This window comes from Catharus ustulatus, chromosome 7 (assembly GCF_009819885.2).
Source record: "Catharus ustulatus isolate bCatUst1 chromosome 7, bCatUst1.pri.v2, whole genome shotgun sequence".
NCBI lineage: Eukaryota > Metazoa > Chordata > Aves > Passeriformes > Turdidae > Catharus > Catharus ustulatus.
The window spans coordinates 24,967,181-25,111,359 of NC_046227.1; the positions used below are offsets into that span (position 1 = coordinate 24,967,181).

Consider the following 144,179-nt stretch of genomic DNA (forward strand, 5'->3'; position numbering starts at 1 on the left):
AGATCAGTTCTTTGCTGATTTAATCTAGGATGAATGAATAAGTAGTTTAATGGATAGAAGAATCCTTCTTGGTTGCCCCACTGATGTTTGTCAGCCAGAGCTGCACTGGACTGTGGTGCTCCTCTGAACAAGATTTATCCAAAAATGGAACTGGACACCTCAGGAAACTGCACAGATGCTGCTGTTCCCCTGTCGAGGTTTAGTGAATCTGTGCTGGAGGTGTGAGCTACTAAACTTTGTTCCTGTGCTGTCCCTGAATGCTCTAAGTCTGGATTCCCAAAAGGTCCAGAATCACTCCCTTCAGTGTGCTCACAAAATGACTTTCAGACATTAGCAGACACAGGTTATTTGCAATTCTCTTAAATGTAAGGACTTTAAACAGATCCTCTTCCTTTTGTTCTCTCCGAGCCTCAGGGCTTTTTCATGCAGAGCTGCTACAGTTGTTCCCTTTGTTTACTCGACTGTGTAAAATCCTCAAAGAGTTTCCTTCTGGAAACCACGGCAGGAAAAGTCCTGGTGCGGCTGCTGGGAGAGCAGCGCTGCTCCCCTGCGCGAAATTAAGGCAAAGTCAAACACTTTGTAACCCGAATTTGAGCTTACATGGGGATTGTAAAGGCAGAAATATCCCTGCCACTAACAAACCTCAAAGTGCTGAGTGATGATGGCATTCCTGTTTCCTTCCAGGGGGCTGTGTTACCTCAGTTACACGGGAAGAGACGGATGGAGAGGGCACTCTAACCTAGGGATGGGTTCTAGTCTGATAGATCAGTCTTAAGGTCAATCTTCCACAATTCCTGCTTTTCCCAGTGTCCTCTCTGTGTGAGAGCAGAAACACTGAGGGATAGAAAAGATCTACTGTCATTTTTCAGAAGAGTGAAGTATAAGTGTCTTCCTTCAAATACCAGCTTGTGGGAAAGCAGAGAATTGCAATGGTCCCTGAGGAAAAGGTTTGAGCTTGGTCTTGTTTTCTGCTCTTCCACTGACTGATGAAGTCACACGGTGTTCAAGGCTGGGAACCAGGAAACCTGAGTTCCTCTCTGATGGACCAACATCCTGCTTCCTTCTCTATTTCAATAGAAAAAAAGTATTTGAATTGCCTGGAGGATCAGCCCTCTCTTTGCCTCTTCAACACCCTACTCACCTGGGATGCTTGGGGCTCTGCTTTAACATGTGCAGACCTCATGGCTGAAGTTTGCCTTTTTCAAATAATTTCATAAACATGGGTTTTTTTGCAGGTTACCTTAACCTTTTGCTCTACATCCAAACAGACAGCCATCTTGTTAGATGGAGAACACTGCCATTTTAAGGCCCACTTTCTTAGAAAGTTTTGGTAAAATCAGAAACAGACTCAATCAGTGTTTCATTTTTTTTACTTAGGAGGGGTTGTAATTCACCCTACAGCTCTAGCAAGCAAGGTCAGGGAGTTCAATCTGTGATATATATGCTCTAAATATGAAGGGAACCAAACCTGATAAGCAAACACAAGTGAGCCAGAATCAAAACCTGCAGATAAAACACTTTTGGGGAAATTCAACAGACTGTTATGGGGATATAGATCTAAATCTTGCAGGTGGCTTTTCATTCTTTTCTGATAAGCTGAGACAAATCCCTACATCTGAAAGTCTCACATCTTTCAAACGCCCAAAGCTTGGAGCAGTTCTGAGTTCCATGGTGGGAGCTGGGCTCCATCCAAAGCTCATCTACAAACACATTTGCCTGCACTGACTCAACTTGGGGCTGTGCTCAGCATAAACCACCTGACATGTTTATATGAAAAGACGCCTTGAGCTCAACAGTGTGAGTTATAAGACTGATTCCCTGTTAAGCCTTTGAACAAACTGCTACTTACATCACTGGCTTGAGGGTGGTGGGGAGAGAAGCTGTGAAAAACATGTTGCTCCAGCTAGAGAATACACAAGCTGAGATCATAAGATGTATTTCTAACTTAGTCCATCAAACATGGAGCAAAGGACTGAACCTCAGGCCAGACAAGTTTCACAAGCACCAATGATTTAAAATCTGGACTTAACAACAGACAATAATGTCTTCATGTATTTGGAAAGATGAATACCAGTTTCAGGAAGGAAGTTGCCAAGGAGTTGCTAAGAACCCAGACACATAACGTGTCTTGAACAGCAGCTGTTGTTGAAGCATCTCAACGAACATTTTCTTTGAAACATGTTACCAGCCAGGAAGAAATTACTTAAAGTAAAAAATTTTTTAGAAATACTCAATTTTATTAAGGAAATGGGTTTCATTGGAAGCTGATGATAAATTTGTTCATTTCTTCTAAATTTTCTTGGGAAAAGTAGTTTCTTGGGAAAGGTAATTTTTTTAGTAAAAAAAAAAAAAGAAAAAAAAAAGAAAAAAAAAAGAAAAAAAAAAGAAAAAAGAACCCCAAAAAAGCAGAAGTTTTTACATTTTCAGTTATCTGGCAAAACATTCTCCATATTTTTGAGGGCTTCTGGCACTTCTGTCACCTCAACCTCTTTTTAACCTTTGATGAAAAATTGTGGCTTGACAGGTGATTTCTAGCTGAAGACCCCATCAAGAACAATGGCAGCAAAAAAATTACCAGCCTCAAGAGCAGAAAAAAAATAAATTAAATGACACCAATACATCCAGTAATTACTTGCAATCACTCTTCTCTTTGTTTTCCTCTTTAGCCAGGCCTTGCTTTATTAATTACAGCTCTCTAACCTCAGGTGGCTGCCATGTATGGGTCTGAGTGGCAAAAGGAGCAGTGTGGCAAAAGGATTCCCCCAGACCATAATTTTAGTGGGTCAAAGCATGGCATCTTATTTAATAATAACTTAATTGCCAGCAGCTCCAGTGCTTTTGTGGATGAGAAGTTAATTTTTATTTTCTGTCCCTTGCAGCAAAGCATGCCTCCCTGCAGTCACTACTTAGTGGTGACCCTGGCTGGAGGGAAACGGTGTCTCAGAGTTTTGGGGAATATCTTCTCTCCTTTTAATTTCAGTGGCCTGGTAATTATAAAAATCTATTCCCACCCACACTGTTAATTCTCATTAAAAACCGACAAGGGTAATCAATCTTCAAGCTTGTATTTGAGGATCTTTTATAAACTGCCTAAACCAAACTTCTCCAAAATGCCACAGCTTTTATTAGACTGGAGAAACCAACAGTCCAGCCAGAAAGGTAGTGAGGCCTCCCAAGTCCTCAGCACTGTAGAGGAACTGGCCTTTAGTGAGAACAGTAAAATGTACCCTCTTCACTCTGTCTTTCTCAAGCTAAACAGCTGATGTCATCTCATCCATCAGGACACTGAAAATTATATAAGCCCATCATTTACCATCAGTAAAAACAGATTGAGTCTGGCTATGCAGCCTGAGTTTAGTTCAATATTTAATGACTCATGTGTTGCATTTTATTTCATCTGCAGTAGTTTTCTGCTTCCTTATTTATTACAATCATCTCTATTCCCTGTAGCAGCACCTTGCAGTCAGACTGTATTCCCAGCTGCTTTGAGGGGATAAAGAAGCCAGCTCCAGAGCTATGCTGACGTGAACAGAGAAAATGAGAGGGCGAAGGAAAGACAAGATGGATGAAGAGGAAAGGAATGACAGTTGTGCTGGTCTACCTGTTTTACATAATGAAGTACAGAAATTTTCAAGGTCCTTTTCCATCCTATTTGTGATGGTTCTACTGTCCCTACTAAACTTGTGTGACACTTTGCCTTACTTTGTTTCTGTGAGATGCAGCAGGACTCTGACCCTGCTGTGTGGTGGGGAGCTGTGCACTGCTCCCCATCTACCTGAGGTGTCTCAGATGGATTTAGGAGTGGTGTTCCTGCAGGTGGGGAAGAGAACACCAAGAAAAGTCTCCAGCTAAAGCAATTTCTGGAACAGATGGCAAATGCAGAGATGATGTCAGGGTCACTGAAACAAACAGCAGCTTTGGGCTAAGAAACTTACCCTGTGTAATATTTTAAATCCAAACAACTAACATGAAGATCATGAGGGTGAAATCAAAGGGCTCCCTTCTATCTCAGAATGGGAAACTGGGATTGGTGTCAGGGTCTGCTTAAGAGATTTCTGGTGAAAGAGGCTCACAAGAATAATAAATCCTGTGCAAGGTTATTTGCCACACAGAGCCAGAGCTGAGCCAGTCCCATCCAGCTCTGAGGGTTCAGCTTCTTTCTTCCTCAAGGGAAGGACTGTTCCACCAGCCTGGCACATGAGGACACACAGTGCTGTGGGGAAAGGGGCAGAATACAGTGAGTGAAGCAAGCTGTCCCCTGAGAAGACAGCCCTGGACTCAGAAACCTGTCCTTGAGAAGCATTTAGAAAGTTGGTTTGCTGCTGATATAATTTTTGTGAGGGATGGAATTCACTCAAAACTGCTATGAGATTGATGCATTTGTCTGCCACTAGGGATCCTGGTGTGGGAACTGCTGAGACAAACAGGATTGTAGAACAGGTTTTGCTAAATTTGAAAACATTGGTTTTGTCCTTCCCCCCCCTGCTTTTTAAAAATCTCTTCACCTTGTCATTCACTAGTGTAATAAATTTAGCCAAAGCATTAAAAAAGTGCTAGATAATTTGTGTGCTCTAGATAATTTGGGTGATCTGTTTGAGAACCTAGTGTATCATGGTCTGACAGATTCCTGCACATCAGCCAAGCTGTGATCAACATCCAAAGGCAAAAGGCAACTCACATCTTAGAAAATAATATGTGAAATTAGAAAACCTACCTCTTCTATTAAGAGTGCTGTTACACCAGTCCAACCCCTGATTAGCACATCCTTACCCACATTCCAGGCTCACATTCCTCCTCCTGGCAGGAGCTCTCCTGTAGACTTTTCCAAGGCCAGTTGAGTGCACTAAGATGAAAGCAATCAACTTCTTCACCAGGTTTTTCCACTATTAGGTACAACAGCTTTCTGCTACCCCATTAAATTACTGTAGGCTTCTGTGGCAATGCTGCTCGAGGCTGTGGCTCCAGGAATATTTCTTTTGGCACCTGGGTGAGATGGGGTCCCTCTGCTTGAGCTCACCATGCTGCTGGTGCACTGCTTTCCTCTGATGAAGAGCTGAAGTGGGCTGTGAGGAAGTCATGGAATACGTCCATTCACACTGGACAGCAGGTAGTAATGCTTACACAGTCATGCAGTGTAGTTTGGGTGATGCGAAATAGTAACTTGCTACCTGCAAAACTGCCATCTTCCCCGTGGATCTCTCAATGATAAAGGCTGAATGGATTATGGAGGAAAACTAAATAAAGGATTCCTGTGCTTTGGTCAAATCGGGTCTGTGTGTGTATATATATATATATATATATATATATGTATATCTATAGGCACCAAAAACCAAGAGAAATACCCTATGTTTGAATAGCAATTGCTTTTCAAAAATCTGTGATTTGTTCAGTGCCTTGAAAGTAGAAAATAAGATAAATCAATCACAAGAAAATTCTTTCAAACGGATCACATATCATGAAAAATTTGACCACTTCAACTGATAAATGTAAGCAGCTATAAACCATTGATTTTATCTGTGTTCTTGACTAGAGTGATCTTAACTTGAATGTTTTATGTTGCAGTCAGGCCTGCAGAATCCTTAATGGCTAACAGACAGCCCGACCTGGAGAAGAAATGAAGCAGATCTCCAGTGTCCCTATGCTCCTGGTTCTCCTAGAGACTCCTGGGGGCTGCCCCTGTGTGTGTTTGACACTCACACACCTTTGTGCAAGAAGTGAGATTTTTCTTTTATTTTGGTTGACTGCTTTGCCAGAGGGAAGGAACAATACTCTGTGGGAAAATGTTTCCTCAGTAAAGGAGGATTAATTAATGTTAGCAAGAAGGTCGTATTATTTAGATCAAGACAATTTGTGGTGTCTTAAGGGGACAAAAATGTGCATCTTCATAAAAACCAGAAAAATCCACCCCTAAATATAATCATCCTCAAACAGAAGATTTTGCTTTATGATTTTGAAAAGATTCAATTGACTTTCAAAGCCTACTGTTTAGGATACTCAACCTTGGGAAAATGAGATTGAAAAACTGTTGCTGAAGTCTATTTTTTCCAGTGAAGGACAGCTTGTGTGTAGAGGTTTACTTCAGAAGACAAACTAGTGACTTGAATCTTAGAAAGGCAGTGATAATGTGGTATAAATGGGCCACCTTTAAAACCAGGATTCATTAGAATATGACCATACAGGATTTATGTCTATTTGTCATAGATGGATTTAGAAACTGCATCGTGTCCTCACTGAAAAGGGGTATGATTTCTGTACAAAAAGAAATAAAAAAGAGGTCTGCCAAGGACTGAGCTGCCATATGTGGGTGCCCACTGTATTCACCTCTGTGTCAGTCCCAGCTCAGAAGGAAGGAGATAAGAGCAGATAAGAGCTCTGTGTCACCAAGGATTCTGTGCTATGGAGGAAGCAGCATGGCCATAGGCACAGGACAGACCCTCAAATTCTTCATTATAGCTCCCACTGACGTAATTGGAACTAGTAGTGGCTGCTACCTTGAAAAAATCTGAGCAGGCTCTGGGGCTCTCTGACTCTGAGATCAGTCCTGTACAGCATCATGGCACAGAGCTGATGTCACCCATGGCTACTTTATATTTCACAATGCTCCCATGAAACAGGAAAAAAGAAAAGAAGAAAGAAAAAAAACCCCAAACAACAAAACATTCTTCAAAGCAGATGAAAGATAAAAATCAAACCCTAACAAATTGATTAGTGATACAAGTTAAGCCTTAAAAAGGTTTTTAAAAGAGCAGGTCTTTTAACACAAACTCTAAAATACAGAGGGAAAGGAAGAAAACCCCAACCAATGTGAGGTAAAAATGAATAGACTGATGTGTTTAAATGAACACTTGTTACCAAGACTTCAAGGTAGGGAACATTTAAGGATCTGTACTTTTGTCTTGAGTGAAGAATTGACCCAGTAAATTTATAAATAAATATGCAGACAGATTGACTGAGTTAGTCACTCTGGAATGAATATTAAATGGATATAGTTCTCAGTTTTAGTCATTTGGAGAGTGATCAGTGACTTTTAAACTGTAGATTGCTCCTAAACACCCAGTTGCAGACAATAAACAGAAAGTTGAAAAAGAAAAGATTTGTCTTGGTGCTTATTCTGTGGAAATGGGAGAAATTCCATTCCAATATAGGGAATGAATCTGGGAAAAAACATCTAAAACTGAAGTGTCAGCATAAGAGAAAGCTATATATAGTTCATTGAAGAAGTCAAGGCATGGGCCGAAAATAACGCCTTAGGTGGATTAAATATGGTTGGGTTTTTAGGATGTTTTGGAACTGTATAACCAAATTACTGGGGTGAAAAAAGAAGGTGCAAATAATTATATTTGGATAAAACATAAGGTCATTGTGAGATAAGATAAATCTTATAAATTATTACCTGTTTACCAAAATCATCACTTTTCAAAGACTGCAGTTAAAAGGAATCCCAACACCATGTGGAAGAGTGAAACACACCAGGGAGCTGCAGCTAATCAAGATATTAATGAATGATCTGAGAAAAGCAGGTGAGTAGTGAAATGACAGCTTGTATCAGCACAAAGCTCATTTAGATTTTACCATCCTGAAGTTGATGGTACAGATAATAGCTGTGGATGGATGAAATGGAGAGGCTGAGTAATAAAATGGTAAATGAAATTCGGTGTTGCTAGGTGCAAAATAATATACAAGAGGAACAATAACCTCAGCTATCTAGATAAGTTAGATCTAAGTTAGTCACTGCAGATTTCCCTGAAAACACTCCCCCTATGCTTGGCAGGGGTCAAAAATATCAGCCAAATCAAAGTATAGAAATGTCTATCAGAAATTATGAGGAAAATTGTAGGAAAAGGGCAGAGAATACCATTATTTCAGTCTCCAGATCTGGGCTGTGCCCAGGTTTCCTGTCTACAATATAATGTGAGCATAGGGATGGCACAGTTTGGGTGTATGGACCAGAACAGGATCAGTCTGGGCAAGTGTTGTGTTGGAACCATGAATTTCTCTGGGACACAGCTGAAATATGACCTCAGGGGCAGGAAAGAGACTCATGCAAGGGCTGTCCCCTCCCAACACCTGGTTGAGGTAGGAGAGGATTGTGAGTGCCATGAAATGCTGCTGGCCCTCTCCACTTGCTGCTGACCCCTCATGGAGCCCAAAGGACACCTCTGGTCCCATACAGGGGGCAGGTTTGGTTCTTCCATAGCTCCAGCTGCTTCAGCTGCTCAGCAGATTGCTGTTATTTAGCTCTGGTAAATTCTTGACTTTGTAATATTCAGATTATGCAGCCAGCTGCATTATAGACTATTAGGCCAAAGCTGCTTCTCACTTGCTGTAGTTCTGCTATAATAAATATTCATAGCTTCATTACAGGCTATGGTTTTCCAACCTACGTACTAAGGGATTATTTGGGAGTTTTGCTTTAATGATGCACAAAAACTGTAATAGTCCTTTCAGAGTCTTATGCAACAATATGTTTGCTTCTTCTAAAAGCTAAATAACTCTTGTTTTGAATGATTTAGTAGCAAACTCACTTAGTCACTGAGCTGTGGTTCAATGATCTGCAAAATTTTCTTTTTAGAAATACAAACCCATTATGTAAATACTAAGGAGCATCTTCAGGAAAATTAACTTCAATTTGTTTTTGTCAGGTTTTTTTTTTGTTTATTTGAAATTTTATAAGCTTGAGATCACTTGTAGAGCCTTCTTCCCCCTTAAAATATGCAAAGTAAAATTGTTAGCTAACTCAAATCATTGATAAAAGTTTTAGCTGTGAAGCACTGCTCAAAGTGAACTTTATATCTCCCAAAAATAGAAGATAGAAGAAGAGGGCAAATCCTTGAGAAAGGATGTTTATTTGATTAGGAATTGTGGCTTCACAACCTGGTCAACTTCTATTATTTGGTCCCTCCATCTCCTTTCTCCTGAGTTTCCTACTTCTGAATGCCTTCCATCTCAAAATGCTATCATCTGCAGAAGGGAGAGATCTAAACTTAGTACTTGTTCAAAGATGTGAGAATTGATTTTCTGTATGTTCAGCTTCTTCCACAGAGGTATCTTGATTCTCCCTAGTAGGTTTATATACTTGGGCAATACAGCCCTTGCTGAACTATTTTCAATGTTAGAAAAAAATTGCCTCATCAAGGATCCTCACAGTTTAATGACTATAAAAGTTTACATGGAATGAATTTCAGGACTTAAACATACCCTCACTGGGAGGACTCTGTTTGGAGAAATGTTTTGACCATACAGAAATGGACAAGTAGGTATCTCTTAGCATGTACTAACTCCAGGATTCATATCTGCCCAAAATAGACACCTAATGCCAAGAAAACTTTATTTTTTAAGCAGTTGGGGGAGATTGAGATACTGTCTGAACCTATTTTTCACACAGTGGCATTTATTGAGCTATTAAGTCCATGTTATGAAAAGTCAGGTCATTAGAAGAGCGGTGCTGTCCTGATAAAAATAAAGTGTGTGAGAGGTGGCAATGGCTGGGGAGGAAAGTCACATTCTGGTTTATTTTTCCCATTTGAAACAGCACAAAAGTAAAATGTTTAATTAATTGTTTGCTCTGCATTTAAGAAGTTTGCATTAGTTCATTTGCTTAAGTGCAGCAGCAATCAAGAACACATTAGCTAATGCTGCTGCTCAGCAAGGGGGGAGGCTACAGGCAGGTGCTGGGGTCAGTGTGTGCAGGATCAGGGGACCATCAGTCTCCTCCTGTGCTAATTTGTCTACAGGAGTTTTCCAGAGTCACAGCGGCACAGTTGGAGCCACCAGCCATTTCCAGCTGGAGCACTGAGGGTTTTTATGAGCAGATCCAGCTGGAAAAGGTCTGAAGTCAAAGAAGTGTATACTGATGAGTGACACATTGCACTGCCCTCCTGCCAGTCTCTATTAATTCTGCTGTGTGCTTCATCCCCTGCCAGGAAGGATGGTGAAAAATGAGGGCACTGTGCAGGAGCCATGGAGATTTGAATTAATTTACTTCTCCTCCCTAAACTCCCTTGAACAAATAATTCATGGCAATATTTGAGAAGGAACATGAAGGTATGGTTTCAAACTTTCAAGAGAAGGTTTAAAAGAAGTCTTTGAATTATCCTCATTTGGCTTCACTTGGACCAAGGCTGACAGTCTCACACAATTTTCAGATGAACAATATGAGACATTGAGACTTGTCTCAGGTCTGTCAGATGCATTGCAAATGATGTTTATGAGAACTCTATGGGAAAGAACCTTTAATAGGGGACCAGGAAATCTTATTTGTCAAGGGATTTTTCTCAGAGATTTTCTTTTTTTAAATTTTTTTTCCCTTTTATCAGAATAATTCGGAATATTTTGGATTTCTTGGACATACATATTCCAGATGCATCTGTCCAAGATTTTACCTCAGTCATTCAAATCATGAGCTAAGGTGAAAATTTAAGAGTAATGAGAGGAGTCTGGGCAATGAGGGATTAACGTTAATGTTAGCCCCCATCAGCTGAACAGCAGTAACCAGCTACATATATCCCTCAAGTCCATTTTAAATATGACACAAGTGCCTTGGCTTGAACCACCACAGGAGGGCTGTACATCACATTTGCTGTGTACTGGAAGAAGACAACTGGCCTGAGTAATGATACTAAGATGAACAAAACACTCTGTATTTTCATCCAGATGTCTGTATTGAGGAACTTGGGGCCAAATACCAATGCATTCTGATATTTTATAGCTTTTCATTTAGGTCCTTTGAGTGTAAAACTATCCCACAGTAGTATCCCAAGTCTGTGACTGGGGACCAAAAGGAAGAGCCCCAGGAAAAGGGCCCAAACAGGTCTGAATTAAACTATTGAGACACAGCAGCCGAATGATACATTGGAATACATCAAACAGACCTTCTAGGCAGAAACTTCTTTTTTTTATAATTCCCCCCCTCTCCCTTCTGGGGAGTTCTATGTCTCTAAAAGCATGTTTAATCTTGGCCAATTAAACTTGCTACCAATCAGCACTTAACAGGCATTTTCTTTTTTTTTTGTTGTTTGTTATTAAGAATGGTATTTGTTAATGATACTATCTTTCTCAACCCAAGAGGCTCGTTTTTGAATTAAAACAGATAAAGGAAGGGATCATTAACAACAAATACGAGTTTGATTTTTGATTTTCAGATACTTAAACCCTAATTGATTTATTTTTATTCCCTGCTGTGCTTTAAATCATTTTGCTAAATATATCTGCTCTTTTCACTTGATCACAGTGACAGGCACAGGTAACTGCAGGAGAAAGCTGTCTGGAGAAACAGGAGAGAAAAAAGGTATATAACAGGTTCAGCATACCTACCTTGAAAAGTACAGTGAAAATCCAGGAACACTTATGGAATACAAACCACAACAAAACTCTCTCTTGCTCTTACAGTCTCATGGTGAAACATGTATTTGCAATCATCAAGTCTGTTCCCTTACACCACCTCAGGACTCACAATTCGGAATTTATTTTTTTGGAGTGGTGCTGTTGGGTTAAAGCTGTTGGCTGCAGGCTGCTGTACCTGCAGGGGCTGCAGCACCAGCCCTTAGACAATCCCTGTGCCAAAGCTTTGGAGCCAGGCTGCTGCTGTCATGTATGGGGAAGAGGAAGGAACGCCTGGATGATCAGTTCACCACCACAGTGCCACACCTTGCACCTCCCACTGCCACTCTTCATCCCTCATCTCTTTTCCCTTTCTGCAGCAGGAATCCAGCTCACCACAGCACAGCCAAAACAGGGGCTTCTCCTATAGCTCCCTGCTCTTGGCAAGGAGCTGGGTGGAAATCATCAGTGACAATGGCTCCTTTGGGTTGCCTGATCATCCCACTGCCTGGCCCAGCTCTCTCACAACAAAGTACAAAGGCAATCTGCATACAAATATACCCTTTGAAAAATCTATTCTGGGAGCCAGAGCAAGATACAAGGCTCTTGGGATATTTTTTTTCCTTTTTTTTTTTTTCTAAATAATTTTAAAAGGCCTATTGAAATATTTTACAGCATTTAAACACCTGCCGTTCTCAAATTGGCTGTTAACTGTACCACTACAGAAGTTAGTTCTGCAAAAGCATGTAGACTGGGCAGTTGTGAAATTTTCTTTGATTTAAAAGGCAGAAGAAGCAATACAGAGCTTTGCTGTTTAGGTGTAATGTTGATATGCTTCAGTCTCTAGAAGCTTTCATATTTTTTCTAGTTTGTCACAAAAGAACTTGCACCTGGCTGTCATAAATGACTGGAAGAGATGAGCCAGGGGTGGGATCCTGTCAACAATGGTGCCAATAGGAAATTCCAAGATGGGGTGCTACCACACACAGAAATAGGATCTCAGCCTCCTGGGCTTCTCTCTTCATATTTAGCATCACTATTTACATTCCTATTATTTTTCATTATTTTTTGAAATTCCACTTCAAACCTATGTCAGTTTTTAAAATCACTGGCTAGGGCAAAATCTGGGCCATAACTTTACAGCAGGGCTGCCTAGCACAATTTCTTTAAGTTTTCCTTATTTCTTTGCTTTAGATCAATAAAGTTGTTAGAGGAAATGCAGCTGAGCTCTTCAAAAGCTAGTGGGAATCTGCCAGGAGGTGCAGGTTGTTATCTCTCTCTCCAGTGCTGCTGCTGGCACAAACCCACAGCTTTCCCCAAAATGACTTTGGTAAAACAGGGTCAATAAATTCCATGTTCACCAGCCTGGAGGGGATCTCCTGCTCACTCTCTATAATGCACGTTTAAAAGCTTTAACAGGATTTATGTAAAGCTTAGTCCTCAGGTGAAATGTGTGAGTTGGGCTCTGGCTTATCCTTTCATGTGTGAGTTGCTGGCATGCAGAACATAAATAGCCAAGGACGAGGCATATCTCTGAAAGGACTCCACAGTCCCATTCCTGGTCCGGTCCACTGGTTAAATTGCAGTGATCCCAGCTCAGTGATCCCAGGAGTACCCAGGCATTCATCAGATCACCAGAAATTACCTTACATGTCTCCCAGCTGGCAAGAACCTGTGTTTATGGCAACACTCAGGATAGCAAACTTACAAGGACAGTATTTTTACAGTGAAGTTTAGAGCCTCAGTCAAAAATAATGGACCATAATATTCCAAACTGCCCATTGGTTCAAACAGAGGGTTGGCAGTAAAAATGCTTTCCAGTGTCCTGTGTACATCAGACCTATACAGTAATAACCCTGTAAAAAAGAAACATTTAATGAAGTAGCTGAATAAAAGACTTATATGGTACCCATGGAAGTCAGTGGAAAAAGTCCCCTCGATATCATCAAGCTCTGAAGCTTCAGCTGTGTCACATTATCACGAGGACAGCACACAGTGCTTGATCCCAGAGACACATGCAGTTTTCAGTAAGGGTAACAATAATTTTTCTATTGCCTCAATGGTGACAGGCCATAAAAATCAACAGCTTGCACCAAAGCTGTAACAGTGTTTGAAGTGAAAGGAGTTCTCTGTTTCCTTTAGTGTGCGTGGGTGTTTTACCTACTGCTGGAACAGGAGAGTGTGAGGACTCCCAGCTTCCTTCCCTAACTGTGCCTCAGAACCTTTCCTCAGCTCAGAGGGCACAGCTCTTATTTTTGCTTTGAGTCACACATAATGAGTCAGGACTGGGGCAGATGCAATCAGCAAATACACAGTTTTAATGGTGTCTCTCAGATTTCTTCTGAGAAATCCTTCATCTGCTCCTTATGGCAAATTCCTTACCTAGATTTTATTCTGTCAAAGCTAATGATGAAGAAAAACCTTTTCTTTAGAGTTTCCTGCTCTATCTACTTTTTGTTAAAAACTAAATAATTGTGGTACATCTTCCACAGCTGGAGCATTTGTTCTCATTTTACAGAGAACTCAGAGGAAATGTAGTGCCACAAAAACAGCAGCTGTGTTCTCAACTAACACACAAGTGTCAGAGACTTTGACCAGGCACACACACAGCACAATGCCTGAGATCTGCAGGTCTGATACAGCATATTGCTGCCTTCAGTGGTGAATGAGATGCTTGATGTAGCTCTTAGCAATGCATCAGAAAATCCTTCCAGTGAGTTGAAGGCAGCATTGTGCACCTGCAATGTCTCTCTTCAGCAAGAGCTGAACCTTTCATTTCATCCATCAGCAGAAGAGGGAAATGAGTTGCTTCACATCACTGCAATTTACTGCCCTCTAATCTAAACCTTTGAAAGTTCAGGGAACAGGGATTGCCTTTACTGCATGTGACCAGAGTTAGCATTAACTGTAAAGACTTTCCAGTTGTAAGAAGTAAAGAAATCCACAGTGGAGCCAAATTTCACAAGGGAGTTGACAGAAGATGGCAGCCTGCTCAGCCCATAATGAGGGGTTATTGTGATAGCCATCAGTGTGGCAGCAGGCTCCTGAACGTCTTCTGAGCATTGTTATAATATAAATCACTCATGGAAAGAGAAGGAAGCCCTCATGGGGTTGTCCTGGGCTGGGATCATGAACAGCCCCTGTCCCCATTGCTCATGTGGCACTGCCTACCCAGGTGAAGACAAAGTTGTCTGTAGTATGACGCACTCATCTGCCAGGTCAAGCTCTAAATTACCTGCTAAGGACACTGGAAAGCTCAGGATGTCACATATCCAACTGGGCAGCTGCTGGCCCAAGCAGACCCCACAATGAAAGGTGTTGTTACCTGAACTGGTGGTGCGCCTCATCACAACGATGGCCCTCAGTGGACAGACTGGGCAAGTGACAGTAAAACAGTGGCACTGCTCTCCAGTGCTGTATCAGAGGATGGATTGGTCCAGTGACAATAAAGGGACAGCAATTTTGGCCACCAAACTGTCCATCATTACTCAGTGAGTGGTGCCCTTGAGGTTTATGCAGTGTTGGCTGCCCTTTTCTTGTACGAGCCAAACCTTCCTCTGCACCATGTGAGTATAAAACTCACACGTGGCACAAACCTCTTAATATTTGAGGTGTAATCTGAGGGTGAATTGTAGAGGGTAGGCTAACTTCAACCATATTTTTGTTGTTGCAGTGAGGACATTTGGATGACATAATGCTGGTAAGGATAAATCTGACTCCTTCCGTCCTGCAAAAGCATTTTTTTTTTCTTTTTAATTATTGTCTTTGAAACACTCATATGAATTTTATTGAGTTTTTCATAGAGAACAGGAGGTCTCTAGAGAGGAGAACCCCAGCATGTTTAGTGTATATTTCAGAGGCAGATGGCAGCTTTATAGCAGAGATTTTGTGCATAAAAGTATTGAAGAGACAATCAAAACATCCCATGAACTCAAACAAGCCTAAACAAAACCAGATGAAAATGAAAGCAACAGGTTCTTGGGAATGTGCAGGATACTAATGAACATTATATATCAAAGAGCTAAGGGTGGAGTCTCCCTGTTTGACAGGGTGTGCCTGCCAGACCTACAGGCCCTGTTGATGGCAGCACCATTTTCAGAGTTGTAATACTGACTTGTGCCCAATATTCTAGTTATTTCAGCCTAAATAGTGCCAAATTGCTAAAGTTTTCATTTTCAGAGAGATTAATCAAATTCTAATGCATAGAAAATGGTGAAAATTAAAAATAGATTGTAAAATTCAATGGCAGTGTCTCCTGTGCCAGCAGAAAGCGTAACATGGAGTGCTACTGTCATGCAGTACTGGAGATGAAACCATGGTATGACACCCTGAACATAAGAAGATGGGGCAAGGCACACAAGAATTACTGACCTCCACAAACACCACAGTTTTTGGAAGCAATTTTTATGGAAAAAGTCAAAATTGGCATGGGATCATTAATTTTGTTTTAGTCAAAACTCAATTTTACTTTTTTTTTATATTTTATATTTATGCAAACCCATTGTTTTTCTTCTGAAAGAGTTTTTAATTGATGAACGAACTAAAATTAATCTCCCCTTTCCTAAGCCCACACTGCTTTGAATTTTAGTAAAGCTCAAAGTCTGAAAGTCAGAGGGGGAATATCATCTCAGTGCATGCTCACCTACAAATATCTTAGAGGGCTACATGCTTAGAGAACACCAGGAGCTGGAAAACAGCAATTCACATGATAAGGTAGGGTAATGTAGGATACTGCCATCTCTCTTCTCTAATAGGACTGGAGAGTCTCTTCAGATGTGTGGTTTTGAATGGGATGGGGAGGGGCTCTGTCATGTCTCTGCCAGGTTTCACTTTGTTAGAGCTTCCTCCTCTCTCAGCACCTCCAGGGTTGTCTGTTTTTTCAGCAAAGGACAATTAGTCTTCAAATTATAACAACCCCATTACCGAAACAGCAAGCCTTCTTAGAGGAGACAAGAGCAGCTCAAACCCTGCCATGCAGGGAAAAGAAAATCTCAAGGTTTCTTTCTAGACTTCCCCTCCCACTCTGTGGCATCCTGCTGCTACCTCCAGCTTTACCCTCTCTGCCTTTCCCTCAAGAGGTTCAATTACTTTCATCTTTGCATTTACAGATGTTAAAATGACCTGTCGCAACATGAGCTCCCAGCAGCAAAAGGAAAGTTGCTGATTTAGACTGGGGGTGGCTGAAAGCTCATTCCTTTAATTCTTCTTTCAAAATCCCGTTGAAAAGAAGAAGTAAGAGTTTTCAGAGAGAGAGGTAAGACCTCCTGGGCTTCCCAAAATCCAACTGTCTGTGGGTGCCTGCTTCAGAGCAGTTCATCTGTATTTTACCAAGCATCCTATGGTCATAAGTGCTTTATGCAACAAATAAAAGCAATCCTGCTATCCTGGAATAGCACTTAATGATCAGGTATCAGACAATTGTGTTTAATTCCCTTGCAGGAGGGAGGTCTGCAGGTCTAAAATCTGATTATGTTGATATAAATGGCCTATGCTATTTCTATCACCTTTCAGTCTTTTGAATCTTAATGGCTCAGTTTTCATAAAGCCGTACTGAGATAAATAGAAACTTATTTCTACTGGGTGGGGAGGGATGACTGCAAAAGTCACCCAGAGTCTATGTCCTCCTGTTTGCACTCATGCTGAACAAAAACTACTGAAAAATTACACAGAGGAGGCATAGAAATACCTTCTTCTTCACTTCTTTCAACTGTAGTGTTACCGTGCAGGGGATGTGCCAGGACTTTTGGCATATACTGCCCGTTGGGCTGAGTTCATAGCCAGGCAAATGCTAAATTTAGGGTTGCAAAATGCTTAGAATGCTTTGTGTCCAAGGCATGGTGCATGTTTAGATGAAAGCTCCCGGTGCTGCAGTGAGCACTTCCTGCAAGAAAAGGGCAGGGATCCATCGTAGCATTGCTCCAGGCAACGCTGATCTAGGATATAGGAGAGGTTCTTGGCTAAAGGATTTAAAAATGCAGCAGTCTGCATGGCCACAAACAGAACAAAAGAAGCTATCAGTGATGAGCTGCTATCACAAGTGGTCAAAACCCTGGTCTCCTAACTCCAGGAAGCTCAACAGGAAGGAAGGAAGGATAATCTTGTCATGTTTTCTGTGCACAAATCAGCACTGAGAGGTGCAAAACCTGTTTAAATAGAAACAATTATGATTGTGAATCGGTGTGAGAAAAGAATTCACCACAGTAATTTCAAAACAATATCAGTTCAGTTTTATTTATTTTGCTAAAAACCTATCTGCAAATAGAATTTTGATGGAATGGACAGTAAAACTTTACATCAGCCACATCAAAATAGGTAATTTAAACTTGTTCTTTTCAATGGAAAATGTTTTTCATGTAGGAGTTTTATCTAGATAGACTAATTTTTGCTGAAAGTTTTTCTTCCAAAGACAGCAGCAATTTTTTTGAAAGCTAAAAATGTCGGGTAATAGCATTTCCAGCTCTAAAACACCAAAAAGCTTAAGAAGAACATCACAGCAGTGTTGCTAGAAGTCAAGGTAATGTGCATAAAAGGGTTATTCTGTCTGATCTGTCACAACTACTTAGGCTGAGTCCCCTGAGAAGTGCTGTAAATTAATCTTTAGAAAAAACCCCACACAGTACATGCTACATTCTGAGTTCCTGGGCTTCATTGCCAGCTCTCTTGATTTTTCAAGACACGTATTCATTTCTATCAAAACACTTTTGAACTCCTCACAAATGCACCTGGAGTAATTTGGTAGGAAGAAAAGCCTCTTTAGGACAACGTGTGCAATATTCCTATTTATTTCCTGCCCACTCTAAAGGCTGCTGAAATAAATGAGAGTTTTTCTGTTGACATCCTTGGGCTCTGGAGTACATGCAGGGGAGACAGACTTGCAAATGGTGGTGTTAGAAAGACTTGCAGATGAAAACCAAATTTGCTAGAGGTAACGAAGATGGGAGGTAATTTCATTGGGCAACTGAGTTATGAGACAGCAACAGAGAGGTCCTGCTGATTTATAATTTGTAGATCTCTGTGCTTTGCTGTGGGGACCCAGTTTTCTGCTGCCTATTAACTTACATAGTTCCATTTGCAAATAGGCAGACACATGTAAGTTATTTTGGGTGTGCTGCTATTCAATTTGCATAGCAAATAGAGCCTGAGACATGCATGAAAAATTCCCTGGACAACTTCACACAAGCTTCTTGAAACTTTGGTTCTGCCTTGAGACATGCAGATGCCTGAGTGTCATCTCAAGGAATGGATGGGATTTACAACATTCCTTTTACAGGTGTTTGCTCAGAAAATAGTATGCTAAGGCTGTTTTGGAGCTTCCTCATCTTAAAGAATTTATCACACAAAGTATATGCAACTTCAGTGCAAATTTGGGGAAAATCTTCACATCCAACACTACAGAAATTTTATTCCTGTATAGAATTGCTTCTTTCTGTGGAAGTGTTGCTTTTTACACGAGTACATTTGAGAAGGTGTTCGTTCAGATCCTCCTTAATCCACTTAATTAGTGATTCCATACCTCCTTGTCAAGATCCTTTTATTACCTTCTGACCAATTCCTGTGGTTGCCATTGGACGGGTCTCAGGTTTCCAGAGTGTGGAAGACACGCTGGAGGAGAGGAACCACCCTTTGATGCACTCTGAGCTGGACTCAGAGTCTTCTCTCCTGCTCTCAGCCAGCTCCTCCTGTGGCAATCCATATGGCTGCTCAATTGGAAAAGAAACACCAGGAAAATATTTATTCTTTCAATGTCTTAAAGCAAAATTAGCTACCTGAGAACAAGCAGAAGCCAATCTCAGAATGAAGTATCCTTGGAAGACCACAGATGTAATTTCAGTAATTTCCTATGTTCATGTATGACAACCTGCCTGAAGAACTCCCAGTCTTTTGCCATAAGGTAGCCAAATGGTGTTCCTGGAACCAAGCTGGCTGTGGTAATAATCCATGCAGCTCCCAGCAAATAATTCCTCCTTGCATACCAGACATACAGTACAAGCAAGATGTACTGCAGATAAATGACTGTGATGACAACAATGGTTATGGAACTTGGGAAAAGATGAAACAAATTTCAGATCCCTGTGTCACCTCCTTTTCCCAATGTCTAACTGGGATTATGCTCTTCATTCTTCAGCTGTGAAATGAGGCCCACACTGCCTCCTTTCAGTCATTCCACTATGTAACACAATATCTCTCTATCAGCAAATTTTCATTAAGAATGAATTTTCCTTCCCTCATCTTGGTTTTAATAACATTCTCTGTCAATTCGCTCTCCAAGAGATAGGTCTACACTTCCCAGTTTTTCTAATATTTTCTTATAGATGCTTAGATTATTAATGATACTCTCTTAAACATATTTTCCCCTTTAGATATATTTGCTGCCTGGAAATCTTACCTAGGCAGAATTTGAGGACGTGGGACATTTGTCCAGAATTTCTAGCTGTTCCATACATATGCATGAGCACAAATGACCCAAACCATCCCATGTTTCACAGTTTCTTCCTGATTTTATCTGTTTATAGCCTGGAAATCTCAGCTTGAAATTTGGGAGTCCCATTCATCAGGCACAACTCCCACATAGATTTTCCCCATTGCCCCAAAGCTGAGTAAGCAGCCTGGATCAGATAGGGCAGAATTTCTCAGCTGTGGGGTAGAGCTTGGGTGTACACACAAGAGATGCCTAAGGCAGGGCTCTAGATGAAGCCATTCTGTTGCCAACAATGAAACATGACCTTTTGCAGGCAGGGAAAAGGGACTCAAGTTATAGATTTAATTTGGAGGGGGGATCTGTGAAGTATTCTATCTAGGAGAATCTGAGGCAAATAGTATTTGTATCAGCTTCTACATCTCTGCTTTAGGTGAATTCTCAACAATAAGACTATTCATTAATTTTTCTCTTTCATTGCCCTATTTGTCACTCCCATTTTCCTTCTCTACTGAATTGATTTAAGCAAACCATAGCATCTGAAGCATGTGCAGAGAAATTACAGCATCCATCTGTAAAGTGACCTGCTTTTCCTTTCAAGCAATTCTGTTCCCTACGCAGACTAGGGAGGCTCTTTGCTGGATGATGTAAAATGACACTAACTGGGCTATTTATATCACTGCAAAGTAGTACATGATGGGATAATTAGCAATGCTGTATCTGCTGGAGTGAGCGATAACACTGTGACACGTTTTTGTGTTAAGCAACACAAACAACAATACCTGCAGGTTAAACAGCACCTGAGAAGCTGATAGGCCTCCTGCACTTTTATTTCCAGGAGGCAATAGCTGCTGGCTGCACTCATTCTTGAGGCACAGCTGTGATGCTGGTTGTATTACTTTTTGTGGTACTTGCCCTATGTGAAGTGATTTTTGCAATCAGGCAAGCGTGGGTATTCAACACATTTTGTGAACAGGGAAGGCTGTCAAGATTTGTAGATCTGATCACCTGTGGATGGAAAAGACCAAGTGCTTGGCCACTTGATCACACACCTTTATTCCTGGATGGAGTCCAACAGTCTGTGCTGTGTTTGGCTTACATATTGCTTCAGAAATGTGTAAGACAGCCAGTCTTGACCTGAATCCATAAAAGTGTGGCTGTGATCCATTTAAGCCCACATCTAGGCTGAAAGTCCATAACTTTGTTGATGAGAGCCTGTTTTTTTGGTTTTTTTTTTAGTATTAACACAGACACAGGCACAAAGATCAAGAACTTGCTATGCTCTGATTCTGTGTATTTCAATGGTTAATCATGCTAATTAAAAAATGTTTAATATGACGTTGCTCAATTTCAATTTCCATAAATTTTCTGTTATGCCTTTCTCTGCAAGATTAAAAGATGGTTTTGTGTATTCTGTTTTCACTTGAAGAAGGTTACTTGTGCACCAGGCATGATTGTCTCAGGTTCTCTTTGAGATAAGATTGAATTTGCTTCCCATAAATATTTTCTTCCATCCCTTGAGCTATGTTTGTGACTCCTCCCTACACACCCTGTAGTTTTTCAACATCCTCTTTAAAATGTCAACACCAGAACTGGATATGTCATTCCACTACGCAGGAAATGTGTCAGCATCAGGTGAGCAGGGCCAAATAGGGAAAAAAATCATTGCAGTTCTTGTCTGCTGGTCCATCCAAGGAAGGTGTTCCACCATTATATCACCCTTGCAAAGTATGTTGAGTTCTTTTGTTGTTATGAACTATAAATATGTCACACTGGTTATTAGCATTCTGCTCCTCACTTCTTTAGATCAGTAATATGAAATTTCACTTAATGAAAATAGACTTTGTGAGATGGACCAAACTTTCACTGCAAAATCTGTAACTACCCTTATTGATCTTCATTCATTAAATCACTGATGAGGAGCAATTCTATATTTACCTCCAGCTCACTGGTGTGATACCCCATGGGAAGGTGGACTAGGAGTTCTACAGGCTTGTAATTGCCTGGTTCTAACACAGAGCTGATTCACGTTTCATGAAAAGAGAAGTCCTATTTAACATTGGATTGTGAAAAGAAACTAGAGAGTGATGTGTGAAGCATTCTGATAATGCTCCTATGCTGTCAGCTGGTGAGAAATTTGCTACCACCATAACTGGAATTTACTCCCCCTGCAGCCTGCAGCTGTTTTGTGTTAGCAGAGATTCCTGCCACCAATTTATCTGGATACCATAACCAGGTCCATCCAAAATAAGACAAACTTAGGGCTCATGTCTCTTATGTACCCATCAGTGCTTTGCCTTGCAAATTGTCTTAGTTCAGTCCAGTGAGTTCTGTTCGTTGTCTGGGGAAGAGAACAGCTTTACTACAAAGTGTGGAAGCCAATTTTTTTTTTTCTTTTACTATTAAAACTACACATGAAGGCAGTCCTGAAAACCCTCTAGTGGTCTATAATAACATGAAGATTAAAATGCTGTCTGTTGCATAGAAGCTGTAGATTGCAGAGCATTATCTTCTTGAATGAAGCTGCTGCCACAAAGGTAGTGTCTTGCTGACTGCATTATGCAGGGAATGGATGTCAAGCTTTAAAAGACTAATCGAACAGAAGTTGAGAGCAATACAAAAAAAATCTAAAGATTGTAACTTTCCAGCTAATTTAACATTTTAAAAAACTGCTGCTGTAGTTTTCCTCACACAAAACAGGTCATATTACTGCTGCTGTTTTACACAGCTTTGCAGAAGGTGGACAGGGCTTCCAAGTGATATAAGGACCACCAAGGAAGTTAATGGAAATAACACTTCATCATCTGTTCTGATGCAAAGACTATCAGGAGTCTGCTGAGAAACTCAGGGACAGGTTCAGAACAAAGCAAAGAAAGTACTGGTTTATTAAATAAATTGTGTGGCTTATTGCTTCAGCATGTCTGAGAGACAAAGAATTAAAATTAACTCAAAATATAACCTATTAATAATGAATTAAAATATTGGAGGAAAAAAATCTGAAAATACAACCTTCCTCTGATATGAGAAATCTCTAAATCATAAATATTCAGAATATATTCTGGAGAAATTGCACTGTAAGGCTCCTCTGTTGTTGTAGCCTTCCCTTATAGACCTGGTATCAGTAAAGATTTGGAGATGAGGTACCAGGTTACATGGACCTTTTCTCTGTCCCACTACAGCTCTCTTGCAGAGCTACACAGATTCCCTACATTACCAGAGTCAGCCTCAAATTGCTTCTGAAGTTTACTCTGATGCCACTATGAGGAAGGTGAGAGAGATTTGTTGACCTGAGTCCCTAGAGACAAAATAAGCTGAATGAAAAGCTCACCTCACAGGGAAGCAGACTGAGTATTCACTGGTGGGAAGCAACCACTCTAGCAGCAAAGAAACAAGGGCTGGACAAAATCAGGATATTGCTAGTAGGGTAACAACAGGAGAGCAGGGTAGAGGAGGGACTGCCCAGCAGACCAGCGTGTGTGCTTGGTGTAGCTCATTCCTCAGGGAGAATGGTGCAATGCTCAGGTCTGACTGAAAAGTCCACTCCACACTGGATGAAAAGGAGGGTGCAAGAAATTGTTCCCCCTCTAAGTATCCTCATCTGCCAAAAAAACAGCCTTGCATAGATAAGCCATTGAGAGTTATACAGAAATATGGACTTGCTCTTTTAATTCAGAGTATCCTGTTCTATTCAGAGCTATTTTTAGGTGCTGCTTACTAAACATCACTGTATTTTCACACTGCAGTTTTTATTCCTTCAAACTTTTCTCCATACTTCATCTTTAACTACAAATACATTCTGAAACCCAAATGAAAACCATGCTGTTTTGCACCCCTCCAGTCAAATCAAAGGATGACTGAAAAACTTCCTTATAAAATCTTTTTCCCAGCTGTGACTATTTGCTAAATAAGAGAGGATTTGCTCCCTAGTGGAAGTAAGCACAGAAAGTTAACTACACCTAGTTGCTGTGCTAGATTGCAAACCCTGGGTGACTGGTAGGATTCGTGCCTCTTGGATAATAGCAGTGTTTTGGGGAATGAAGTCCAGGCGAGCAGCAATTGAGTCAGAGTTAAGAAGCAAGGTGTGCTGGGAGTTCTGAGTCATTGATAAAATTCTTCTGGTCATTGAAGCCTAAAATAGCTTTGGTGGAATATGAGTTTAGGCGAAATGAGTTTGAGGCACTTAATGGCAAAGTGCTATTGTCAGTCTTAGCAGCAATGCATAAATAAAGTCTTGGCTATTGACCCTACCTGTCAGTAAATCCAGGCATTCCGAGATACCTCAGGTGCAGAGCTTTACCTCTCAAATGCACCTCTGTTCAATTTTCTCTTAGGTCTAAAGGATCCAGCTGTGTATCTCTATTGCTTACTCTGAAGCAGCTACTGATAGGAAGACTGTCTCTAAAGATAGGGTTCAGCTCTGACTTAAAAACTCTAATCAAGTCAGGGGTCTTCAGGCAGCTTCTGTTCTCAGTTATCTCTGTGGAAATTGAGCAGCTTTATCAAAACCAGCTGATAGTTTAAGAGCAGAATGGTGGGCAGCAACTGCTCTATGTAACTTTGTCTTCCAAATAACCTTCCTTGTACTGCTACTAAATCACTATATTCCAGTTCAAAGAGTACCTGCAATCACTACTCTGTAGAACCAAAGGAGAAGCAAAATTCAGAGTATTCTTCTGGATTGTGTTTTATTCAGTCCTGCACTTAATGAAAAAAAAGAAGAAAAAAATAAAAAAATAATGTGATCATTCAAAAATAAACAAAATTAATTCTGTGAACATTGGACCTTCACTGATTGCTGTGGGAGAAGAATGTTGATTTTGTGATCATTTTATGCTTTAAATTTAAGGGTGATATCTTTACTTTGCAAAGTGCTTGGGTTATTTATGATGGTAGAACAAATTCTATTTTCCATTTCTAATTTTATCTGTGACTAACTCCAAGTTTTATCGTCCTTTTCTGTCTGTATTAATTCCTGGCTGCCATATGAACAGGATTAACCATTTGGAGCATGAGAAATCCATTTGTCAACTCCCAGATCGCTGGGAATTCTGAGTCAGAAACTACATTGTATGTGGCCTTTTCACAGTTATAGGAAACTTAAATATAGTTGGCTTTTTAAAATGTATTTTTTCTAAATCAATGACTTTCCAGGAATTTTGATGAAAAGTAATTTCACTTATAAAATCCATATTTTTTTCTCATCCGTTTCAATTTCTTGCCACTAACTGATGCTGTTGCTCTTCACAGAAAATGTGAACAATAGCCTTCTTAAGAGAGGCTCTCCAGCTTACACCCTATACAAGATTTTGTGCAAGAGGTGAAAAATCAATTAAATTTTTTTTTGGTCCTCTAAGACATTATACTCTTGTGACTTAAAACTTTCAAAATTTTCCCCTTGATTTGAATATTCCTGTGAGGTAACTAACTTTAAACAAGCCCATAATAGTAAAACATTGTCAGTAAGTCTTCCTTTTCAAATGAGCAGAAAACTTGTTTAAAGCACCTTCCGTCTTTGAATGCATTTTCCCCCTCATAAACCTTGAAGTGCTACAGCAAAGCTGGCACTGTCTGCATACAGCAGCCTGCCTGTCAATTATGGAAAACTCAAATTTCATGTATCAAGAGCCTGTGTGAAAATTGCTTTGAGTGTTAATTGCCCAAATGATTCAGCTTTATAAGAGCCTCTCTTATGTACTGAAGTATGTCTCATGGCACGCTGAGTGCCAAGCTCCAATAGAGAGCCAGCTGTGCTCTGCTCCCAGATGTTTGAAGAAGATAATTCTTGCCCATCATTTCAGTCCTCCATCACAAAATCATGAAAATTTTGTTTAATGAAGTCATTAATGCACAATAGCATATTTCTCCCTTTTTTTTTTTTTTTTTTTTGGTGATGCTCTCCCTAGAATGCATTCAAGTTTTCCTTGGCTTATAATTACAGTAGCACATTGTCAGATTAACTGTGCTGAGGAGATAAAACAAAAGTCATCAGTTCTGCAAAATTAAGACTCTGCCAACATAATTTAGAAAGCATCAGAACCCTCTGCTTTCAAAGATGCTGTTTTTTGCTGTGTTTAAGGTAATTTTCATTCTCCAGTTTACCTATTGCAACATTAATTTTTTCTGGAAGCCTAACAAAAAGTACACTTTAGTTCTAAGTGTTGGATTCGAGCCTTTTCATAACTTCTCTTGCGGCAGATCTCATTTTTCAATGTGTTCATTGGCCCTTGACAAATTTACACTGCAAAGGTTTTTTGGTTTGGTTCTGTTGTTTGTGGGGCTGTTTTTGAATCAAAGTAGCTGAAGTGAATGGCATTGAAGTGAAGGGATCTGTGTTAATTTATACAATATGCTTGTGGGCTGAGTCAACCCTCTGGATACAAGTAAGAAAACAGCTCTTACAGGGAGATCTTGCTTGGACTTTGCTTGTCAGTGTGCAGGTGCAGAGAATTTCATGGAGAGGTTTTCTGCGCTATATGGTGATAAAATATTTGTGAGAACCACAGCTTGATCTTCACAGCGAGTGACTACCATCATTTCCTGCTGCTTTCTGACTCAGCTGTCAGAAGGGGTTTCTTAGATTTTGTTGTAGTTGAACTTTGAACAGCCACAGATAGGTGATCCTCGATTAATTCAGCCTGTCTTTGTGGCCACGCTGCTCTTGAATACAAGTATGTAGCTGTGTTTACACAGGGAGGTGCCAGGCAGTATGAATTCACTGTTCACCTTTCCAAGGCACCAGGTCCATGTGTTTGTGTATTCACCCACCAACACAGCATTCAGGATCATGGGTTGCTCTGGTTTTCCTGCATCTGATCCAATTGCTCCTACAAGTTATGGACCCTGCCCAGCATCTGGGCAGATGTGGCCTCTTTCAGCTGTTGTCACTGTTAATGCAGAGCCCATTTTTGCTGTTCCAGTTACAGTTATTAAGACCCTCTGAGATGCATTTTGTCAGTAGCTGATGGCCCTCACAAGCTGGCAGCAGATGTTGGTGTGGAGGCTATTGATATCTGAGACATGAAACATCAGAGCTCCTTGTGATAGAGATGGGATGAAGCAGCTGCTCTGTTACAGACCTTCTGTCTCTCAAATGATCCAAAATTAGGGCATACACGCCTGGGGATAAAAATAATTCCCTGATCTTCCTCAGAATGGGAGCAAAGCTTAATTTCCTCTACATGGGCTTTGCATTAGACTGCAAGAATGAACATCCCAGCAGCTGGAGGAGAAGGCTATGTATCTTTGGAGGGATTCTTGAATTTTACTCCTACCAGTAATTTTGCCATCTGGGCTATACTGCTGTTAGGAAAAACCTCCAAAAACAACAAAGAAACAAGCAAAAAATCCCACAACCTCCCCCTCTTTATTGAAATCCCAAGGCAAATCAAGGCACATGCAGAGGCATTCCTCATGAGACTGATGGAGTCTCTCACTCCTGCTTTTCCAGTTCATTGTAGACTCTGTTGTCTTTTTGGCTGGGAATTCCAACTTGAGAGAGATACATGCTAAATATACAATTTTAGGAAACTGTATAACATTTTCTCAGCAGTTTAATTTGCCATAATAATATCAATAAAATGAAAAAGAGCACTTGGAAGATGGGAACTTTTGGCTGGACTCAGAGCTAGACAGTGAATGATTATATATATTTTCCCATCTCTGCCTTAAATACAATGCACATAGAGAGAGAGGGCAAGACCCTGGAAGACATGGCACAAAAAATGTTTATTAGCTAAAATGACAGAAACACATTTCATGAATGTTCCTGCAGAGGGAAGAAGAAACAAAATATTACTTTCTTTGTGCAGTCTTAACAAATTTTACTGTACAACACAAAACTGCTAGAAGAGAAATTGTTTTAGTTTAGTGAATAATTACCTCTTATTCATCTGGTTGATTAAAAATGCTTTTTCTTCAGACTGATTATTTATTTACGTACTCTTTATTTCAGAGAGGAGACAATTTTGAGGAGTTCAGAGGGTTTGTTTTTTTTCCCAACAACAATTAAACTTTGGTCAGGAATTTGGTTTATGGAAAAGATATTTCTTGATCCATGTCAGAAGAATATTCTGATACTGTTCTTTTTTAGATCTTCAATGCCTCTATGCTTTGGGAAGGGAGACTGATTCCCATATTCTTTGGGAATATGACCTTCACTCACAACTATTCCATTATCTTCCTTTCCAAAAAGCCTGACCAACTGGAGTTTAACCAGACAGTTTTGTTTTTTAAGAGGGGTTTTTTATATGGGAAAAAAAACCCTACCACAAGCCATACAACAACAGTCTCTTCTCTCCCCTCAAGATTGTATCCATGAAAAGCTCAGCCAGACTCTAATAAGAAAATTCCCAATTCTACAGCAGGAGAGGATGAAAACAGGACTTGAGGGCTGGAACAAAATGAAAAAATGAGGACAGGGTTTCAAAGCCCATGTGACTTATACCTGTGAGTGGGGCTTGGAGTAAGCTGACTTGGTGGCTCTGATAAGGTTTGAAGTAATCTTATCCTGAACTATTTGCTCTTATCCTTGTGCCTGTAATCCATTTTTCATTGCAGTCAGTGAAGTTTCAGAGATGAGAGATCTGGCTAAAGTTAAACACAGCTGCCAGATGTTTCTTTGCAGAGAAAAAGGTGAGAGAGATATTGAATGAGAAGACAAAGAAAAATAATTCTGTGGGGGCTTTTGGCAACTGTTCAGCATCTTGCTGTTCAGGGGAATCCATTTGTTCCTGATTCTGTGCTGTGCCTTCCATTTTTCATTTTACTTTCTTGCATCCTGGTGTCAGAAGCATCACTCATGTCATGCACGAAGAAAGACTGAGACAGTCCTGAGCTCCCTTCATGGAACAACAGTCTGCACCAGAAAACTGAGAGATGAAATAATCTCTGATTCTTCAACTTTTGTTCTGCTAGCTAAGTTCTGCTGCTGCTGAACAGAAGGGAATTTAGATATTTCTGCTCTATGGAAGAAATTGTGAGCACAAGGCTCTTCTTATGCAGAACATTACAGGAATATGAGCAAAGGTATGGAGAGACTTGAGGGCCTCACATGCATTTGTGAAACAAAAACTTATGAATGGAGAAGAAGGCAAAAATTGACAGTAAAGAATGGTAGGAAGTGTAATTTAACTGAAATACAATATAAAATCTTATTTATGTTACATATGAATAACAGAGGGCTTTATTAAAATGCTATTGATCATCCCATTAGGTGTTAGAATGAATAAAGATGATTGTTCCCAGTAACTAAGAATGTGGCGCTGAGTTGCATTTTATCAACATACCCATATGTCACACTGAGAAGTCCTTCCAAGTGAATTTGGTAGCAATCCCTCAGTGAGATTAAATACTTTTTTTTCAAGGTATTGGAAACTGAGTGACCATTCAGGTCATTCCTGGTCATTAAGCAAAATCACAAATTAAGAAACATCTCTATGTATAGTTCTATCAAGATAAGTTTCTAAGGTGTGAAACCTTTATTTTGAAGCTGAAATACAAATGTTAATCAAAATATTTGCTGGGAAACAGATTTATTACTTCAAGGTCTGAACCTTTTTCTTTCTCAGTGCTGCCAAAATATCTTGTGCTGAAGCTTTAGGTTGATAGAATAGATATGAAGTGAATCATATGTACGTGTAAGGTCATGCTATGTGATGGCACTTCATTATGAAATCTATTTTCATGTACTGCCCTTTAGTTGCTAATCTTTTCTTTACTCACCTCTTTGTTTCTGCTGCAAACATGTCAACTAGCAGCCATCCATAAAGGATTCGTTTGGTGTGAACATACTCTGATTATTCCTTGGTAATTAGCCTGTGGCCAGTCTCCACAGAATTGTCATGCAGTCCCACTGGTACCTGTAAAAGCCATCACAGATTTGGGCTGCTCAATTGGAAGCACCTCCAACACCACTGATTGCTGTTGTTGATGTGGTATGAAGTCAAGATCCAATTTCCACAATGTGCTGGCTATTAATGATCTGGTTTATAGTCTTCAGTAGCCTCTCCTCTTTGCTCATCTTTGCTTCATCATTAGAACATTGCTGATGAACCATTTGGCTGGTGCTGGCTTCTAAACAGTCCACACATCAAAGTCCTGTGGCCCATTGGAACAGCTTCTCTACAGATACCAAAACAGGTGATCCCCTGTCCTTCTGGGCCCTCCAGGTTTCACCACTTGGAGGAACCATTTTGACCCAATAACATATGACCTGCAGACCTTTTCTCACTGACAGGAGTGATCTTTGAAAAAGGCAGTGGCAAGATTGTTAATGGTTGGACTTGATGACCCTAGAGGGTTTTTTCAACCTTAATGATTCTTTGATTCTATTACAATACTTATTTCACCAGGCATATCCTCTCAACACTCTTTAACTGGGGATATATTAACATAAAAGATCAGTTGTGTGGAAAGCATGAAGAACAAAGCAGAAGTATTCACATTTGGTACCAGCTGGGTGGAAGGCAGGTCAGCCAACAGCAAACAGCCATTAGATGTTTATAATGTGCCCAGAATTTTAAGGATACCATGCCTTAGATCATAGAGCAGTGCACAGGTCCACACCAACATCCACAGGGTAATGTCTCTTCAGAGAGAATAATTGTTTGATTTCTCATTTGAAGATTCACTCCTTCTTAGATCTATCAAAAGCTTCTCCTACTCTTTAATGCAAACACTAGCAGTATATCTTTTAGGGTTTGTATGCTCTATTAAGAAAAACTCTAGCTGACTATTCCTTTTTGATCTACATTCTCATGAAAGCAACATAATTGTCAATTCTAAAAGTTCATGATGTTTTAAAAAAGAAGAAAAATATGAGAAGAGCCTTTTAAATGCTGAAAATTACAACTTTAATTATAAAGTTATTAATTTCTTCATACTTTTTCCATTCAAAATATAGTAGCTTCATAATATCTGTGTATTAATAGCTTTGGTAAATACAAACATTGTAGTCAACTTTAACATAAAATCAGCAGTTAGCTTTGGATGCTCTCTTTCTCTGTTCTTTTCATAGCAATGCTGCAATCCAAATAGATTTCATCCAATACTTTCCATCATACATACAGTACAAAGCAACAGAAAAGTTGTGAAGGCAAGAAGTCATGCTGAAAGATCAGCACTTATAAAGACTGTATTTTAATTTAATGTGTTTCTTTCTGGCATGTGTGGAAATACAGTTTTGTTTTTTTTTTGCAGGAAGGATAAATATGATCAATAAAATGCATGTCCTGCTGAATTCAGTAGGATTTTGTCCCAGCCATGCAAGGAATGGGCAAGGAGAATAAGGATTCCTTATTTTCAGTCACTTTCAATACTGTTGTCTTGACTTAGAGAAGGATCTCTACTAGAAAAAATATTTAACTTCTTTGTGATATGGTTGGAATTTTTTCTTACCATCCATGTTTTATTTTGATATTGTTATCTTCCTTTATTTACCCAAATCTGATGTGGGTCCATTGCTTGTTCAGGTATTTGTTATTCTGTCCTGAATGAACTGCTGCTGTGAGGCGTCTGCACGTTCTAAACATACAAAGCTTTCTCATGTGAAGAATGACAGGTTTTGGAAAATGCAGTAAACAGCTTTTAATACATTTAATGTGAGTGTTCTGATGGTGTGTATGTACCATCTTTTTTTTTACTGGACTTGCACACACAAGGAATCCAAACATCTCATTTAATTCAAAGAAAATATCTCACATAATTTAAAGAAATTTGTTGTCAGCAGTTACAGTGAGCAAATACACTGTTTTCTCCAAACAGGAATATCTATTTTGTTTGAAGAAAAACTTCTCTCCATCCTTATTGGCATGAGATTACCTTCTCTTGCTCTGAAAAAAAATCTACTGACTTTCTTAGCACCTTGTCTCAGTGTTTGTTCTGTGAGGGATTCTTGCAGGCTTTAACTAGTGCAGTCCTTTTCTGCTTATCCTGGAACTATTAATGTGTCAGCACTTTGTCTGCATTCCTTGTTTAAAGAAAATATTCCATTTTATTTCCATGTTTTTATGTACCCTCATGATCCCTAGACTGCATTTAAGAGAAAATTTGATGTTCTGAGAAATCCCACAGTCCTATTTTTAATTGTATCACAAAGTGATTTGCGTTTGGTATTCTGAAAAAAACAAACAAAAAAATACACATATATATATATTATATATATCTTGTTTCCTTGACAAGTGGCTGACTAAATTCTCCTCAGGTTGGTATTAATGTGCAATTACATATTGGACTTGGGGAAAACCTGGAACAATAGAGGCCAAGCCCCAGAAAAAATGCGTACCAGGTCCATGGTCTGGTTGGCCAGATACACAATTGGGTCTGAGTTTTTTCAGACACAATTACTCTGCTGAGCTGTAACCACACTTCAGAGGCTGAGATGGGCAAGCAGTGCAGGGGAGGACTGTCAGTTATGCTCATAAAATTAGAAGAAATTGAGTTCCAGATGTTAAGGCAGAATGTCAGAATATTGAATCTGTGAAAACTTTTTTCAAAGATGGACAAAAAGAAATAGTTTAAAAGGAGATTAATTTCCCTTTGCAAGGGATTATTTTTATCAGTGAAAGAATTTGAAAGCTTCATGAACCCACTAGTAAAGCTCACTAATTTCACTAGAAACACTTTTTAATCTTGTCATTTCCATATATCATGAAAAAATATCCTGTGTTCCTACAGCATTGTATTTATTTTCTGTCTGCCAACTTCAGCAAATATTGGTCATTTTGGTGCACTGCTTTCCCTTACATCATTGAAAAATTACATACTTGTAAATGTGGACCTATGACTTCCTATGCAAAGTGGGATTCAACAAGTTTTCATAGGGCACTAAGGCATGAGGACAAAATCAAGTGGCTCGAGGCATCACTATAATGCTCCCTTGTTTAGGGAGAAACACTGGAGAGGATCACTGGAGATTTATAGCACTAAATTTAAATTTAACAACTACAGATCTTGCAGTGCTATTTTTAGACCTGTTGTCTGTAAAAATGTGGCATATGTGATCACTCTGTAAATCCATCTCAGGTCAGGTTGGTCAGGTTTGCTCAAATTTGACATAGGATTGCCAATCCAAACCTAAAACCTTTTTGAAAATTTTTATTGGCTAGCAGAGAGGGGCAGAGCACCTTCAAGAATAAAAACAGATAAATAAATACATAAGCACACAGCTATTCCTTTGCCATGGAGAAGGCATTAGAGGTCCAGATGGGAGCTGGGGGACTGCAAGCAAGAGCAGCAGCCACAGCTGAGAAGATGGGGCACTTAAGAGCTGCAGGACAACACACCACAGCATCACAGGAACCCCACATAAAAGTATGTGGGGGAAGAAGAATCTGTTTTATTAATCATTCTATTCAGGAAGCAAATTGCAAAAATCATTTAACCATCAGTGATGAAAAGCTACAGCTGCCAACTGAGATGTCTCAGCGTTGTACACAATGTTTGCTTTAGCACAGCATGCTGCTTGCAGAAGGATGTTTTGCTAATTGGTTGTGAAAGTTATAGGAAGTTTGTAATGCACTCTTTTTACAACTAAATTGAATGATTCAAGACTGTACAGTTATTGTATAAGTAAAAAAAAAGCTGGATGAGGCCATTAAAATCTGCCAGACACCAGATATCATGAGCTTTCTTCATGACAAAGCAAAGTTTTTCCTGAAGAACACAAAAAACCAGAAAATCTCCACAAACCATTTCTTCTCTCTGTTGAGTGTGCTTGAGTAATTTCTAAATACACAAAGTCCTGAAAACCAGAGGGCACAGTAAAGAAATAAATTCACTGAAACCACAGCTCATGACAGAAGTGCTGCTGCCCAATTGTTCAGATTGGCTCGTTACCAATAGGGAAGCTGTTCCTGAATGCTTGGACTGTTTGTCAGCCTAGATAAATAGGGGAGATGGGATAAAGATTGTTAATTAAGCTATTAAGAAGAGATACAGTCAGAGACCAGAAGCTGCATTCAGTTGCAATTTAAATGAAACAATGACACAAACTCTGAATTTGACTGAATTGGTAAGAATTGGCTGAGCTCCTCTGGACTCATGCTGTACCACCAGAAAACCTGGCCTCTACAATTCCAGTGTGGCATTTTGTCTAAGTCTACCTCATAATTTAAAAACTCACACCCACACCAAAAGAAACACCAAGACCTCTTCCTGTGCGTAACAAGTACGACACAAGTGTCTAATTAAATTCTGCAGGATCAACTTGCAAAAGCCAGAATTTCATGGCTGGGGAGAGAGGCAGGAATTTATTGTGTCCATCACAATTTTTTTCTAAAGTCAACTTTCTTTAACAGTTAAAATAATGTTACTTGTTCTGAATGTATAAAGGGGACAAAAGGCTGGTAATCCTCCATAGGTCCTGCTAGGGCTGGAGGAAAGTTCTTTGGTGTTCCCACACTGTGTGGGAGATGCAGCAGAGCTCAAGTCACCCCAGTTATCCTTTTCTCAGAAGAAATATTGACAGTTTCATTGAACTGGAGGGTCAAGAGTTTTCAGTTTTATAAACTCAGTCTTAACAGTTAAGATCAGTGATTTTTTTCTAACACTTGTCCTAAACAAATAAAATAGTTCCTATTTCAAAAGCAGTAAAATGATTTAAATATTAATGGGTCTATGAGGGAGGCAGTCAGGTGCACAATATCAAAATATTTGAGCTCTGTCAGTACTGTGTTTTGTGCATTTTATACTACACTAGCCACAGAATACAATGTGGTTCTGCAATGGTATGTATCTTAAGAACTTAATACATTTGGCACGAGTTTCACATTCTTTGGTTAAAATGCTAACACATGGGGTTTTAAGCTTCAAAATTAAAGGTATTTGGATTCTAAAAATAATTCAGAGTCCATCTTCTTCAAGTACTGACAAAAGACTGAGATTGTGATTGAAAGAAAATATCTTTTTTCTTCAGTTGGGTCCTCAGAGTCTTGCCTTGCTCAGACCCCTTTCAGAGTTATTGAGACCAATGTCAGTAACAAGCACCAGAGTCCAGGAGCTTTCCAAGCTCTGGTGCCAAGAAGTGAGCACAAGTGATCAGCCACAGTTAGTAGCACAGCTGTAGATGGCTTTATATATATGTACACACATATATAGATCAAAGCACAGGAAAAGATGTATCAACTTGAGCAGAGCTCATCAGTGTCTTATTTGTTATCTTGTATTTCTCCACCTCTATTTTCAGTAGTCCAGGGCACCACGACAGCTGTGGATGAGCAGGTGCAGAGAACAATTATCCTATTTCCAGAGGTAATTGTGGGCTTCAGTTAGGAAGCCAACTTACTGGGGTAAAGAAACTCATCACTGTTGATTCCTAGGTGAGGAATAAGAACTTTTCATGTAATTCACCATGAATAATCTATTTATTTATTTATTTATTTATGTATAATAAAGCATCGATGTCAGTGTAATTCTCTGGTTTAGCACACTGCAAAGGATATTCAGAAGCCATACAGGGTAAGAAATAAAGCCAGTGGGGTGCAGATGAACAAGCTTCTTTATAGTGACAGTCATGGGGTTGCATTTGTGAAAGATGTACTCATATCTGCACCAGAATGCAGTTCCTCTCCCTGCAAAAATCCACAGTCTTGCTGGCAGGCACTCAGAGAATTTTCTAATGCAAAATAAATAAATAAATATTCAGGCAAAAATATCTTACATGAAAAAAAATGTATCTGAGCTCCATTGTTTCAAAGGGCCAGCTCAAACCAGGATGTTTTACCTTTTAATATCTACCTATTTATGCATGTGTGCTGAAAACCTACAGACTAATTGGAATAATATTTTTACATCTACTGACTATTGTATATTATTGTATATTATTGCAAATTCCAACATTCTGCAGTTCACAAGCTGCATGCAGAACAAGTCAGTAATAAATCCTTCACTCTTACCTTTTCCATGTTTTCCAAGAGTTTTATTTCTTTGAAGTGTCTTCGATTTTTATATATATATATATATGTATATAAAATTCAAAAAATAAAAGAAAAATCCCAGTGTCCATCCCCAAGCAAGTAAAATAATCTCCCCTGTGCCAATAAAAATGCACATTTAAGGGAATGGGGGGGCATATCTGGGCTATAGATTTTTTTTTTTTTGAGCTAGATCACCTTTATCTAGTTTAATGCTTGTTCTGTTACCATTTGAAATTCAGTTTCAGGTAGTTCTTCATCATATCAGAATAGGATGCATCATTAACTCTAAGAGGATGTTTTCATTTGGCATCTGCTATTTTCACCAAATGTCAAGGCTTGACATTTGCTATCTTTATCTGGTTTTGGTGTATCACTCATACTGAGATTTTGTTTCTTCTTATATGATATTGATTTTGACTGTGACCAGCTGTGTTGCTAATAAAATCAACAGGCAAGTATCTGGCATTTAGTTCTTCACTGCTAGAGGAAAAGAAACAACCCAGTGGCCAAAAAAAGTAAAGAGATACTTTTCAATTAGGATGCTCGCCTGTATCCTCATATCATCCATCTCTTAGTACTTCTGTCGATGTCATATTTCTGATTGATTCCTTTGGGGAAGTCTCCATGGAAATCCTTGCCTCTCAGATGAAATACTCCTTTTTGCTCTCATCCACAGCTTCCTGGAGAGCTGGGTCATTTTTGAGAGCGGCATCGGCGCTTTCGGCGAACTCGGTTCCTTTGGCCTCGTTGGTGTGGTAGGTGCCCTTGTGCCTGTACATGTACCTGACCATCACCACCAGCAGGCAAATGAGGACGAAGACCACGGCAGCAATCACTCCTAGAGGAAAGAGACCACTTAAATGTATCACCAGGGGCAAAACACGAGAAGTGCCTCACAGCCAGGCACCATGAGTTGAGTTGCTTGGTAGAGAAAAGCCCATGTGTCGTAAGGGGTTTGCATGTTGCAGTGGCCAGAGTCAGAGCATGCTGCAGAAAGCAAGATGGGATACAGATATTGCAGAAATGCAGGAAAAATTCTCACTAGCTTGCTTTCAAATCAATGGCTTGATTTGGTTGAACATATTGGAGCTAAAAGTTCGTTATAAAATGAGAAGAAATAAAAGAACATAAAGGAAAACCAATAGGTTTCTTTCATCCTTCTGGTAACATACACCTGGGGTGGGGGGTATTGCAGACAACACAACCCTGCCTTCTCAAGTGTTCTCAATTTCAGGAAATGTTCAGGGCACTCAGTATTTCATAGGAGACATTCAACAAATAGCAGCAGCTGTGTGACTCTGGAACTGCTCTGTATTTGCAAGCTGCCATTTCATGCCGTGCCCTAATTAAGAAAGTTTGATTGTAATGAATGTGGAAGTGACACCTGGAAGAAGGAAGCAATTCTGGGTAGATCTTTCTTGTCTCCTGGACTAAGGCTATTTCCAGCTAAATGTTGACTGCACAAAAATCTCTACAGAGATTCACCAAATGGTGAATGGAAAAACTCCTAGTGAAAGAAATTAAATTCAAGATCCTTTTCCATTGTGAAATGGAAATTTCACAATGAAGCCAAAGAAGCCAAGTCCATGACAAGTCCATTCTTAAAAAACCTACACACTCTATCTCTTTCCTTCCAGATCAAATCATTGACTTAAAAATCCTGAAAACAAAGAAGTATTTTGATGTTTATTCAACTTGTGTGACTTTTATAATTTCTTAGACATAATTTTTGGCACGGATCCAGGATGTGCTTATAAACGTTTTTGCTGTGATTCTGTATGATAATACTGACCTGATTCATATTCATATGAATCCAGGAATAAGCCAATCATTAAAGAAATGCACAATAAAAAGAACTAGAACAGAACTTTCCTAGGGCTTCCTCTGCTGTCAGTGAAGGGGGTGTGTGTGTAGTCATTTCTTTCAGAAGTGAATTTTATGTTTTTTTCAGAAGAATTGTTCCCTGAAAATGCCTACAAATCTGCAGAGACAATGGGGGGAAAGTGGAGAGTACCTCTTTTCCGCATTTTATATTCAAGATAAGTGGCAAGAGTGGATATCTCCAAAGCTTTAGACTTACCAGCATTAGTATACTGAGTGGGGATACCCTACTGGCATAAAAACATAGGAATAGACAGAATATTAGCAGGGTAAATAAAGATTATAACTCTGTCTTTAAAGATATGCCTTAACAATATCCCCCAGATTTCATGGAGTTTGGTTCTGGAATGTGAAGTAACTGCTAGCAGAAATGAAATTGAACTTCAAGTTTAAAATAATATCATGGTTGCAGTGTGGGCTTCATCAGTTTTTAGGACCTCACTGGTATCCCTTGACACGAGAGGCTCTAATAGGCTTTAGATGTAGCACAATATTAATAAGCCTAAGGGACTAAGTACAAATCAATTTACCTGCTACTTGTTCATAGAAAGCTGAAATTAAAGTTGCAGGAGATGGGACCTGAGGGAAATATAGCAGAACCTCACCAATTTGCACTAATGATTGGTATAGCCCCTTGTGAATGACTGAAATTAGTGTGTTAGCATGGAAATGAACAAACACAATAAAAATAAAAAGACAGGTTCACTCTGTGAACATAGCTTTGCTCATTTATTCTGACAACTGTATTTAGTTTAAATGTATGAGAGAGCTTTAATGGAACACCAGGAAATATAGTGTGGTGAATTCTATAACAACAAAGGGTCAGCTGGTGTAAGGCAGCATCACTCAAATCAAAGATGCTACACCAGTTCTGTACTGAAGGACAAGCCTGACCCAGGGAATACTGAAGGAAATCAGAGACTCAGTTTTCTATTGGACTGTTTGGTATTTTGTCCTAAAATGGGGAATGGATGAGAGTGGTACTGCTCAGTGTAAGGTTTATGCTCATTATCTCTTCTTGTTATCTTGCCAATAGCCCCTCTGGGAGCAAATTTCCCACTGGCCTAATTAACTCTAATTGTGCTGCTCCTGTTGTCTTGTCAGCAAAGTAGGGGTTTTGCAAAATGCAAGAAATCAACAAACCTGCTGTTTTATTTCTTATGGTGTGCTTAGTACGGTCTGCTACTCACCTCCAATAACAGCCACATCTGCTCCAGCTGTGGGGCTCTCCACTTCTCCATCTATAAATAGAATAGAACATAAAAAAGTTAATTATAAAAAAGAAATTGGATCATATGGAGGAGCAGTGACTGTACTGGAGATGTTGTATTATTTCAACCTGTGAAACTCGGAACTTAATCAATATCTCTTGTTAGCAAAAGACATTTATGAAAGTTCACATTAGAGTTAGCCTTACTGTAACAGTTTTCTGCCATCATAACACTGGAAAAGAAATATCTAGCACATTATGCAAACTATCATGGCCCTCAGGGAAACACCTACTGTTTATTATGAGCACTTACCTGTAACATCCTCCAGTGAATGCTTAAATTAAGAGCATTTAGGTACTGTGATTACTCTCAGAAAGGTAGTTTTGGGGAAAAAAGGTTGATGTCTATTTATTTTCCCATTTATGGCTCTTCAGAGTATGGTGTGGATTTTGATTTGGTGTAAATTAATCTGTGTATTGATTTCAATTAATATTTGTTTATCTGCAATGTCCTGTTTTTAATCATTGCATTTGTTTTCTTTTCAGCTTACATTTGAAATCACAGCAAGCCTCTCATGTGTGTGGTATAAAACACAGTCCCCACTTAGAATAAGCCTGAATTCAGTGCTGATAAATCAAATAACATTATTTGCATTATGATTTATTAAAAAAAAAACAAACAAACAAAAAACCCCCCAACTTTACAATATAAATGCAAAAGAGAAGTACCTGACCACGTTTTTTCAAGAAGTAAGCAACTGGTCTGAAATGCAAACTGCTAAAAGAGTAGCTAGAATTTGAATTACACTTTTATCTTACCTATAGCACATAAGAACACTCAAATCAACTAAATAATAGCCAAAGCTTTTTTAAGGCAGGTGAAAAAATATCCCCAAAACCAGTGCGAATATTTCTTTCCTAATTGTTTCATACAGACCGTAAGTAGAAGTAAAAACATACAGACAAGCATTTCTTCAGCAGCTTCCACTTAGTTGATCAGGACAGAACTCTGAATTGTTTTCTGCTCCTTGTTTCATGCCACTATTATCAGCCCACCTATTATGTGGACAGTAGTACCCCAGATATTATGTGGACATCTGAGAGGGTGATAAACTCCTTGAGTTCTGTGCTAGATTAACGACTTATTTCTTTGTTTAGTTTTGTATGATGTATATAATTCTAAATTATACTGGCTTTTGAACAAGAAAAAAGGCTTTATGTGAGGTATTTTATTTTTCTAATTTCTCTTTGGTAAATGCAGTACATAGAAAAGTTCTCTGGAAAAGGTGAAAATGTGACTCCAAATCCTTCTATGAACTCAAGAGTGGCACTATAGCTGATACCTGGGATGCCTTTTGCTATATCAGTATATATGATTCAAGGACAAAACACTCTCAGCAGTCTTCTCCTTGCTCATGTCCAGTTTCTAACACCAGTTTGCAACAAGCTGAGGAAAGCTGAGATTCAAAGGATCCGCCTGTTCTCAAACATGAGAGGTGCTTTTTCTAGAAAGTAAGAGCGCTTTTTTCTCCCCCAGAGATCCTTCCCAGATTTTCTTCCATCAATATACTGATGGAAAGATTGAGCACATCTTCTGTAATCTAAAAATTGTTTTTATGACTGTGTCTATTCAAAACCCACGTACTCAGAAGAGATTAATTGCCTCAAGGTCAAAATGCTCCGTATTTCTTTACACACCAAACACATGCTGCATGCCAAAAATGCAGGCTCCTCTACAGCAATCAAATACTTGAAGGTGTGAATTCCAAAGTACTTCCCAAGCCACACAGCTTGCTGCCAAACATTAATTCCAGATCAAATTATTATCCCCTTAATTAAAAAAAGGTTTATGAGTAACTCTGCTCATGCCTGGCATTCTCAGGTGCCTCTCAGATGCAGATAACAAGCAGGTGCCTTATCTCTAGCACTTGCCATCACAGTGCTTTTTGATAATGGATTACAGTATCATCACTTTGCAGAAGGGTTTTCATTTTCATCTTTCTAAGTTGGCAACAGGACGCAGGACTCATCTTGAGCGATGGTATGGCTGGCACTGATGTGCTAAGTTGGCAGAGCTGTGCCCTTCAGCAACCAGCTGACACCCTGATGTGGCTTCTCTCACCACAGTTCCCATTTTATTGCAAGAACTGGGGCCTCACTACTCCTCTGTGTGTCTCCTTTTGAGCAGAGAATGGTTTGCTGTCCTCCCAGACAGCCTTTTGCTGCATTACTTGGAGTGCCAGAACACTGCAGCTACCACCAATGACCGCAGGGTCAGGATCTGCTCCCCAGATCAGTTTTGGAACAATGTTGATGGAGAGCACAGAGACACCCTTAACCCCTGTTTCACCATCTCTGAAATTCCACTTTGTCCAAGAATAGCTATGTGATTCATGGCAATGTTACAGTACTGTTGGGCAGGTGTGAAAGTACTGGCGTTGTTGGAGGTTCAGGCAGTGCCATCCTTCCTGAAACACGACTGAGGAACATGCAAGGAGCGTGTGATGGAATGAGACCATCCTCCCTGGGCAGCAGTGAGACAGCAGCTGCTGTCCAGAAGGGAATCCATGCTTGGCCAGGAACCTCAGCATGGCCTCTGTAAACTCTGTATGAGAAATACAGCGTGTTACTCTAGGACTGAATCTTCACTTTCTGAGGCTAAAAAGACATCCAGCTTACTGAAGGAATTTTTAGCTCAGCAATGGCTTTGGCCTTCTGGCACCTTCGTTATTCAGCTCTTCTTCACATGCAGAGTGCTCAGAGGTCTGTGTTTCAATAGCTGCTGTTGCACCTGCTTGGATTGTTTCCCTTTGTTTCAAGGACATCTTTTGTGTTATCTGTTGCTAAATTGTCCTTGCAAAACTTCCTCTCCCTGTTATACTGGCCCTTGTCCAACTACAATCTGGTTCTGAAAGTGTTTAAAAGTTGTTATTTACTGCCACTGGTTACCATGACACACAGAAATCAAAAGAGTGTGGGGAAACATGTTTTTCATAAAATTTCTGGCCATCAGAATGAGTAGAATAAATCAAGAATAGAACACACAAATCAAATTGTCTGTTGTAGGAAAGTATGTTTCTAAAAGCCAGAATGATGGGAAAGAAATGCTTTTGTGTCATGCCCTGAAATTCATCAAATTCCAGTTTTGCTCATAAACTTACAGATAAGGAATTTTTGCAGTAGAATGACAATTGTTACCTGTCTCATTCTCATCAATCACATCCTGCTGAGAAGGCAGCAGCCTGTGCAAGTCCCAGAAATATTCCTGATTTAAATACTGCAAGCAGATCTCTGGCTTTGTGCTTCACAGGTGGCACACCAGTACAACTGACTTGTATGTTAATAAGGCGAGTGGTCATTTATTTCTGCTAAATTTGTCTGTAAATTTGTTAAAATACCAGGTACAATTTTCCAATAAAACTTGATTTTTCTGAATTTTAGTAGTTCGCCCACCCCCACCCCCCAGTTTTAACCTATCCTCTTCCATTTTGTCTGAGAAACACTTGTTTGAAACAGGCAGGTCCAGCAGTGAAAATCTTTGCTTAAGGTTCAGCACTCTCCTATTCTCACAATGCATTTTTCTGACAGTTGTAATGATTTCTTTTGTTCTATAAATTGAAAATTTGAACCACTAACAGCCATAAATCACTTCCTGCCCCAAAATTCTGACACTAGCTTTAAAATACGTTTTTTTAAAATTTACATTTTCTTTTATATCTGAGCTTCATTCAAGTAGACCTTTCCAGTTCTTTACAATGGCAAGGACTAAATGTGCTTTGTAAAGTGAGGTTTTGGCATGATTTTGTGACACCAGAAAATAAGTCTTAAGAAAAACACACAATATTATGACAGTCCTGATAAAGATGCAAGACTTATCAGTGAGCTACTTTAGAAGCCTAACCATGTTAAGACATTTCAAATGACAAGCTGTTCAACTCCTATGGTGGTGGAAAAGGGTAAATTTATCCTCCAAATACTTTCTCCCATTCAGCATAGAAAGCTCAGAATTTAGAACTTGCTCCTTGCAGGAAACAATGATTTAAATGATTCTGTGGCTGCTTTAGTTCCAGACTAAAGCTGGTAGTGTTGAATAGAGAATGAAAATCCCGAGATTACAATTCACATTGTCATGATTCCCATGCAGCTGTGGGTGATGCTGCATTTTGGAGTTTGTCAGGCTGAGTGAATGTATAGATATCTGTGTGTGATAAGCAGCTCTGGCAACACAGGTTTCAAAGCCACTCGACAGCAGGCAGGCAGCACTGCTCCTGCTCTTGTCTTTCAGGATTCTCCTACCCCAAGCTTGTGCTTTTTCTTAGTAACCCCAGCATCTCTTATCACGATGATCCATTGCTGACTGCTAGGTTACAGTCTCAGATGAAGCCTTGGCTGCTAAATTACACTCAAGTAGGTCTTTAAGTGCTTTCTCAGGCAACCCATTCTCTCTCCTGATGTGCCCGTTGGTTGCATAACAAGTGATTGAAACTAATTCAATCCATGTGAATGATGGGTTGAACTCCTTAAGGCAGTCATTTCCTTCTCAGGGGTTTCCTAGGCATGCAGACTAGGAAACACACAGGAAGATTTCATCTCAAATCAGCTCACCTAACCACTTTGTGAAAAACTGCTGCTAATGGGACTTTGCAGGGGAAGAAGAACCCAACCTTATCCAGGGATCTTCTTTGCAGAACCACCCCAAATACTGAGCAAGTTGTTGCAGGCAGTGGTGTGTAAGCACTCTCTGTCTGGAGGCAGAAATGTGTCTTTAGAATGTGGCTATTAAATGTTTAATGGTTTTGTCTTAAACACCCATACTATCTATCCATGCAGGTCCAGTAAGCAAGATGTTCAAACTGAATGATAGTTCATGAATCCAGTTCAGGATTCAGGCCAGATAGAGATGGAATTCAGAGGAGAGTTTTACCTCAGTATTGATTGTTCTTTCCTTCTCCCATACATTTGAAAGAAAACTTTGGTTATAACAAGACAAATGAAATGCAGTTTACTCAGCAAGACAGATTCTAGTAAATTTTTGTCTATTTTTTTGGCTTGTATCAATTGACCTACCACAACATACCATACTAATCTTGCCTTATTTTTAAAAAGTTGCAATTTAAAAAGAAGACTGCCTTTTATATAAAGAACTTAGGTGAGGTTCTCCCCTCACCTCCACTCAAGATGATACCAAGATATTTGATTTGGTTCAGTAAAACGCTATAAAATTTTGAAAGCACTGAGGAGTATATGGAGTCTACCAGGCAGCTTTTGCAGTTGTTAAAATCCTTTTCTACAACTATCGAAATTTTAAATTTTTAAAGTATTCTTTATATAAAAATGTATTTATCATAAATGTTCCTTTCCCAGGGGCTTTTTTGTTCTTCATATGCTGTTCTGCAGTCATTGTTCTTCTTGAGTGGAAAAGCAGGTCCTAATGTGTCCCTGTTTTCTCCACTGATGCAAGACTTTTCTTATCACACACTTAGTATAAAAAACTAATGAAATCTTAACACCTCCATTGTTTATGCAACTGTGGTATGTCCTCCTTGCCCTCTGGTTTATATTTGTGCCTTGCCAACACACTGCATTCATGAGAAAATCATTAATCTATTAACCTTAGCACACTGATTTAATTTACAAGCTATAGTTAGAACTGGTTCACTGCAGCTGTATCTGTAAAAAGGAGTCGAACCAACTTCTGAAAACTTCATGTTAGAAATATGTTAATTGCTCAAGCTGCTCTCTGGCCCGTTACAATATCAGATGCATCACACTGAGGCCATTCTGAATGAAAAAAGAAGTCATTACCTATTTTAATATTTGCCAGTAAGTGTGCAGTGCCCTGCCAGAGCTGGCATCTCTTGTCCCGAAGGGTCATCAGCCTGAACCCATCAATTTGACATATTCGGCTGAAAAAGACATCACCAGCTCCCAGTAGACTATGAAACACATTAAGGCTGTTCTTTCAAAATTAAGGAACAGTTTCTCATCTGTCAATCTGGAAAAGAGACAGAATAATTTGGCTGCCACTTGTATACTAAATTATTATAAGGAAAATAATGGTGTCACATAACAACAACAACCACATGATCTTTTGGGCAAGTAAATAGACTGTGTTGAAAATGTAACATCGTGCAGATTAAAAATACACACAAAATTAAAATGCTCTGGGCCCAACTCTCTTGTTATCCCAGCTAACAAGTACTTTGTCATTAATTCTAAACAAAGTACAGTTTCATTCAAATAAAGGTCTGTTCAAGATTTTTGACACTTTGTAATCTAGAAAGGATAAAAATTAATTATCAAATTAATTTAATTAGGATTATCACATAATTTTAATCTCGTTTGATTCTAGCATACAGTGTTAGGAAAATAGACTTTCCACCATTCTAGAATGCTATGAAGTAAAGAGAAGAAAATATGTTTTACAACGTTTGTGGAAGTAATAACAGTTTCACCTTCTTTTGTGAAGCTGAATTGCCATTGGGTCTTGGGGAAAATCAGAGATGGAGAGATACACTAAAAATCATCTTACCAAAAAGTAATCATATGATATCCCTTAATGATAAGAGGGAAAAGGAGAAAATATTAATGAAATTTGAGAAAATATTTTAGGTTAAAAATAATGAGGATCTTTTAAAAGGGAACAGATACTCTGTATTTTGAAATTTTAAAAAATATCAAATTTTAAAAAAGGAAAAATTGTTTTAAAGGATTATATAAACTAAAACATACAGAGTTTTTAAAATTAACTTTTCCATTTTTCCCCCAAAAGAACTAAAAAATAACTGACAGTGCCCTCAAATTCTCCTTTCAGTTTGAGCAGTCTGAACCACATACTGTGATTTTGTTTTTGTGGCTTTTTTTTGGTTTGTTTTACTTTTTTTTTTTTTTTAGTTTGAAGTTACTGGAGACTTTAACTTCATTGCTCAGGGCTGCTGAAAACCCATCACCAATTCTGATGGCAAATGAATCCATCTGGTTAGAACCTCAAAATGGTAATTCCGCCTTAGAAGTACTATAAATGTTGCAGTGACCAGTTTCTGCTGTGCTTCAGTGTCTGAAGACCAAATGTTGCCTTCTTATCATACAAAGGTGCATGAAGTGTGAGAACCTGGAAGAAGGTTAATCTATTATCTATTAAAAATATGCTGAATATATTAAAAAATGCTGCATGGGGCAATTTGGGAGTTGTGTCCTGTTTTGACTGTTTCATATGTATAGCTGTAACATTGCAAGATTTCCTTATTTTTCTTGGGAAATGGGTTAATGTAACCAGGCCATCATTTACATTTTTCCTCTGCCAGCTTGTATGCAACATCTTCCTGGGAAGATAAATTGACCTGGAATTGTTTCATTGAGGAAGGAGTGACAAATGGAGTATGAATCAATCTGGCACCTGCAGTCCATGATCAGGACATTTTGCTGTCTTTATCTCTGCTCCTCCCACCTCTTCCCTCTTCATCAAAGCACAGTACTCCTTTTGAAGGCTTTACAATTGGGGAGGTTTTGAAAAAAAACCACTAAACAACCAATGAATCCAATGATTCTTGCTAATTTCTGCCTGTCTTTCCTCCAAAGTCAACAATTTTAAGTTCTATTAATTTTTTGTTGAACCAAAATGGGAACAAACCAGCCATTTGCTCCTTCACTGAGGTCAGAGCTGAACAGACAGGAGTTGCTGCCTTAACTGATTAATCATTGCAAATGCTGCAGATGACCATGGGTAATCAAAGCAGCTGACCATGGACATACTGAAAGCCCATCTCGTGATATTTCCCTTATAATTCTTAATAAATAGTTCATGAAAATATCATACCCCACTGACCTAAACTTTTTGTGTTAAAACATAAGCAGAAAAATTTGAGTCAGAACCTTTTATTGAAAAGTTGGAGGCCAAGAGATCTTGGAGTAGGTGATTTTTCCTTCCCAATCCCTTGAGTAAGTGGTTACAAGATGCAGTAAGACAACTTAACTGCTAAACTGCTTGTAATTATTTACCAAGACAAGCTTTTAATTTGTACCTAACAGGTCGACCAGCCTCAGACCTGACTCCAGAGTCATGAGAGGATAAGGTGATCTCTGTTTCTTAACGTTGTTATGCTTGATTTTATGACCAAAATAAGTTCTACAGATTAGGTTTTGGTTTGCACTTGAAACATACCCCCTTTTATGGACATGGCACTAAGCATTATGGATTTGGCACTAAGACAAACAGTTAAAATTAGTCCCCTTAACTAAGACAGTCAGAAGTACTTAGAATTTGAAGCAGTTTCATCAAATACATTTAACAGCATTTTTGCACTGATTTTCTCTGTTCCCTATCTGCCTGACTGTCCTTTTATCCTTCACAAATTTTGACTCCATTATTCAACTCCAACTGTTTTTATAAGAAAAGCAGGCTAGATAAGGACTGTTTCAATTTTCATGAAAACTGCAGAGTGGATAGAAAAGGGAGATCAGAGCAGCGCAGCACTAAAGGGGAGGCAGTGAGGACTCAGCATTTTTCAGCTCTGTTTAGCAGCAGTCAGCTGTCCAGTGACCAGGAGCTTTCCAGCCATCAGGCACACAGATCCAGCTCCCTCTCCCCCTGGGGAGCTGCTGGGGGTGGGATTTAGGGGGCAGAGAAACAGATCCAAAAGCAAGAATCTTTGACCTGATGCTGCTGCTGGCAGAAAACTCATTTTAATGAACACAGAGATAGAAACACGGCCATTATTCTATTGAGGCTGACTAATGACTATTTCTCATTGAGATGAAAAAGCTTGACCTTGTGCTTAAACTAGAGATGATATGACCAAGCTACACATAAAGTCACCTAGAAACCACGTGGAAACTGGTGAAAGCATGACAATATTGTAAGAGTTCAAAGGATGGAGCACCAGGCTCCTATCCTTAGAAAAGTATACTAATTTTCCCAACATGGGAAGGTTTCTTCATTTATGCTCATTCCCACCATCAATAGTCTGTAGCAAAGCAGTCCAACAGGTGATAATTCTTGGAAATGGGAGTTCCCTGAGCTCCATACCCTGGCTTATTTGGTATGAATTGTATTCAGCTCCATCCAGCTCATACACCAGTGCTTGCCTAAGGCGCTGTCTGCTGTGCATTGCAAGTGGAAATGTCAGGATGTTTAGCATATGCTCTTCAGGGATGCAGAGATCTTTCCTGGAGCACAGACGAGATTAATATTATTAATGGAGATATCTGTAGTGGAAACAATCTTCCAAATGCTTTGAATATTGAGCATATTAAACAAAGAAAATAAAACATATTGAAACACCTTAGAAACTTGCAAGGCAAATAGTAGCTCAGGGCAACAACATTTCTTATTTCCCAAGGTTTCTTCAATGAATATGCAGATTTATTTTGTGTATTTGCTCTGAAGACAAAGGCCATGTTATTATCTGAAAAGGAATTACGTATCAGTTCAAGTTATCTGAACAGGGTGGAGGAATTTTAGCAAAACTTCTTCACCATCTATCATTCATCTGAGCAATTCTTGACAGATTGTGCAACAATTGTTAGGAAAAAAAGGGAAAAGGATCATTTGTATACTATTTTTGGACAACTGTCTGGCATTATTTGAAAAATAGCATATTGAACACATTAACAGAGTTAAGCATGAAAAGACCTGCTCTGAAGCCATATACTGAATATTTTGCAGCACAGGATTATATTGTTGTGAAATTCATTAACAGTTTATTGCTAATGTTCCTCTCTCCTAATGCAGCACGAATGTCAAGCACCATGTAGGTGGAAGGCTAATAACCAGCCTGATGAGATGTTTGGTGCTGGAAAGGAGTCTGTGAGCTCAGCTGTCTCCACAGGTGCTGCAGAAGGATGTTAATGGGCAGTTGGCTGAGATGATAGCTGTGTGTCTCTTCCAACTAGCCCCATTCTGTTCTGCTCTGACACGCCTTCTTGCAAGAAGCTCTATTCAGCCTCCACACAGTGTGAATCATGGAGTATGATGTGGGAATTTCCTTCCCATCGACCAACGAGCAAACTTAGAATAGTTTAAAGAAGCTTAGATTTCCAGAGTCTATAATTAGGAAAAATAAATCCCTAACATTATTGTTAGCACTGCTTAACCATCCCTTTCCAAAGCTTGTGCTGAGGGCTTAACTTTGCTATGAGGTAGAGAGACCCATTTTTTTTTGCAGAGATTTCAACATGCCCTGGTCAGAAGGGCTTAATATCTCCTGTAGGGGCTTAAATGGGGTCTTACCCTTTGTGTTTTGCCTGTTGAGTTGGAGTCATGTTTATGTAAGGAAACTAATAATGCCAAAACTTGATGCTGCTACATTCTCAACTAGAAAATAACTTCATTTAGTTTAATCTCCTAATAAGGAGTCCTTTTTGGGTTACTGTTCACTTGAATGGCTCTCTGTAGACAGTGTTGACTTTCATGCAACCTGGAAATTTATAATGATTTCCGAGGCTCTTGTTTCTCTTTCAAATCTGGTTGAGACTGGTCAGGGGACCCAAAAGTTCTTGATGAGAACTGGCAGATGGATGAACAGATGATTAGGCAGAAAGATAGACAGCAGGAACACATAAGACTCATTTCATTAGGAAACTGGACTGAAAACAGAAGTAGCAGTGGGTACTTGGATAATATTCAAATTCTGGTCACCAATTTAAAAAATGCCATGTTTTTGAAACCATTTCAAACCGTGTAGATGACATCCTTCGTGGTTTAAACAGCAAAGGAAAGAACAAAGGAACATTGCTGAGATTTTTTTCTAGCTTCCCTTTTTGGTCAGAATGCTGCATTTTTATAGTTTGGATTGTATTTTAAACCTTTAACGCCAGATTCAGCTTGGACAGCCCTGGAATTTTCAATGGAGGATTAATGTGTGTCATTAAGCAAAGAAATATGGTCTAGTAGTTTTCAATAGCAACAAATGCTTGCCATGGTACTTCTCTGATCAACATATTTTTCACTTACTGTAAAGCCTTTGGGCTGGTCCTAAGTGTATGAAATATCCATGCAGGAAAGCTGACAGTGAATTGTGATTTGAGCTGGCTGCTACATTCCTGCAGCAAAGGGCTTTCTTCTTCCTAAACATTTTCCTTCCAAGCAGAAAACCAGCTCACCAAAAGGAAAGCCCCTTCCCCATTTAATATTTATTTACTCATAATTACTATTTACTTAGAGGGCTATTTATTTATTGGCAAATTGATCCAAATCAATCTGTAGTGTGAGTGTCAGTGGATCCATTAACAGGGAGAAGTTTGCTAGGTGCAGATAGAGAGGGCAAAAAGCAGGAATGCTTTTTGAGCGGTTGGCATACATCATAAATCTACATGCAGGAAAAACAAGTTCCCCAGAAGAAAAGCAGCTGGTTAAAGCAGAAGACTTCTTTTCTAGAGTGCTCTGAGCAGGGCAGAGAACTCCAGACATTCAGAGTGCAGTGACTCCCTTGAAATACAGTAGCTCTAGAAGGCCATGGAAAAGGTTTGGTGTGGTATTTCCTATGTAGGATTATACTGGAATGCACTGAGAAGTTGAGCCCCTCTCTCAGCTGTCAAATCGAGACCCTGGGGCAGAGCTGTTGCCCTGTGCCATCCTTCCTTCAGGGCTGCTGCCCCTCCACAGCCACATCAGCAGGGATGGGGCTCTGTGGCAGGCAGCAGCAGCAGTCACTGCTGGCCCTGCTGGCCCCAAGCAGGGCACTTTCCCAACACACACAGAGAAACACCAAAGGGTCCACATACAAGCTGGGATTTGCAAGAGCTCTCACTGCTAAACTGCTTCTGCTGCCTTTGAAATTGGTAAATTGGTTCTCTCACACATTCCACCTGCTCAGCTGGGCCAAAGCTGAAAGTTTTGAAAACTCCATTTTATGAGTATGAGAAACATGATAGAATCAAGCCAGAAACATAATATACAGCCTCTGTCCACCTTCTCTGCTTTCCAACTTCCCAGTTTAATTCAACAGTTGATGCTGCCTAGCATGTTGTGAAACTGCCTTCTCAAGCAGTCATGAGACAGCCTGCAAATTTCTCAAAGCACTTTCATAATATATCAAAACTATTTACCACTGCCTTCAGAGAAGTGTGCTTTGGAACAGTCTCATAAGGTCAAGTTATCCCACTGAAACACCTATTAGTATAAAGAGAAGGAAAAAAAAAAAAAAAAGAAAGAAAAATGAACAAGCCAACAGCAGTAGCACAGCCCTGGAAAATATGAAGTCATAAGCAGAGTTCAGCCAGAGCAGACTCCCATTAAATTTTGTTTAAGAGCCAAGTTCCACCCTGAGATATGTGTGAGCTGCAGTTTATTTCAGGGGGAGCTGTGCTGTGTACTTTATGCCATGGCAAGGCTTGGACACAAGTATGTATCGGTTACAGGAGAGGAGTAAAGCCCACTTCCTTTTTGCATTTTTTTGCTTCTGTCCATATAGATGAAATAGAAAACTTAAAGAAGTGGATCAAACAGGCCACAGGCCCCAGCTTCACAAGGCCTCTCTGTCAGATGTAATTCCTTCTTCTTTCACAAGACCTGAATGTCTGTCTTTAAATCCAATAGGCTCCTTTCACAAGACGTGGTAGCCTTTCCCTGCTCCCCTGCTACACCACAAGTGTTAAACACGCAGGCAGGAGCTCTAAGGATTGTCATTTTAGCTCCTTTGCTCTTGAGAGTCCCTTTAGGAGACAGCAAGAAGTGCTCCCCAGGAGATGCACATGCTTTATAAAGAAGGGTCATACACATAAGCAGTCATAAAGCAGGCTGGCTTTAACTCTTTAACACCTTACACTGGATATTTTTGCCTGAGAAGTAGGAGGTCTGCTTAATAAGGAGGGAAGAAGGGGTGGCAGAGATGTTCCCTACCCTAGGGAACAGATGCTAGGCTTACCAGCACCTTTGTGCTGTGCTGGGCTGCACAGCTGCCTTCAGACAAAAACCTTTGTCATTGCTGGGTGGGCAGCTGCTGCACAGACAGAGGGGACAAAATGATAAAGTCATGGTCACACACTCCTGGAGGCACTGGAGTTACCTGGGAGAACTGGACAGAGGAGTCCCCTGCTCCCTGCCACCAGCTGTGCATTCATTCAGTAATGCTGAGCTTCAAAGGTGGAATTCTTTCAACTACAGATTAAAAGACCTCATCCAAGAAGAGCAGCAGACAAGGTTCTGTCCTGCCAAGCACCAAGTCTGGATGTGAGCTGGAGCTTAAAGTATTTCATAAGAGAAACTCTGGTAAATGCAAAAGCTTTTATACCCCAAGGCAACCATTTAAACACTGAATTACTAATTCTGGCTCAAAACTTTCCCATTCCTCAGATCCCTTGGTGTTTGGTCTGTGCTTTAACTCTCCATTAAGCATCTGCTCCTGGCTCTAGTGGGTAAGGCAGCCCATCAGCTCCATGCTCAGTGCAGCACTTCCCTGGGCAGAGATGAAAAAGCCTCTAAGTCCTGGTTGGTCAAGAAAACCCAGAACCACCAGGATCAAACCCACACTGGCCATCACTTGTCATGGATTCTGTAGCAGATGGGAATGGGATGGGATGTAGCATTGTCCCTGGGAAAGGAAGTCTCTTTTCCTTAATGCTGGTGTAACCTAACAGCTGGTGAGGGCTAAGGGGGACACACAGGCAGCTCTGGTAATGCTACAACATCACTTCATCGTGCCGTGGCAGTGAAACAAAGGGCGGGGAAAATCCGTACCCAATCCCATTAGCTGGAAGATGGATTGGAAATACCCCAGCAAGATTGGGGGATGGAAAAGACAGATGTGTGTGGCCCTGGGAGTCTGAAGAGACACATGACCCTCAGCCACAGCTGGCATGCCATGGCTTTGTGTCTGTTAAGGGAAGAAGTTTGCATTTCTTGCTACATCTCCTCCCACCACGGATATTTTCAGTGGAGAGGGGAGTGGAAGAAAATTATCCTCTAAGGGATATGGATGCTCATGTCCACAGACAGCAAGCTGGTGCCCCAAAGTTCCAAGTAGTGGGAAACAAAATCAATTGCAAAGCTGAATACCCACATTTATCCATATTTCCCTAGTGAACTTCCCTCAGGCACCCACAAGCCCTGGACCCTGCTCTGTATTGCAGGCAGCAGGGCATGGCTGGGGAGGGTGGATCCCCAGCTTCTTCTCAGGAGTGAGCTGTGAGGGAAATCACTTGGGTGGAAAATGGCATGTGCTACCTGTTACAGTTTGAAGTCTCTTTTTCCCATTCAATGAGGAAAATATACCCCTCCCTTCTGGAATAAATCACAGACACAATCTTCAGTTATAGAACACGTGCTTTTCCCCCTCCCACATTTCCCCCCAACGACTGCTGCAGTTTCATATCTGACAAAAATAGCCATCCAGACCTCCAAAGGGAGCAGCTTGTATTTCCTCCTCTGGCCATCTCCAGCAGCAGCCAGCTCTGCAGGGCCCTGGGGCTGCACCTCAATTGAGAGGGGGAAGATTCACCCAGAGGTTTGGTACTCAGATCACTTAAAAACAGCACGGTGGGAGTCACACTCCTGCCTGCTCTGCCACTGGACTCTGGAGAAAACAGGACACAGGATATGCTTCCTGTCTGGGGAAGGCTTGTAGCAGCCTGGGAAAGAAAGCATGACCTTAAAGGAAATGCAATTTGTGGGGAGGAATAGGGAGGAAAAGTCCAGGCTGCATTTTTTTCTTAAAAACAGAAAAATACGTGGCACATGAGGTACATGCAGCTGTACCTCATCTCGCTTTCTCCCCTTTGTTTAAAGCTGATCTCTGTTTATTTGGCAATGCCACATTTTAAAGTTTCATACGTCTCTTCCAACCCATTGTTGCTCCAGTCACTCACGAACCTTCTGACACAAGTCAGAGGCTGTAAATGAAAGGTTTCATTCATCGCAAGCAAAGGAAGCCAGAGGAGATGCCTTGAGAGCAGAAGGGCTCAGCTCATGCTCTGTTTCCAGCTCACAAATGGTTATGTCCCCAGGATGCAGAGATTAAGCATCTCTCACAGAACGTGGGAGGAGGAGGAAGAGTCTTTGTCTGAGATTCACAGATTTTAATGGATTCCAGAAGGGGAAATTTTTTACCCAGGAGCAACAGCAAAGTTCAGAGAAATGTAAAAGCATTTATCTCCCCAGTTATATTCCTGCCTGCCAAAAGCAGGAGGGGTGATTTACTCCTCCTTGGTACAAAGAGTCCCTTATGGATCATTAATCCACAGGGGGAATGAGCTCAGGAGCCACAGACATCTTTTCTTAATGTGCAAGAACCTTGAATCAACAGGAAGTTTTCTTTGGGAGCATACAGGATCAGTTTATCTTTATTTGCTCCCCACTACCCCCAGTCTTCAATACTGCTTCCTATGAGAGTTCTCGTTACCACTGATCAATCACTTTGCCTTCATTAAAATCTGTGGTGATAGTAGATGAGGCTGCTGTGAGCTATATCAAGGCATTTGAAGCAGAGTAGTATTAAAAACTTAAGATCTGAAATCAGCAAATTCTGATACAAAATCCAATAAAATAAATATGAACAATCTCATGTTCCAGGGTACAAGTATCTCAACAATACTGATTTCATCACTGCAATAGCAGCTTGCAATAAGTAAGGTATTTCCTGAGAAACTCTGCTGAAATGGAAAGGACACAGAAATAGTTGACTGTTTACAGGCCAGAACCTCAAGTGATCTCAGGTGATGAAGTTTTATACTTACAGCTAGTGCTGTACAGAAAACATGCACCAAAACTTTTGGTAAGAAAGGGGTTAGATCTGGTGGACACCACTTGTAAATATTTTCTCATTTCTTTAGGAGTAACAAAAAGAAAAATAGTCTCATTTCGACTCTCTGAAAGCACCTGAAAATATTTCTATAATGTCTCAGTTGCTAAGTGAGGAACATTATAGACTGTGTCTATATATATTCACAATATGGAGACTTTTAGAATATGCCACTGTTCTGTGGTGGATGGCATTTCATATTCTTTACCTCTGCAAAAAAGAAATGCAGTAGGGAATTACACTTCTGTACTCAAATCTCCCAAGAAGCACTCCATGCTTAGATTTGCCAGGTTCCACATAAGTCTGCTAAATACACATCCTTGTTACTGTAAATGACTTACAGGATCAGAAATGTGACTGAAAGGGAAAACCCAAAGCTGGCTGGTGTCCTTGGGTTTTACACTCTCGTGTGTGTCTGCATGTGCACACAGCATCCTTTATTTTGGCTCTTTGTCACACAGTTAGGCTTTGACAAATTGAAAAGTATTAAGATTAGAACAATCATGTTTACATGTATTACCACCTGCTACTTCATTTCTTGCATGGTGTTTAAATGTTCAGGCATGTGGCTTTGAAACACAGTACCTTTAATGCACTTAAAACCCCTGCTGGATTTCCAGCTCTCTTTGATCTCCACAGTCTAGAGACTATCTCAGAGAATACAAACAAATGTGTTTAGGGGAAAAATATTTTCAAGGAGAAACTCCTAAAGTCCTTCCAGCTTGATATGCATTACCAGTTGATGTCATACTTAAGGTTGTTTTTTGCATTTTATCTTCATGCTTCAGGAGGCTGAAATCTCTATCCAGAATCAGCAACTTGATGAGGTAACTTGGGAAGACAGATGTGGTCAGTGCCACATGAGCACCAAAGTGTCAAATAATTATTTGATGATTCTTGCTTGGAAAGGAGATAGAGATCATTCTGTCCTGAGAAATTTACAAACTAAACAAAGTAAAAAGGATACACTTTTGCAATGGAGACTGTATTTTGTCAAGAGGAAATGGGAAGGATGTGACTGGAAAACTTGCTATTAATTATGAGTAGGAGAGGAGGAAGGAGACATTAATTGGAGAGCTGGAAACAGAGGAAAGACTCAGATAACCAAGGTATGAAAAAACAGTTTCTTTTGGGGACTATACAACACCATCTTTTCCATCTCTCACTGTGTCAAGTTCACCATGTGGCACTACCCTTGTGGTAATGACTTGGATTTGTGCTAATTTCAAATTGTCCTCTGTACAGCAAGCACAGATCAGATCTGGGTTCTTGGGTCAGGGTGTGGGATGGTTAACTTGGGAAGAGGTGTTTTGAGGAATCCATTCAGTTATAGAAAAGGTAAGATAGAAGGGTAATTTTCACTTTTTAAAGCATGTTCATGGTCCAGACACTACCTATGGCTTGAGCTGTAGGTATGACGAGTAGACAGCTCTTAGTGGGAGATGTAAAGGGTCAAAGGCAATCAGCAAAGTTGCAAAGGAATTCATTTCTTCACATTAGGTAGACACAGCCTTCACAAGAAGGACCTACCAAGCACCCTTTGAACCATATAATCATGGAATGGGTTGGGTTGGAAGGGGCCTTAAAAACCATCTGTTTCCAACCACACCCCCATCAGCACCCTCAGCAACATCTTCCAGCAGACCATACTGCTCAAAGTCCGAGCCAACCTGGCCTTCTTCTGACCTGGTGGTGTTCTTCTTGGCTTTGGGGATGTTAGCAGAAGTTGTTCACTCTTCTTCATGACTGGAGCAGGGATAGGTTGAGTAACAGGAAAAGTGACAGAGCATTCAGAGCACACTAAGTGGCTTTGCAAAAGAGTGAAAAAACCCTTTTTTCCCAAAGCAAAGGAGAAGCTAGAACTTGGTTCCCAACTGCAGATTTGTTTCCTGGTGTACTCAACACCTTATGCAGGGTTTTCTGTAGAGAGTGATACAGCCTAATTCTGTGCATAGCCCCTCTTTCCACCAGGGCTTAATTGCCATTAGTAACTTGTATCATAGCTTCTTTAAAATAAAGAAAAGTGCCTATGAGTTCAGTGTGGGGAAAACTGGATTTTTATGCAATAGAGTCCAAAATCAAAGGCTATTGATGTAATTATGGAAATTCAAGAGAGACAGACAATAATAATCTCTCCCAATCGTGCGATTCAGAATGCAAAAAGCATGTCCCAGTTGTAAATAAAAATTGCTATGTGATGACAGGAAAGAACTGGAGAGGGGAGGAGCTGTTTCATAGCAAGCTGTGAAGATGAGAGAGCAAAAAGAAATCAATAGAGAAGAGGGAGAGTGGAAGAGAGGGCAGCTCCCAAAGGAAACAAAGCCTCAGCCCAGATGGTGATAAGGAAAGATCTATGTCTTCCTGTCCTGTTCTTTTCTTCCTTCTCACTGGCAGCGCTGTGGAAGCTCCTTGAGAGAAGGGGGAAATGGCATTTAACAGCTGGGACCTGTGTGTAAATTCAGATACAACCATTTACTTGTGGGCTAAGAAAGGAACAGGCAGGTAGGATTAGGAGGTGCAGAGGATATCTGAACTAGACAACATGAGAGAGCAGGTGTGAGAGAAGCCATAGATGCATCAAGGTTTTAATTTCCTGCTTTCTTTGTTGGATGGGACTGGGACTGTGCTCATTACACTTGCATGAACCATTGATAGAAGAATAACCTCAGCTAGCTCATGAGTGCTGGTTATAAAGTTTCAGGAAATAAAATACTAGACTGTTTCACAATAAAGTGGTTAACTTCTAGCCCTAGTGTATACTAAGAAAATCCTGAAAGCAGAATTCAACAATATATTCTAGGAGATAGAAAAAAAAAATATTGAAATCCAGTATGTCATTTTAAACATCAGAATTTTGGAAAATGTACACAAGTTTCCTGAACTCTTGGATGACTACGTTTTTATGGTAACTCTTCACAATCCACTAGAAATATTTTTTTTCCTCTACTTATTCATACACATAGCTCTTTAATCACTTGTGTTTAAGTGATTTGTGATTTATATGTCTCACCTAAGAATTATTTGGTTTATCTAAAGTCAGCCATAAAGACCCGCTTTTTCATCCCTTCTTAAGTGACTGAAATTTTTGAAACATCCAATTAGCAGACAAGAAGCATCTTGTTTTTGTGTGAATAAGAACACTTTTCAAAGAAAACGAGATGAACAACAGAGAAGTTTGCCTACCAAGAAAAAGTTAACAGTTCTGTAAAATCTCTCCCAGTATAAATTAATCTTCTCAACTGTATGAGGGGGACACAGAATTATGTGATATGATTGAATTGATTCTTGAATAAGTATTTTGTTTCCAAAAGAGAATAGTTATTTTAAAGAATAACTTCAATTTCAGTATGAATATACTAATATGATCAATGTTTCTAGAAAACTGTTCTAAAGGTGCAACTAGCAACTTCTCCCAGCACAGATTAGCTAGAAGAGGAATATAAACCTGAACAAATAAAGCCAGGTAAGTAGTGGAAAGGGTGGGGTATAAATACAAATGTCTCTGTATACATATGCATACAGATGTAGGGTGTATTGTACATCCATACACTCTGGGTGTGTATATATGTGTGTATAGGCAGCATTCAGACCCGTTTTCTAGGTCTGGTGTTACTAAAAGATTCTCTGCTCACAACTCTGAACACCCACACATATGTAAGGATTTGATGTCTGATTCTGCATGGCTGTGACCTTGTCACACATCCCATATGGTGTGGACTGCCTCACTAAACTAGATATTTTAAACATGTAGTCCCCAGTAAAATAGGCATTTATCACTCACAATAACAAAGAACTGTCTCAGGGTGTGTTCAAAGCCCCCCTGCAACTTACTGATAAAAAGCTTAACTCTGTTTCAGGGCTTATCTGGAGAAAAAAGAGGTAGAGACCCTCAAGAAGTAACTGAATTTTTTTTCCCTCTTAAGATGGAAAAGAGAGGCAGAGGAAAGAAAAATCGCTTTAAAACTCCAATGCAGCAGAACAAATTTAACCCATTGAGATTTTTACGTGAAGTTTTCTGCTTCATCAGGAAGAACCCTGTGGTGAAACATATGTCAGAAGAGAAGAAGATATGAGAAACTGGCCTCCTTTGCATATGAGATGATTAATTAAGAGGAAAATCACTTAGCCAGCTGTCTCATTGGTGAAACTACACGTGCAAGGTACATCTGCAATAAGGGAGCAGTATAGCACAGGCAGTGCGTTTGATTTCCATGCTAACATAGCAGAGATAGGAATCTGGTGTGAATTAGATTGTGCTGACTCTTCTAGAAACAAAGGAGTCCAGGTCTTATTTCAGCCTCAAATTATGAGCTGCATGTCTGTAACAGCATTGGAGTGTTGGTACTTGATGCAGTTGAGTTATCAGTTACAAATAAATGATCCAGAGAAGAGAGGCCTTTCCTCCATTCGTGTTCAAAATTGTTGGCAAACAAAGCCTGATTTCTCCAAGTGACACTTTTCTCCATTCTCCAAGTAGTTTTTCAGAATGTTTAGCAGCTGGTGAATTTTTCATTTACTCATTAGTGGAGTAATGTTGTCAAATTTATCTGACTTAGAAAATTAAGCAAGTAAAACACAATTGCCTGCTGCCTGAATACTTGCCCTCCAAAGGTGTTCCTGTATTCTTGTCACTATGGTGTCTGGGTTTTTCATGCATTTTCTATCTCAACTTGTTTGTGAAACAAAAAATTTTAAAAAAAGTTCCTACTTATGCCAAACACTGTTTTCAAATGTTTTCTGATCTTTCTGTGGGAAACAAGCAGGCCAGTTGGTTCTGAGCTAGGATTTTTTCCTGAGCATGCATTACAAAATTAGGGAGTGAGAAGCAAAAAGTTGTTGCCCCAGTGAATCTACTGGAATCAAACCAACTCTTACTACCCCAGCTTTTCCCAGCTAAAAGCTGCCTCACCAGCAGTGTTTATGGAGAGCAGTCATTTCTGTCCCACCTATAATCTCTCCTCTTTACCAGCCTTTTGAAGAAGAGGTGACTGTACAGCACCTAGCACAATCAGATCCCTCTGTTGGCTTGAATTTCTCTGCACTATAGGAATACTAATCCCTCCCCAACAATAGAGACAGGCACTGCACAGAGCACACACAAACAGACTTTCATTAGAGAATGCAGTCCTGAAAGCCTGTTTTAAAAAAGACTTTGCTGATTGGACTCAGTCATTTGAACAGCTATGGATACAGGGTATATTACACAAGAACCTAGAAAGAAAGGTGCAGCAGTATCAGCAATGAGATGCAGACACTGCATAATTCTGTAATATTAACAGGCTTAAGCACACAACTAGCCATAACCTGAATCTTTAACATCTACTGTGTAATTTTTTTTTTTTAATGATACCCAGCAATGCTGAAAATCGTGTATTTTAAAACAGCAGACTCCTATTTGGGTCGACATCCTCCCTATTCCCTCCAGCTCAGCGGTTTGCCAACATTTCTGCTGTTAATTACTGAAATTTCAGGTGCATTCTGAGCCTTTCAATTCCCAGACTTTCACATAAATATGTCAGACAATGAGGGTGTCAGGAGAGCCCTGGGGTATAAAGCCAAATTTTCCAATTCATATGCACAGTGGTGGGAAACAGCCATACAAGCAGAGACATTCAATTTACATAAATGCTTGTAGGATATGTTTTGAGATTTCTGTGCTAAAAATGAGAGGTTATTATAATCTGTAGGTTTCCTTGTGTATAAATGCTCACAGGTTTACCAGAGAAGACCAGATTTTCATAATCAATAGCCTCTGTTTTTGTTTATCACTTACTGTCACAGGCAAGCACTTCTGTTGATTAAGGGCAATGAAATCACATATATTGCCAAGGTGTGAATAACACGATTAAAAACCTGAAGGGTTCATTCAAGGCTTTTCACAAGCCCTGTGTGAAAGGCAAGTGGTATTGCTCCAGGAACATACAAAAGAACCAGTCTGCAGCCCCCAAATATATCTCATTATGAGTTAAAGACGTGGCAAGGCTGTTCTCAGAACCACACTCCCCATTCTCAGCCAGAACTCGCTCTGCCTTTTTCTGAGGCCACCTTTGCAAGGTCTCAGCCCCTGGAGGGACAGCCCACAGTAAGTGACTCATTCTGCCAGAGGCTCTGAGTGTCCCTGGGGCAGGGGGAGAAGCTTGGGCTGATGGAGCCATGACCTGCTGCTCTAGAACAGGTCAGCAGCAGACTCTGCTGCCCTGGGCAGGGCCTGGGTTACCAGGACAGCTGGCAGGGCACAGGGAGGGCATGAAGCTCAATTAGGGCTGGCTTTGCTTCACACTCCTCCTCACCCTCTTCCTCCCTCAGCAGCTGGGGATGGCCTGAGGACCAGCTTTGCTTCTTGGTTTCCTTTTGGGCCAATTCTTCTGTATTGCACACACCACACTGCTTCCCTATCCCCCAGGAAGAAGACCTTATCTGTTGATGGGTGATGAAGAGAAGCCTCCACAAACTGCTCTCCTTAACCACTAAGTCCTTTGACAGCTGGCATTTGGAGCACAGGAAATCCCAGATAAACATTACCAGCCTGCCTGGTATAGATGAAATCCTGCAAATTGCAGAGCACCTTCTCCAAAGGGGTGAACAGCTCTGACCCATGAGGATGGCCTTGCACAGGTCACTGCCTCCCCAGGCTGCACCACTGCCTTGGTGACGTCTACTGTCCTAATCCTTCACCTCATTTGAGCTGTCCCACTGCCTCAAAGTAGGGTCACTGCAGTCCAAAAGGAAGAGGGCAAAAGCTGCCAGCTGAACTGAGATTGCCAAACCTGTGGAGTTCCTCAGGTTTCATAGCTAAGTCAGGGAGATACTGCTTGTACATCTGAGCAGGAAGCAAATGCACCAGAGTCACTGTCTCCCTCCCCTCTGCTGGGTGTCCAGAGAGCCCTCTCAGGTATCTGGGGGACATCTGAGCTGGGCATGGGAAGTGCCCAAGGTGAGAGGGTGGGGCATCCACACAGAGAGGCGGAATACATTTACAGCAGTCACAGAGTTGAATCTGTAAAATCTGAAACAGTGCATGCACCCTGCCCCAGACTGACGGGATCATACTGCATTTATTGAATGAATAAAAATTCCTTATCAGCCGTGGGTGAATACAAGGAGATAAGCAAAGTACACGAGCAATTAGATAACTTAACACTGTTCAGTTTACATCAGTTGGCAGCTGTTCTGTCTCACCTGCAGGTACTCAGAAAAGAATTAATATGCTCAGTATAGTCAAAAGCTTTTGATGATTTTTTTAATGCATTTTCACACCCATCTCAAAGATTTTCACTGTGGTTATGAAGCAAATTTGTTTTCCCAATTATTCTGCCTCTCTGACAAACATCTGCTGTCCATGCTGCGCAGTGCCTGTCAATACACTGAACTTTCAATTGTTTCTTGTCTTGTTTCTCGCAAAAATAGCAGGAATTTTACTAAAAAGTAACACCCTTTTCTCAAAGACCTTCCTTCCCTCAAAACCTCAACCACTATCAATGCACCAAACTTGCATTATACAGAAATATGGTGTTTATTAGAGTTCCCTCTAACTTATGTTCCTAATCTATAAATTTGATCCATCTAAATAAAACAAAACAAAACAAAAACTCAACCAAAGACAATATATTGTGACTATTTTTCAGCCATAATACTTCTAACTGGATTGCAAGCAATTTATTTTTGTGGAGAGAAACATGTGATCTTAAAATAGTTCAAGAATTCCTGTCCACATTTTGGAAAAAAACCCAGGAGAACCTGATTCATCCTGGATGCGTCCCATGGCCACACTAAAGCTACAAAGTTGGGTCTGGACCCTTGTTGATATTTCACAATACATGAGAAGAACCTCAGTGAGTCATGGCCACCCTCCTGGACATGCTTGGAGAGCACCAATAGCAGTAATTTGCACAACCTTTGCCAATCCCAAGCTCTCAGAATGCTGAATTAGAAAAGAACCTATAATATTCTAAACTGCAGAATGAAGTAGAATAAAATATAAAGGTAACATCTAATCTTTCTTGTTGGTTAGGATCTGCAAAAAGGACTGAAGGATTACTGGAAATTGCTGGTTGGGATTCCAGAGATTCTGCTTGCTGTGTCTTTTCTGCTGGATCAGCCTGCCTCATTCAAAGCTTGGGAAACATTGTCAGTGTCTACAGCCATACAGAACAAATATCCTTACAGCAGTATCTGCACCAAACCCTGAACTTCAGGCTGCTCCCAGCAGTGCTCTCTGTGCTTTCTGCCTTCATTACTGATACCATGATACGATAAACAATTCTGCTATTGGCAGTTTATTTATTCAAAATAGAACAAGCGTACTTCTTTGAATTAAAACAAGAAAGATTACACTAAAGCCGTAAGAAAAATAAAACACAGAGATATATTGCAGCACCAAAAACTCAAGAGTTTTTCACAGTTTGTCAAATCATAATCCAGTCCCTTTCCTTCACCTTTTTAATCCTGTCCCAAAATGAACACTGCCACTCTGCAGCTGAGCCTCTGTGCTCACTTGACTGTTCGGGCCAGATCGTCCCTTTTAAAATATTCTGAAATATGCAGAGTTACACAAACAGAGCAACTGCCCTCCTGTACCCTCTGTTGCTGAAAAACCGATTTGCTCGTCCTTAAGCCCATGTTTCTAAATTTCCAGGAGCAAACACGTTGTGGCTGTAAATAGAGCCTGTCAGTCCGCGCTCCGCTCTCAAGTTACCGCAGACAGCTCGGGGCTCTGAACGCGAGCTGGGCACCACATTGCTACCTCAGAACAGCGTCAGGACGCCTTCAAAATGCTCTATAACTCCATTCCTGAAGGCGGGGGCAGGGAAAAACACTCGGCTGGAACTTTTCTAAGCCGGGCTTTAGGCGGAAACTTTGGTTCCTAAGTTTGCTTGGTCCTGTTGGAGAGTTTGCAGCGCCTGTTTCACTTCTTCCGTCACACACGCGCGCACACAAACACAAAGAATTAAGAAAGAAAACAGCTTCTTCAACTTTTTTCTTTCACGAGTAGTTTCAGGCATTCCTTTTTTAATTTTTTCCCCCTACGAAATGCATTAAGGAATCTTTTGCTTAAGCGACGGAGTGATAAATCCACTGTTCCGTAAGGGGGGAGGGGGTGAGGGTACTCACGTGGTTGAGATGTCGCATTGTTTTGGGAACTCATAATTTACGCCTTTGAAAAATGCCTTATTTGTGTTGACAGCCTCTCTTCCCTGCTCAGAACTGACGGCGGGATTGAGCAGAACAGCTGGAAGAACCCAGGAAAATGCTCTTCTTGTTCGGGCTCTCCTTGCCTGGCTCCTGACCCCTTTGCAACTGGAAAAGGAAACAGCACATGTGTCATTCTCTTTTGCCTGTGTAGCTCACATGAGCGGGGAGGGGCACCCATTTGCAGATAGCAGTAACTGTATTCAAGTTTTGCAAGTTGGATGTATTCCACCCCTTTGCTTTTATTAGCCAGCAACCAGTGGAAAGAAAATGCTCTTTTCATTCTTAGCCAAATCTAGACGCACCTATTAAATCCACTCCCCAAACCCTATCCACTGCTGTTGATGTTATTTAAGTGCAAAACTTGCTGCTGACTTCCTTTCCTAAAATGTCTACCATTAGTGGGGTAAGATTGAAAGTAGGAATTTCAATTTTCATTGCTCATCATCCCCCTTAACACTCACAGTCTGACTGATTCTGTCCTTTTAATAGGTGAAAATTGAGGTTGGCATTTACTGGGTCAAAGTACTTACATCAGCATATACCATGAACCTACTGTGCTCAAAACAAGGAGGAACCTGTGGCTACAGCGCAGGCTGAGGCACAAGTAACTCCAGTCATGGCTCTGACACAGGCTTCCCACGGCACCTCTGGCAAAATATTTAATCTCTGCCCTAGTTTGCCATTGGTAGAATAAAGAAAAGACACCCAGGTTCTCCTTAGTCTTGGTATTTTTATTTTAATGTACAGGCAGGTGTTATTTATAAGTGAGATGAATTTATTGGGCTGCAGAGGTTAATTTGCATACTCCACTGCAAGTTTTTCAGCCTGGACGAGGGTGCCAGCTGTCTTGTTTATATAGCTGCCATTTAAAGCTATCTGTTTGGCTGTCTGCACGCTGTGCTGCAGTCGGTGGCATGTAGTCATTGTGAGTGTGAATACACAGCCTGTGTGTAGCTGACACGGACTAGGACTTCTAGGTTATGCCAGAATACGAGATGCATATGCCTTAAATGCTAAGAAGAGTGGAGAAAGTTTCTGTTTTCCTGGTTCTGTTATGGAGTCAGGATGAATTAACAGCCTGCCTTTGACAGCAGAAAAACACTAACTATAGGCATGGAAGTGGAAAAAACCAGAGTAATGAAATTCAGGCTGGGACCATCCTGTTTTGCAAAATTGTCACAGGATATTTCTGTGAAATCATCTCAGTGACCTCCTGCAAGAAGTCAGTGCTGTGAACTTGGCTCACAGTGTTTATTTAACAGCTATAGGATGGAAAGAACAGCGACTTATTTACATGCCAACGGCAACTAACAGCTTGTTTGTGAACATGGATGCAGTGAACTACTTCAGTCAGCATTTCCACACTCTGGGCTTGTGGCAGAGAGCTCTGGAACATTTAGTGATAGAGCAAAGCAAGGCACAAAACAAAGGCAGGGAAATAATAGGAAAAACTCCTGACGTTGCTGCACTGGCTTCAGCTCTATAGCGTGACATTCATTTACTCCTGATGGCTTCTCTGTGAAAATCCTGATGGGCATGTTTTTGATTACTGCTTCTTCTATGTAAAAACACAATGTGCACAGGTAAAATTGGGGCTTTCTGTTCTGAGGCATGGGAACTGTTGTCATGCAAAGATTTTACATTTAAATCTTTCATGATCATGCTCAAGTGCAAGTTGGGTGCCTTTGAGCAGCCTGGTCTAGTGTAAGATGTCAGGAGGGCTGTAACTAGGTGATCTAACCCACTCCATTGCATGATTCCATGATTCTGTGATCCCTAAGAAGTTTCAGAACTTCTATTGAAAAAAGATTGCCTGGTTGCTGCAGATGATGTGAAGGATCCTGGTAGTGATGGCTTTGTTATGTTAGAGTCAGTGGTCTGGACCATCTTAGGAATTTTGTGGCAAGCTACTCAAAATGGCATGCACGGTTAGGTCCTGGTGCTTAACCCCTCTGCATCTGTGCAGCTCTTCCTGCATCTGTCTGTGTTCATACTAAAACTACTCTCTCCAACACCAAAATCACTGGAACAGTTACACCCAAGTTTATGTAGGAGAATTCTGGCAGATCCAAACTCACATGGGAAAGTCCCCTTTAATGTGTCGCTGTCTTCACTTTTCTTGGGACTTCTTTCTTTGCGTATTGAATAGACTGGGGTTCCCAGAAATCAGAGAGGCATTTCCCAAGGCTGTTTGCTCTCAAACAGGCCATTAAAGAGACCTGCCTGACCTTTTCCACTCATTATTAACGGGAAATATGTGATGTTGACAAGGGAAGCACCACGTAGCCCAGAATGCTTCCAGAGGAGCCTGAGACTGGGCACTGAACAAAAAGCACCTCAGTGCTCTCAGCCAGCTGATTATGAGGGAAAAGAGGCACCAAAGGAACCCAGAGCAAAAGATGGGAGTGCTAGTGGGGAAAATGTGTGATTAGTCATTAATTTTTGATTTGACTGAACTCTCTCCTAATCTTTAAATAGCAGTTGCTTCTGGCAAAAAACAAAAGGTCCCCAAAAGGGTTAAAGGGAGAAGATAACAGAAAGGTATCTCAAAGTAATTTTTATCTAAGGATTGTGGCATTCATACAGAATTCACCAGGTCTGCGGGATAACACAGGTGTGGGTATGTTAGGAAATGTGTGTGTCAGCTCTGTGGTTTTCATCAGCCAATTACTTGATCTTGAGGCTGTGGTACTCCCATTAACCTACAGAAGTATTACTTTCCTGCCCTGGTGAATACTTTTGCTTCTCCAGCCTTTGAAAGAGTCTTTTTCTGAGTAAGGAAATGAAAATTCCCTTTTTTTCTCAGTAGTGCTTTCAGATGTGACAGCGCTTTCAGGTCCAAGAGTGTTAGCTCAGAAGTGGGACCTCTTTTGCCTCTAATACTGCAATTTATCCTACTCCTCCTAAGCACAGCTATGTAATGAATGCGTGGTCAGGCCCACACAGTTCTCTTTGATGCTATCTTGCTCCAAGATAAATGATATTTCACAGTCATTCAGGCTTGGCAAGCTGATGCCGCGTGCTGCAGCTGTTGTTCCCAACAGGAAGGGAGGGTTTAGGCTGCACTTGGAGGAAAATAAATAAATAAAACAAAGGAAGGAGGCTCTCTTCAGGAAGTTATGCTTTACAACAACAGGACATCACACTAGAAATCTCTCTGAAGGATTTTCATGGCAAAGCATAATGCAAAATCTGCAATCTGTAAAGGCAATGGCAAGATTGAGAGAGACTGAATGGAAAGCGATCAGTAATGTCCCTCACTGCCCACCCTGCACAGCCTGCAGGCTTCAGAGAAGGTGTTTGGATCCATCACTCAGACATTTGAGGAGAGGATGTAGCAGCAGTTGTGCCCGGCTGTGAGCTCAGGATGGGCCTTGTGACAGCACTGGTGGCATGTTCAGAAGAGCCCGTGGCTCAGTGTCCAGCTGGGCTGCGTGCCGTGGTCCCCTGGCCAGCTGGCAGGAGAGGTAGTGTTGTCTTTCTCCTCTCCTTTGCTGGCTAGATACTTCAGGCTGTCTTAAACATGCCAAGTTGCTGAGCTCTGTGGCGTTGGGTGGAAACCCGAATTTTGAAGACTTTATGCAGGTCAAGCACAAGCAGAGATTTAACTGCTAGGCTGAATCCTGAGGGAGGGATAGGAAAGCATTGGGCTCTGGACATCCCATGAAATACTATTTTCTACTGATTATCTTCCTCTCCATCTCTGAAAGAAAAAAAATTTATTTCTTTGTTACCTTGTGTGGTGGGTTCTCCCCCCTGACTTGTTTCCTTTCTGTTTCCCATTTGTTTTTGTGCTGAAAGGGCAAGGAATATTTGCCGTAGACTGTGTGGACCATCTAAGGTCTGGTGTAAAGTCATGGAGAATGAAACTTTTGTGATGCAGAAGGGATCAGTAAAGTCTTATTACCCAGGATGGACTGTGATGCTGGTATAAGTCATGTTTCATGTGGTGCCTATGCAGCCCCTGACTTTAAGTGCAACAAGATTGTGAAATCCTTGGAACACAGAGAAGGAATTTTCTGTCTGCATTCATAACACTGAGCAAGTTCTTGACCCTCACACAAGGCCAAAAGAGAAGGGTTTACCCTGGAGATAAGAGATCCACTCTCCTTCCTACTTTGCATCCCAAGCATTTGTCTTTATTTTTACCACTCCTCTGACTTCTGCTTGAACCTTTGGAATATACTCTTACCCCGGAACATGTATGACCCCTGCTTTGCCTTCTTGCTCAATTATTTGCAGTTAAAGGATGCAGTGTACCTATTTGTGTTTAAGGTCTCCACTTAATCTGTTAGTTTATTTGTGCCAAACTCTCTTCCATTTGTGTCTGTACTCAGGGGAACCTCCAGTGTCACTACAATGCAAATACTTCTCAAAACGTGCCACCTCTCTGTGAAATGGAAATAAAAGGAAGCTCTAGTTCTTCCCTGTATCCTGGTGCTTGGCTTTCCATGAACTGTGCTTCATTTAGTGGCACCATGGAGGGAAGATGGGTAAGGTCAAGAGTTCAGTGGACAGTGGTGCAGTCTTTGTAACTCTATAGTGTCATCATGTCCAAAGATCAGACAGAATGTCTTAGAGCCACAACCTAATTTCCAACACCACTGGAAAGCACATCTGCTCACACTCTAGACCAGCCAACATGCATCTGACATTGACATGCAGTTTGGTAGTGCATATTTGGAATAGTGGTCATCTGGAATAATGTCATCTGGGTAGATGCGGAGACAGTGAATCATACTTGAGTTCAAGAAATCAGAGCAGGCTTTGGCACATGGATTTCTCATAACAAAAGAAGAGAATGATAAATAAAGGGGTTCATTCTGCAATTTAAAACGAAAGGGAAGATTTACTCACACAAAGCAGAATTAAACACTGTAAGTCATAGTTCCTGGGGGATCTGGTGTAGTTGCACCTTCAGTTTGACTGAAGATCTTTACTCTTCCTTACATAGATGGAATTGTGTTACTACAGCACAATTTCAGTGTTGGGTTTTTTTAGTTGCTGCATGTTAGAGAGCATCCAAAGGAAGAGTAAAGATGGTGAAGGGCCTTGAGGAGAAGCTGTGTGAGGAGTGGCTGAGGTCACTTGGTGTGTCCAGCCTGGAGAGGAGGAGACTGAGAGGAGACCTCAGTGCAGGTACAGCTTTCTGTGAGGGGAAGAGGGGCAGGCACTGATCACTGCAGTGACCAGGGACAGGACTGAGGGAACGCCCTGAAGTTGTGTTGGGGAGGTTTAGGTTGGCTATTAGGGAAAGGTTCTTCCCCTAGAGGGTGCCTGGGCGCTGGAACAGGCTCTCCAGGGAAGTGGTCACAGAGCTCAAGAAGTGTTTGGACAATGCTCTCAGGCACATGGTGTGACTCTTGGGAATGGTGCTGTGCAGGGCAGGGAGTTGGACTCAATGATCCTTCTGCCCAGCATACTCTGTGATTCTGTGATAACTGTGAAGTGGCCAGAAAACTGAACGTCAAGAGTTCTGATGATTTTGCTTTTGTGTCTATTTAAGTGCAAGTGAATATCCTCTCGAATGTTGCTAGTACAACATCTGGCCTGTCATTGTATAACATGATGGGTTTGTCTCAGCCTGAGCTCTCTGGGACATCAGCAAACTTCAAGGGTTTCAGCCTCTTCTTTACCCTTTTCTAGCCTGGATGTATCAGGCACAGAGGTGATACATCCAAAGCAGAAATCTTTCTAATCATAGTGTGAATGCTTTGGCCAAAGCAGCAAATGGATTGCATCCAACAAAGGTGTTGGATAAGTGTGTGTGCTTAAAATCCATTCCTGAGTCTGCTTCCCACCTTGCAGCAGCACTTAGCCAAACAGACAGACTGACTGGTGATGATATTTCCTAAAATATAATAACACTGAGGCATTTGCTCTTTTAGCTTGCATGTACTATTCTCTCCAGGGAAAAAGGCAGCAGTTTAAAATTACTTTCTTCTATAATGGCAAAAGAGAAAAAATCTTTTGCTTCCCTTCTCTTCAGATATACTTAAGTGAAGTGTGGTGTTTCAGCCCACTATCTGAGCACAGAGCTCATGTGGTAAAGTCACAGTTGCATTGAATGAAACTAGGGTTCCATAAGTGTGTGATGACCCCAAGACCTTGTTGCTTAGCACTGCTCCTATCACTGCTTTAAAAATAACTCCTCAAAATTATTAGCCCAAGGGAGGCTTGAACTTCATTTTTCTCATAAGTAATGTGACTTGAGTTAGTTTTATTTTAAAAGACCCTTAAACTTCAATAACTTTTTCTTTCATTCTGCAACCTTTTAAACTGTCGTGAGGATGTTTGTGTTTACTGACTTAGGTTGATTCTTTGGTAAGTGATTAGTTAAATAACTGGAAAATGTACTCAGTAATCCTAATGGAGTTCATTAGAATCCCACAAATAACTTGGCACTGTGGGGAGGAAGAAAGGGCTTACAAGAGATTAGAACAGACCTTAGTCCTCCCAAGGTCCCTCAGGGTGTGTTCTCTGATTCCTGACTGAAACACTTGCAAATCCTTAGGCTCTTGTTGATAATTCCCAAAGTGGTAAGTGGTTACCACATCCTGCATGCACATCTGTACTTTTATGTTGGTAGTGTCAGTTTGGCTTTTTTTCTTTTTTTCTTTTTTTCTTTTTTTTTCTTTTGTGCTGGCTGTTTTTAAATTTATTTTGTTTACTTTTTAATCTTATTTTAGACAACTCCTAAAACACTATTTATATAGGATCCAGGCAGCCCTGGGGTAAACTTACAGCTACAGTAGAAATAATTTTTTGTTTTCTGCTTACCCTTGCTAAATTGGTGGTGGTAGTTCTCTCAAATAATAAAATATTAATCTCACTGAAGTGAGGTTCCTAAGCCACTGATAAGAAATTTGTTTTATTGGTTTTATACAGGGTGTGGGAGAGAAAGAGCTCCCCAAGTGCAACTAAATGCCCTGGACATGGCTATCCTTCAGGTCCACTCTCCAGCTGAAAATAGGATATGGTTTTAAAGCCAGCTAATCTGCTGTTCCTTTTATTTGTGCTGAGTGACTTTTTATACAAAAATGGATATAGCTGTCTGCTGTGATGGAAGTAAAAATTTGGAATGGTCTATTCTAATAATAAATTGCATGCTGATAATTTTTCTTACTGCAGTAAAGGCAATTCAGCTGTATCTGATTGGCACCAGTTCAAGATTTTTGATGTTCAGCAGGAGAATATACAGCTGCAAGAAACAAAACAATGCTAAAAAATCTCAAACTGCACATGCTGGGATGGCAACAAGCCCAACTGCAACAGCTCACACAGTGACTCGGGCACTGGGACACACAATGAATGCTTTTGCTGGCAAAATTGCACAATGAGTTTTGTTTTTGTTTAATGCACATTCCAAATGTTTTCCTCTGGGTACAATGTCACGGACTTCCTCGAACCCTATTTAAATGACGTGTATGGATGTGGCTGAAGATTTCAGCTGTCTGTTCTGCAACACTCATGCAGATCTACTTTTTATTGTCCTTGTGTTCCTGTTAGACATGGTGGGCATTAAACTGCAAGGGAAATGTGAGATGCTAAAAGAGAGTGTACGTAATGCAGATTATTCCTTTCTTGAAGTGAACTACAAGCAAACTCAACTGAGATAAATATATATCCTTCACTATGAAATACGCAATGCTTTATTTGGAAATAGTTTTCTTCCTTATTAAATCAAAGTGCTGCCCAGGAAGTTATAATTCAGAACAATAAACATAACTACTGGGAAAATATCTGAATAATCCAAACATATCTTTTCTCTAAGAGGTAGATAAATATGAATTCTCTCTTGTGAAGTCAGGCTGAAAAAATGTTTCATGGAGAGTTCAGGAATGGAATTGGTTTATATCAGGAAGTTTTGAGAAAAAACTTAGTTCAGCAATCTTTAGGATCCCTGGATCTTGTCAGCTTTAAAAAAAATTGAAATAAGAGCTGGAGTAATGCTGTGTAGCACAGTGCTACACTGCTGATTCGTCTCTGTGAGCTCAAACTTTTATTGAGGAAGCACTGAAGAATGCCCTTATGGCTACCAAGATTTAAGAAAACACAAAGATTCCTCTTAATTTTAAGCACATGATTAGGTCTTGTAACAAGTTGAAAGCATGCTGAAAGATTTTTCTGATTACCGAAGGCTTCCTATAAATATTCATATATGGACTCTTCCTCGACAACATTGCCCAAATTAAATTTACTAATTTGACTCTACGATGAGGCAGTCTATACAAGAAAATTTCTAAAGATAAGGGGTTTGTGTCATTTTATGTAAATTGTTGTGTTTGTAAATAATCTTTCCTAGTCACATAATCTTTCCTAGTCTTCTGCATACCCTCTGGAGTTAAAGGAGGAGAAAGAGGTTTCCAGAAGATTATTCATTCTGTGGCTAAAATTAGGTGCAGTGGACTGCATGACATTCAAAAATTTTCTCTCTGCCCTAAGAAAAAACCAACAGCCTTCTTTTCTGAGGTCCAGACATAAAGGATGTTGTAGCATTTCTACGAATATTTTAAATTTGCCATTTCTATTCTGGTGCTGTTTTGTGCTCCTCCCAGAGGCCATTCTGCTTGTGCTTAGCAAATACAAATGGACAGAGTCCCTGTCTTTACGATGTGAAAGTGCTGGTGTGCTTTGGAATAGTGGGCAATCAAATCCTCATTTACTAAGTGTAACTGATTACATGCACTATGTAGCATGAATAAACACTCTGTGTTAATTAACACTCTCTATCAATATTCCACCATTTGAATTTTCACCTGCCACAATCTTCTGATTTTTTTAACTTCAAAAACTAATTCTCAAATGTCCTCTGAAATGTCCTGCTGTGGTGTTAGCCCTGGATGGACTCCAGGTGCCCATCAAATCTGATCCAGCCCTCCCCTCCTCAGCTGGTCAGGGGAGAGAAAATATAATGGAAGGTTTGTGCATCGAGATGAGGGCAGGGAGGGATCACTCATCAGTTACTGTCATTGGCAAAACAGATCTCACTTAGGAAAAAAAAAATAAATTTCTTGCCAATCAAATCAGAGTAGTATTATAAGAAAGAAACCCAAATCTTAAACCACCTTGTACCCACACCACCCTTCTTCCTTCTTGAAGGGCACAACTTCACTTCTGATTTTTCCTCCCTCCTCCCCACCTGTGGCAGAGGGGGACAGGGAATGGTGTCAGTCCCTCACATGCTGTCACTGCTGCTCCTTCATCCTCAACCCTTCCCCTGCTGCAGTGTGGGGTCAGAGGAGAGGCTGCAGGAGCTGGAGAAGAGGAGAGGGGATGTTGTCAAAGCATGTCAACATCTCACAACTGGGTGTCAAGAGGATGGTGCCAGACTCTTCAGTGGTGACCAGTGAGGATGAGGAGCAATGACCATGAACTAAAACACAAGCAAGCAAGTTCCCCCCTCAGCATGAGGAAGAACTTCCTTACACTGAGGATGCAAAAGCACTGGAACAGGCTGCCCAGGGAGGCTGGGTAGCCTCTCTCTCTGGAGACATTCAAAACCCACCTGGATGAGGTCCTGTGTAATCTGTTGTAGGTGACCTTGCCTTGGCAGGGAGCTTGGACTGGATGATCTCCAGAGGTCCCTTCCAACCCCAGCTATTCTGTGATTATGTGTTTCTAACAATTCTCTGTACTCTGCCAGTGAGCTGATATTGCAAAATTGCCATTTTCTGGCAGAGACCTATTATTTGGATTCCTTAGAGGAACAGAACATAATCTAAAATGTACTGCCAGAAAAGGTTTGAAATGCTGAGTTTTTTGATCACTGGGGAAAAAAATTATTTAAAAACATCTTGCACTGCAAATATTATTTATAAAGAGGAATACACCTACTATATTGAGCTATAAAGGGCTTTTCTTCATTTAGAAGTCACATTAGTTTGACATGAATAAAGTAAAAAATATGTCAGAATAAAAAATTGTATCAACATGGTCTGTCTCCTTGTAAATATACACAAGTACAATGAGAATTAAGCTCATGTCCACTTTACTCCTAACTGATGTCTTTGCCACAGATGGGTATTGATAACTCTCTGCTGATAAGTTAACCTTCCACTGGGGTCATGGCATAGTGCTGTGGTTAGAGCTCATTCTTGGTTGATTTTTCCACTATCAACCATCTGTTTTGAATAGTGCATTAATCATTGTGAAGGCAGAATGTTTACTGTACAGGATTTCCATGGGTTCATAGCTTCCCTGAGCCCCACTGTTCCATGTGGGAGCCCACTGAGTGTCAGAGGGTCTGATCACCCCATGGAGAAACAGAGGTTACCTGTTGAAGGAGAGCACAGGAATGTGTCTCTTAGGCTTACTAACTTGCCTTTTGGTGCCATTTAATTTTCCTCTGATGGCTGTACAGGGACTTTACCTCCCTGGCTGATATTCCTGGGTAGGCCATTTGACTCCTCAAAACTGAATGTGTCTTTCCACTTCTACAAGAATGTCTCATCAGCTGTAGTTCTTTGTAAAACGTCTGTGATGAACAGCCCATGGCTGACCTCACCTGTTCTGGAAGCTAGTGGCTTGAGCTAACTTCTGTGATCTTGTCTACATTTGAAGAGCATGAAGCAACAGCATGGAAGACCTCTCTCTTTTCCATCTTTAAAGCATGGAAAGTAAATATCTTAAAGTATCTTTGGCTCATGATTCATACAAGGCCAGGGCCTGGCTGCAGAAATGCCTCTGTTTAGCTTATCTGAAAGAAGCAATATGTTTATTGCTCACAATGATCTCAATGAGAAGCAAAAATCAGGTACTAAAAGAGCTTTTGAATCTAGTGGAGTAAATTTTAATGAATGTTAACAATTGTACAATTACTCTGTAACAATGCAAGTGATGAAAAAGAGCCAATTTTTTAACAATCAAGATCTGGAAGAAAGCACTGAGAAAAAGGGTGAATTTTTCTATTTCTTGAAGTCTTACAGACACCTTCCTGAAAGATTTATGAGTCAAACATAAGTTATTAGTTCAATATCATTCTGTGGCCTGAGTGGCCTTGAAGATATTAATCTGTGAATCAGCCAGTGAAAATCTATGGCCTGTAAAGGGCAGAGTATCCGACAACACGATCGTGATGTCTCCTCTGTCCCTACAGCCCCAGGCAGGTGGAACCATCTGCACTGGCTCACTCCAGAGCTCTCTCTGGAGCACTGCTCAGGAATCTCTGTAAACCACCCTCTTTGTTCTGCCTTTTCTGTGCATATAAGTAGATTTGGGACCTACACATTCAGTCATGAGCACAGAGGGTGCAGGGTGTCACCAAGCAAGCCATCATTGTGACATTTTCAAGCTGCTGCCTGACTGCAAAGTGATATGTAAGCATATACATGAAGCATATGGGGAGGCAGGAGACATATATCAGACAGCAGCTGGCATATCAGGTCCAGGGCAGCTTCTACTGGGAAAAGAAGATAGATTGCAATTCCAGGCAGAGTGCCTTAACTCTTCTCTCCTTGCCTCTGAAGATTTAAATTTCTTATATTTGAATAATCAAAATAATTTATGTCCAAAGTTAGTAATTTTGCTGTATTTTTATTCTGTTCTTAATGCACCAAAGCACAGCTTGTTTTTTGTTATTTCCCTGTAAAAGTGGGACAAACCTGTTGGATTTGCAGTCTAAGCTCAAAAGAGTAGAGTAACTTCAGATTTATCACTGTGCAACCAAGAGTGATATTAGGTGTTAGATTTAATATCACCCATCTCTGTGTGAAGGAGAGGGCCAAATTCTCTGCTAATGTAAAGCAATAGGGACTCACTTGCAAATAAAAGAGATTCTGACCTGGTATTCAGAATACTTAGAAACTGCCCAGAGAGAACAATTGAGTAGGAAGATATATTGTTTTCTACTTTATTCCATGATTTCAGTACAACTGCTTTTCTCAGCTTGAGCCCAAGTTATCGAAGTTTCTCACTGTGGAGTCGTTCACTGCAGGCGTTCTCTGCCACCCTGCTGTGGACGATGCCATGAGCTCTCTTTGCACCTGCAGCTACAGCTCCTAAACAGATTGGTGTCCCCTGGAAGTCATGAAATATTGGTCCTTGCAGTGTATCCTAACCTCTTCTACCCTGGTGTGACGAAATGTGCTCTACCAAAAATAACCTGTTTGTTGTTCCTTTCCCAAAACGCTCTCGGAGGGATGTGGTGTTACCAGCAAAGGTTATGCTGACAAAATATATGGCAAACAAGGGGTCAGGGATGGTTTAGTGCCTGAAAGTGAGAACTAGGAGATCTAGTAGCAGGCAACAAGATAAAAATAGTAGCAGTTGAAGTATTTTAGCGTATGATATTGTTGTAAACTGGTTCAGAAGATGCAAAGGGGAAGAAAAAGGAGTGGAGAAGAAATTCTCCCTTTAGAATCAGGCAGAGGACAAATAGAGATCATGCCTGTTCTGTTTGGTGTAAGAGTGTAATAAAGTAAACCAAGGTACCTCTGAAGGAGATGATCTGTCTGTCCTTCGGTGCTCAGGAAGCAGGGTAGGTGTGTTGGTGTTGTGTGGAGCTCTGACTGGTCATCCTCCGGAGCAGAGTTCAAGGACGTGAACCACAAAGTCATCCATCCTCTTGTTTAATGTAATCAGAAAGCCAGTTTTGTGTTGGAGCCAAATTTATGGATAGTCATGCACTGAACCAACTCCCCACTACCTCAAAAGCTTCTCAGCAGTGAGAACTGGAGTCCTTCCTTTGGCTCCAAGGAATGCAAAATATATGTTTATAACTTGTGTAGCTCATATTCTGTGCCTGGTCTGTCTTAAAAATTGTTGTCACCTCAATTTTCAACACTGTCAGAAATGTTTATCTCATTAGAAGGGCTGGAAAAGCAGTGCAATAAAGTAAAATTAAATCACTACAGTAGCTTGGATATTAGTAACAATGGAGGAAAATGAAGTGACAAGAATGACTGAGGAGGTTTTACAGCTTCCCAATGCTTAACACTGTAGCGACTCTTCAAAACAACTCTTATTTATTTTTCAAGTTTGCTTTTACTATCTACTCTTTTATTTTGATACCAGATTTCTCTAAACAATGAGTTAATGTTTATTCCTTTTATGCTTTATGAAGTCCTTTGGACTACCTAGGTTTTCTAATGTCTGAATGCTGTTCTTGAGGCATCTGTTTTCAAAGCTGAGGGCATCTGTCCCTAAATTTCCTCAGCTTGTATTATATGATGTGCAATTCCACTGAAGTTTCTGGAAGGAATTTGTGTCATATGCCATGGGATGGGGCTGCAGACGCTGGAAACAAGTGGTACCTCCCTGGAAAATTCCTTGTATTATAGTGCACTTGATGATTTGCCAGTAGACTTCAAAGGTCTGTGTGCATTTCACCAGAAAGGGAATAAATCCTTGGGAGATGATGAAGAAAAAGATGGAGACTGATGCTGATGAACTTCACTGAAAGCCTTGTGGCAGAAAGGACCAAACCAGCAATATCAATGATGGATCTTAGTATGTGTTCTCCAGACCAGTGCTGGTAGATGTTTTTACTAAAAGACTGCTTTGTTGGTGTCTGGGCAGGCATTTTATTATTCCTTTATGCAGAGGAACTTGCTACAGTTTTTCATATATAGGTATGTCATTGCTTATCTAAGTATAGCGGTAAAAACTGTCTTGACAAAAAGCTTGAATCATAATTTGCCTTTTGAGATGTGTTTTATTACTCCTTTTGCTATGATGAATATTTTTTATAATTTTAAAACTGTTGCATCTAGATAATTCTATACCAAACATGGATTCCTGTAATTCCTGTCTGTGCAGAAATATCTGAAGGCAAAAGAAATAAATGTCAAGATCCCAAATAACTGAAAGCTTTGAGGGAAAGGTTATGGCAGAAATTCATCATTTTTTCAGTAAGGTTTTCTGGTACACTAGTCAATTAGGATATAATGTGGAAAATGAGTGTAATTACACACTTATTGCATGCAGAAAATAGTGACATTGGCACACCAGCCCACCCAACTATTTCTCCTAATTTTCAGCATGTGTAGGTCCAACACACCACATTCCCTGTTCTGGGACAGTTCTGGGACATTTGTTCTCTCTTGGGGTGTCATAATGTAGAGGCCAGAAGAGAAGCCAGCCTCTCCAGCGTGTTTCAGCCCCTCCAAGAGCTGAAGACTGATGTCTGCCCTCTCATATCTCATGTGACTGGTTGCAAAGTGGACATGTCTTCAGTCACACATTTGCACTGAGCTGGCTTGGACCATGCTAATAGCCATTAAAGCTTACAGAAGCTGGAGTCTGTGCCCCTTAACACTGCAGAGTATGCAGCCATTTGATATAGAACAACGTTAAATGTCCGGTTAGAAATGTTTCTAAGCAAACTGTCCCAAAATGAAAGGGGTTTATTTTGTGCCTCTTCTGGACTCTTTAATGTGCACAGCAAGATGAATGCTTGCTGCTTGCTTTCAGGTTGGAAATGAGAGACAATCTCACTGTTTTTTCCTGTTTAAAAGCAGCAGATCTTTCCTTCCTGTTCTATTTTTGAAGTTGATCCATGAAAGGCAGGACCAATGTTTAAGAGGATTCTCAGAGGCAAAAGCAGGGTCACTCTAAAGAGCTACACTTTCTCTTAAGGCATCTGAAATGGTAGTGAAATCACCTAGCAGTTTTCTTCCCTATATTCAGCATATTTATTCCCCTGAGCCTTTTGTGGTCTCTCCTTATTTCAGGCCATAAAGCTGTTCACCCTCTATCCATTCATCTGCCAGGGGCTGTTAGTTATTGAGACCTGGCTCTGTGTTGGGTGCTGTTAATGGTTCTGTATGTATGTAACACAAAAATACTGAGTAATATACATGGATGTGGTTACTGTATTTATTGCTTGTTCACAGCCCCACCAGTTCCTTTAAAAGAAATTGAGGGGTTTTGCTTAATTGAGGGTTTGTTTTTCAGATGTCTGGAATCTTGGAAATCTGTCATCTCATCAGTTTGCTATTCCCCAGTCAGCGAATACTATTTGAAATTTTCTGATATTTTAATTGTGCCAACTAGTACAATTAAGGTTTGACTGCTCCAAACTGAGAGTCTGACCCTGTGTATCCTGACCAAATCTCATTTTTTCCATAGCTACCATTTATTGTACCAATCCAGAATCAAGCCCAAGAAAAGCATGGATAAATAACAACAGACCCTTCCTTTCTTTAGATTCTCATGCTGCATTTACCAGCAATGATTTCTGTGTACTTGCAATGCTTAAATGTTACATTTTTGGGCTTCTTCATACCAAGTCCCTGGTTCTTTTCTCCGCCTTCACTGATCTCATTCACCACCTGCCCATGCACAGTGATCTATTAAATCCTTCTGAACTCTGTGTAAGTCACATCCACTCCCCTGAATTTCCAAGGATGCTGTATTATGCCTTCAAAGACATGCTTTATGTTATTTTCAAGTGATTTACTCTGAAAGTTCCTTGTCTGATAAATGTCTTCACCTTCCTGGTAAAACATTGCTCCAACTTAAGTGAGCAACTCAGAAGGCTGCCTCTTACAGCAAAGTTAGTCAAATAAATTTATAATTAGTGTTTTGTCCTCTGTGACCCAGTTTTGAAAGTCAGAGTTACCTGACATTATCCAGCTGGATCTTACCCCTGCGCTGACATTTAGCACAAAGGGAAGGGGCTAGAGCACTTAATACAGCCTCCAGGGAATGGTGACACTTCCAGGGGCTGTGTTTATTCCCATCAGGTCAGCAAAGAAAAGTAGGACAATATGTGACGTGGACTGAGTTCATTTTTGGGCCCCTCACTACGAGGAGGACACTCAGGTGTTGGAGCAGGTCCAAAGAAGGACAGTGAAGCTGGGGAAGGGTCGGATATTGATGGATATACCAATGTTGAATCATTTTATGACTAAGGGAAAGCAAGAGGTGTTTGCAAGCCATGATTCATCCAGTCCTTCTGAAGCATGTAATTTAGGCTGTGGCAAAACACCACAGACAAATTCCTATTTCTGTCCAGTCTCTAAAGGGAGTCTAGAAAACCTCAGATATGAATGCTAACCCTGAAGACTTCACAAGTTAGATGATGTGCATCTCATCTGTGATGAGACTCTTATCATCTGTATTTATATTCCTATATTGTTTTTTGGCAATAGATGTAATGATGTAGACTGAATCTGCATTAGGTGCTGCAGTAGATCATCTAAATGTGGTCTGGAAATGTTAGCTAGAATTCACAAGTATATATATACAAATATATTAGTCACAATATAACCACAGTGAATGACACACAACCATGAAAAAGGGATTTTACTGCATTAGGTGCCTTTGAATAGCCCTTAGTTCTTTATTCTGCTCAATTTTGCTAATATATCTGGACTAGATTTTTGGTTTGCTCCCCCCCTCAAGTAGCACGTCCCCATAATATCTGAATAACGAGACAAGGGGAGTCTGGCATGGCTGGACAAATTATTTTGTACATCCAGGAAGAAGGAAATGACTGGGTACATCACTGGTGGGACAATACTAGGAAGCTATTTATGTTCTTTAATAAGAAAATGCGTTTTGCCAGGCCCCAGGAAAAATGAGATGCTGCTTTGTGCACTTTGTATCAGCTTAGCAGCAAAGCAAAGAAGCAGGAGAAATGGGGTCCAGCAGACTTGCAGGCAGGCAGTGAGAAACACTGAACACTCAAACCTCACAGGGCATTTTCCTGTTCCTGTCCTCTGTTGTGAAAAAAAGACATGACAGAGAGAAAGGGATGCACAGGGACTTTGTGAGACAGCAAAAGAAAATGTAGGGAGAGAGCGAGGCTTATGCGATGAAACTGATATCCAGTGGAGGAAAAAGTAGTGATTCAGTGATTCCATCTTCAAAAAGAATATTTTGCCTGTAATTCTGCAGGCGTATCACCCAAACCTTTTAACATTTTCATGAATAACCTTCCTAGTGCTATAGAATCTGTGTTTGTTAAAACTGTAGAGAAACTTGAAAAGGTATCAGAGAAGAAGATAAGAATTCAAACTAATTCTGGTATGTTGGTGACATGGTTGGGAAAATCTCTAATGGTACAAGATAAAAAGAGAAAGAATGAGGTGCCAGAATGAGAAAGGAAAAATTAAGAGCACAAAGGCAAGAATAAGTAATGGTTCTTCAAACAGGTGAAGAGCTACAACAATTGAACAAATCATGTAGTATTCATGATGTCATGGGAGAAGCAAACATAAGCGAAAGTATGACCCTTAAAATACAGAAAGTTATCTGAGCATTGACAAGGCTTCACATGAACTGCAATGCAGAGCTTTCTACACTATACTATAGAAAAGATGTAAAACAACTGAAAACTTCAGGGGAGAATGAGAGAATGATCATTACTCTAAAAAACATGACCTGTAATAAAATGTTGGTAGAAAAAATTGGTGATTTAGGCCCTTGCCTTAAAGAAAAGATACTCGAATGCAGAAATGATCACAAATATACAAATATATAGAAAGATACTGGTTTTCATGATTGCAGAGCCAAGACAAGAAGCAATAGAAGCAAAATGCTGTTAAGGGTAGTCTTCTATCAGTCAGTGTTAATGGAGAAGAAAAGGGCTCCTTACTTCACTGCTTCCATATCTAGGTTCAGTTCTAAACATTTTATTGCTTTGGCTTGCTTTGGGCCAAGGCAATAAAATATTATTTATATTCTACCCCAACATCTAGAATGGTAGAGAGGGGAAAAGACAATATTAGGAAAAATTACAACATGAGGAGGAAACTGAAGTAGTCTTGGATCAATATAGAAAAATCATTATTTTAAGCATGCATATATTTTTTGCATTGCATGTTTGTTTAAAAGTCATAATTTCTCTCAGCTACCCATTTGAAGGTTTACAAACAACTCCAAACACTTATTCCCAAACTTGGTAGTACCAAAAGAAATTAATTAATTCCCCTTGGTTAATTAATTTGGTTTAATGGACTTCAGCATTGCAAGGCAGGGTGGCGTATTAGATTAGATTCTCCAGCTATGTTTCAAGTCATAAAACGACAATAACACAAATCCTCTGTTTCTTTTTGAGTACTCCTAGAGAGTATTTTAAAGCTTTAATTTAAAGTGGGCGTAGACTGTAGCTTGGATCAGTTTCTTCTGGGGTTTGAAGGAGTGAAACTGGGAACACTCACAAACTGTGTTCACAATTAAAGCCTGTCTCTGGGAGGTGAGGAACATCATATTAGCATTTGTTTTGAAGAATCTCTTGATGTCAGCAGGAGTTCTGGGGTATTTTATTTGCATTGAGAAGGAAACACAATGCAACTGAAGTCGAAAGATTTTTCCCTGGGAAAAACTCTGATTATCTTAGGCCTTGGTATTTAAAAGCACACCAGAATATTTTCCTGCCCTTTTTCCCACTACCGGCTGTCTTATCTCTGAATAATTCTGCAGTGTAGCATATTATTCCCAGTTTTTATTATTATTATTATTATTATTATTATTATTATTATTATTATTATTATTATTGTTGTTGTTGTTGTTGTTGTTAGTATTGCTATCCTCCCCTTCTCTCTGTACTTGAAGACCTAATTTTTATTATGGTAAGGCCCAAACACAAAAGACCCTGAAGCTAAAACATCAAAACTGCAGCTGGAACGATTTTCATGGGAAAGAAAAGGAAGGGGTCAGGATGATGTCCTGGGATCCCTAACACTTGCACTGGCTTCTTCCTCTCCTCTTACATTCCACTGAGAGGAGCTTTGCAGTCACCAAGGCAGGAAGGAGAGTTTGGCAGCCACTGCTTTGCTCCTGATTTCCAGGAAGAGCAAGAGGAAGGATAGAGCATGCCAGGATAACCAGCAAGACAAGTAGCCAAAAATGTCCTTTCCATTTTGCCATCCCAGTGTCTTCCCTATGCAGCTCTGGGACCCCAGGAGGGCCAAAACCCCAGGGTGAGAGGAGGAGCAGTCCCTTCCTGGGGATGCCACAGTATCTTTGTTTTTTGTTTGCTGCTTAAATGCTTCCCTTCAGAAAGAGATAGTGGCTTGAAGAATGTGAGCTGTGTTTCCATTTTGGAAAACTATTATTTTTCCTTTCTTTAATGTCCAGCTTTGGTCTTGTTCATTACTCCATTACTCATCATACCTGCTTACTTTTTTCACCCTGCTCCACTTCTTTCAACTCCCAATTTCTTATTTTCAAGAAAAAGGTAAGAACTCCTTGCATTTACTCAAGCCTCCTTACTTCTTGTTTAAAGTCTCTCAACCCCCCCAGAGCTTTTTTTTTTTCACATTAGAAAACAAACAAAAGGTTTAGCATCCTTCCCCTATCTTTGAGCTAAGGCATCCTGAAAGAGGAAGACTCAGATAAACATCTATTCATCTCCACAACTCCCAGATGCAGCTCAAGCAGTCTCCTTTATGGATTAAAGATAAGACACTGTCTGTAAGCAGCATTAAGAACAAGAGCTCTGGTCACCACCAAGGGAAAAGAGATTGCTCCAGCCCTCAGTGTGTGTCACAAACACTGACTCTCCTGAGTCAGAGGTGTGCTGGGGGAAGCAGGTCCCCCTGACACTGTGCTGAGGAATGGAATAGACACCCTTCACAGCCCAAAGGCCAGAAACAGAAATTAAATTGTCTCTACTACATGACAGACTTGCAGGCAGCCTGGGATGCACATCTGAGTAGGTGTGTGACTCACCACAGTCTTGTGAGGGGAGATTTCAGTTCTTGTGTCCACAGAGCTGAGTCAGCCCTGCAGAAACACAACGGAGGAGGAGGAGGAGAAAAACTGAACACCACAAGCCCTGGTCTCAAGGAGTTGTGTTACAGGAAGGAAAATACACTCCAACAAAAACCTGCTTCTGACACCCTCCTGTTTCTCTTTGCCTTGCTTTGGGAGAATTTTCTGTCACAAGTATTCAGTGGCACAGCACTCTGCTCTTATGGCCCTGACTGGATGCCCCGAGTGCCAGATGTTGGTGCTGCTTCACCAAAGCTCTGCAAATCCCTGCTTGGGGACACAAAGTGTTCACTGGGGCTAAGCCAACCTTCAAAGATGCAGAAAAGGAAGACCAGGGAGGAATGTTGGTATAAATGTCCTGCTGGGGGTCTAGAGGGGAGGTCCTGGAGTCTGAATGCCATTCAGCTGATTTGTGTTTTCTTTGCTTTCTTCTGAAATATAAAATTAAGAAAAAAGGGAAAGAAAGAAAAGGAAAAAAGTGATTCTTGAAGAGGAAACCCTACAAAATGACCAGGACACCTGGGTAGGACGAGGAAAATGTTCTGAGAGCAGAGTACGTGAACTATTTTGTTGGTGTTTTTTTTTCTTTTTTTTTTGGTAGTATGTAGTATTTCACTTGACAGTGAAATTTCAGCATTGAATTCCTTCTTCATAAGGTTCAGGCTGTTTACTTTCATGTAAGGTTGCCTCTCTTATTACTGTCAGAGGTCAAATCCTGAGCAGTTAAAAGAAGCATGTTATTTTAAAGCCTTTTATATTTCTAGGCAGGCTTTAAGACAGGACTGGCTTGCCCACAGAAGAGTCAGTGAAGTGCAAGCTCTTTCACATCTAGGAAATGAGATGGGTCAGGAAGGAATCGAGCACTGCTGGAGCCTGGCACTGGTGGCCAGTCCCTGTGCAATGACCTCCTTGCTCTGCCTGCTCTGTGGGTGAATTAAAGTTGGCATTTTCAGTCAGCAGAAGGAGCAGAGGTCAGGCTGGCTGAGGTGTGTTGTCTGTGACTCCGGATCTCTGGCACTTACCTGAGCACTTGGCCCCTGGTCCCAGTCTGTGCTGCTGTTCAAAAGACACAGCACAGGTGTCACAAGAGCAGGCAGCAGCCACTGCCAAGAATCTTACCCTCATTTTTGCTTCACTAAACAAGCACGAATCCTTTAACCCCTTTTTGAACATTCTGTGCTTCAGGCCACTGTTCTGGGAGCCACAGGTGGCTTGGTTTTAGCTAACACTTCATAAAATATAAGAATAATTTCTGATACAGATAGCAAAATGCTTAGATTTTGAAGGCAAGCCTCATGCAGGGAAGGCACTTTACAAAGTTATCACATAATTTCACCCTCTGGGCTCAGCTGGAGTATTAGCTGAGAATGGATTCACTTTATACTGAGTCAATCTGCAAATTCTCTGAGCAAACAAAGCTGCTGCAGCATTTATATTGTATGTGTGTTTTTCTACAAGATATTCAGGACTTTCAGATACAAGAAGGAAAGACGAGAACCTAATATTTTTCCTTTAAACTGTGAAGGTTCTTTTGTTCTCAGTGCATTTTTTGTGTCTATTAAAGGTAATTTACTTCACCAGCTCACTTGTGGAACCATTTATTCAGGACAAATAATAACACAAAACACTGAGTAAAAGGCAACTGAAATAATTGTCACACTCCCTCCCTACTAGCAAGGATATTGGCTTCTGATCCACATTCCAAACTTGGATACCTAGCAGACAGTACCAACATTCTGGCTTTTGTGGTGCAGAGTAATTTTTAAAAAAGATTTTAATTAAATTTCTCTGAGTTTTTCTGTTTTAAAAGCATGATTAATCAGACTACTTCAAAACATTTTTTAAACATGTGATTTTTTAATCAGTGTTGACTCTTAGATTCCTGTTTGAATGCAGAAGTCATAATTTGTTTGATCTTTTTAACCAATATGCTACTTTGTTCATTATTGCCCTCCTTTCCAAAATAACAGCCAAGGCATCCTGTGAACTCGTTACTTGACCATGTGTTTGTTCATTTAGAGATGAAGGAAGTGGGAAAAGCGAAAACAGTCTCACAGTCTTCCCTGCTGGTATCCACTCTCAAATATTTGTTTTGCTATAAAGTAAATCAAGCATGAAAGGACCAAATTGTTTAAAATTAGTAGCAAAACCCTCAAAAGTCTTAAAAAAATATTTTAAACCCAGATACTTTCCACTGGAAACTGCAAAAACAGGAAGGTGTCCAGCAGTGTGTCACACTCTAGAGTAGTCTTGTCCATGAAAAAAACCAAAGCAAACCCTTCATCTGCAGCAAGCCAGACTGCAGAACATTCCTGCTCCACAGAGTTCTGGTAGTCTTTCTTTTGGCACTGTGGATACCCTGAGAGAAATTATTCAATGAATTAATATTTGAGGAAGCAAGAAAAAAGGCAAGAGAGAATAAAACAAGGAAATAACCTGCATGAGCCAAAAAAAATGTACCTTAATGGGAAAACAATTGTTATTTGAATGACTAAATTTGTCTTCTGTGTGAGGTGGCAACTCTGGGCTTTTGGTGACTTCACAGCTCAGATGTTACCTTGTGTTGTGGGAAGCAGATGTTCTGCCTCTGGAACTATGCAGGATCTTGGGCTGTCCCAGAGGTGCACATCCAGCCAACTCATGCTGCAGGGCTTCAGCTCTTCACAGAACAGTGGCTGCTGGGAAAAGTCAAGGAAAACAATCCTTCAGAAGCAAAACCCCAATTCTGGCAAATATTTTTTTTTCAAGGTGTTGCAACATCTTCTACCTTCTCATTCTGAGCACTTTTTAAGGATGATCTGCCCCTATTCATGTTAGTGCTCCTTCTGATCAGAATCCCTCTGTAGCACAGGAACCACTGGCAGCAGAGAAATATTTAAGAGATAGGGACTTAAAGAAATAAAAAAAGGACTTTGAATCCCTTTTTCAGCAGTAGCCTATACCTCCATCTGAGGCAGATATGCTTGTTCCTAATAACACTTTTCTGACCAGCTTTACCACATGTTTGTAGAGGAAGGGTAAACAGTCACACAGGAAGCCACCACCTCATGAAGAACTATCACTTCAGGGATAATTAAGTTCCCAAATCAAAGATACATGTTCCAACTGGGGCCTGTTCAGAGAACGTGTTCCAATGTCTGAAAAAATCCAAGGAGGAACAGGATTACTAAATCAGATGTGGTAAAAAATGATAATCACCATAAAAACCTACCACCAAGACACATTTTCATAGACTCAGTGGAAATATTCTGATAGATTTTGATAGAACTGGATTGTTAATATTTATGAAGCCAGGCAAGACCTCCAGATGGAAGCTGCTCTATAAACAGAAAGCTTTGCTATTAATATTTATTAATCTGAAAGTGCTTATTTAGTTTTAAGCAATTTTTCTTCCATCCTTTTCCTAAGCAAACTAACATTAAATCTGTGGGATCTGTGAGTTCTTAGCTTCCCACTGCTGTCTGTGGTGTAAACTGCACTTCAAAGAAAAATGAAAAGAAATACAGAAAAAGTTCCTAAAGTCACAATGTGAAGGCTCGAGAGCTGTTTGTAGAGATCATTCCTGTCAAGTACCAAACGTTTGGACACCACAATGAACAACATAGACAAAGTTTTCAAACCTGATCCTGTGACCTTTATGAAGTACAAAGTCACAGGGAGAGGATTGTGCCCACCTTCCTCACAAGGTCATGGATATTTTGGGCATGTTCATGCTGATGGGGTCTCCCAGGTGGTGTTTCAGGGTGCTAAAGATGGACATCACCTTCCTGTCTGAGGGATGTGGGGATACTTCAGGTGTGCTGGGACTCAGGGCAGTTATGTGGGGGCCATGACCATGTCTACATTGCAACTTGGGTAATCTTTGTATCCTGGTTCTGTCTGTGTCCATGTTGGGGTGTCCTTCCAGAGGAATCCAGGGAATTAAACATAGAATTTTGTCAGTGTGTGCAGCTGGGAGATGGCCAAGGGGTGCATCCAGCAGCCAGGATTTCAGAACTGTAACAGCCAGTGGTGCTCAGTTCCCTTATTCAAGGGTCTCAACTGTGGGAGTAAGTTAAAAAAAATCAAACCAAACTGATTGAAACCTTTTGTATTCAGCAGAGGGATGAAAAGAACCAAAATCTATGTAGGCAAGTTAAAGTTTCCTCTTCACTCATCAGACCTAAACCTAATGAATAGAAGGAATCAATGAAATGTGCTGCCCATAACCTCACTGATTTGAAAGAAATCACCCTTAAGTGCAACTCACAGAAGACTCATTTAAAAATAAAGTTAAACAAAGGGAGACAGAAACTGTGCTCATAAAAATACTGGTTTTTAAATGGACATCCTGATTTTAGCCAATGGGTTCAGATCAATTTTTCTTGTAATTTTTTCTTTTACTGAAAAAGAAATACAGAATATTGTTAGTTCTCTTTTAATCTGTCAACCATATATATTTTTTAATAAGATATAAGGCCTGGAAAAAAAATTACATGATTGTAGGGAAAAGTATGCTGATAGTTTATTTCTCCATTGGCATGAATGTGCTTCTTATAATATGCCAGTATTTTCAATAATTGTCCTTGTTTATTCACGAATCAAGATTCTGAATTTTTGCTAAGACAGTTAAATCATATTCTTCCATTGAAACAAAACAAAATAAAACAAAACATTCTTCTTTAAAAATATATATTGGTACTTGCTTTGTGGTATAGTTTTATCACTTTTCAATTTATTTCAAAGTAAAAATGTTTCTAAAATTTTAGTGACAACTTATTGAAAAGATTACTAATGTTAAGTTGTATTAGACACGTCACTTCTCTCCTGTTTGTCTTGCGTGGAAACCCAATACCTGTATTCTTTATATAAGTTATTGAACCTAGTCTTACTAGTTGAGTAATTAATGCTGGAGTTCAATAACTCTCTTACTAAACTGAACATTCTTCTCTTCATTCAACCATGTAGTGTACTTCCTGTCATGCTTAGGAGCTTTTGAAATTATCATAGCCTTCAATGAATTAAATGGTTTTCAAGTTAGGAATTTCCCAACTTCAGGGAACTAGAAGAGTAATAACTCTTTTCTCCTTTATCACCTCTGATTCTTAGAGCCTTCTATTCTTACTAGCTGCTTTGTCACCTCTTCCAAGGGTTCTTCCTCATGGGTGTGTGTTCTCTTAGGATGAAACAATCCTTAAAATGGCTCTGTCAAGTGCAGGTAGGTTCTGGTTCAGAATGTAAAGGCAGCTCTCATTTTTACACGAGGATAGTGTATGTCCCCCATAGCAAAGATCCTTACACTTCAGCCCCTGCCTATCTCTTTAACCTGCACTTGTATCTTCCCCAGGTATTTTCCTTTGAGCCATGATTATCCCCTGAGCAAGTTTCATGCTTCACACTCAATTTTTTATGAAGCAGCTCCCAGAGCATACAGTACTCCTAGAGAGAATTTGGGCCTGAGGCATCTCTGTCCCCTTGCATGTGCCTTGTTCTTTGTTATCTAAGCTTTTCAAGGTGGGAACTGCTCATTCTGATTTCCAGAAAATGTAGTTCATTGTCCTGATAATACTGTTTAGGGAAAAATCTTAAATTAACTCAGTGATGATAACAAATGTTTAGATGTTGGGAATAGAGATTTGGGATCACTAAAAGCAGATCTTCCATCTTTAATATAATTACAGCTAAGGCTTTAGCATGTTCTGAAGTAGTTTGATTTTCTACTTATTCAAAGAAAATCAAGAGAAAAGGCACCTAAGAGAGCAAAGGGACCCCCAAACTGCTTTCAGCTTATGGTCAACTGGTAGAGTCCATCTGGTAGCATAAAATATTTATATTCAGGTAGAAAATCAATGAAGTCAGAAAATGAATCTTCATTTATTATTCTCCACACATGCCAACACTCTTTGCTCTCTGCAAAAAGCCTTTGCAATGTGTCTGGATGTTTGATCTATCATACACATGGGTGGGAAGCAACCTTCAACTCATGCTGCTTCTGCAGAAAATGATTTTTCTTAGTGTTGTCTCCTTTTGTAGTGGGAAAACAGCTGTTCACTGAAGCTGTGGCCCTGAGAAAAGTGGGCACCTCAGGCAGACAGGTGGCATTACAGTTAGGGTGCTGCATTTTAAAATATTTTCTTTTTATTTACGGTGAGTTCTGTCTCACATACACCGACCCCTTACCCCCACCGAGTTTCCGTCGTTCCTTTCCCCTGCACTTGATTTCAGGGTTTCACAGCTTCTGTGTGTTCTGCTTGTGCTGCTCTAATAATTTTGGGAGGTACTGCCTCAATAAAACAAAACTCAGAGTCAGTGGAGGGATTGAAGGGAGCTGTGCAGTTACTGGTGTGGAACTCAGGGCACTTCCGCAGGATTATTCCCACAGACACCACAGGGGCAGCTGTGTGAACTGTTGGAATGAGACAGCTGTGTCTCACAGAAAAAGTGGTTCAGACCCTGACAATAAGGATTGTTTTTCCCCCAGAGACTCCAAAGGGGCTGTATCAAACTTGGAATTATGTGTAAGAAGAGCTGTTTCACAGGACATATGGCTTTGCTTGTGAATCCTTAGTTACATTTTCTCGTACTCCTTTTATTGCATGATGTGGTAAACAAGCTTTGACTGCTTCCATTCTTCCCCAGCTTATCTCACACCTACTCTGTGTAGCTGCAAATCTCTATTCAAACATAGGCTTAAGCATATCTTAGGGTGAGCCAGCATTGAGGTAGGAGTGTGAATACAGGAGTAAAACCTCTGTGTTTTCTTTTTGCTCTGTACCTAGCACCATATAGCCCATTTGCTTTTGCAATGTGTGAATATTGACAATGTCAGGTGGGGTACTTTCCAGACAGAAAGTCCTTGAATATGCCATAGGGAATGGGTTAGCACAGGATGCCTGAAATTTAAACTGCTTTGCATACAGACAGGTTGCACTGCCCTGTGCATTGTGTGCAGAGGATATCCCCCAAGGCATGATCTGTGCCAGGGCACTGGTTTTGTTGCATGGCAGGGATAAATCAGTTTGCCAAGTGCAAATACTCTTTCCAGCACAGATTTCCCTTTCCCATGTGCTCAGGGTATTCACCTCAAGAGTTAGGGTTCTGGTCTCTCACTTAACTGGAGTCTGCTGGGAGTTCCCTCTGTATCCAAGGGGAAGTGAGGATTGTTATCATCACCACTACCCACACCCAGTTCTGCAACTTACATGATCGCTTGGTTTGCCATGTCATACTCTGCCGTGTGTGCTGTGTGAATCTCTCTGCAAAGTTCTCCAAAGTTTTTTAACCTATACATGGCTACAGGGTATGATGGACAAGCTTGTTGCTTGCTGAAGTTACAGGAGTGAATACAATTCCATTCCAGAAAACAAATGTTCAAATCTTAATTATTCTGAAAGGAAATCTTTTCACAGGTATAGACCTATAGACAAAGAGCGAGGTGCACTTTTCTCTACTTTACATCCATTTACTTTATCCAGAAGCAGAGAAACAGTTCCTTAAAAGAAGCTGGTTTCAATTATTGTAGCTTTTATAAAATGGATCTTTAACATCTGCTAAACCAGGTCAGTCCCACAGCGTAATATCCTGTTCTGTTTTTTTTAAAAAAGTGTCCCTCTATTCTCAGTGAATATGAAAGGTCTGGCTCTGAAAAAGTCACAGGCCTGCAGAAGAGATTATTGTGTAGCATGGCCTCTGCAATAACACAGATCATTGAATTGCCTGGGATTAAGTCATTGTTTAGATGAACAATGTTTTAGAAAGGTGAGTTACTGCAGATCTGCCCTAGTCATTGTTGGGGTGTTGCAAGGGTCAGGAAGATCTGCAATTTACCAAATAAAGCACATTGTAGTTCCCAGCCTGTTCTTGTTACTAGTACTAAAATACATGTCACAGTGTCCTGGACTGGTATCAGTATCTGTGTGACTTAATTTTTGAATTTAATGATTAGACTGGTTGACTTCTGAAGGGCTGGAGCACTATTGAAATAAAAGAGGTGTCTCTAATGAAACAACTCTGGAAATGGTCCTGTTTTGAGATAATTTTCAAAATATTGCACAGATATCATAACAATTTTGTTATTTTTTACAGTAATTTCTAATATCATGCTTGATGACTCTTCATTTCCTCCAACAATCTTGTTAAGAAATGCTGTAGATGCAAAATAATTGCATGAGTTCAGGACTGAATGAGAGTTTGGAAGAGATAACCTTTGGAGGAGTAGACATAAGGCATGGAGTCAGAAAACCCCCAAAATAAAATAATTGGAGATGGGGAAAGTATTAGGGAGGAAGGGTCACAATTTCTTGCCTTTTTTTTTTTTTGTCCTGTGTTCACATGAGTTCAGTGCTGGATTCTGGATAGAGACACCCTGATGTTGAATCAGCAAGACATTTATTATATCTTTTCTTGTATTGGGTGCTGATCCTAGGGATGGAAAATCTCTTGATGGGTGTTTTTTGTTGGTTTTATTTGTTTGGGTTTTTAATTTTATTTTTTTATTTGGGGGATGTACTATTCTTTTCACTCCCTAGGGTAACCCTTTTCTGTTGCATCTAACATGTTAAACCTTCTGCATCCATCTGTGGTTCAGCATCTGCCAAATATGAATTTTTAGTAAACTTGTGTGAAAATAGTTAAATAAGTGGAACTGGGAAGACAATGATAGAAATACATTTGCTGTGTTACCTGGACTGAAGTCACTTACCAAAAGACATTGCACAATTAGGATAGAATTTAGATTCTGTTCAATCTCACATCTCTAATTTCAGTCTCACATCTCTGTACAAGCACACTTCTAGCTCCTTGTATGATGACTTCAGTAAGTCATTTAACAGTTGAATGTTTTTAGTTCACCAGATTTGCATTAGACTCTTAAAAGACTGAGTCCCTCTGACAAAGGTTTCACTTAGTGTGACTATTGTATTAAACAGCCTCTATAATGCCATCCATGCAATTTTTTTCATTTCCGTTTACAACAAGGCTGTAGCAGAACTGTCTTTTCATCTTGCATTCTTGCATGATTTGCTACCATTATCTTAAGTGCTGTCTTGGCATACAAAGTTATTAGAAAGATGGTGTGAGGTGGGTGGTTAAAACCAGCAATAGATGCAAAGGCAGATAGAAAATTTGTGTGGCTGGATGGGTAGATGGAATACAAGTAAAAGCACATGTGATTGTGTGCAGGGTGCAGGTAGGCCACTTATCTTTATCACTATATGGAAAAAATGACCATCACGAAAAAATGCATTGAGAATTGGCCATTTGAAGCTGGTGTCTCTGTTAGAAAATTGCTAGATTGGGTTCAGAAAACAATGAGCACTGTGCCTTTGGAGACATAGCCAAGTACAAATACTGAGCACTGGGAGGATTGCAGACTTGCAATGCTTATGCAATTTTTTTTTCTTTTTAATAAACAAACACACACATTGCAGATGAGCACAGAAACATTTAAATATAGTGCATTAAATACATTTTGTGGCACCATCAGGTCAAAAGAAAAAAGTAGACAAACAATAATTTTGCATTCCTATTCTAAAGAAGACTGGTAATAACATGTCTTTAGAATTCATTTCCTGTGGTAAATGGCTAAAAATATTGCATAGAATTATAGAATGTTTTGGGTTGGAAGGAAATTTAAAGGTCATCTATTTCCAACCAGCCTGCTGTGGGCAGGTGTCCTAAAGAACTTTTTGAGAAGTTTTATATTTTAAGAAGTGCCCGTTTCAGAGCCAAATGAAGGAACTTCAATAACATGGTAAACATATCGTCATCATTTCAGTACCAAGAAACACCAAACCCATGGAAATGGTTTTGTACTGTGCATCTTATAAAAAAGATGGTGAAAAACAGCCCTAGGCAGAAGATAGGTATGCCCTGGATTGCTACAGCAATGGAAAATATAAATTGCCATTGTCCTCTTTTTACATGGGTAGGAGCAGTAGCATGAAGAGACCATGTTATTTGCTGGGTGAGAGAAGGAAACTGTGACAGAGTCAGGATAGAAATCCAAACTGTTCAGATTACCTCACTCTGGCTTCCCTCCAGTTCATAAAGATCTTGAGCATGCAAAAAAAGCTAGGACTGAACTTTTAATTTTTAAAGTGTCATAGGAGCTGGGTTACCTCAGTTAAAATATCTTATAGCAGCAGCTCTCATATGCCACTGTTTCTGTCTGAGGTATTTCTGCATTCTTTTTGTAACCTGTTTTTCCCTCCAGGTGTAAATATTAGTTAATGACTCCTTTGTTGGGGGCATGGGCTTATGGCTCGAGCTTTGACACAAACAATTGCCAAGACAATTGGCCAAAAAGTTTTAATCATCAGAGGTTTGTCTATAGAAACAGATCATTTTCAAGGCTAATCAACTAATGGCTCAACTTTCTGATTTTGTGCAGAAGTACTTTGACAAGAAATTTTGGCCAACATTAAACTTTTAACTGCCAAATAACACTTTTTATTGCACATCATACCTCTTCAATCTGTGTTTCTTCCCCTAAAGACTGATTGCCAAAACCAGTAGTCAGGAGCACATGTTGTTAACATTATCTTAAAAAAAATGGATATATAATTTGCCTGAGAAAATAGGAAACAGCTACAAAATTAATGACTTCATAAAAATGAGGTGGTCCTGTGATTTTCAAGCAAAGACACAGGTTTCTTAATAAACTCTGACAGGTAAGGAAAACTTAAAAGGGTGTCTGTATTACATCAGCTATGATGGAAAGTAATTGTGAGTCACCAAAAGTAACATGATCACTTGTTCATTTATTGATGAGAAAAAATTTTCTAAATTGGAATGGGAAATCCAGGACTTTGTGCTTTTGTAGTAGATCAGGAATTTTCCATGAAGATCTGAACTCATGTACATTGACTTTTAGTTTTAATTGGTGCTATTAGGGAACTGGAATTTTAATGTGCAAGAACATTATGCAATTCAGAAATTATATTTTGCTCCAAATGAGGTTCAGATATTGAAGTTTCTTAGGGAGGAAAATGTTAGCTCAGGATCAACTAAATTTTTGCAAATCTATTTTTAACTTGTCACAACATTTTAAGTAAGGTAGGTTTTAGGAGGAGTTTCACTTGGTTTTAATTTTGTTTGGTTTGGTACTTGCTTTTCTGGAAGATATTCCTATCAACATGGATACATCCCCACCTAATGTTTTTGTCTATCTGGATGAACTAACATTTCCGAAGGAAAACATATTATGCAAGATTTATTTCTTGAATGTTTGTGGGCTTGGAGCTTGTTTTGTTTCTTCCTTCATCTGTAAAAGATGAACTAATGTAGCCTGAGCATGTGTGTTGAATAAAGGGCAGCAAATAGCTACCCTATCTCAGAGGAAGAAATGGGAAAGAACTAATCTCAGCCAGTCCCTGTACCTGGTTGAGACTGACACCATTTGCTGAAGTTATTTCCAGACATACAGTCCACAGTGTCATGGGATAAGTCAGTCATTCAATTGATCTCACAAGGTAAATCACATTTATAATCCCTCCCTTTAGAAAAGTGTCCACAATGTTTTTCTTTACCCCTGGCACAAAAATGTCTAACATATAAAGCACTGTATTATTAAACAGTGACATGCAGTTTTCAAAAGATATTTGCCAAACACTCTCATTGAATTACTCAATTTATCTCTTCAATGTCAATAACCAAGCAGAGGTTGGAGGTAATAGTGCTGTGGTGATGCAGGAATAATGCACTTCCATTCATTATTGCCTTCACTGGGACACAAGATGTGGATTACAAAGACATCTTCTGCCATGGAACCTAGCCTGTGTTATTATAGAGAGCAATGCCATGCAATTCCCTTAAAAAATTATTATCATCTGTCTTAAAATTGTTTACCCACTGACTTGCCTGAAAGCCAGTTGTACAATCTTTCTAACCTAGTGACTGGGTAGGAAAAGTTTGCTAATTTACAAGGCAGGTTTCTATCAATGTGTTAGTGGTCTCAAATTATCACTCAGTTTAAAGTGATCCTTTGGCTCTTTCTCTATGGAGATTTATTTTCTCCCCATGAGGTGTTTATAGGGATCAGTTTTTCAATCTCCCAAATTGTCTTATATTAGTGCAAAAAGGACAAAATCTTCTATCTGTGTGTGACAAGATAAGATTTCCATGCCCCCACTCAGCCCATTGGTGTTCTCTTATGCTGCCTTTAATGCAGGTGGCCAGAACAGTACCCAACCTTCCAAACTCCCCATATCAGGCAGTTCAGATTTCTCGGTTCATAATGGAAAAATTCTGCCTGCTTGCCAGCCAGGATTGTGTCTGAAGTTTTGATGTAGTTTGAAATGTTTTCCACGACACTCAGTGTCTTTCTTGTTCCCTGTGACTTCCCATTCCTGACCTCATGTCCTATAGCCTGTTATCAGTCTCCAGGAAAGCGAGCTTGTGTTCTAATTAATTTTTATCCCAGTTCTCCCAGCGTTTTCAAGGTCATCCAGCTCTTCCTGTTCAGTGTTCTGATCATCCTCTATTAATGATGCTTTTCACTTTAACTGGAGCACTCCCACTTTTGTGCCATGATTCTTAATGAAAATAAGCAATCCTGGAGGAATTCCACTACTAATATTTCTACAACAATAGTTCTCATTTAAGACAATCTGTTGTATCACTTTTGGTGAGCTACTTGCTCACATCAGCGAGCTGGAAAATGTCCAATTTTTTTCCGTGCAAGGAATGCTTACTGACAGAAACATCTTCTAGGGGATAGCAACAGAATGTGAGGGCAAGAAGTAGAGGGATTATTTCTTCCAATATTTAATACTAAGTTTGAAAAACACAGCCCACAGTCAAAGTACGACACAGAGGAGTCATGCAGTTTTAGGGGGTTGTACCAAGCAAACAAGAATTTCTACATTTTGTGGCAGTCTAAAGAAGAGTAAAAGAATTTGTGATTGTACCTAAAATAAATGTCGGCAGCCTCTGCAATGCAAAGCATCAGTTGAAATCAATGTAGCTATCAGAGAAAATAATATTCTACTGTGTCTTGTTAGCCTGTCGAGCTAATCCATGCAAATAGTCTTTATGCATAACTGTCTTACTCAGATACTTGGATGCAATCCATCAAACACTTCTCATCCATTAAATATAATTATATGCTTTGTTGGAATAACCAGATGTTTAGTGCTAAGCTGAACAGATGTCTGTGCTTCATAACGAAGGTTATAAGCCTATTTACACCAGCCATAAAATGCAAGTATTAAAATGATGGAGGAACTGAGTAGTTCTCACTTCATTTTGGCTAATTGCCAGCAATTCACTTTCTTTGGATCAAATTAATAAAGGTGCTAAATTTGCTACAGGGTAAATTTGACATAGGAGTTGGTAAAAGTAGGCTGACCTTTTGTAATGTGTGCAGTGATGGCCACTTCGGGTCCCTTAAAAAGACTTAACTAATCTTGCAGTGGGTTTGTTTTCAAAAATTTGGGCCCAGCTTTTTTATAGGACTAAGTAAAGAACACCTTTTTAGAATGGACCCCTTTCACTCCACTAATATCTTTGGGGTAGGGAATGCTGTCTATTTGCTCAGAACAATCTTTTCAAATGTAACGCTGGGCTTATGGAAACCTTTCCCATTGTTCAATGCACCTTCCTCAAATTTTGAGATCCAGATTCAAAGCTTTTCGCAATAATCTATGTCTAAGTGATTTGCATTCTGAGACAAAAAGAAGTGATAGCTTAGAATTTGTTGTCTTTCACACAAATATATATAACTTACCCTACTTACCTGTACTTCATTTTATTTTCAGTGTTTTATCTGCAAGCTAGAGCTCTGCTGAAAACAAAATTTCCAAGTAGGACTCTTCTGGAAACCTGGGTCTGAGAGTTTTTTGAAGGTGGTAACTAGAGCTGTAGGACTAATTTCCACAAGAGTTCATCTGCTATGACATGCCTGCATTCCAGTAAGCCACTTAAATGCTTATGTACATACATACTTTTACAGGATTCAAATTATAGAAATTTATCAGACACATATGATGAACTTTTTTGTTTAAAATAACCTTGATGATCTAGAGAATTATCTTCTTTTTCTGTCTATGGAATTCCTTTAATTTCTAAGCATTTCAGGAGTATGATGTAATCCTGTAATAGATATATTTCTTCAACAGAAAAAAAGGTTATAGGGACAAGTAAATAATTAATACATTTGGTTTCTTGAGTCAAAGCAATTCAGGGTAAATAGTGTCAGAAGAATGTTTAGTAAATGGAGGATCTTAGAGCAGAACAAAAGTCTAGGAGCCCAAAGAGGAAGAGAGGTGGCAAGGACAGCTTTTTATATGGAAGAGTGAGAAGAAATCGTCGAGCAGTAACAAGACGTGGAGGAGACATGAGGGAGCAGTTAACTCTGCTGACTTGCAGAAGAAAGTTCTCAGGGAGATAAACTGGGTGAACACGTTGAACAAGGAATGGATAACTCCTTGTTCTGAGACAGAAAGGGAAGTTATCCAACAGAAAGAACTGGGAGAGAGCACATGCTCATTGACTAGACATCTGTCTGCCTGACTGGGTTTTATCTATTTTACAAAGTGGGATTTTTGTGGGGTCAGTAAGGACCAAAATTTCCCAGAAGAACATAAAGAAGGTAACATGACATTGGTCAAAACACGGTTACAACCAAAGAATTAGACAGGGATCTGAAGGGAAAGGCCAGTCTTGTGAAAAACTTGCACCAGGGACTAAGAGACAGGGAAGAGGTAGTTCCTTAGAGGGCACAGCGTGGCTCAGGCCTTGATTCAACCACAAAGAAGTATTTAAGAAAGTGACAAAAATTTCACTTTCCTCTATTGATGATGGGAAATTTCTCTGAAATGTCACATTACATTATTTCTGTTTCCTGACTTGATGAGCTTTGCAAGATTTCTGGAATCAATTTTTTCTTAGTAGACTTTCCTACAAATTTGAAGAAAATCCCCACTTTCTGATGTTCATAAAATATTATCAATTGCAGCTATGCACCCTGAAATTGTGGTTACAATAGCACTGGGCAACTAAGCTAAAATTGGGATGCAGGGCCTTTTCTTTCCCATAGAACACATCCCATCCTCTGACAGAGACTGAAGAATAAATAAACCCTTTTTAAATGTGAAGGAGACAGCTTGTCACTGCATGTTAGCTGACTCATTAAGATTTCTATTTCAATGATCATCTAGGCTGATGGAGGACCATTGAGCTTTTAAGATAATCTCGCTCTAATGTCTGTAAATACAAGTTGTGTTTGAAAAGTTTACACATGACTTGCAATTATTGAGTCATATTTTTTACTTCTTTTAAATGCAGTGATAAAATGTTATTTCTGAAATGATGAAACAGTTTGAGATGAAATTGTTGAACAGCAACTGTTACATCTGTATTTGCCTGCAGCTACTGGCAATCCTCTCTGAGAAGCTCTGGTCTGAGTTTTTGGGTGCTGGATTCCCAGCCTTTTTGACATTCTCTTAGCTCCCATTACTCAGCACAGGGTAATGCTGATCTAAAAAGGAAGGCAGTCTTGTGACAAAGAAATTTGGTTTCTTTCTGGTCTTGAACTGGTGCAGTCTAGAATAAAGAAAATATTTTGCTATGAAAAAATGCATATAATATTAAAATCCCAATATCTATTTTATTAATCTGGACCAGATAACACTACTGATGTAAATTAATTTATACATTCCACTGAAATATGTGAAATAATACTGAGGTTTATTTCTGCTTTTTTAATCATGCAAGGCAATCAATTAATAGTCTTGCTTCCCAGGGATCCTCTGCCAGAGGAATGGTATTCACCAGGGGATTCAATTATCACTTCTGTTCAGTTTGATTTCATATGGCACCATGATAAATGGCCCCTCCTGCTTGTAATAACAATACTGTGCACACATTTATTTTCTCTTGTTTACTTAATAATTAATATGCCACCCAGAGTGACAATATGTGGGCTTGTTTATAAAACCTTCAGTAATCAATAATTGTTTCCCACGTGACACTAAGAAGAAATAATTGCAATCATTGCTATGAGAACTCTTTTCTAATGCTTTCACAGTAAAGCCCTGACTGGCTTTTGACACTCATCAGCCCAAAGTCCTGGAATATGAAGGTTGAGTAGTTGGGGTGGTTTCTGCTCTATGATTAGGAAACGTGCCTCAAGATAGCCAAGCTGGCGTGCTTGGAATAATTCACCAGTGGTAGCACAGTGTGCCATTGGGCAAATCATCTGGGAAATAAGATTTTGGGAGTAGTTTGGGCATCTCAGCAATATTGCATATTGTGTAAGACAGAAGCACCTAACCAAATTCCCCAAGAGAGGCAGCAATATTCTTACTCGCTTTTATCAGAACAGATGTACAGTCTTCTGTGAAATACAGGAAAGGATGAGAAAGAAATAGCAGTGCAAATGTTTTTCATCCACTGCTTAAAACCAACACTGCTTCCGTGATGAGATAGTTAATTCTGTGTTAGATCGCTTATTTAATCTTGTTGTCTTTTGTAAAGGCTCAAAAGATCAGAGAACAAAATATTAATTTACTGAACTACTTGAATATTAATATAATCAGTCAAATGGGTCACCTTTAATCACCTCTAATGAGGCTGAGTCCTGACTACCACACCATCACTAACCTGAAATCCACAATGATTCCCAGGCTGGCAGGCACTGGACTGCTCAGCCAGGTGCACGCACAGTGTGGATCAGCAGCCAACTCAGACCCTCCTTCATTGCATTCCAGACCTTTGTGCATTTCTAGGAAGCACAGGCTTGTAGCTTGTTGTTTCTCTGGCATTCCTGGTGCCGCTGTCATTTTAGTGGGTTTCACTAGAAGAGGGAGAAGCAGTAGCATACATGGCTAAGGATAACGAAGTTCACCTACTTAGGTCACCTACAAATCTCTGGGAAGCCTGACCAGAAGAGTCATTGTCATCTCCATGTTTGGTCAAGATGGAAATAGTGAACGATGGAAGCTTTGGATTCCCAATCCCTGCATTGTTCAGCCCAGCCTTGGTCCTTTTCAGTCACCTCAGCTTTGTTTGCTCAACACTGTGCATTGCCACTCTGGAATGGGAGGTAATTCTGAACAAAAAGGAGTTGGTGGGTTTCTGCTTTTATGCATTGTAACAGAGAGAGGTAAAAGTTCAAATCTCCAAGACTCAAAGTTTGTGTGTTTTTGAATCTAAATTTCGGGGAGGCTTGCTTCTTTTAAACCCTGCACACATATTCATTGGAAATGCTGTCAAATACAGCAAAGTTAAATCTTTGGGCTGTCCTCAATTCTCAATCCTCTGCTAGAAGTGGGGAAAAAAAACCAATGTGATAGCATCCTCCTGAACACTTATAGAGCAGACATAAACCCGAGACATAAACTCAGGTTTATTAGAGGTCACTTTTTTACCAGAGGTAGACAGAATAAATTTGATTGCACCATAAAAATAAAGATATTTTTGGCTGCATTTCAAGAAGAATCTTTTTTTCCCAATCTCCTTTCACGAAATGATATTTGCTATAAGAACTCTACCAAACAGGCATTGTTTGTTCCATTCAGAAGCAGAGATTAAGGCTGGCCAATATCCTAGATGTAGAATAAGTTATTTCATTCATACAGTTAGTTGCCAAAATAATATCTTATAACATTGCACTAATATGTCTCTCTTCTCCCCAGACTAGAGAAAGCTTATGGAGACCCTAAGCAGATGTTATTTCAAGATTGTTATGCTTCATTCTGTTTATCTTCAATTTTTTTCTCCAACCAAGGAGTTTAGTAAATAGACTAGTATCTATTTAATACTCAATTTTAGAAAAAGCCCACCATGCTGTAGAAAATGGTGTGTCAGCTTGGTTGTCTGCATTGTTTATTCTCAGTGTTCCTGTGCAGTGTCCAGGGCTGCCATGCTACCAGCATCGACATTCCAGGAAACGTGACACCAGGCTGAGGATGGGTCTAAGCCCAGCTAAGCCTAGCCTAGGACTAGGTTATGCCTTCTCTTGCCTTTGAGAATGCTGGTTACAGTAGCACAAATCCTGCCAATAACCATCTCTGTTCTACTGATGCTAACCGTGTGTTAAGGCACGAATCAGTACAAGCAAAAAAAGACACAGTGAAGCAAAAAGGCACACAGGTCCAGGGTATGGGCTCCACAGAAACTGTGAATAATAGTGATCTAGAACTGGGAATAATTCAAGAGATGTCAACAGGATGTGACATGACAGTAGTGCTTATTGATGAATTTAGGGGTTCCCTTGTCTGGCTGTTGGGTTCTAGAGCAGAAATTAGAATTGTCCCTCTGCAGGTACAGTGTGAGGGCTGCTCTAGTTGCAGTTCTGGCTGAGCTTGAGGCACAGAATAACTGAATTTTTTTGTCACCATCAGAGACAGGTATCCTTCCTGTGACTGGGTCTATCTGCACAATTTGACATCAAGAACAGATGAGGAGAACTTCCACTTTAAACTGGGGCGTGACACTTCTCCAGTTCAAACCATACTGGTCTGCAATAGCTCTGCTGGTTGAAAAATTAGTGAGGAGGGAAACTGGTTATCATTAACTTGACAATACTTTTAGAGAGTGATTTTTATCAAAACAAAATTAAATATGTCATTGTGGGCCTACCAGAAACATTTAGTTTAAATTGAGATGAGGTTCTGTACCACTTTTCATCTTATTTTTAGCCTTTTCCTCTAGTTTTTTCCCTTGTCTGGAAATTTCCATGTCTGCAATTAAAAATTTTGTTTTGGAAGTTGTGAAGCACTTTGAACCTCCCTTCTTCCCCCTTTTAATATCCAGTGTGAGATCAGATCTTTAAATATTTTATCTGAAACTCTTTTTTTCTTCACAAAAACTTGCTCTCTATCTTAAAAAATAAAATAAAATAATTGCAGAAGAGAAAGGAAGTTTGTTCTAGTTTTGTAGAATGGAATTAAATAAAATGAGTGCCATCTACTGGCTGTGAGTTCTATGCTGTAGATTCCTTAACCTCCCATGCACTTTGGCATTGCTGTGTTTGCCTTATATTAGAACTCATCTTTATGCAAGAAAGATAATAAAATACTTCATCTTTCCACTGCCTCATGCTTCTGGATGAGCAAGAGACGTTCCGTTGTAGTCTTAAATTATAAGTAAAGACACTTTATAATTAAGAAGGTGCCATTAATCAAATCAGCCAGCAGTAGCTCAGTGTTTTAATTATACACAAATATTGTATTTAGTCTCTTCCTTTTGGTTATTAATCACCTCCATCCACTAGACTGCTGTCTGTTTATTATTTATTAAATCCTACTGAAGACTTGCTATATTTTTTATGAGTATAAAAAGGGTGTCTTCAGAATTAATATCAACATTGCTTTTTTAACCATAAAGCAGAAAGCCATATTTATATTTATAACTGGATTATGTGTACTGTGCTCTTAGCTGTATAACCATTTGCCTGTAGGAGTAATTTCCATTTATTATATATAGCGACTTTTGATAATTCTACTTTTTCTTCCACACTTACAGTGCACCCACACTAAATGGGATTTCAAATGGATTATTCACCTTTCCCTTAGGTAGCAAAGTTAACTTTCAGAATAAGGCAGCAGACAATAATAGACTTGAAAATTATCAAATAAACAAGATGCAACTTTAGTTTTTATAAACTTGCAGTTTTGAATTATATAAGGTTGTCAAATCCATTCAAAATTAGCATGAATCAAGAACTCAATACTAGTTTTCAACAACCACTATATTGTTTTTCTTGCTAAGAAAGCAAAACAGAGATTAAAAATTTCAGGTTTTCAAAAGTTACCAGGTTTCAAACCTATTTTTAATTTTAATTATTGTAAGCCTTTGACCTTTCCAAATGGGTAGTTGTCAGGTAAATAAAATCACACTCTTCAAATATATGATTCCCAGAATCTCAGAGGTGCAGGATTTACTCCTCAGCAAGAAGACAGGGATTTCAACTGGAGTATGCTCAGACAGCAGCTCCACCATGCAGTTGAACATGCTGAGGATGGCCATGCGGGCTGCACTTGAAAATGAAATTTGGATTTTGGGAAACTGCTGAATTCCGGGCTAAATTCTGTTTGTAGCATTTCTTTCCAGTAGGACATTCCAAACCCTTCAGATGTACTCAGCTGTTAAAAAATAAAAATCGTGGAGATATCGTGGTCAAAACTGGAGCTATGACCCAGCGCTGGAAAATGAAACCTTGGTGTTATGTTTTCTTTCTAATGTTAAAAGTCATGAGCTTTTCAGGATGCTCATAGGAATTCTGGACACCTCACTGATCATGGAACAACAATTTGACAAATATATATAAGAAACCAGGAAGGTGATTTAGTCAGATAGCAAAAGGCTGGAGGCACCTAGGAGAGAATGAAACCATGACCTCCTCTCCCCTGAAATGAAGCAGTGTATACCTGCTCTGTACGCATTGATTGTATGTTTTTCATGTTCTACGATTCGCAGCTTCACTTATTCATTAATTCATCCTAGTTTTGATTAACCTTTAACAAAAAAAATCACAAAATAAATATAAATAGGATTACAAAAGATGGATCTAAGAGAAAAAAATTCTGCATTTATTCTCACTGATTATTTGAAGGGCTAGGAACAATTAGTGTTTTTTTGTTTGTAACCCTTAAATATCCAGCTTTCTTTCTGGACTCAGCCAACCTTCCTCCCTATTTAATACAGAGAAAGAGGGAAAAAAGAGAGGAAACTTTGGGAAATCTGTTGTCCCTGAAGGTATTGCCCTTGATAAGGCTTCCTATTCTGTTCTCAGCTGCTGGGTCACAGACACAGATGTCGAGCAGCACTTTTCATGGCCAGAAAAGATGCTTGGCTGGGGACTGTCTCTGGGTTTGTGACAGGAAAAATGACAGAGTGGGGCAGGACAGAATTGGACCTCTTGGGGTCACAGGTGGCACATGTCTTGTCCTAAGTCTTTAGTATCCTTTAAGATAACAATTGCTGCCACAACTGAGTGGAAAGCAAATGATTTGTTTGCAGCAATTCTCTTGTGACCCCATGGACTGATTGACAGCTTTATTTACAAATTGTGCCATTTGGCCTTGGCCTTTTGACAACTTCTTTCACAAAGGGTAGCTCATGTCTGAAGGAAAGTCATTGAAATACTTCTTTTGATGGCAAGATAATGATTCAGTCATTTTTTTGTGTGTGCTTGAAGGGTACTGTTGGACAGATCAATGCAAGAGGAGACCTTAAATGCCATAGACATCGTGGTGCAGCACTATCATAAAGCTCAAGTTTGAAAACAAGTGTAGTGAACTGGACTTCTGTGAACTGAAATATACACAAAACCATCTTTTGATTAAGTACCATGCCCCTTTCCTCCTCATTTGATCTCATCACTATCAACAGTAACCTATACTGTCCTAGGGATGCTTTCATAGACATGTTGATTTAATTTCAGCTAGTTTTAGTTTTCCTAAAAATAGGCATTTAATTTAAGATGGCCATCAGAAGGAATGGATATCTCCCTCCAAAGATGCCTCCCAAACACCTTAGGGCAGGATAAATGACTGCTTGTGTCCATCTCATTCAGAAGGATTCAGTGCCACTTGCCCTGTTTTCAACAGCCATCAAGAGTTCTTGGCAGTCACAATCCACACTATGAAACCTTTTACATTTATCCTGCCAGTGCCAGACTAAGCCTGCCCTGCTCTGTACAGACTGTTTTATTTCTTTGCTCTCTCCTGTACAAAGACAAAGCAACCGTGACTAATTTGCAAAAACTGTTGCTGAGACCTCAGATTTAATTTCTGTTTTTCAGAACAACTTCTCCAGAGACCATCAGTCTATTGTATTTGCAATATTTATGTGAAGTATAAATACAGAAATACAAGGTTCCATTAAGAGTTCAGTTTTACAAAGTTGGTGGGGGGGAGGGGGGTGTTTGCTGTGTTTTTCTTTTTTTTTTTTAATTTAAAATATATATCTACAGTTTACATAATAGTAATCCCATTGTTTAAAATCCTATTGATCTCTAGATCTTTTCTTAGCTCCTTATTTATGCTGATAACTACTAGTGATAGGATGAAGCAAATATGTATGAAAAACTAACACAAATACCTTGACTTAGAATGTACTTGGTTTGAGTTTTCTGGGGAAAAAAAAACAGGTAGAAAACACCTCCAGCACACTGTGAAGTGCTTCATGTATACTGTGGCAAATAAACCTTTAAAAATGTGTGGTCACAGCTTTACCAAAAACCTCATCTTCAATTCAAAGTGAGTTGGTGCACTTTTGAATGGCTGACCTGGAGTGTCTATAGTGTTATCTTTGGGCAGGAAAACTCAGTGTAATTTAACATAGAGGCAGAGATCCTCACAGGCCAGCCCTCATTAAGGGTGTAGGAAGTGATGTGGAGCAGTTGATATGGCACAGAACAGTTTGATGAAGAGTGACCTAAGGTAGGTGGCACCCAGTTGGCTCAAGAACTACAGAGAGAACAGCTGGAGGACACAGCCCCTCTGCTGTGCATGGTTTTCTTCACTTCTAAACCTCAGGTTCTGGCCACATGAGTTTGGTTAAGCAGGATTTGGAAAGTGTTTGTGCTGCTCTCATTTGTCATCCATCTGCTAAAGGAACAGAAGTAACACTGTGCTCTCAGAGCTGCTCAGGGCAGTCAGTCAGTCCTGAAAATCAGTTTTAATCTCCAAATAAAACTAGCAAATAAGTAAATCTCCAAAATCTCTGCAGCAATGTGCCTCATAATGGGCAATAGCTTCCAGCAGACAGGAATGTGATCAAGTTTCTTTTAGATTCTAGAAATAACTCATTAATCTATTTAATGAAATTTATTCTCCCTTTCTGTCTGTCCATCATCCAAAGAGAAATCTGGACTTTCTCAGTGTTGTACATGTAGATTATGCAAATGACTTCCAGTCTCAAGGTTATGTGTGAGATGGAGTCCTTTTCCCTTTCCAACAAATGGTTAAATCCAGCTTTGAATTGGAGAAAGTTTAGTGTCTGCTGTTTATGGGGGAGGGAAAGGTAAGCTGTCATTTCTAAGTGTCTGTGTGAATACCAAATAGGAAATTTGCCTGCTGTGCATGTTCAGAAGCATGTACATATATTTTATCAGTTTCATGAATGGCTTTTCAGTACCTTCTGTAAAGTGATTTATAATGATGACTCATTAAATACTAGTTTCATATTCAAGGGCAATACTTCTTCCAAAGCAGGCTATAATATGGCTGCTCTTCATATGAGAATTGCACTTGATAGTGAAAGCTATATTTAACAGTGACACTAATCCAAATCTGGAAAGATTTGCACTCCTGATTTTTATACTTTTCACCTGAGGGATCGATTATGTTATCTTTATTGAGAAAAAGGGGATGTTCATGAATAACTGCTGTGAATAGAATAGATCTCACCTTAACTCTGTGTGAGACATCCAGTCTGAAGGTTCTCTTTTTTGTCAAAGAGGAAAGAGAAATAAATCTAAAGGGTGATCCATTTGGCTTTTGTGGTATCCCATCCCTCTTTCTCTAGGGTGGTTTAACCACTGTAGTGGTTTAAACTGTACAAAATGATCAACTGAGACAAGGCATTTGGCTTTTCAGCAGCAAAAAATGAAAGGATAATTAAGCTATAAATATGCCTTTGGGGGTGGATAAAATAGTAGAACAAATAATAAGTGGAAGAAAAAATTAAACCAAACATATATTTTACCTGTCCTTTTAAGATCTCTATTTAGTGGTATCCTCAGTCTGTCTTCTATTATTCTATAATTATCTTTTTCATTGAGTCAAAATCTATTATCCTGCTGTGCAACATGTCTCATCCCAAAATCAGCACCTGCCAAGTGTAAACTATTCTCACTTTCATTGCCTTTAATTTTCATGTCTGAAGATTTCTGAATGTACTGTGGAGCTTTTTAAAGCTAGAACTGAAGCTTGACTGCCAGACTTACATAATTTAATTATCCCTTTTTCTTAAAAGTGTTTAGGAAATATTCCCTGGTCGGAAACCTGACTTTTTTACTGGATCATAGTCATTGATAGAAAGCAGCTGTCAGCATTGTGATCTGAGGGTTTAACTCTGAAATCTGAAATTGTCTGCTGGGAAAAGAATAGAGCAGTGAATAGTAGATTAAATTAATAAGGGAAAACATCAGAACTCTGACTCATTATCTCAGTAAATCTAGATTGTTGGGGTTTGGGTTTATTTTGTCTCTGCTTCCATTTTAAAATTCAGCCTTTTTGATGCAATAATTCTTAAGGTGAAATTTGTCTACTTGGTGCTAGGCACGTCTCCTTCAATGATGTGTTGCTTTAATAGTCTCCAGCATGAAGAATAATGACCCAAAGAATAAACTCTAAAAGAAACGGGATTGAATGTAAAAAATTATTGTTTACTTGATTAAGAGCAAAGATGTGGAGGAGATGGTCCCATTTGATTGGAAGCAAAGTCAACTTAGCTTGGGCACATGATCAATAAATTCTGTTTGTATTGTTTTGGCTGTGTTTGTTTCCTTTGTTTCTCAGTGTTTTATTTTGTACAGTTCTGTTCTCTTCTGGGTGTGGTGGGATGTTTGTCCTGTTAATGAATTAAGAAAACTGATACCTCCTCAAGATATGATCATCTACATTGAGATTTTCTTGGACTTATATTCTGTATGAAATTATTCTCTGGTAAAGGGAAAACATCAACATTGCAAATTATATTTTGGTAGTGACAGGCCATGATGCTCTAGAAGAAAAGTGACCTCTTTAGAAGCTGTGGCTTTGTTATTTGTGCTATTTTATTATTTGTGGAATTGTTATTTATTGAAGTTCATTAAGATAGAGCCGGAGCTACAAGATATAATTTATCTCAGTTCTGTGAGTTAGGTTATTGATGTTCTTCCTCACCAATTCCAATAACATTGATAGAAGCCAATCAATCCACCAGAGACTATAACATGAGTAACATATCTTGTACCTGTTTTTTTCATCATTAAACTGGAATATTGTTAGTGAAATCAATGAAACAGAATCAGTTGCATCAGCAGTGTCTGGTACATCAATTTTAGGATGTTTGGCAACCTGTTACACAATACTTCTTTTGAGCTCAAAGAAAATTCCAGTTTCATAGGGATATGAACCAGTCCTTGCATTTCAGATTTGTATAACTTGGAAGCAGTTCAGACTTTTGGAGGATGAGGATTAAGAGCTTGGGGAGTTTGCTAATGAGGTGCACTCTGCTCAGCCTATGAGGTGGTGAGTGTTGATGGATCACCATATCTTTTTTTATTTCTTTTGGTACCTTCTTGGAGAACTTGGTTGAAACCAAGCCAACCCAACCCATAGTACGTTCTGGTACTTCAGTGATGGAAACACCTTAGTGACACAGAGTGAAAGACTGGTGGGAAAGAAACGCATCAGGTTTTAAAGACAACAAGAAAATTTCACCCACACATCACATTCTCATTACACATTTTTCTTGCTTTTACTTTAGAAAGTATAATGATCTGTTCTAACTTCAGTGTATTGTGTTGTGTCTCATTATTATATTATTTTGCTCTGAACTTCTTTAAAAGTTTAGCATATAATGATTGTTACAATATTACCTGTCCATTTTCAGCAGGAGAATATCCAAATTTGACTCTGTAGTTTTGACACACGTTAAGTTCTTTCTGCAAAAGCAGGTGATAAGTTCAAGCTTCTTTAGGACCACCAACAGAAAAAAGAAACCCAAAACAAACAAACAAAAAAACCCCCAAAAACCAAACCCAACAAACAAACAAACAAAAAAAAACCCCAAAAACCCCACAAACATGCAAACAAACAAAAACAAACAGACAAAAAAACCCTAAAAAACCCTGAACAAATAAGTGTGAGTTATCCTAATGCCATTTCTGAATTCTCAACTTGGAGGTGGAAATATCCCAAGATAATATGTAAGATATGGAGTTGTACAGTTTACTCTTCTTTTTGTAATGATATGAAAATTTGGAGTGACAAAAATATTAATGCCTACCTTCAATCAGACATATGCTAATTTCTGCCATAGATACTAATGATTATGATTAATTTATATTATGAAATCATCCTATCCTGGATGGAAATAAAACATATAAGATGCATACACAATTTTAAAGCAAATATTTAATTGTCAAAGTCTATGGAGGTTCCTTGATCATAAATTTGCATGTGACCTTTTTTCTGTTTCCTTAATTTTTTTCCTATTGATTCAAGTAGTCAGGGCTGTAAGAAACTTAGGGAATTCATCTTTATTAACCAATGAGGCTGTGTGAAAAATATTTATTGTTTCTCATTTCAAACAGTCCTCTTTAGTCATAAATGAGTATAAAGGAAGCATGACAAGCAATTTGCTGCATGGTGGATGATATTAATGACCTGCCATGCTCATGTCTCCTTGTGTGATATGTGGCTATTATTTTTTTGAGTGACAGATTACAACAGAGAATGTTTGGTGTCAGTTGTGTCCTGTTATCTAGTTGTTGTTAATAAGAAATGAGGAAAATAACTTTATTTGCTGTCAAACCCACACATCACCAGCACTAGCAGTGCTCCTCTCCCAGGACCAGTTAGAGAATGCTCAGGGAAAGATCATAAGAGACTGGGAAAACACAGCGTCCTCCTATTTAACTGGAGCATCTCTTTTTGCTGATAGTGGTAGATGCTCAACCTGTTAATTACAACCATTCAATTTATTCAGTTAACATGCCAATACTGATAACTCAATAAATTTATAATGTATTATCACCAATCAGTTATAAAACTGTCATGTTACCCGGTTAATAGAGCTCAATAAACCTTTACCAGACACAGGAAAAGGGAATCTGCAGAAGGAGCAATCCATCTGGTAGTGAGTGAGTGCTAACACAAAAGCTGCAGCACTTACAGCGTGCAGGTTGTCACCTTACCCTGGTACCTCACCACCCCATCATAGCCACGACAGAAATGGCCTGCTGTGACCTGTGACACGATGCCATTGTGGTCACTCAGCTGTGCAGGTCCACCTTCACCTCCTCACAAGTAAATTGACACTACTCTTTACAGTGGCAGCACCCTGAGCTCTCTGGACTTGTAAGCTGGAGTTGAAAGAAAACAGTCCCATACCAGAGGAAAAATACATTAAACTGGTCAAAACTGAAAAAATTATGGTCAAAGTATTGTTTCATTTTACATCAGAATTCACGCCAAACAGGTTTGATTGATAGCACTCTAAGTGATTAACTAAATATTGGTAATTGATAAAAATACCACAAAAATGCTGTATAATCATGATTCAGAAAGAGCTGTGTCCATGTATAGACTGTAATCTGTAACATGAAAAGTTTTGAGCTCAGCTATAGGATGTTAGATATTTTGCTTTTATGATATATTTGCTGGAAAGTTATTTATTGTTTTTGGAGACCAGATTTATATATATATATCTAAATATATATGTATGTGTGTATATATATATATATATATCTCAAAGCTGATGTGTACAGATATGCAGCAAATAAAAGCACATCGTTAATCATTATGAATGCACCTACAGGGCTCAGCCCATGAGACATCTGCATAAAATTGCCCAGATTCTTTCAGCTGAGAGATAGGCACAAGGCAGGGGTTACATCTATGAAGTATATTAAGTTAGACTGTTATATATGGAAGGGTCTTACACTTCAGCTAATGTTACACTTGAGGCTGTTCAGCAAAATATGCCAGCACAATTAATGTCAACACCAGATAGCCAGTCACTGTAAATATCCTTGGAGGGATTTCTTATATCTTTTAGGAGAAATCTCATTTAAGAAACAAAATTTCCAAATGTATCCCTGCAAATCAGAGGTCAATTCAATAACCTACCAACCAGCAGGCAAATTTCATCTCCCGTTAAAGGCAAGTGTTATCTCCTTTGACAGGAGCAGGATAGTGGGAAATGAATAAACAGATGTCCTTTCTGCCTGGAACAGACTCTGCATTAGGCACTCAGACCATCCTTTGTGTTTGTGTTGTGTTTGGCCATTGTTGGGCTGGACTCCACCATAAGCAGCAAAACAAGTCCCTTTGACGCCTTTTACAGAATCTCACCTGTCCCTTTCAGGCTCGTGAACCAACTCCATTGCCTCGACTTCTGTTTGTGCAGGACTGAATCTGTGCTGCTCTCCATAGATTTGTTCTCATTATAATGAATCAAATGTTGTACACTAGAATTTAGAGGAGTAGATGAAGACAGAATTCTGTAGTGTGTGTTGTCACATGGTGTAAAAACACACCAGAAATCATGTTTGCTGTTCTGAAAGGTGATAAAGAAGGAGAGCAGCAGAAGCAAAGATTTGCCTTAGCTTGTTGAAGCCCTCCTCATTGGCACTGCTGCCCTACATAAAGCTGAACAGGATGATTTTCTAACCAGGCTGCATTGAATTTCCCAGCAGCTTGAGTCCCTACAGGTCCCAGACTGAGTTGTATTTCTCAGCAATCCTTTTTTTTCTGCAGCTCTGTTAAAGAACAGCTGCTGTGCTACTATCAGAACTTGCTATTGATGTTCTTTGTATTATTACAACCTTAACATTTCCATTTGCTTTGCAGTCCCACTTAAACAAGTTAATAAGAGTTATTCCAGGCACACCCAGTTCCTCCAGTCCACACTAGATGCTCAAGAAAGATATCCACCATGGAAAGGCAAAAATTGGAACCCAATATAAAGTCATGAGAATTATCAAAAATTTTATTTTCCCTGTCTACTTCTATTCAAACTCCAAGATTCTCATTCAAGCAGCTGTGATTGAACCAAGTTCTGCTTGCCAGGTAATAATTGCAATATAATGGTGATTACAACCCAGCCCCCAAAACAATGAAGTGACTGGAAACACACTGTCTCTGCATTTTCGTTTTCTTTTGCTGTTTGCTTCCATAAGCCACATTTTAGTGCAAGACAGAGGCAATTTGGTTTTCATCAACAGCTGCAACCTGACTGAATTCTAAGAAAATCAAGCAGATATATATGGACTGTAAAAATTATCTTCGCTCTTGGTTCTTGAAAAAGATAGTTGAGAATTCAGGAAATTTTTGATTGCCAGTAATTGCTAAAATTCTGCAGAAAAGTGTAGGTGGGTTTCTGGGATTTTTTATTTGCTATTTTTTTCAATTAGAGTAGTAATTAAATGAAAAAGAATTGCAGTTCAGAAAAAGTGAGGTTTCTTTCAGATCTTTCTCTCCACAATATAAATCTGTGTGAGAAACTTAGACAATGGCCTTAGACGTGACTAAGAAGCAAAAATATGTCCAAACCATTCAGGAAGATAAGCTGGAGGTGGGCATTTTTAAATTGTTTTATGAAGCATTTTCATTTTAATGGTTTAAAAAATAATTTTGGAACTGACTTTTGTGCATAATTAATTAAATGCTTCATTAATGCTTAAGTCTCTAATGCATTGTGTCTCCTGACCTCTGACAGATACTGAGAGGATTTTATCTCTGAAATAGTATCTTAAAATCTGTGCTACACACTTTTCAAGAGTCAGGAATTTTCTAAACAGCAATTTTATTTTACACCAAGAGTGAGAGATTAGAAAATTAAAGTAACGGAAAAAAAAAGCACTGTAAACATGCAAGTGTTTCTTTTCAAAATTGTAATCTTTTGAGATTGTATAGTTATAATCTAAAGTAGCTTTGACAGATTCAGCAATATGCCCCTTTTCACTGAGCAATCATTTCAGCTGCCATCAGCAGGAGCTGTGAGGAACAGAGATGCCACGGACATAACTGGGTCCATTTTGTCCATAAACTTTCAAATTTGTTCTTATTCTACCATGGAACAGAAACGAGCTTTGTTTTGTTGTTTATGGAATTGTGTGAAACCATGCAAGTGTGAATCAAACAGACACTTCAGCCTGCATCTCTCCCCACTCACCTGAGCACACATCAGCCCACCTGCCCTCCTGGGAAAAGCTTCCACCCCCAGACATGGCCTGGCACAAGCCAATACTGCAGAGGGGCACAGAGACTTCTGGGATCAGCTTTAAGGTAAATAATTTTAAAATCTTGAATATGTGTGTAGTATGGTATAGTGCTATTGTATGTATGGAAAAATTAATCAACTGAATGAATCAAATGGCAAAAGGCTCTGCTTGGCTATTTTAGAACTGGATGATCACACAGTGTGAAGTCACACTGAATTGGGAAAAAAATGTTTAAGTTGTCGTTTATTTAACCAGCTTCACAAATTTCAGAAACAAGAGAAAGCAGAATAAAATCTCTTAAATTTTAAGAAAATGCCAAAATTACCTGACAAAACTGATTAACAGTGGCATGAAAAGTATGAGCCTATTTCTGAGATTTTGTACTCTCACTCATCATGTGTCTTGTACACCCATTCTTGTAATTTAGATAAAACTTGATTTGCTCTAATTTACAAAGTGCTGTTGAACTGTAAGTAAGCCAAGGGTTACTCATGGAAAACCTACTGAAAAGAAATGAAAATGTGACAAATAAAAGGCCTCTCTTTATACCATTGAAGTGAATATAAAGAATAAATACCTTTTTGCCAACTGATTCCTCAGTGTTATTATCTTGGAACTACATCAAGCGTGTAAAACAACATTTGTTTATTTAGCTTTTATGCAGCACTTATTTTACTTTATTATATTTTTGCCTTATGAGCCACATCAGGTTTATCCTCATAACTGAATATGTGTTCTAGGTGGTGTCTTTACAGCCCATACTACTCATGATCAGTGAATGATGGAGCGTTTTATCCGTCCCTTCATGAGGTGATGAGAAGGATAATTCCCAGATTTCTGGGCAGTTAAGAAGCAAGTGAGTGATGGAAAACAGCCATTTGCTGCATCACAGCTTGCCATCCTCCTTCCAAAAGGATTTCTGTAAATTTTAACTGACAGACTTGAATATTTCTAATTAACATATTTTTGTATTTAAAGCCAAATTATCTTCTTTTCCCTGATTTTCTTTTCCTATATTCTGCCATACATATAATTTGTCGGTACAGTCCTCCCAGCTGTAAATCAGAACAGCTCACTCTACTCTGCCAGAGCTTTACTGATTTATATTCACAGTGGACCTGCTATAAGATCTTAGTTTTTCATTTATATTTCTCATTTCTAAATAAAAAAAACCACCCAAGGATTACAGCCAAGGCTCCAGTCCACTCTGTCATGGACATGGGGTCATGTAGGATTAAATCCATGAAAGGGAACTGCCTGTCATGTTTTCTGTGGTGGAAGTGTTCATGTTCTTCTGTAGTTCATCAAGACAAATTCCATGATGATCAATATAAGTATCACAACTCTGCTATTTTTGCGAATCTTATATTCACTCTAATTCCAATTATATGCTTTTTCCTGCATTAGGTCACAGTGGAATGGAAATAGATTTTCATTTGACTACATTAGAGACAATCTTAAATCTCATGTTAGGTTGAATCGTATCTCCTGATCAATTATAATTCTTTTGTTTTATTTTACACAGTTACCCCAGAGAAAAAAAATAATTAAAGGAATTTCAATAATTAAAAGACTAATTTATTAATATAAAACCTCCAACAGAAGGCTGTAGCACCACTGAGAATGCCAAGAACTGTAGGAAAATACTTCAGAGTTTTTATGATTTTTATTAGTCTTTATATTAAAGAATTTACATCAGAGGAAGAACCAGACTAAGGTGAAATAAAGTAAAAAACATGGGGTTTAAGCCATTGTATGGACTTTGTGTTCTTGTTCCTTTCATCCTTGAAACAGATGGGGAAGAATAAAGCTGTTCTGAAATAACATATGAATCAGATAGATATGGGTGCATATTTATTTTAAATGTACAGATACTTTCATAGATCTCCACCAAAACTGCAGATAATAAGGGCTGGCAAGAAAAGAAGTTAAAACCTCCTTAAACACAGTTCTAAATTTCAAAAATCTTTTCCCCCACCCCCTTAAGCTTTTTTTTTCTTAATATTTTAACTGAAAAATTATGGAAATTACAGAAATAAATATTTGGTGTTTTCAAAACAGTTATATCTATTTACTTTATATTCTATTTAATTGGTTCAAACACTTTCTGAAGTAGACTCATATTTCAGAAAAATATAAATTTATTATACAAATATATTTATTGGTACAAAATTAGAGAAATCAATGAAAAAATTATTTTTTAATGTTCCCCACATTCACTTTCTGGTATTTTTCTAAATATAATTTAAAAATATTCTGAGAGGATTTTCCATTTTAAAAATAAGTAAATTTTTTTGCCATCATATCTTGTGCTAGACAGGGATTTTAATTATTCCCTTACCTGAAACCTGGGGTGTAAATTTATATTTCAGAGGGAGTATACAAATTTCTAGATTATTGACAGAACTTATTGATGATGAAGTCCTTTGTTGTTTTAGGTCTATGGTTATCTGTGGCCTAATCTGCTTCAGTTAATTTGAGTTTTTCTCACTCTGCTGTGACCATGATCTTAGCCATTGAAAATAAAATGCACCAGACAGAGATTTTTAAAAATATCTGATTTGCTAGTAAAAACCTCGGAGACTGTCCAGTTCTGCACAAATTCCCAAATTCCTCCTTGGCATCTGAAAACTCTTCTGTGCCTTGGTAAAAGAAAGTCCTGCTTTCATTGCCTGCACTCCTGGCCCATAACCCTTCCAGTGACCACAGATTTCTGGGAACTCATTCCGAGTCTGAGGTTTGCCCTTGGGGAAGCAGGAGGGGAGAAGGGGAAAGCGTGGAGCAAGCATGGAGCACCAGGACACTGGAAAGGCCAAAAGCTGGGAAGGGCTGGTGTTTGGTGTTTGGGCTAGGCAGGGATGGATGCCAGAGCTGGGATGTGTGGAGAGGAAGGATGGGGCACAGTGAGGGAGAGCACATGCACTTAAAACCAGGTGGTTATTTTTGTGGGAGACTTTGAGCCAGAATCATTGGTATGATCATGGGCTTTGTTCTCAGGGAATAGGTGTGGGATGTGCTGGGATCCAGAGGACTGGAGTAGTGAGGACCAGACAGCGACAATGGGAGCCTCCACCAGGAAGGATGGTTAGTCAGAACTAACTCAGGCTGTGATTTTCTCAGTCCTCATCTGGTCTTTCCTGTAATCACCAACTAATACCTGTCACAGCACACTGCTCAGGAGGCTGATGGGGCTCTGGCAGATTGGCAACTGGACTTGGGCTCAGATGCTAATAACTGATATTCAGAGGAGAACTCTGATGTCTCATGCTTGGAGCAGGAACTTTCCCCTCTAACCTGATCATCCAGGAACCTTGGGATGATATTTATCTCAGTGCAAGTCTTTAAATAAGCCAGAGAACCACTGGAAAGGCTCATGTACACAAAACAATGCTGTTGATCACAGAACACGTTCACTGGGTTATTTAAATTTTTGCAGTATGCTCAAAGCAGTTTGGTGGGTTGTTTCTCCTTTTCTTTTTTGTCCAGATGATTCTTCCAATATCGTCTCAATCTCAGCACAAACTCTGCTTTTTATAGGTTACAGTGTCTAGAGTTTTATTCATGAGTTTGAATTTAGGTACGTGAGCAATTTCAATAAAGTTTGCAGAATGACATTAGCCATATGTTTCATTGGATTATTGATTCTGAGCTCTCACTTCATCAGCAGAAGAAAGCGATATCTACACAGAATAATAGAATGTCTACATAGAATCACCAGATCCATATGATCAGAGTTCTCGTTCAAGGCAGAAGTTAGATCAGAGATATTCCCAAATCATCCCCAGCTAACATTCCATGGTCCTGTGAAGTAGAAGGTGAGAATATCCATGATGAAACTTGTGATTCATACAGCTGGACCTGGAAACCACATTCATTGTTGGTGTGTCATAACCCCTCTGGGATGAGATGGCACAAATAGTAGGTCAATGTATATTATTTAAATAAACTTAACACGTGTACATGTCTGCATTAGTGATTGATACTCATTTTGGATAAAGCTGGGACATGCTAAAGTATGGTTATGTGACAGAACTAAATTATGACTGCAGGGTTTACATTACCTTTCATGTCTGGAACTTTGATAACCAATTCCAGCACAGGACCATGGATTTGTAACAAAAACCAACATTGCTTAAGCTAGCAAAGCCAGCAAGTGGATGAATGTCTGGTTAGCCTGAGGATGGAAAATAGATCCTGAGCTGGTACAAATCAGAGCTGAGGAGTGTCCCTGTTTTCTGCAGCTGCAAAACACCTGCAGAGTGTGAATATGCCATAAAGACATACGATCATACATGGAGAGAGAAAGGTGCAACTCAGGATGTCTCAGCTGCCCAAAGGCTGCCCAAGTTATTTGTGTGATTGTGAGAATGCTGGGGCACTGCCTGTTACACTGTGCTTTGTTTTAATCACAGCATTTTGGCAAATGTGTGCACCATTTGAAGGATATCCAGACTTCATCAAGAATGATGTAAGACCCTAGGAGCATGTAAGACACCTCTGAGAATATAGCTTTTTGAATATCATATGAAAACTTTTTAATTATTTGATTGAGAGTGAGAGATAGCTGGATAAGATCATGATAGTGATCTTAAAATATATGAAACATTGTTGCAAAAGACAAGTGCATAATCTTTCCTTCAGCGCCACTGTAGATAGTACAGGCTTTTTTAATAGTGTCAAGGAAAATTTAACTTAGACATTAAAAAAAAACCAAACAACTTTGTAACTGTAAGGACAATTAGATACTGGAAGAGACTGCCTGGGGAGGCTGTGGAAACTCGATCATCATTAAAACCTTTAAAGAACAAGGTGGGCAAATGGTCATTTGGAATAAAAAAGATCTAGTTGATCTTTGGAGGGCAAAAGATGAACAACATCTGAAGGCTGAAGGCCTTTGCAAGCCTATTTTCTACTATTTGGTGATAACTGCTATGCAGTATGGAGGATAATATGTACTAGTTAAACTCAAATCAGATGGACTTGTCAGAAGCAAAAAGTATTGCTTTTTGATAGATAACCATGAAAATAAATCACATGGTATGGAAGATCTGTCGCATTTGAATAACAAATTTGTCCAATGTAATTTTCAAAGTTCTTATACTGTGATGACAGATATATTGGAAGATTATATATAAAAAATAAATGGACAATTGCAAGATTAGGAAAAAGCATGTCAATTCCTGCGGTACTTTTAAATGTAATTTTAATCATATTGGCAACAGTAAGAATAATTAAGCAGATTAGAGATCTCTTTATGTTGAGGATTGTAGAAGCAAAATATTAAAGTCTGTTTCTTCCTACAATACTTAATTTGCATTATTCCAGATTTCCAGAGCTATAACTGAGATCAGACTTCATTTCCTGGTCCTTTACCAACATCATATCCAAGTTCAGTTAAATCTTTTTCAAGAGGTTCTTGAAAAAGTACATCCACCCAGGAACAGGAAATAGTCTCCTGACTTAGTGGCTGACGTGGAAGGGGAGATAACGAAATAAATGCAATTATTTCTTTGGTCACAGTGGGGTAAGTGTCTCACAAGTCTTGAAGTACAAGCCTCCTGTAATCATTAGGGCATGGTTAATGAAGACAGCTCATTATTGTCTTGGAGATACTGTCCTCTAGCAATGCCCTTTAGATTGAAATGTATGCAAATGAAGACTATTTAGTTTAGAAGTTTTACTACGTAGACCTTGTAAATATGAAAATTTAATTATTAAGTGCAATATTTATCATGAGGAGCTCTAGCTCTCCTCTTTATCTTACCAAGAAAATGATGAAATATTCTTTTTGAAGTAGATGATTATTCAACAGATGCTTCTGTCCAGTGTTTCCACAAACCTGAACAGATACACACAAAGCCAAATGTGCATAGATTTATCCCCTTATCCTGCAGACCATTATACCAGCATGCTGCACATTTTGACAAGAGTCCAGCATTTTTCAGCCTCAGTAAGAGAATTTGCACATCAATCCAGAAGGAAATAAATTGCTGGGAGAAAAAGTATGGTGTAACAAAACTGCTGTCTGGCAGCTTGAGAACAATGAAGGGCTTTCATAAGTAAATGCTGCATATCTCCTGCTATGTTCTCAGGAGGGAATCATCTGATCTGGCCTGTACAGAGAAGAAATGTTTCAGACATGAATATTATCCTGCCCATATGGAGGAGATTTTGAGCTGTCAAATAGCCAATAATTTATTGTTTCTGCAGTTCTGATAAATAAATGTAGAAATCCACTGCATTTGGGTGGATCAAAAATTTTTTTGTCTCTAGGAAAATCTTGGATGAACAGAAAAGTTGAAAAAAGAAGAATAATAAACCATATTTTTTAAACACTTGGTTTTGTAAAACTGGACAATATGAAGCTCAAATAATGCAAAATCTCCAATTTTGACTCCCAGAATAATTTAGCCCAGAATTTTTTAACATTTCAGAACTTCCTTTGCTTTTGCTTTTACCTTGAAAAATTAGAATAAATTAACAAGAAATGTTGGCATCACCAGTTTTTCAACTACCTCGTCTGTATGGTCTCCTCTTTCACTCCTGAGTATAGTATACAGATAGGAAATAGATAGGAAGCATTTATATTATTACAAGACCTGTTAACAAAAGTAATATATGTTATTAACTCAATTGATGTAACAGAGGAAAAAACCCAAACAGATGAGATTTCAAGCTTCTTTACAAATGCTTCTTTAGATCTGAAATAGGATTGGTCAATGGAAAATAAAGTATTATTACTGAGTTTTTTATGTTCTATTGATATATATTCCTCTTCCTTCAAAATTTTCCTTGCTTGTATCCTTGGATTTTCACAACTACAGTGTGACTGCTACTACACATATAATATCTTCAGTTGAAAGCTATTTGCTAGTGCCCAGGAGGCAGATAAGACTCATGTGCTGTGAGTCTCAGAACTAACCAGCTCACTACCCTGGTTGAGTCACCTGGGCTGTCTTTTCTGGGCAGGCACAGCTGACACTGGTGAGGAAAGGCAGATAGCCATCACTCCCAGGAGTGGCATTTTGTCATTTTATCATTCTTACCTTTCTCTTTTTCTGTTTTTTTCCTTTAGGAATTTCAGCTTTTCCACTCAGGAATTTTCCTCTTTAACCCTTGAACTCCTGATTATCACAATTGTCTCAGCAATTACAGCGTTGTCTGTGTTTGCTTTCTTTATCTTGAATGATTGCACATCATGGACTCCCTCACACCTTAGCAACAATTTTCTCAGGAAACTTAGGCAAGGTCACAGAGCTGAGCTGAATCAAACTAGGCTTTGGGTTACAGACAGCTGGTCCCCAGGGCTGAGCATTTCAAGGTGACAGCACATCCACATTTGCACAAGAGCAAAGGAATATGTTCCACGGCTATGTGCATTGCTCTGAACTCAGAAGACAAGAATGTTTTTGTTTGTCTCTTCAGATCCTCTTTACTTTGAAGCTGAAGCGCCAGGAAAAAAACAAGGACTTTTCATAAAAGTTTCCAAACACCATCTCTTTCTCGTATTTCTCAAATCACTGGAAAAAAAATTAAAAGGGGAAAACACGAAGATAACCATGCAATGACTCACATTCATTTAGTGATTTTAATCTCTCAAGGCACTTTAAGAAATGTCATAACCACACATATCAATGTTGTGGTTGTCCTTCAATTTATATTACAAATGTCAGACATAATCCCAGTATTAATCAATATAATTACTGCAACGTTTAATTATTCTTCCATACTCACCCTCACCATTCTCTTAAAACTGGAAAATAATAGATGGCATTTAATATGTGGCAATATTTTTTCTCTCGTTTTTTTTTTCCTGCTAACTGATGATAACCTTTCTGGAGAAATCCCATCATAGTACCTGGATTATATAAGGGGTCTAAGAGTCTTTCCCCTGCAATTTTTGAGCTTTATTTCCAGCAATAGAAGGAAGATGACCCTTGCACCGATTATTTTGGGTTCACATACTACTGTTTATTCTGCTTAAATCAGCCAGTCAATATTCTGGCATTTGAGGTAGACAGAGACATCTGGAGCCATCCTGCTCATTTACAGCTCAGGGAGCGCTGCCTGCAGGAGCAAACATCAGTGTGACCTCCAGGTTGTGAACTGGTGCCTCTGTGTGTGATTCAGTGTGCAAAAGATAATGCTGTCCAGACTCTCCACAGCTGGATCCTTCAGGAACTACCTTCAGCTCTCTTAGAATCTATCTCATTGTTTCTGTTTTAGTGACATCTGGCGTGAGAGGATGAATCTCATCTCCCCACAGTGCTCCATACAGACGGGAAATGACAGCAATGCTAAACAATTTTCAAGCAAAAGCATTATGCAGTCCAATTGCCACCTTATCCCTGTAACAGACCTCTTACACACAATCATCATTCTCCTGAAATCCCTCTGTTTCCTTCATATCCAACAACCAAACCCCTTTTAGGAATTCCCAGTTGTTATCTCTGGGAGTGAGTGGATGCACCATAATCTCCTGCTATGGGACACCCAAATTTTCTGATGCATGTGGATTGAAGGCTTCCTTTCTTTGATTCTGGCTCAGTACTGATATAAAGATATTACATATAAAATACATAAATGTAAATCTCATCATTGATATAAAGATGCTTGATAAGGCATGTTTCACTACTCTGTCAGGACAGTAATAGCAACTCAAGTCACTAAGCTTATTTGTACCTCTGCTGATCCCAGCAGCTCTGACCGCGCTGATGCACAAGATAGAGCTAACAGGCTCATTAATTAAGGATGAAACATTTTTCTCAGACCTCTGCTGAATGCAACATCTGTGTTTATGGATAAACACTTTGTAACTCAGCTCACACACAAGCAGGTTATTGCTACATGACTACGGATACTGGGAAATAATGTGAATGATGCACTCATTTTGAACAACCAAATTATTTCTCTTTTAGATCTGATGGGCGTTTAAAACTTTATTTCTTCGTTCTAATTTTGGCCTTTACATGTTAAAAATATTGGTTGGTATATGTGCATGATTGAGGAATAAGAATTGCAATGCAATGGTGGTTCACAAAACAGAAAAATGGGAGTGCATTTGCAAAGACCAAGGCATCTCCTAGATGTGAATGTCTTTAAAATGAAACTTTACAAAGGAATGAAAACATTCAATTAAAATTGTTATTATGAGAACTGCATAAAGAGTCTTACTTTGGAAACAATCAAGAAATAAAATAGTTCATTTTCCAAGAATGTTCTGAGGAAGTGAATGACGACCAATAAAAGACCAAATATTCGAATATCAGCTTGCCTGCTTTCCTTTGAAGAAGTACTGCTCTTTGTGATCCATTCATTTCACAGAATGGTACTTGGTAATTTGTTCAGAGAACATTTTTGAAGGAGTGTATCTAACAGTTTCAATTACATCTTGAAGGCTTGACACAAAGAGGGATGAGAAAGGTCTTGAAAATGGGGAATGAATAAATAATTCAGGCTGCTCCTCCTCCTTGTCCCCCTCTGCCCTCCCTGCATCCCTCCCCCCATTTAACTTGTGACCAATCTGATCTGCTGAAGTTATTAGGAGGCTTTGTTTAGTAACTATGATCATCAGATAACAGGTTCTGAATACAATAAACCTACTCAGGAATGAGAATCTAGTGTTTGGTACCTAATATCTAAATGAGCTCTCAGACACATGGATATTTCAGCTGAACAGAATAGTTTTAAGAACTGATAAGAGTGAGCAGGAAAGACATTCACTGCTATCATAATCAAGCACTTCATAACTAATTAATCACATAAAGCCATAATGCACCATAGGCAAATACTGGTGTTGAATAAGTATTCACATGCTGTTCATTCAGACACAAAGCTGGGTATTGCATTTGCTATGCTGCCATTCAAGACCCTTGTAATCTATGTAATTGATTCCTGGACTTCATTAGCCAATGCAATATGCTATGAAAGGGCAAATGTATTTATGGGTTATCTAATCTAGGACAGGAGAAGAAAGGTGAAGACATGGGAGAAATCTTAAAATATGCAAGAAACAGCTTCCAGAAAGCAAGGAATAATTTTTTTTCCTTCAGTTCCCACTTAGAAAAAGACATACTGAGTTTCAATTTCAACAAGAGGGTTTTTTGCTTTAGATACCTGGGAAACAACTTTGTCAGAGAAAGGAGACTGGCTTAAGGGTCTTATTGAGTCCATACAACTCTGGAGTCATCATCTGTATAACCAGTCCTCATCAGAAATGGTTCAAGAGTAGTCCATCCTGCCATGGGACAAGATGAAGGACTCTGAAGGGTTCTGCCAATGTAATTTTCTCCTCTAAATTTTCTCTGGTGCAACATATTACGCTTCTCTTTTAATCTCCTTCTCCTCATTACAGCAGGATCTTACCAAAATTATAGAAAATGTGCAATGAAAGCAAAATGTGAATTCTCCCCTCAGCTCACCTCTGGGTGAGTAACATTTACTAGCCTTGCATGTATCAATTTGAGGTGAGCCTCAGTTCCCATGGGTGATTTGCTCTTACAGGAAACACATGGGGGCTGTGGTGGAGTGAAAGAGTCTTCCAGTCCCAGCTGTCCAGGAGAATTGAACCTTCCACGTACCTTTCAGTGGCATGTTGCTCAAATTATAAGCTTTACAAAGTTCTAAAAGAATCTTGCTTTTAGCAAGTGCACTAAAAGCTCCTTTTTGAAGCATGCATTAAACAAAGCTCTCAGCAAGAATGTGTCTCTGAATGGGCACTGTGAAACCTGCAATCTGAAGAAGCCTCAATAAAAAAATCAAATCCTTTCTGGCATAGTTTTCTGCACTGGCATGTGTTTATTCTCTCTGGGAGGTCTTCTCTTTAGCACTCTGTATCTGGAATGCAAAAGGAGAAAGAATTTCCTTTTCTAAAGGGAAGGAAGTTTTCCTGGAAAGTTTTCTCTGGAATATCCTTTTAAAGTCTTTAAAAGTTGCTGCCTTTTTTTTTTTTCTTCTTTCTTAGAAGTCTCTGCTTTCTTGAAAATCTCAGTCTTAAAGAATTGTGACAGTCCTTTGTGGAAGTTTGAGTATCCTGCGCTTCCCTTTCATCACTGTTGCCAAGGCTTCCCACTTGGATCATTTCTCCTGTGTTGCTCGTTATGCCAGGATTCCCACAGCACGTATGGTGAACTTGCAGCTGAGACATCGAGGGTGAATCATGGCAAGTGTAAAACCCATGGAAGGCTGGGAGGATGAGAGATCAAAGCAAGGAGAGGCTGCTGCACTCTGTGCTCTGGGCTGAAGGAGATGTTGTGGGGAGGAGGAGATGTCCATGTGTTTTCAGAAGTGCTGGGTCCAGATCACTGCAACATTCCTGAACAATTTAAGACCTGGCTAATGCTTCTTGGTGCAAGTCAGCAAGGAATTTTTCTGTGCAGTTTTAACAGCAAATTGAGTTGCTGTTTGCCTAGGGGTGCTGTCCAACCTCCAGAGTTGCCTTCAGCAGCATGGTATAAAATATAAAAAAATCCTCAAGTTTTGAAGCAACATTTTGTGAGAGACATGATGGAAGCTAATATTTGGGCTTTTTTTTTGATAGAGAATGTTAACAAAAATGACTCCCAGACTGTTTTCTCATGAGGTACAATTTTGCCAAACTTATTGACTGTCATCAAATCCTGACAAGACCTACAAAGAAACCATTACTATAATACCATGCCAGCATTGGCTGTGCTCAGAGTTATTTCATACAGGTCTCACAGATGGTTTAATAATTTTGTAATCAGAAAAAAATTGCACTTGTCCACATATTTCCTGCAGACAGCCCCTCAGTCTCTGACAATTGAATCAGACACGCAGATTTCAGATAACTGTAAGAAAGTCACTAGTTATCGAAAACTATTTCCAAAAGTAAGAAAAATAAGTACATGTACAGTAGCTCTCTCCTGGGGCTCTCTGTCATTTTGGGTTTTGCATGCTCTCAAAATGTGAATATTAGATGGCTTGCCCTGTTTAGAACTTCTGCCTTCTATACAAACATTGTTGTATAAACCTCAGGTCAGCAATTCACTCTTTTATTTTCAATTAAAATTGCTGTAACATCAGCAGCCTGGACAGTGCCTCCTGCAAAGGCTATTCTGGCTGCTGACTGGTGAGCAGTGTGGTTTTCCAGGGCTAATAAGGCTGAACCTCCCTGTGTATCACTTAGGTACATCCACACTCTTGGCAACAGTCTTTTGTTCTGTCACATTTCATTTACTCCAGCATTGGTCCAGATGACACTAATGATGTTGAAAGTCAGCAGGATGCTGTTAATAAATGTGGTCCAGAGGCCTGGTATGTATGTGACCTTTATCTTTCAAATGACCTGTGTAAATTCAGTCCAGTCAATACACCTAGATAGATTGCTGTGTTTCCAGGGCTATGAAATTAGGTTAGAAAATTCCAGGACAAGAGAAATTGAGGGGATTGCCTGCCTGAAACTGGCCATTGCTGCAGTTTGTCTGTGAGGACTGATGTGATGCTTGGATCCATCACACCTAAATCACCATGAATGGATGAGGATGTAGTTGCCTGCTGAAGGTTATTAAAAATCTTAACTTTGTATTATTCCCTGTATCCTGGGCTTTATGGTTCTGTGGTTACTCAGAGTTTCATTAAAACAGAATACAGACACAAGCCTCTGAAGCTCTCTGTCCTACTGAACTTGCAGATGGATGCCAGGCATGTCTGAAGGCATTTATGGCTGTATTATGAGATTACATGAGTTTTGGCAGAGCCCCACTTGAAACAGCATCCAGTATCTCAAGTCACCACTGAGAAACATATCTTGCCTTGAAAAAAACATATATATGGTTCCCCTTCACAAACAATATTGATTAGCTTCCTTGGATAGCTGTAAGGAAATGAGAAGGGAGGAGATTGTTGTCGGAACAAGAGTACAGTAGCCTGTACAGAGCCCCCAAAAGGGTCAGTTTTGGATGGTCAGGGAAAAACTTCTACAAGCCTGATGTATGGATTCTTTCCTGGTTATGTAGTCTCTGTGTTTCATCCTGCTCCCCATCTCCTGGTGAACAGTTCTGGGATATTACTAATTATTTAATAATACTAGTATTGTATAATACTAATACTAATTAGTAGTTCGATAGCTACTAATTGTTGGTAACTTGTTTAAAACAATAACTGAATAACAAGATAAGTAAATCCACTAAAACATGTTTGAAATTTTAATACAATCGAGTCTTCTGATAAGGTAGGTTGGTGACACCATTTTTAATGTTCATGTTAAAATGGTGCCACATTTCCTTTCTGGAAACACTTGGGCAGCAGAGCATAGCTGGAGAAAAATGCTCATGAATAGCAAATATTAAGCTTGAATGCTTGAATATTCCCTGAAGACAGGTTCCAGGTTGTCTATTCCATTTTGTCATTTGCAGCTCCTTCTCTAGCTGCACACACTATAAATCAGCCAAAAGCAAAGGAATCAGCAGTAAGAAAATTGAAATAGGCCTACACCAAAATTCACACTGCAGCACATCATTCACTAAATGATAAAAATACAAGAATAGTGTCTGGAGTTAAAATATACAGGAAAGAAGAAACTTATTTACAAATATGGTCTATAAACAACAAAACAAAGGGTTGTTTTTACTTTTTTATTATCATTTGTCTGTGATCAAAATGTTAGTGTCCATTTAAACACTTTTGTGGAAAAATGACAAAATTAAATATTAGTACTACTTGAACAGTAAGTGCTGGCTTGTCAAAAATCACCCTGAGTGGTGTCAAAATTCCATATCCTTTCCAAAGGGCCGTTAGGTCCCACCATTCCAGCAGGTCCATCCTCACCTGAGCAGTGAGCCTGTACATGCTACTTTGGCTGTTCCAATTCACGTGTACACACCCTCACCCTATTTTTTGCAAATACATCTTTCATGTCCTGCATTGCAAAGGCGGTTTTTAGACTTCCTGAGACAAAAAGACTTCCTTCATGCAAATAACTGATCACAAAACACACCATGTGCTGGATGAATGTACCTCATTAAGGATCTTATGGGGCAGAAATTGATGGAAATGATTGATCCATAGACAGAGATCAATGCAGAAGCAGTTAAGAAGTCTGATTTAACTTTTCAAGCTTCAAGCTCATCTTAAACATGATGTCTGCCCTCTCAAGAAAGTCTCTGAAAAGTCTCACATGTAACATCAGCCTCATGACAGTTGCCTTCTCCGTGCTAGTAAACTTCATTCCTAAGTTATCAAAAAATGTTGTATATAACATAAAAAATATCTAATAATATTTGATTAGTTAATCACCAGGATAGTAATGTTAAAAATACATGAGAATTTTAATAGTGTTTGGATAAAAATGTCCTGTCTATGCCATCTCTTTCTATAATGTTATTTTTTGATATTTCAATGTTACACACTCACTGCAGAAAATATATGCCCTGTCAGATGATAAGCCCACTTCTTTTTAAATATCCCTTTGATTCACACAAACAAACAGTTATCAGTTATGTTATTATCTTTCTTCAGATGCAGATTAATAGGTGAAGAGCAAAATCAAGGATCTATAATAATTGGCATTTTCTCATCTCTCCTCTAATAATAAACCGATCCTGCCAGAGAATATCAGTTAAAGGGAAAGAAGCAGAAAAACAGTGAATGAGATTACTCATTATTAGGTTAAGCAAGAGCAACTGCTGCCAGGGAGATGTGAAATACATGGTATTTTCCTGGTAAGTTTAAACAGTAAAGTGTATTTCCCCTCAGTGAGGTAACAGGAAATGGTAAACTAACAGCATTGATAATTTAAACTCAGGATATACTGATGCAACAAAATGTTTTAAAGAACAAATTATAGCAGTGCCCAATCATTAAGATCATAGTGGTAAAAATAATTAAAACCAATTACAGAGAAAAAGTAATTTAAGGATGTCAGGGGAAATATTACTTTATTTCTTTAAGCAATTTGACTATATAAACACTTTTTCAATTGCTCTAAATTTTATCATCTTAAGTTCATCCAAATTATTGCATTCCATCCCTGGAATGAAATATTAACAATAGTATCACTATTCTAGTTAGTCTCCATTCAACCTCAAACTTTAATAGAAATAACCTGTACGATTTGACTGAGTCTGATATTGCTAGAGAAGACTTGAATATAAACTGTCTGGATAAGGAAAATTGCATGGTCTGTGAAGGCAGTTTTCAATAAAATGGAAATTTTGCTTCTATCCCATTTAGCTGTCAAAAGGCCACTTCTAATACTTTCATAAAGCTGTTGCCTACAGAGCAAAGATAAAGATCTGGAAAAAAACACCCCAACACAATTCCAAAGCAAATAACCAAAATATAGCAACTAGAAAAATTATCCTGATTTTCTAATTTCCTTTGGTTTTAGTTTAATTTGTGTGTGTGTGTGTTATTTCTTGATGAGACTTTAAAAGTTTAAAAAAAGCTGATGAAGATTTATTCCAATTGATTATTAGATTGCAGCAAGGTTATTAAACACATTCATTTTACTTAAGATTTTAAACTGGGAAACAGCAGAGAAAAAGCAGAGTGAAAATGTAAATGATAAGATAAGCAAATTTTAAAAATCTACTGTTGAAGTTTCAGACAAACATCAAAATAGATTAAAAATTATAATCAGAAGCTCTGGACAAAGCTGAAATGAAGACTGAAAGTTTTACAAGATGAGGGAAAATATAATGTCTCCTTCCTAGCAAAAAGGCTGCTTCTTGGACTCACACTTGCAGAACATAATGATCATATACACTGAGAAAAAATTCACATTAAAGACACAGTTGGCATTAACTTAGTGACTAGAATAATTGGTGGAGCCTTTTTTTCACTTTTTTTTTTTTTTTCTCTGCAGCACTACATGGGATGCATTATCTGTCTGCACTTCATCTGACCAAAGTACAGAAAGAATTAGCATCTAACACACCCTTCTGAAGATTTTAAGCCCAGAATACACTGTACTCAAGTGACCTCATATACAGTGCACATCAGAATGTTCACACAGGTGTTTGAATGAGCAGGGCTATTTTATAGAGCTGCCTTTCACCCACACTGATCCTACACTATGCACTACAGAAATTGTAACAGAGACACACAGACCTAGAAAGGTCTGAGAAGGATGTCAATATTCACTCAAAACACGAGAAGTTTCTGGGTGTCACATATCGACCCAGCTCATTGCCCCTTTGCAGTGCTCCCTGAGGAGATTTCCTGTTTCTTCCTTCTCACTGGAGAGTGAGTGTCAGAGGAGATGGCAGTGCTGTCATCTCTCTGTCCCTTCTCAGGATCACAGAACAAATAAAATTGAATAAAAATGTTCAGTACTCTCACACAAATAATTCTTCAGAATCTGGCCTGTGCCCCTCTTCAAAGCAGTTGCTCTGCCCCATGGATGAACAACAATCATGAATGGCACACCCACTGATTTGGAACACAATACATGCATATTTTTAGACTTTAGGAATATTCCTGTGGTGCTCTGGGTTTAAAGAAGAACATTCTTCAGGATAAGAAAGCCAAAGGAAAATCTCAGTGAAGGGCAGGAAAGGATTTCCTTTCTAAAGGGAAGGGCCCCATTTTTGCAAAAACACAAATAGAAATCTGCACTCTGGAAGGGAGGAATTTCATGTCAAGGAGCAGGAGTTCAGTATTGGAGGTGTGAGGAAAACAAATCAGAGATGTCCTAGTTCCCAGTTCTCCAAGGTGCAGAAAGATGAGAGCCACAAGACATGTGATAGACAAAGGGATCTCCCTGCAGCTGCTGGGGGACATTGCTGGGTGGGGGCATAGAAAAATGGAGCAAAGGACCTCTCAATGCCTTATTCAGCCACTGCTGGTGATGAAATCAGGCATCAGAGCATTTCCCTTTCCTTTCCCTTTCCCTTTCCCTTTCCCTTTCCCTTTCCAATTGCCTCTAAGTCTGGCTGGGGAACAATGCTCACAGGTTCCTGGAAATGGTAGTTTACAGTAGGTTTGCTGTTACTGTGGGGTGGCAGCATGCCCCCTTCTGCAGTGAATATGACATCTCACTAACAAGAGAAGCAAATGTGATGGAATTTCATCTGCCAGCCTGGTGTGGATATGACTTGTGTATAAATTGTGTAAAAATATGCAAAGCTGAAACAGAATATTTCACTGAGAGAGGGAGACTGATCTATTGATGTGGATTATTACCTCTTTCATAAGGTAAAGACAAGAACATCCACGTGAATTAATTAATTAATTCTATTTCACTACAGTAGGTACACTTGCAACTCAGATTCAAAGAACTGTTATCACCAGAAAATAAACAGTAGAAAATAGTGGGACAAGCAACAATAAGGAAAAGTAGTCTAGTCCTTTTCCAGCAAAGTTCTTTATTGTGTGCATTACTGTAAGGATGTGAACAGTTCTGTTGACATCAGTGAAGTCAATCCTGCTCCTCATCTCACTGTTTTGTTGAATGGGATCCAAAAGGATAGCAGGCAACAAAGCTTGGTTTGTGATATTTTGGAGGGAAGATAACAGTGGCTCTAAACCTTACAATAATTATCATTAACAACAGATTTCTCTTTCCATAGCAAAGATTGTTCCTAATCCAGCAAGGGATTAAAAATATCATTATTTTGCTGTCACCTTTCTGCTATGTCCTTTTCCGTCTAGTTGACAACCGAGATAACAGACAAGGAGACTCTCCACCTGATATACAGTTTTCCTTTCCTTTAGAATGATTTGTGACAGTTTCCACTTGTGACTGGCAGGTTGGGTTAAAGCAGCCTTTGCTTCTCAAGTTCAGTCTCAGAATAGGCATGCTTCTATTTCCTTGACCTGCATTATTTTAGAGAACACTTGTGAAACTTAGGAGAAAACAAAAACTCAGCTCACCTTCCAGACTTTAAAGGACACAAAAGCGAGTTCATACAGGACAGAAACTACTGAGAAGCAGCAGGCAGAGAAGCAAACAAACAAACAAAACCTCAAGTCAAAGAAGAAGCAGCCTCAGCAGGTCACTAAGAGGGAATGTATTGCTTGCTTGCCTGCTTGAAGTAGTCAAGTCCTAGAGCAGTTCTCAGTGTCCCAGCGAAACTGCAGACAGCTGGTTGCCTCCCTGAGAAGTGAAAGGAAGCAGGTGCTGTAACAGCAGCAGAGAAGCAGAATTTGAAGTGCAGAAGTGGCAATGTGCTCATTCAGGGATCACCTGCATGGTGGGCAGCAGACACAGGAAATCTTCCACAAGGGTTTTGTTCTATTTTGACAAGGGTGGTTCAACACCAGTGTTTCTGAGCACTCCATGGATACGGGAGAAAATATTCCTGGAAGGGATTGTTAAAGAGGTTGCAGCGTTGTGGGTTCCTAATTCCACTTTAACAAAATCTACACTTTGTTAGGGCTGCTCAAGGTCAGCACATCCCTCCTGTGTGCTGGAAACGGCTGCACAGACTCCGTGGGTACAGTAGCACTTGTTTAGAGCCACAGGACCACAGGCATAACTAAAGGCACATCTTGCTTCAGTGTGCACTCTGCTGGGCCCTGGCTCCTGTGCTTTGAGTCCTAGGGGGAGTTGATTTTTCATGGGGAGCTGCTAACAAAACATCTAGAGTTTCACGATGTTCCTTACTGCTTTTTCTGTCTCAGGTTTAAGAGCAAAAGAGTGAGGCTTGATTTCATTCTTCTGCATGCAGTTTTAGTTTATGGCTCAAATTTTTTTCTGACTTAAGAGTCCCTGTAGTGGAAGACTATTACCCTTAACACCTGTAGAGTCAGCAGGGAGAAATCAATGGCCATTTCCCCACCTAAAATTTGTATCTCTTTCAAAAGAGCACTGTCTTTTCCTACAGAAAAGATTCTCATGGAGGTTAATCTAGTCTTCTGAATTCTAAAGGTTAATCTGTAGAGTTTGGAGCCAAATATAAGGCATGATCACCTAAAGGACTGCGTGGGGTCATCCCACTGTATTGAAGGTGGAATTGAAAGTAATAATTACTCTCAGAATCTTAAGTAAGTTTAGAAAGTACAAACAGGACTGCATGTCTTAATTATCCACAGATCACTTTCAAAAATGAGTTTGTAATATATATGAGGTTTGAGTTTATAAAATTTGAAGTGGATGCCTAAACCTGTGTTGCTCAGCCTGAATAACCTGGCTATCATGCATGCTGTGGGCAAAGCTCTCCTCATTTTGCCTCCTGCATATGTTTTAGTTTACCTCAGTAATTAAACATTCATTGGACAAGAAAGAGGTTAGGGGAGTCAAGCATGCAAGAGGAAAGCCAGGTTATTGCTCCAGTGGTTATTTAATTAGTTAAACAAAGTTGGACAGTTTCAAAGGACACAGCTGAGGAGATCTAATAAGCTTGTTGACTCAGATATTCTGCTGGAGACACAGAAAACTTGTGTTGAAATCTCTTGTCCATATTAAACAGCCTGAGGACAGAGACTGGATCCTTTGCAAATGGATATCCTAAATCACTGTTACTTATGGAGGCATAACTTGGGAGAAGCAGATTTCACTGGATTTGCAAAATCAAATCTAATTGGAGAGCTGGTTGGGAAATGAGAAGCATGTCCCATGCAATTGTCAATTGAATTCTCTTGGTAGGCTGAGATCTTCATGTGGATGTAAATGGACACTATCAGCAGCACTTCCAGTGCTCATTTGTAAATCATATTGAAATTCAACACAGGTGTTGTTTGGAGTGTGCTGATAAAATGCCTTGGGAAGCCTGTACAAGAGTATTCTGTTGAGGACTGTATTAGAAAGGGAAGGAAAGGACATCTTGATGTTCTTTATATCACATAATACTGTGTGTTTTTTATGGATTTAAAACCTCCTAATGGCTTTTTCCTCTAAGGGATTCATCACCTGTTCAACCATTTACACTCTGGTTAACAGTGCTTCAGTATCATCTAAATGCTATAAAAATTGCTCTAGTTTAGTAAAGTATCTCACACTTTGATTTATCTTTGCAAGTCTCTTCTCACATATTTTTTCAGCCTACCAAGGAGGCATGCAAGGTTCCCAGAGTTGTTTCAAAGCACTAAATCTCCAGCACTGGATATTCTGAGGGAATAGGTAAAAAAATCTGTCACATTTAGATTGTGGGATTTGTGTGTTCATGAAAGGAAATGACAAACAGAGTGAGAAATGAGATTTTCTGCTGATGCCAAGATGAGGCATGACAGCATAAGAGGAAACAGGACTGTTGTTACTGTAGGGGTAGTAACCTCAACAAAACCTAGTTATATTCTAGCCACTGCACGAGAGAAAATAGTTTAAAGTAGGTGGCCCATTGCTACAGAAATGTCTTAGACTCCCATCATCCAGAACATTGTATTTCTTTAGCAATCAGCAGTTTTATTATAAGATTTTTCTGATTTCTCTGCTCTTAAATATCTATCAGACTCTGGAGGATGCTGGAAACTGAATGACCAAAGTAATGAGAGAATAAAACAGTGAAGGAGGGCTGAAAAATAGTAATGACCTTGTATGTTTTTCCCTTCTAGATCATTGATTTTGTTGTAACTTGGAAGAGACAGAAAATTGTTACTGAACATTTAGTTGCATTGGCAAGATACCTTGAGCATTTTCAGTCTATTTCTATCTATTAGAAATGAGATACCCCTTTATCAAAACCAACATTTCAGCTTGCACCATCTGTAGAAATTCTGATGCATCAGAACTGGATTCCCTCTCTTGGAGGTAAGGCTTTTACGAGACTGGGAAAACAGGACTAAAAAAGCCTTTGGGGCCTCCATTGTATTAAAATGGACAGTCCAGTTCTGTGCTTTATCTGGGAACTGTCATAAGAAAAATAAAAAAAATGCATCTTTAAAAGATGATGTAAAAATTATCATTATTTGCTTAAAATCATAATGAAGATTTAAGGAGTAGTTAGAATTATTTAGCTGTATTCTTCACACATTTCTGTTTCTTAATGTGCTTGCTTAGGGATAACTTTTTTTTTTTTTTTTTTTTTAACGAGACCACTGGGGACAAAAGGGGGTTGACCCAGGGGAGTACATACTGTGACAGAGAAAATTCCTCATATATAGTGCAGGGGATGAGTTCTGGAAGTAAAGACCAAAGTGATGAATATGAACACTTACAGTAATTTCACGAATACAAGCCGCACCAATTTGACCAAAAGTTTGGTGGAAACCCGGAAGTGCGGCTAATATTCGAGGGCGGCTAATACATGGACAATATTCTAAAAGCTGCCAACACGGAAGTGAGAGCCCGCGGCAGCCCCAAGCCAAGCTGGAGCCCGGCCGGCCCCGGCTGAGGTGGGAAAGCCTGGCAGAGGCGGGGCCAGCAGTGTGGGGGGCGGGCGGCATAGCCTGAGCCAGCAGGGCGGGGCAGGGAGGGCGGCAGAGCCCGGGCCAGCAGGGCGGGGGAGCCCGGGAGAACTGGGGCTAGCAGTGCAGGGGAGCATGGCAGAAGCAGGAAGGCCGGCGGGTGGGGCTGCCTGGCAGCGGGGGAAGCCCAGCAGAATCGGGGCCAGCAGCGTGGGGGTGCCCGGTGGTGCGGGGGCCTGCAGTGCCGGCCAGGGCGAGGAAACGCGGCGGCGGTGCAGACGGGAGGGGGCGGCCGGCGAGCCTGGCAGCGGCGGCGGGGGCCAGCCCGCCAGCAGGGCGAGTAAACGCAGCAGCAGGGCGGCCGGCGTGCCTCGCAGCGGCGGCGGCGGCTGGCCCGCCGGCAGGATGAGCAAACGCGGCAGCAAGGCGGTGCTGACGGGAGAGGGGGGCCAGTGAGCCCGGCGGCGGCTGCAGCACCACCCGGCCGGCCCCGTCGGCAACCATGAGCGGGCCGAGCCTTCCTGGCCCCGCCCCGAGCCAGTAAAGCCCGCTATGCCGCGATCCTGTTACTAATTGGCCAATTTGTGAAAGCTGCGCACGGATTCTCGCGACGAACGAAAGTGCGGCTAATATTCGGGGTGCGGCTTATCTATTGACAAAGACAGCAACATTGTCGAGGCACCGGGGGTGCGGCTTATAGTCCGTGCGGCTTGTATTCGTGAAACTACTGTACTCTGTGTCTGAAATAGGATAAATTCAGTGATATTTCTACCAGCCATGTCTGAGCATTAGACAAGCAGAAAGTGCTTTTTGACTGAAGTAACTCTGCACAAGGAGTTTTCATTCCAAGGGTTTTGCATCTCCACCTCCACCAGTGCACATTAATGCATAAATATGTATGGCCTGTGGGATTGCTGTGGGATATGTCTGATGCCATGGCATCCTGCTGTTTGACAGCACAAACCTGTGCCCTCTGCCCTGAGCTGCCTCCAGCCGCTGGCAGCTCCTGGGGCTCTGCTGGAGCTGAGCAAAGCGCCGGGCTGAGGAGACGCTGCACAAACTGCTGAGCTTGTCATCTTCACAGAGAGGTCACTAAACATTTCAATGGGCATCTCCCCAACACTGTTGCTTCCATCTGCTGATTCATTCATGCCTCTCTAGCCTTAGAAATCCATCTACTGTTAAAATTAATTGTTTTTCCCTACTCCACTGTTCACTGTTATTCTTCGTGAAATGGCTATTTGTTTTCTTTTTCCCCAGTTCCCCATTTTTCAGGTTCACATGTGCATTTTGTTGTCAGTCTTTCTTAAAATAATGGTTATCCTTATGGATTCATCATCATCCTCAGGATCATTATTATTGCTATTATTACTGTTGTAGGTCAGATAATTTTGACCAATTTTGATAAGAAATAACAACAAGGCTTATGCTTTTCCAGTCCCCTTTGTTTTGCTTGAAGGAAAATCTATATCTGATATTTATTATTTCTCTACATAGCAGACACAACTGTAGAGTATTTTATTTTTCTTCTCACTTTTTTTCCTGAGATGAAAACTTAGCAAAGTCAGCGTCTGTGAACCGTGTTTCAGTCTTTGAAGGGCCTTCAGGACCAGGCACCCCAAGGAAATAGAAGAAATCCTGCAGTTAGGTCTGTTTTAAAATGCTTTCATCCCCATGTGATACTCCCTTCCTGAGTCTAGAGAAAGACAGCTATTTATTACTGCACCTTGCTAATAAGAATACAAATAGACTTTAAAAGGATTTTAAGGCCCACTTTTCTCGTTCATAATTTTATGAATATGACTGCAGTAATTGTGTCAGAGGTGAAATCCAGTTGGACTTTTGCAGTGCTGAGGAGGAAAGGTGGATCCTGGTCAGTATTGGGCTTGAGCATCTCATCAGCTCACAGATCTCTCTGAGCCAGCCACACACTGATAAAATCATGGGTCCACACAGTTTGGGATGGGGTGTACAGAGAAACCGTGGTACATCACAGAGATAAGGAGCTCTGCTGTACTGTGGAGGAACTGTGTTTAAGTGTGGTCTATGATTTTCAGCAGATTCTAGAGATATTATCTGTAGCCCAGGAAGAGTATTAATTATAGATTTACAGAGTTTCTCCCGTATGAAGCCTGGGCAATCACATATGAAAAGGACTTGATTGAAGGTCTGTCTCCTAACCTTGGAAAACACAAGTCCACTATCCCACACACCTTTCAATGCTTTGGTAAGTTAGTCTGCTGCAAACCTTGCAGGTAGAGGAAAGCCAAAATTTTCTGCCTGCAGAAAGAATGGAAAAAAAAAAAACCAACCTAAAAACTCTTATTTCAAACTTTAGCTGAATTCTGATTTAATTTATGAGTTTATATTATTAGACAAAGAAAAGACATTTTCCAGCCAGCACTATGATTACTTTGCAAGTTCTGTCTTCTAGAACTTTTAATTCAGTTATTCAGTCTTCAAATGTGTTATGAAAACCCAGAATTTCATAAGAAACAAAAAAAATAGGGAAGGATGACATTGCTAGTGAAAAGATGGGAGGACACCAGGGATTTGGCTTCAGGCACAATGAAAGCTAGATACTGGGAAAGCTGTGAAATGTACCCAATTAACTGGTCTGTAAGAAAGCCTTTTCTCTTGCCTTTTACAGGTGAAGAAATTGCATCTGTGGTAAGAAAGCTATTTCTCCTTAATGCAAGGGTGATTTTTAAATTCTCCTCTCATGATTCATTTCCCTTCACTCAGGCTTCTGGGTAATGCTCCAGAAGAAGATTTTGTGAATCCTATTAATTAAAAATAAGCATGGAAAAAACCCCAAAAACCAACAGCTTCTTCTTTTCTGTAAATGCTATTTACAGAAAAAGCTATGTTATCACAGCTGGTTTAGCTGCTTGCTTAACTGTCTAAAGAAGAAATAGAGTATTCAAGTGAAATAAGAATGGGAAGGAATTTTTGTTCTGTGCAAGGTAATGGGTTTAGAAAAGTTAGGGCTGATCAAGTAAAAAAAAGGTAGAAAAGTAAAGAAGCTGAGTAGTGAGGGAGAAGGTGGTACATAGACTTTTGGATGTGGTAGTTGATATAAAAATGACTTGCTGCATGGGAAAACTTCATACTTTCAAATTCTTTAAATCCTTCTGTAAAACGTCATCAAGAAACCGTGAAGCTTAAAGGAAAGGAGAAGGAATGGATCCTAGAAGAACAAAAAGTCATCCTTAGGAACCATAAGAGTAGAAAATAAATTGTAACTTTTCAAAAAGAACAGTTCTGAAATGTTACCCTGAGAGCAAAAAGATTTTAAAATGAAATCTACGTTCATAGACTTCTAGCTATTATCCTGTAAATGTAAAGATGAATCTCAACTGAGTTTCTATTGCAAAGTCCCCAAAGCTTTTGTGCCTTGTTAATTACCTTGGCATCTTTGTATGCATTTGGAATGCAGCACTTAATGAGCAGATCATATAAGCAGCTGCCTTTTATTTAAGGCATGTGGTTGCAGATCAGATCTTAATTATGTTTCTGTATGAAAGAACAAACTACAAACAAGGTTATGCTTAAATAGCTTCGATGGGGGAAGAAAACAGTGGGTGGGAGCAGCATTCCGCAGCCATTCTTAATGGAATTTCAGGTGATGTTGCTAACTTTTTGTCACTGTTTTCAGAACATGTACATGTTTTCCTAAGGCCCAAGATCCTGGAGCCGGGTGAGACTATTCACTATTTTCATTTCTAAGTGTAGAATGTGGATCATGCTAGGCTTGAGTTGGCAGGTGTGGTTCCTGTTTGCTGGGAAAGATTAATCTTCTTTTTATTATTTCCTAAGTGAAAGTTTAATCTTAATTGGTTTCTAGGAGTTTGATAAAAGATATAGGAGTGCTTTGGATATGAGCAGAATGTGTTGGATGGTTATAATCAGGCTCTTTCTTGTCAGCAATTTATGCCAGCTGCTGAAATACGAATTTTTCAGCTCCTCTCACTGATCAGTGACTTAGGCAAAAGTGCGACCATTTTAATGGTTATTTGTTTTTTAATAATTGATGTGTATTTTTTCAGTAACTTTTTAGAGTTGACATTTAGGAATAAAACCATTGAGAGGACAGGATCCACAAAGAAGAGAAAAATGGATGAGTGAAAATCAGTCAGCAGATGATTATTCCCCACCTCCAGGGAATCTGCGATCTATATTAAGGTCTTTGACTCTCAAATACAGAGTAACAATTAAATTCAAGTAAATAAACCCAAGCTAAATAAGAATGATTGAAATTCTCTCTTTCATAAAACCTAACATTCCTCAGGCATTTTGTCGGTGTCATTCAAATCAAGTGACAGACAATGTGGCTTCTTTTACAGAGTACTTCTCTCAGGCTATTCCACTGCAGATAGCTGGAGTGATTTTGGTTGGTTTTTTTTTTTTGTTTGTTTTTTAAGGTGTTTTGCTTTTTCTCCTCCACCTCTACTATTTTCATTTAGTACTGCCTATTGAGATGTTATGGTTTTAGTACAAAAAAAACCCACAACAACTATGGCAGGGACAAGAAGAACCTCCATAGAGGAAATTTACTGAAACTGGAATGTGAAGATTTAGTAAGGTCTTGCGGCAACTTCTCTTGCTAGTTTAGAAAAATGGCTCTTTGCCCTTCTCAAGAACACACTTTTCTTTATTGTCTGCCTTTCTGGGAGGCAGGTCACAGCTGTTCTCTTTAAACTGGGAGATCTTTGCCAAATTTCATCAGCTGAGGATCTGGCTGATGTTCTGTCAGTATCTTTGTTGAGGGAAGACACCCTTATGCTCTCTCTGTGAGGTGGGAGGTGTTACTGGAACCAGCTCTCAGTGGTGCAATGTCAAATTCTCAAAATGTCAGATTTATTTGTGCATGTGATGGTATGATTCGGCTTCCTGCTGTGCAAATGAAAGGATTAATTTCCATATTATAGAAATTAACAGTGCAGTAGATATTTCTCTATCTCTCAGTACAAATTAGCAGCTGGGGATGACAGCAGCCAGCTTAACCTTCTTTCCATCCTCCTTCCAAAGAGCCATTGGTGAAGACACTTGCCCCAATTAAATAATACTGAATGCCAAATTGGTGCCATCTCCTCCTGCTCCATTGCAGTCTTTGGTTGTCTGGCTCTGAGGCTTCCACTGTTTTCAACAAGTCATGACTGTCTGCCCTTACCTGAGCAAGAGTAGAGAGGGTGCAGGTGCTCCAGCAGAGGCTCTGGATCCTGTGTGTGATACACAGGACAGTGAAGCCAGTGGGGGCCATGGTTCCCTCTGCAAACTCTGCTGGGGGGGTGACATTTGGGGTCAGTCACATTTTAAGCCATCTGGAAAAATACTGCAAAGCCCTTGCCTCTGTTAAAGGCTTTGCAATTCCTTTGGTAGATTTATTTACAGGTGATTCAACAGTATGATGTACTTAGCTGGAGACTTAGAAAACGTTTTGAGTTCCCCTGACTGTGGGGTAAAATCTTCTTTTTATTGTGCAACAGGTCCTTGAGTCATATCTGGAAGCTCTAGAACCATTCCACTGCTGGGTCTTTTAGAAAAGCCTGAAGTGAATATATAAGAATATATAGTTCAATTTGGAAATTCAAACACATCAAGAGGCTGTGGAAAGACAGGAGACTCATGCTCTCCCACTTCTGTTCCTTCAGTCAGATCAGCTCTGGAATTACTCAACTGAAAGTAACAATTTCTGCTGACATTAATTGTGGTGACTCGCATAAAGCAGATTACAGGATCTGGATTATACTTTTTAAACTAGCAAAAGGACATAAATGGATTATAGGAGCTTGCATGTGACAGTAATTCTTCAAGGATACAGATCATCAACAACATCTTTTTAGAACATAAGGGTATATTGAGGCATAATCTCAACACACTGGGGTGACTTCAGCTTCTCCATTGAACTAGAGGCATTTTTGCCAGGAGTTTCTCAAAGTGTAAAAACCATCCAAATTTTATTTTTAGCTCTAATTGTTCCATAAAACATCATAAGCTCTGCATTATGCCTGTCTGTGAGTAATCAAACCCAAAAGAGGTGTGAGAATGAAAATACTAATATAAGCTAGCATCCCATACCCTGATAGTGAAACCACTTGGGATTCAATTCTGTTTGATGAAATAATAACTGAATGCACCAGATTAAAGAAAATGCCCTTGTGATTTGATTTCTTCTTTGGCTAAGCATATCTGTGATGATATATAAATAAAAATGAGTGTGATTTTAAGTTCAGCTAGGAACTAGAACAGCACAAGTACAGGTAAGCTCTTATGTTGATCTGTCAGATTGTTTTTCCTTTCCAAGTAGGAGTTAAATGACATATTATAAACTTGTTAGAAAGAGGAAGACAGTGGTTCTTAGGGTGACAAATATCCCAACCACTTGTAAATTCATAGCTTGGTTGGAGCTGGAACAGAAACCCTCCAGCTTTTGCAGAATCTTTCTTACTCCAAATTGTGACTCTCAGTTTCTAGACTTTCTGTACTTTTGCAAGAAGAAAGAGTGGAGACCTTGAGCTGTCTTTTAACATTATTTTCACGGGCCTCTTGAAAGCTCCTATAAAGCTGCAAGTGCTGGGCATTGTGAAAAGCTGCAGGGCTGTGATGACCTTGGGTCAGCCTGGGGTGGGAGGTGGCAGCTCCTCTGAAATCACAGCGTTTAGCAGGGCTCCCAGTGTCTAATTGCTGCCAATGTCAGGCTCAGTACAGCTGGGAGTGATATGAGTGACACTACACACTCAGAACCTGGAGTTCCCTGTTTGCTCCTGCTGGACTCACTAAATGTGTGAGAAAAGAAGGGCAAAACAAGCAGCAGTGTAAACATGATGGTACAATGTGCTTGATGTGTGTAGGTTTTTCAGTCTCTAACACTATAACATCTCCATCCAGGAATACTAATTTCTTCACTGAGTGCTTTCCATGGGCTGCTATAACTCATATGGCTGAAGGACATAATGAGTTTAGTTTTTCTAGATGACTTTTAAAAATAAGCAAATGTTAAAAATAATTTTTTAACTACAGAAAATGTCAAATTTTCATGCTTGATATAATGACCTTGCATGCAATTTCCATCTTTTTATGAAATCATTATGGAATAAGAACAAATATGCTTATATCTGCCTTAATATATGTGTATGATATTTGCACAGTAATGTGTTCAGGAGTTACAGCCTTGAAAAGTGCCACTGTGCTCAGGACTGCTATTACTGAATTCCTTCCTGTATAGTGATTCTTAATGGGTGGAACCTGTGGAATGTATCAGAAATACTTTTGTGAATGAAAGGAATGCATTTACTCTTAAAGAGGGGGGTTATATTCTTCATTGGACAGTATCTAGGCAAACAAACACCAATTTCTTGGTGAAAATACATTCACTTTGAGAAGAAAAGTGCATCAAACAGTTATGCTGAAGTTCTGACATCTACTGATAATGATTTTTAAAAAATCTAGTTGTTTAAAATGCATGGATCATCTGCATAATAACTATCTTCAGCCAACAAAGAGTTATACAGTCTAAATTGTCCCACCAGTCTTCATGTGCCATTGGTGGAGAGAAGGAAACAGAGTGAGTCCATTCTAAGATGTGTCTTTGCCATGAATTCATCTCTAGAGACTCCTCTCTCTTTTCATTGATTGTAAACTATTAAACTGCTGCATTTTGTCTGAACAGCTGAACTTAACTGAGACAAATCTGCTGGTGATGGAGCTGAAGTACTAACAAGTGCCATTGGTAGGGATGGGAAAAATGAGCATCTCTATTGATTGTTATGCAAAAGCAAAGTGAGTGGGTTACAAAGAGCCAGTTGCATGAAAAGAGTGCATCAACCTAAGGTGGGAGGCACTTTTGAATGAGGAGTTATTGAACCCAGGATGTCATGTACCCCAAATTCAGTTCATACATGGTGTATACCCATGGCTGTGCCTACTGAGAGCCCTGCAGAGTGATTACTGTGTGCATTGTCACTCTGAGTTACTTACTGTCTGGTCATGACTTTGGCAATAACAGGGAAATGCTGCATGTAGCTTGGAAACAGCATAACCACATTAGCAAGTGAGCCAGGGAAGTTCTGCTGTATAAATATTAATGATTCAGTGTCTCTGCACAGGTCTGTACTGCAAAGAGCTCTTCTATCTACACTTTTGGGTGATTTGGGATGAAGCATATTCTGACTTTTCCTTTTTAATTCAAGTATGACATTAAGGAAAAGAAATAATTTTCTGAAAGAGCTGTTTCAACTGACTTTCTGCTCCTCTGCCTTCTTCACATCAGTGTAGACAAAGCTGCAAGAAGCACACATCCATTCAAGAAGCAAGAAGCACTTCCATTCTCTTGAGGCAGCAGTGACTTGTGGCAGCATTAATGACACTGAAGGAAAACCTAGGATGCTCAACAAATACAGACATTTGTCCTTGCCATAACAGGAAAAGACAGTTCAGGTAGATGCTTTCCCACCTGAGGAACACAACAGGCATATATAAAATCATGAGATGGCATGGACCTGCTTAGTGTGCCACTCAGAATTAGCTGGCTCTTGCCCAGCTCATCCACCCTCCATAAGAAGTACATGAGATTAGAAATATTTCTGGGGATCCTACAGCAAGCTGAATGAAATTTGGATTGGTTGCTGAGGAGTTTTTTGAGTGCTTTTTTTTTTGGTGGCATTTGTTTTTCTTAATTGAGGGGTTTTCTATATAACTTGCTCCCCTTATGATTCTGTCAACTACCTGTATAAATTCAACCAACAACCTCGAGTGAAAAAGAAAACAGAAACATGAATTTGATGAAGTATAACATTCCTGTTCCTTAAGTATATTTCTTCCTCCCCATCTAGCCAGCTTTACACCTCCCTTGCCAGTGTGCAAGCTCCCTAAATTTATGCTAAGCTCCTGCTTGTACCCATATAAAGTTCAGATACCTCAGAGTATCCTTTTGCTTCTCTGTCATAAATAAACAATGACTTAGCACAGCTCTCATTTTTAGGACTGTTTTGCCATGTGTTCTGCTTCCCAGAGAGTGGGGTGGGCTTTCACACTGACTCAGTTATAGGAGTTGTTTCTGAACCTGACACAATACGAACAAACAGCCCTTTGAGGGCTTGCAATGCACCTTATTCCAGGGTGAGGCCTTTCACTGCTTGAAGGTAAATCCAGGGCAACACAACTGGATTTTTCCACTCACATGGTCATAGAGAGGAGGACCTCCTTCTGTAACTTTATTAATTTGATGGCAAACACACTTACCAGAAGTCCTGCCCTTTTCTTTCCAAATGTTTCCTCCAGATGAAATCTCTGTTAGCAGTCTGTAGGAATAGATCTCTTCGTTTAAAAGGGTTTACCCTGGTAGGTACACTGACTACATCATGAAAAGCCAGCAGAGAAAAAGTAAGAGAAACACCACTTACCAGGCAAAACCAGGTGCTGTTTAGCTCATCTCAATATAGGTATTTTTCCAGTGATCTTTTACTGCAATGATTTACCAGTTTTGTACCAGTGCTCTCTGAAATATGATCTAATAGGTAAAAGGTGTTTGAGATTGTTTTTCTAATGTCAGATGATTTTTCTACTCAAAAAGCTTTATATTGATGTTTTCTGCAAACAAAAAATATTTTGAAACCCAGTTTTTTATTCAAGTGTTTTTTACTTTTATTATACTTTAGGAAATGCTCATAGGTAGGATTTTTTGTATGCTTTAGCAAGGCTTGTTAAAATTGTTGGTAAGAGTATGACATTATTGCTTATCAGC

The 144,179-nt window shown here is 39.6% G+C and overlaps 1 protein-coding gene across 2 annotated transcripts; it reads right to left on the reverse strand.

Annotated features, from left to right (window-relative positions):
* Positions 1–35,084: 35,084 nt before the first annotated feature.
* GYPC (glycophorin C (Gerbich blood group)) lies at positions 35,085–63,801 on the reverse strand. Of its 2 annotated transcripts, none has more exons than XM_033065395.2 (3): positions 63,583–63,801; positions 38,718–38,768; positions 35,085–36,484 (listed from the first exon to the last, which is right to left on the reverse strand). In XM_033065395.2, the coding sequence occupies exons 1-3, from the start codon at positions 63,614–63,616 to the stop codon at positions 36,288–36,290; spliced, it is 282 nt and encodes a 93-aa protein (XP_032921286.1). In that variant the 5' UTR covers positions 63,617–63,801; the 3' UTR covers positions 35,085–36,287. The 2 variants fall into 2 exon arrangements, with proteins under 2 accessions (XP_032921286.1, XP_032921285.1); XM_033065394.1 differs by lacking the exon at positions 63,583–63,801 and adding an exon at positions 44,543–44,653.
* Between the last annotated feature and the right edge of the window lie 80,378 nt (positions 63,802–144,179).

Bases quoted from the DNA above. Each gene is read 5' to 3' on its own strand.
- GYPC (XM_033065394.1), bottom strand. From the start codon at position 44,612: ATGACCCTTCGGGACAAGAGATGCCAGCTCTGGCAGGGCACTGCACAC. The intron at 38,769-44,542 runs GTAATGACTTCT...TTCTATTTATAG, and splicing joins ACTGGCAAATATTAAAATAG to ATGGAGAAGTGGAGAGCCCC. The intron at 36,485-38,717 runs GTGAGTAGCAGA...TCTTTCCTCTAG, and splicing joins AGATGTGGCTGTTATTGGAG to GAGTGATTGCTGCCGTGGTC.